Source organism: Macaca fascicularis, chromosome 2 (genome assembly GCF_037993035.2).
Source record: "Macaca fascicularis isolate 582-1 chromosome 2, T2T-MFA8v1.1".
In the NCBI taxonomy this organism is placed as follows: Eukaryota; Metazoa; Chordata; class Mammalia; order Primates; family Cercopithecidae; genus Macaca; species Macaca fascicularis.
Genome location: NC_088376.1, coordinates 107507175 through 107625076, shown reverse-complemented (window position 1 = coordinate 107625076; position 117902 = coordinate 107507175). Strand labels below are relative to the sequence as shown.

Below are 117902 nucleotides of genomic sequence, written 5' to 3'. Positions count from 1 at the left end.
AGCACATTTTCTGCATTCTCTAATATATGCCATGAAGCTTTCACTAAGCCCCCATCAAACCCAATGCCCTACAGAGTTTTTTTGAGACAGAGTCTCACCGTCAACCAGACTCTAGTGTGGTGGCAAGATCACAGCTCACTGCAGCCTTGAACTCCTGCACCCAAGCGATCCTCCTGCCTTAGCCAGCCAAACACTGGAATTACAGGTGTGCACCACTGCCGCCAGCCTACACAGATATTTTTATAATACCACCTTTACCACCCTAAAATGAAAATCCTAGGAAATATAAACTACCTACATATATACATTTCTAAAAATCAATAAATCACCTAGCTTAATATGGAAAAAGTCCTAAAAATAATGTAATTTATAATAAAAACGATATATTATTTCAGTATATACAGGCTTGAGCACGACTGTAATATAACACACAGGGTGTAAAATGCTTGATCCTATGCAGAATCACTATGAATGTGACAACTACATTGCAAATGGATTCAAGTGTGTTATGCTGGTTACTCAAATAACAGTTGGAAATTTTTTTTTTTTAATTTTTCAATTTTTGTAGGCACATAATAGGTGTATATATGTATGGAATAAATGAAATATTTTGATACAGGCATAAAATGCATCACATCAGGGTAAACAGGGTTTTGTTTTTGTTTGTTTTTTGAGGTCTTGCTATGTTGCTGAGGTTGGTCTCAAATGCCTGGGCTCACTTGATCCTCCTTCCTCAGCCTCCTAGCTAACAGATGGAAATTCTGTCAACAATGTGGGGTGAGTTAGAAATTCAAAAAAAATTTTTTGGTACCAAAGAATTGTTGAGCAATTGTTTATTTGCTTTACTGAGCACACCTCTCATCCATTGTTAGTGGCAGGAATAACTAAACATCTGGGAGGTCACAATCTCTATCAAAGCTACCAAGGCACATACTTCTCCTCCTCCTAATTTTTTTTTTTTTTTTTTTTTTTTTTTTTTGAGACACAGTCTTGCTCTGTCACCCAGGCTGGAGTGCAGTGGCGCAATCTCAGCTCATTGCAACCTTCAATTCCCAGGTTTAAGCAATTTCTCCTGCCTCAGCCTCCTGAGTAGCTGGAACTACAGGTGCCCTCCACCATGCCAGCTAATTATTTTTGTACGTTTAGTAGAGGTGGGGTTTCACTGTGTTGACCAGGCTGGTCTCGAACTCCTGACCTCAAATGATCCACCCATCTCGGCCTCCCGAAGTGCTGGGATTACAGGCGTGAGCCACCGTGCCCAACCTGGAATTATCTTATAAATATCTTGCACATGTGCCTAAAGACAAGGATGCTACATATGCAGTTTTGCTTACAACAGAAAAATAAAAGCTATTAAATGTCCACCAATAGGGAACTAATAATGGTCTATTAAGACAATGACACATTGGGCAACGGTGGGGGAAAGATCTTTATTTACTGATACAGAACAATCTGTGAGATGGATTAGTCTTAAAAAAAATGGACAACTGTGTATATTATGCTACCATTTCTTTCAAAAAAGAAAAAAGAAAAAAAAGTAAAAAGAGGGAATCAAGGATTGAGAAAATAAGCCACAGACTGGGAGGAAAATATTTGCAAAAGACCTATCTGATAAAGGTCTGCTATACAAAACATACAAGGAACACTTAAAATTCACCAATAAGAAAATGAGCAATCCGATTAAAAATGGGCAAAACCTCTAACAGATACCTCACCAAAGCTATACAGGTGGCAAACACATGAAAAGATGCTAAAATCATATATTATTGGTGAACTGCAGATTAAAACAATGATTACCACTACATACCTATTCGAATAGTTAAAATCCGACCAGGTGTGGTGGCTCACACCTGTAATCCCAGCACTTTGAGAGGCTGAGGCAGGCAGATCACTTGCGTTCAGGAGTTCGACACCAGCCTGGCCAACATGGTGAAACCCCGCCTCTACAAAAAACACAAAAATTAGCTGGGTATGGTGGCGGGTGCCTGTAATCCTGGCTACTTGGGAGGCTGAGGCACGAGAATCACAAACCGGGAGGTGGAGACTGCAATGAGCCGAGATCGTGCCACCACACTCCAGCCTGGGCAACAGAACGAGACTCAGTCTCAAAAAAAAAAAAAAAAAAAAAAAAAGGTTAAAATCCAAAACACTAATACCACAAAACGCTGGCAAGGATGTGGAGCAACAGGAACTCTACTTCATCACTGATGGGAATGTAAAATGGTACAGTCACTTTGCAGACATTTTGGCAGTTTCTTAAAAAGCTAAACATACTCTTACCATACAATCCAGCAATTTCACTCCTTAGTAATTTACTAAAATGAGCTGAAAACACATGTCCACACACAAACTTCAAGCAAATATTTACAGCAGCTTTATTCATAAATGACAAAGCATGGAAGCAACCAAGATGGTCTTCAGTCGATGAATGGGTAAATATAGCACATCCATAAAATGGAATATTATTCAGCACTAAAAAGAAATGAGCTAATCAGCCATGAAAAGACATGGGAGAAACTTAAATGCATACTACTAAGTGAAAAAAGCCAACCTGAAAAGACTACATACTGAATGGTTGCAACTATATGACATTCCAGAAAAGGCAAAAGTATGGAGACAGTTAAAAAGATCAGTGGTTTGGGAGGCCAAGGTGGGTGGATTACGAGGTCAAGAGATTGAGACCATCCTGGCTAACATGGTGAAACCCCATCTCTACTAAAAATACAAAAAAGTAGCTGGTTGTAGTGGCATGCGCCTGTAGTCCCAGCTACTTGGGAGGCTGAGGCAGGAGAATCACCTGAACCTGGGAGACGGAGGTTGCAGTAAGCCAAGATCGTGCCACTGTACTTCTGCCTGGGTGACAGAGCAAGACTCCGTCTCAAAAAAAAAAAGAATCAGTGGTTGCCAAAGGTTACCATGGAGGGAGGGATGAATAGGAAGAACACAGAATTTTTAGAGAAGTGAAACTCCTTATGAAACTATAATGATGGATGCATATCATTATACATTTGTCAAAATCCATAGAATATACAAAACCAAGAGTGCACCCTAATGTAAACTATGACTTTGGGTGATGATGATGTGTCAAAGTAGGTTGTACCACTCTGGTGGAGGATAGGCAGGCTTTGCATGTCTTGGGGCAGGGCATATATGGGAACTTTCTACTCAATTTCACTGTAAATTCAAAACTGCTCTAAAAAATAGTCTTTAACAGAGAGAAAGATGTTTGCTTATTCATATCTTTGTAAGAAAAACAAAAAATGGGTAATATTGGTTGTCTAGGATAGAATGAGGGGACAAGCGGGTGGCTGAGTGGAAGACTTTTCACTGTTCAACCTTTTATATTTTTAGAATTTTAAGCCATAAGCTTATATTATCAAGTCAAAAAGATGAATTAAATTTTAAAAATAAAATTATACCCTCTGAAAATCCTCAGAAAATAATTTTAAGATGGTAAAAACGTTATATACAAATATATTTCACTGCCAAATTAATATTACTAACAGGAGCTCATACCGTGACAGGCACCATTAGATTCTCTGATTTATAAGAAAAATATATTAATACAAATATCACACAGACAGGGAACAGGTCAAAAAATTATGAACAGACCAATGAAATGTTTGGCAACCATTAAAATAAAGTTTATAGAAAGTCTGTAACATATTGCTAAATTGTTATGTTAAAAAGCAGGCAGCCGGGCGCGGTGGTTCACGCCTGTAACCCCAGCACTTTGGGAGGCAGAGGCGGGTGGATCTCAGGGTCAGGAGATCGAGACCATCCCGGCTAACATGGTGAAACCCCATCTCTACTAAAAATACAAAAAATTAGTTGGGCATGGTGGCGGGTGCCTGTAGTCCCAGCTACTCAGGAGGCTGAGGCCGGAAAATGGCGTGAACCTGGGAGGCGGAGCTTTCAGTGCGCCGAGATTGTGCCATTGTACTCTAGCTTGGGCAAGAGCAAGGCTTCGTCTCAAAAAAAATAAAAAAATAAAAAAATAAAAAAGCAGGCTATAGTACTCTATATAGTACTCTAATATAGTACAAGTCTAATTATTGTTAAAAGGGAAGAAAAAAAAGCTATGCAGAAAAGAAAGGCTAGAATAAATACACTAAGGTGACTATTTGCTGAAAACATGCAATTTTAATTTTTTTCGTTTTTCTAATTTTATCAATGTATTTAAATAAGCACACATTAAGCTGAAAAAAATAAGTCTTTACTTTTTAAAAACGGTTTTCACAGATTTGGCATCTCACACTAACAGGAAGGTTCAGTGGTGGGAAATTACCTGTATGTGACTTTGGTATTGTATAAACCAGAACTACATTTATGGTAAGATATAGATTTGAGATTCAATTCTGACATTACCTGTTTGACTTTAAGCAAATCAAACATCTTCTCTTTTTCCTTGATTCTAGGATGTGAATAGTAACTCCTATCTTCCTTGCAAGGGTGCTTTTAGTATTAGAGGTGCTTGTTTAAAGAGCTTAGCACAGCCTAAAGCTCCACCAAAAGTATCTTTTGATTTCTTTGCTTTTTTATGGCTTTTAATAGCCATTAAGCACTCCATCCCATCAGCATCCCCAAGACACTGTTCTCTTCTTCCTTTGGCAAGTGGCTAATTGTCAGTGGCATTGCCTGCTGGAACTTGAGATCTTAACATCTTCTACCCTCATCTTCCCTTAAGAGACCACATTTGGTGCTGTGCTCCTAGAACTGGAAACAAATATAGTCACATCCTCATCTACATGCTTATATTCTCCTCTATATTCCAGTACTCTCTACTGTCATATGCCTTCTCCTAATCATCTGCTGCCAACCCTAAACACACACAGAAGTCCCACAACATGAGGCTTTATTCTAATGTTAGGGAGGCTTTCTGTTTAATGGAAAAGTGAAACGTAGAGCTTAAAGTCAAATTAGACCTAGTAATAGAAAGTATCAAAATGTAAATGAAGATCTTGAGGGTATCCAGAAATATACCTCACGTCCACTCAAATCCCAATCAGTACATTTTTCTCTGATTAAATCTGAAATTTCTCAAAGACAAACCAGTCTTAGATTGTATTATCCTATTTAAACCTAGACATTAGAGTTTAAATAGACATCTGTAGATTAATCACAAAATCAAAGCCCAATTACAAAATGTTCTTAAGAAATAATACATTGAGAACCAAACAACAATGCTGATTTACTTGTCAGATTTTGATATTGTAAATAAACTTTTAGAATGGCTAATTAATGGCAGTTAACTGTCATGCAGAACTCATTTTATTCTCAGGACAACCCTAGGAAATATCCCCATTTTTCTATTGGGGGGATGGGTAAACTGAGGCTCAGAAGGGATAAGGTTACACCCACTGAGCAGCAGATAAGGCATCAGACTCCAGACTAGGACACATTAGGACACATTTTTTGTTCAAAACACAAAATATTCATACTAGCTACAGATTGAGTCTTACATTCCTAGGAATCTAGGAGAAAAAAAGGTGCTTTCATACAAATCTTTCCATAGTCATTACATTCCAAATTTTACTCTCCAGCATGAAGCCTCTGATGTCGAAGAAGTGCTGAACTGTGCCTAAAGGATTTCCCACATCCAACACACTCATAAGGTTTTTCTCCAGTATGAATTCTGTAATGCTCACTAAGGTGTGCTTGTTTGCGGAAAGTTTTTTCACACTCACTACATTTATAAAGTTTCTCTCCGGTGTGAGTCCTTTCATGTTCAACAAGGGAAGAGTTCTGAGTGAAGGCTTTACCACATTCAATGCATGTGTAGGGTTTCTCTCCTGAATGAATTCTCTGATGCTGCATGAGACATGCACTCTGATTAAAGGCTTTCCCACATTTATTACACTTAAAAGGTTTATCTCCAGAATGACTTCTCTGATGACGAGTAAGGCATACGCTCTGACTGAAGGCTTTGCCACATTCTGTGCATTTATATGGTTTCTCTCCAGTATGAATTCGCTGGTGTTTAATAAGGGATGGGCTCTGACAAAAGGCTTTTCCACATTCATTGCATTTATAGGGTTTCTCTCCAGTATGAATTCTCAGATGCTGAACAAGAATTGCTTTTGTTTGAAAGGCTTTGTCACATTCATTACATTTAAAAGGTTTCTCTCCCGTATGGATTCTCAGATGTTGAGTAAGATTTGACTGTTTACGGAAACAACTTCCACATTCAGTGCACACATAGGGCTTCTCTCCTCTGTGAATCCTCTGGTGCTGGGTAAGAGATGATCTCTGAGTAAAGAACTTTCCACATTCACTACACTTTGAAGGTTTCTTCTGCATGTTAACTCTCCGATGTTTCATTTTGAGTGATATTTGGCTGGAATTCATGCTGCTTGTAACACCAAATTCATACTTACAAAATTTTTTTTTCCTCACAGATGATTATCATTAGAGTAATACTGTTCTAGGAAAGGTTACTGTGTGTGTGTGCTCACACACATCACACATGCATTGCTGTCCTCTCATTCATCCCTGCAGGATTCCCCTTCCTCTTCCTTGTTCAGCCTGTATTCTCAACTTTTCCAAAAGTGAACCCCTGATGATCAGCCTCTCTGAAGAGAGAGATTAAGTTGTGACAGGTATTAGGAATTCTATAAAATTCCGTATCACGATTGATTCTGAAACAATCAAATACTAAAAACTAACCCAGGTAATTTGGGATCATTCAGATTTGCATCCACAGTGATAAATAACTGGAAAATATGAAAGGAATAAGTATACTAGACTTGGACATATAAGTGTTAGGGAAACTTACTGTCCACTTAGTCTCTACTCCTCAAAAAACAGAGGAATAATAATTCTATTTTCTTAGGTTGCCTATAATCATGGCAGACTAGTGATACTCAAAGAGTTGCCCTTCTAAAACTTCAAATGTGATTCAGGCTGTAACTTTCACTAGGCCTATCTCACCAGTCCTTCCTTATTCAGTCACGTTTACAGGTGTCTCACTGGATCTCTTTCTCTCCACAACATTCACCATCTATAGTTCTCTCCTTAAGTCTAACTGGAAACCTACAGGTTTGAAAACTAGAGTCCTGCTTACTGGAAGAAAGTAAGATGTTGCTCTTTTGTTTCAGGAAAATTAGAGAAGTGGTCCTTAAAGAAGAAGGTTTAATTGGACAGTAACTTGACTACAGCATCTTGGTCCAGGTGCCGGCCCTCACCTTTGTAGCCAAAGAAATACTTCAGAATCTGAAGTATACTAATCAGATTTATAAGGGGAATGAGAGAGAAAATAAAGTCACTTTATTTATTTACAATAAAAATAAATAAAACTTTTGTGCTCAATATAGAGCTGGTTAACACATTCTCTGGACTTTAGAAAAACAGTATGTGAACCAAATCATTGTCATTAGAGCACTCTTTGGGAAACAAAGAACTGGAGAAAGAACAAAATATTTAATTGATCATAACTAAACGATCATCAAATTTTGAAACCCTGGTGCCCTAAATAAGCTACACGGAATTAAAGAATGAATATTCAGGTGCTGCACGTCAGAGCAACCTCTTCCCTAGTAGGTGCTGGAGACACACATTCTTTTTCTCTGAGGCCCATTTTTGTCTTAGTTTTCTAATCATGTAAATTACACAACTATATATCCTCACTTTAAAATATTTAGATAATATAGAAGTATATAAGATAGGCCAGGCATGGTGGCTCACACCTATCATCTCAACACTTTGAGAGGCTGAGGCAGGAGGATCACTTGAGGCCAGGAGTTTAAAAGCAGCCTGGGCAACATAGTGAGATACTGTCTCTACAAAAAATAAACAATTAGCTGAGTGTGGTCATGTGCACCTGTAGTCCCAGCTACTCAGTAGGCTGAGGTGGGAAAATTACTTGAGCCCAGGATGTTGAGGCTGGAGTATGCCATGATCACGCCACTGCACTCCAGCCTAGGACACAGAGCAAGACCCCGTCCCTAAAAAAATTTTTGTTAGCAAAATAAACCTATTCCTTGATTATCAAGTTTGGAGTATCTTCTTTCATTCCTTTTTTCTTCATATTTTTCTACACACATATAGCACTTAATTCTCTTTACATAAATGAAACAGTTCTACAGGTTCTGCTCTGCAATTTGCTTTTATTTCCCACTAAAAAATGTGTCTTAGAGATCTCTTCATGTTGGTACATATGGATCTACTGGGGCTAAGAGTCAACTGATACATACTGGTATTATCTGTACAAATTGTTCACGACTACCTGCTTGGGCAATGCCTGTACCATACTGTTTGTTAAATATGTCGACTACCTTACCTAAACCTATCTTTATCTGATGTATTAACTTACAGCATGGATATGCTATATACAAAAACAAACTCCAGTTGGTTTAAGCAACTAGATGTAAAACCAAAACTCTAAGCACATTTTTAATTCCTTTACGCATATTTTTCCAAAATAAAAAGGTTTTTATCTTATCATACAAAGAATGCATACTCATTCTATTAAATGGTCAGCTACTCCAAAGAGGAAATCACTTGAAACCCAACCACAGAAAATAGAGTTAGTATGTTGATGGACTTTCTTCTAGGTATCTCTTGATGCATATAAACACAGATACATACATAAGTGTTCATGTATTATGCATACATATTAAACTAGGCCAAATTCTTCAGGACACAGTCATATTCTCTTCACAGAGTTCCCATAACCTAAGAATACAATTTACCCAGAATTATTTTACTGAGTTTGACAGACACCCAGGCTCCAAGTTGCCTTTTGATAGCCAGTGACAGTATCAGTTGCAGTAACTTAAGCACTTGTTCTAAACACGGCCAGAAACCCATTCCATATTCTCTGAGGAAACACCTAATCACATTTGCGATGGGTCTTCCAATAATTTACTACCCATATTCCTAGATCCAACCACTACATCATTAAGGCATCATACTTAGCAGTTCAGTAAGTAGTTTAAAGATGTGCTACCAGATGACTGTAGAGTCTTCAGTTCAGGTATTCTGATAAGAACTTAGTGCACTCTAACCAATTATTCCATAGCCTTTTTCACAGTGGGCCACTCTCACTGATTTGAGTAATATGGTACCCATTTCTGCGTGGTTCTGCATTTTCAGTCTCCTGGGTCCACACATAGTGGACGTTGGTGGGTCCCATCACTTCTGATGGCAGTCTCACAACCACCACCATCTAGTTAGAATTAACTTACCAAGAGACAGGTTGTTAGGCACACAAGCAATACTGGCTTTTCTCCTGGGGACTCTTCTTGAGGAAAGGCAGGAATTTGAGGCACTGAGGGAGGAAAAAGAGCCACCCATAAATTGCCAGCCGACTTTTCTACATATTCTGGATTCGGGGTAACTCAAGAACATCCCATCTCTAACCAAACGACCATTTTAAGTTTAAATGAAAGAATATCGTTATTATCCTAGAGGAGTATCTCCAATGACAAAAATTAGTGAGTGGGTACACTTCAGAGCGATGTGGCAATGCACAAAGAGGGCAGGTTGTTCTAAGGACTAAGCATCTGGGGGTAAAAATTTCTTTATAGGAGATCAGGTTGGAGCCCAATGGCTCCCCTAAGCCTACTGGAAAAGCCATTTATTCCAAAAGTCAAAGGCTGCAGGGCTACAACAGAGGGCAGGACCAGTAATAGACTCAGTCAAGAGGTGTGGATTCTAGTCTCAGTTCTGCCACAAATTTGTTCAGTGACCTAACGCAGGTCACTCAGTCTCATCCATTTCTTATTTGTTAAATGAAAGTGAAAAGCTAGATAATATTTAAAGCTTCTTCTAATATCAACATTCTATGATGCTTTGATTCTATATAGATGGGAAAAGAGCAAAAACCTAAAATCAAGCCCTTCCAGTCCATCTTTGATTGAGTCTGTTTATTCATTTATTTGAAAAGTACTAAAGGAGCTAGCAGTGAGGTGAGTGGGTCTTGTTAAGAACAGGTTGAATGAAGGGGTGGCCTACCCTTCCACAACTGTGGGTGTTTCTCGTTAGGTGGAACGAGACTTGAGAAAAGAAATGAGACACAGAGACAAAGTATAGAGAAAGAAAAAGTGGGCCCAAGGGACCGGCGCTCAGCATACAGAGGACCCACGCTGGCACCCGTCTCTGAGTTCCCTTAGTATTTATTGATAATTAATCTTTACCATCTTAAAGAAAAGGAAGTGGCAGGATAATAGGATCATTGCAGGGAGAAAGTCAGCAGTAAGACATATGAATAAAGATCTCTGTGACATGAATAAGTTTAAGGAAAAGTGCTGTGCCTTGATATGCATATGCAAACATGTCCATAAACCTTTTTACTGCATAAAGAGCAGCATTGCGCTAGCAAGTCCCGCCTTTTGCCCTAAGGCGGCTTTCTCCTCTCTCAGTAAACTGAACATACAATTGGGTTTTATACCGAGATGTTCCATTGCCCAGAGACAGGCAGGAGACAGATGCTTTTCTCTGTCTCAACTGCCAACAACCGCCAAGAGGCCTTCTTTCCTCTTGTACTAGTCCTCCTCAGCACAGACCCTTCACGGGTGTCAGGCTGGGGACGATCAGGTCTTTCCCTTCCCACGAGGCCATATTTCAGACTATCACAAGGGGAGACAAGTTGGACAATACCTAGCTTTCCTAGACAGAGGTCCCTGCGACCTTTGGCAGTGTGCGTGTCCCTGGGTACTTGAGATTAAGAGAATGGTGATGACTTTTAACCAGCAAGCTGCCTTCACTTGTTTAACAAAGCACACCCTGCACAACCCAAAATTCTTTAAACCTTGAGTTGCCATAGCACATGTCTCTGGCAAGGACAAGGTTGGGGGTAGGGTCACAGATTAACAGCATCTCAAATACAGAACAAAAGGGAGTCTCTTATGTCTACTTCTTTCTATATAGACACAGTAACAGTCTGATCTTTCTTTTCCCCACACTGAATCAACAGCAGGGAAACTTCCTGTCAGTTATCCTCCAATTAGAATTGGGGGAATTTCTCGAAAATAACAAGAGGACTGCCTTTTTGTGAGGAGTATCTGCTGTAAGATGTCAAGGACCCTTCATAAGGGAAAGGTTTCAAGAACCCCTCCTAATGTAAAGAACACTGTATTCAAAGGCAGGAACCTGGTTTCCTGTCTAATACATGCCAATCTACTAGCATCTCTTAACTGACACTGAACAAACTGTTTAATTATTTTCAAACTTCTCTTTTTTTCCCCCATTTGGTCAAATAAGCCAGCAATTATTTTCAAGCTTGCAGTCAACCTTTAATATTTAGCTCAAATGTGAACCTCCACACCTCTTCCATGTGGGAAATTTTTCTTGACTTTTCCAAGGCACTTCTTCGTCTACATTCTCAAAGAATTTTACAAGTTTCCACTGCAGGACTTTCTAGTCTGATTACACTCTGTCTTCCTCCACCAAACTTACAAGTATGGCATGGGCTCTGGGGCTAGGACTTTTGAACAAGTTACTTAACCTTTCTTTGCTCCAGTTTTTTCAATTGTTAAATGGAGACGATAACAATAACCACTCTATAGGGTTGTGGTCATGAATAAGTGGGTTACTACATGGCAACTACCTAGAAGAATGCCAGCTGGTAAGCATTCAATAAAGAGTGCCTGCTGTTAAAATATTGAGTCTGTATGTCTTCATACAGTACCTATTTTGTTGCTATTAGAGAAGAATAAATAATGAAGGGAAGTGGATAATTATTGCATATACTTATTTCAACCCGCACAACTTTGGAAATCGGCAAGGCAAGAAACAGTATTTACTTCTGGAAATCAGAAAACTGAAGTGTCCAGAAGTTCACTAACTTGCTCAAGTATGTACAAATCGAACGCATGTCCCCCGACTCCCAGCCTAGGGCTCTCCAACAGCCTCTCCTCCCTTCATGGCAAGTTTGCGCTAGGCCTCGGGCCTCCGCTCCAAAGGCCCTCCAGGAAGGAAGACGCCCTGCCTCCCGAGGAAGGCGCTGGAATCGACCCGCAGCAGCCCGGCACAGCGGAAACTGCTCACCATGCACTTCCCGCGGCGCTCCCCTCACGAACCTTGCGACAGGTGCCTGGGTCTGCTCTGTGGAAAGGAGTAATTCCCGGACGCGCCCCGCCGGCGTGACGTCAGCAGTCCGCGCCTCGGCCAATAACCACGGCCGTCTCCTCTCTAGGAAGGCGGGAGCGGCTTCCTCTCTGTGGTTCCTCCCCCCGACGCAGCTACGGGTTTCGGGTTTCGGTGCAGTGCGGGATAAGCAACCTGCAGAAACAACCTGCGAGCCCACCTGACGTGCGTCTTCCAGTACAGGGAAACGGAATGGAAGTCAGAAGGGTCGACCACAAGGAGCTCTTACTGTGCATCACTTCATCCTGCAAGTCCGCCACATTTAACTTCCTATGTTACTGTCCTTTGGGGATTATCAAGGCTTTTCACAAAACTGGCTTCCACCTTCTTCACACACATCCTAACCTGGAAGAAAATTGACCTCCTCACAGAAACCCCTGACACCTTACTGACCCAGGATCTTTGTTCAGGTGGCCAAAAAAAAAAAAAAAAAAAAAAAAAAAAAAAAAAAAAAAAAGCTGTACAGGCTAGGCGCGGTGGCTCACGCTTGTAATCCCAGCACTTTGGGAGGCCGAGGCGGGCGAATCACCTGAAGTCAGGAGTTCGAGACCAGCGTGCCCAACATGGAGAAACCCCGTCTCTACTAAAAATACAAAAATCAGCCAGGTGTGATGGTGGGCGCCTGTAATCCCAGCCACTCCGGAGGCTGAGACGCAAGAATCACTTGAACCTGGGAGCGGGAGGTTGCAGTGAGCCGAGATCGAGCCACTGCACTCCAGCCTGGGTGACAGAGTGAGACTGTCTCAGAAAAAAAAAAAAAAAGCACTGCTTTGGGCTCAAATCCCTGATTCTCAGTGTATGAACTTTGCAATTTTACCTCTCTGTGCCTGCTTCCTCACTTATCAGGTATAATAATGGTACCATAGGGTTGTTGTGAGGATTAAATGAGGTTAATACGTGTGAATTACTAACATCTAGTATTTTTTAAATCTTCAGTAAATGTTAGAACTATTATCTGCTTCTCAAATCCCAGCTCCAGTGCTATTGTTCTGCCTTGGCTTCAGTGACCTTTTAGGGCCTCAAGACAGCACACTCATCCCTTTCTACAAAACTTCAGATCTTGCTGGCCTTAACCAGGAAATATTTGCACACATGGGCTCATCTTGACAGGTAAAGTCTAGAGATAAAGGCATGAGTGGAGAGTACCTTATTCACTTCCAAGCATTCCTATTGATCTGCAAGCTCAAGACAACGGGGCTGCGTGCATACTATCATATCCCTAGTGTGCAGCATATAGTAAAGAACACTTGCTGAGTAAATTAATGAGATGCAGCAGAGAAATTATCCGTTCCAGGCCAGGGGTGGTGGCTCATGCCTGTAATCCCAGCACTTTGGGAGGCCATGGAGGATGGATCACGAGGTCAAGAGTTTTGAGACCAGCCTGACCAACATGGCAAAACCCCGTCTCTACTAAAAATACACAAAATAGCCGGGTGTGGTGGTGCGCCCCTGTAATCCCAGCTACTCAGGAGGGTGAGGTAGGAGAATCGCTTGAACCTGGGAGGTGGAGATGCAGTGAGCCGAGATCATGCCACTGCACTCCAGCCTGGGTGACAGAGCCAGACTCCACCTTAAAAAAAAAAAAAAATTGGCCGGGTGCAGTGGCTCACGCCTGTAATCCCAGCACTTTGGGAGGCCGAGGCGGATGGATCACGAGGTCAGGAGATCAGGACCATCCTGGCTAACATGGTGAAACCCCGTTTCTACTAAAAAAATACAAAAAAAAAAAAAAAATTGCCAGACGTGGTGGTGGGCGCCTGTAGTCCCAGCAACTCCGGAGGCTGAGGCAGGAGAATGGTGTCAACTCACGAGGGGGAGCTTGCAGTGAGCCGAGATAGTGCCACTGCACTCCAGCCTGGGCTACAGAGTGAGACTCCGTCTCAAAAAAAAAAAAAAAAAATTATCCATTCCAATCTTCAGATTGGCAGTTTTCCCAAAATGGAGTCCCTATTGAACACAAATCAGGAATGGTGGTGCCACAGACTGGGGCCATCACTATCTTTGGCTAAAAAGTGACCCTTCGTAAAATTGTCAGTTGACATGCCATGTAACAATAATGTTAAGTTTCTCTTTCCAGGTGTCACATTCTCAGCACTTTTTTGGAATCAGCAAGTTCTTCCCTCCAGCCCTAACATCTCACAGGCCAGAGAGCCCAGGTCTAATTATTCATTCCCCAAACATCAGGCTTCAAAGAATCTCCAAATCAGCAGGCTCTAGTGTGTGGAGGACATTAAGTCTGGAGTGAGGTACCCTAGGTAGAGCAGGTTACTAGAAACCGTAATCTGGAGTTTAATAGCAGTTTGGGCTGAGCTTCTTTCAATGAGGTGTAAAATAGATGGTAGGGATGCACACCAAAAACATTCCATAACACTAAAATAACCTTAGCCCTCATGTGGCCAGTGGATAAAAGAAGTGAAACTAATGCCACATACGGTCAAGATTAGGTTTCTGCCTTATGTAGAAAAAGTAGGGGCCAAAAGGTATAATCAACTTACTTGTCACCCTCACACTCAGGAAAGTCTGAGATTCTGAGAACAAAAACCCTCTCAATCTTATACAAGTGAGCTCCTCACATCCTCAGGATAAGGAAAAGACTGGAGCACTAAGTGGTCAATTCTAGGCTGGATGCAGTGGCTCAGGCCTGTAAGGGAGTCCAAGACAGGAGGATCACCTGAGAGCAGGAGTTTGAGATGAGCCTGGGTAACATAGCAAGAACCTGTCTGCACCAAAAAATAAAATAAAATAAACTTTTTTTTGAGACAGGCTCTTGCTCTATCACCCAGGCTGGAGTGCAGTGGCATGATCTTGGCTCACTGCAACCTCCACCTCCCGGGTTCAAGCGATTCTCCTGCCTCACCCTCTTGAGTAGCTGGGATTACAGGTATGCGCCACCATGCCTGGCTAATTTTTGTATTTTTAGTAGAGACGGGGTTTCACCATGTTGGTCAGGCTGGTCTCAAACTCCTGACCGTGTGATCCGCCTGCCTTTGCCTCCCAAAGTGCTGTGATTACAGGCATGAGCCACCGCACCCGGCCATAAAATAAACTTTTTAAAAATTAGGCAGGCATGGTAGCTCACATCTGTAGTCCCAACTACTTGGGAGGCTGAGTTGAGAGAATCGCTTGAGCCTGGGAGGTCTAGGCTATAGTGAGCTAGGATCATGCCACTGCACTCCAGCCTGGGCAACAGAGTGAAACCATCTCAGAAACAAAAAAAAAAAGTGGTCAGTTCTACAAAAGATAAAGAGGCATATGGAATAGAGGTAACCAATACAGGGGAAAGTGAATGAAATGCAACGACACTGCAGTTTGAACCTCATCTGACACTGGTTGTGTAGTCTTGAGCAACCCCAATCACATCTTTCCTCTTTTGTTCTGAGGATCTGATGTGGCTCCATCCCACTGTGTCCTTCTGAAGTCATGAATTAAATTTCAGTGCACAATAAGCAAGACACTCAAATTCTTTATCATCCCAGAGCCCAAAATCTCAGGAAGTGCTTCCACTTTGGAATTTTTTTTTTTTTTAAAGAGAGAGGGTCTCACTGACACACAGGCTAGAGTGCAGTGGCGTGATCCTAGCTCACTGCAGCTCCAAACACCTGGGCTCAAGCAATCCTTCCACCTCAGGCTCAGCATCCAGAATAGCTAGGACTATAGGCATGCACCACCACACCTGGCATTTTTTTTTTTTTTTTTCTTTTTTTTTTTAGAGACAAGGTCTTGCTATGTTCCACAGGATGCTCTCGAACACCTGGCCTGAATCAATCCTCCCACCTCAGACTCCTGAGTATTTGGGATCATAGGTGTGGGCCACCATGCCTGGCACACTTTAGGATTTGTAAGCTCCAAATGCCCTCCTGCTAGGCCAGCATTACTCTTCCGTTCCTGTTTACTATTTCATAGCTATTCCAGTTGACACAGGTATGTCTCTGCAGTTGCATGCATTTTCCTCCTCCTGCTGACCCTGACATCAATATAATTGAAAGCATTTTGTTAAATTGTGATAGGACTTTTAAATCTCTAATTGAAAAATACTGTTTTTTATGGGATCTTCTGTTTAATAAAACCACATACCTTATCTTAGGGAAAGTTGCAGAATTCTTGCTCCTGGCAGACACTTCATGGATACACATACTCACCATGCCTCCTTCCTGCTGACAACTGGGGACCTAAGGCACAACCTGCAGACTGGCACACAGAAATGTCTGACTCTTCAGCTGAGTTCAACAAATACTTATTGAGCACCTCCTAAGTACCAGGCACTGTTGATACAAAGGTAAACAAATTTCACATTGTTCCTTCCCTAGCAAAGCTGAAAAAGGGAAAGATGTGTGGACAAACCATTATAATGTAACATAATAAAATGATGAAAAATACAAGACAGAATAAAACATCCATGAGGTTAGAGACAGCTTTGAGATATTGCCTGAGCACATTCCTAAGTGAAAAATGGGAGTTTTGCAGGCAAGCAGAAGCAGGGAAGGGAATTGAGGCAACAGGAATAGTATGTGCAAAAGTGCCAAAGTAGAGTCCAGAGGTGATATTCCAGAATCACAGGAATTTGAACTATGGAATAGAACATGCCAGGCAAGGAATGGCAGCTGGGGATAGCAATTCAGGCATGGGCCAGATGAGGGGCCTTAAATGCCTCTTTAAAGGACTAGTACTTTATTCTGAAAACAGTAAGTAGCCAGTTATGCTTACAAAGATCAAGAAGAAATGGGAAAATGGCGTAGTGGGGCAAGAAACCGGAAGACTGTAAGATAAATTTTAAAATAGGAAGCCCAGGCACAGTGGCTCATGCCTATAATCCCGGCACTTCGGGTGGCTGAGGCAGGCACATTGCTTGAGCCCAGGAGTCTGAGACCAGCCCGGGCAACATGGTGAAACTCATCTCTACAAAAAAAAATACAAAAATTAGCCAAGCATAGTGGCACATGCCTGTAGTCCCAGCTACTTGGGAGGCTGAAATGGGAGGACCGCTTGAGCCTGGGAGGTAGGGTATGCAGTAAGCAGAGACCATGCCATTGCATTCCAGCCTGGACAACAGAGTGAGATCCTGTCTCAAAAAAAAAGAAAGAATTAAAATTAAAGTAGGGGACTGGACTACAATTGCAGTGGAGATGGCTTCCAGAGATAGGAGATAATTTCAACAGGACATAGTGGTTATATGGATATGAAGACTGAGTAAGAGGGAAAATTGAGGGTGAGGGCAATGCCTAGGTTTGGGGCCACACTGGAGTGACTAGGCACATCATGGGCCAGCAACTGAGAGAAAATCAGAGCACATAAGTGCAAGTGTGAGAATATGGGTTCATGGTAGTGGAAAGACTAGTTATTTACCTTTGTTTCCCCAGAATGTGAAAACATGCCAGATTTTCTCAGCCTGAGAATTAAAAATCCAGGATCAAGTCTGTTCCATTTGAGAAAATTTTTCCCACAAGAACTTATACATATCTTTTTTTTTTTTTTTTTTTTTTTTTTTTTTTTTGAGAAAAAATCTCACTCTGTCTCCCAGGCTGGAGTACACAGGCACAATCTCGGCTGACTGCAGCCTCCACCTCCCAGGTTCAAGTGATTCGCCGTGCCTCAGCCTCCCAAGATATCTTTAAAGTTTTCTTGTTTCTTTGTTAAGAAAACTCTCCCTATTCTCTCTAGTCTCCACTCATAATTCTCAAGATAGTGTACAAATATTGCTATAAATATTCATCAGGAAGTTCCAAGAAAGGTTCTGTTGGGGAATGGTTGATATATTAACTCATGAAATAAATATTTACTGAACATGTATTATGTGCCAGTAATTAATTATACAGTGTTTTTATCTAGGAAGTATAAATACATTGTTTGTTTTTGGTAAAATAATATTTTCATGAACATATTTAGAAAGCTTTTACAGCATTTTTACCCATAATGTATTAATTTCCTCAATTATGACTTCATTGGTGGTAGGTTTTAAGAACATAATCTTCATAGAAAGTGAAAAAGATATATGATATTTATACCATATTCCCATTAATGATAATTCACGGCCCAAACCTATCCCTAGAAGGCAATTGCTCTAGAAAAATCGATGAGTTCCAAATAACCAAGTATTCCAGAATCAACTTAATTTAGTGTTTTTAATAGCCACACTTTAAAAATGCTATAAGCTTCACAGCTTAGAAACTATTTTAAATACCAGTCAAAGGCTATCCTCAATCTTCTGGAGCTCAATTTCTGGGTAGCAGTTAAGAACATGAAAGGAATTTGGGAAATAAAGGGAAAACTATGTCATTTCTCTCAAAAGAATAAAATACTCTCACAGTCAGTGGCAAAATGTACTATCCTGATTTTCAGGGATTTGAAAAAGATTCTTTTAGAAGTCTTTCCAAAATCATTCCATGACAAATGTCAACACTTTCTTAAGCAGCCCCAACGTCCAATCAACTGAAAATTCTATCTTCTTTCATTACTAATGCTTTCTCCTAAAGACCAACAAACTAACTATCACTTTGTTAAGATGCTGTTAGTCCTAGTGGGTCTCTCTCCTCTGGTCTCTGTACACCAAGAGCCTAGGCAAAGTTACAACAGACAGGTGTACACCTTAGCACAGGCAGGGTTATGTAGGTGACTTGCTCAGTCGCATGCAGGCTTCCTGTTCTGAGGCTTGTCACTTGAGCAGACCATTTCCTTCCTGGGTAACCATTATTCCTCTGAGATAGATATTGGGTCTTACTGGTTCTCTGAACAGGTATGACTGCCTTCCCATAAACCAATATCATGAATTCTAACTTGGTTTCCTGTTTCATTCTTAGCTCTGAGTCACCCCAAAGCTTGGAAGAATCAGGAAAGACCTTCTTTACTGGCAGATCTATAGAGGTCAGCCCAGTTGTTGCTTTATATCTCCTTTTTTTAAATGAATGAATATGGATTTTTTTTTTTTTTTGGTTCTTATTTGTTTCTGTCTCCTCTTTACAGGACCACTTCCACAGGTTGGGAGCTTTCCCCATGGTAGCATGGTCAGGGCTGCCTCAAATCTGGAGGCTGGACTTAGCACTACATCAGAACTGTGCCACTTCACACTGACAGGCAGTGTTTAAGAAAAACATCTCAACCTGCCAGCCAACAAAAATGGGTGATAAGTCAGAAGATGGGGCAGGGTGTAGTAAAGTTAGCAGAAGTGCTAACTTAACAAATACCCCCTCAAGCTGTAAGAGTCACATGGGGAGACAGTGGCAATGTGTAGGCTTTATCTGAAAAGCAGGAATTTCTTTCTACCCTGTATTCCCAGATGCCCACCTCGAGTAGGCTCTGCATTCCCTAAGCTCTCAACTCCATTTCTGGAAACATTCCTCTCAGAGTACAGTAGCCAAGGCTCCTTCTTCCTTCCCTCCAGGAACTCTACCTGCCCCTCTACTCCCAGTCAGATTCATAGTCATCCTCACTAGAGAAACTGTCATAACCTAAATGCCAGCATTATTCACCACTGTGAAGTTTCTGATGTCTGAAAAGGACTGAACTATGTCTGAAGAACTTTCCACACTCAATGCACTCATAAGGCTTCTCACCAGTGTGAATTCTGTAATGTTCACTAAGGTGTGCATACTTGCGGAAGGTTTTCTCACACTCACTACATTTATAGAGCTTCTCACCAGTGTGAGTTCTATGATGTTCAGTAAGAGATGAGCTATGAGCAAAGGCTTTCCCACATTCTTTACATTTATAGGGCTTCTCTCCAGTATGAATTCTCATATGCTGAGTGAGGCAGGTGTTCTGATTAAAGCCCTTTCCACATTCATTGCATTTATAGGGTTTTTCTCCAGTGTGACTTCTCTGATGCCGAATAAGGCAAATGCTCTGAATGAAGGCTTTACCACATTCACTGCATTTGTAGGGTCTCTCCCCCGTGTGTATTCTCTGATGTTTAGTGAGTGGGGTGCTCTGAGTAAATGCTTTGCCACATTCCTTACACTTATATGGTTTTTCTCCAGTATGAATTCGCTGGTGTTTAATAAGAGATGGGCTCTGACAAAATGCTTTGCCACATTCTTTACATTTATAGGGTTTCTCTCCAGTATGAATTCTCTGATGCTGAGAGAGGTTTGCCTTTGTTTGGAAAGTTTTCCCACATTCATCACATTTATGGGGTTTTTCCCCAGTGTGAATTCTCTGATGTTGTGTAAGATTTGAATGTTTTCGAAAAGAAGAGCCACATTCACTGCATACATAAGGCTTCTCACCAGTGTGAATTCTCTGATGATGGATAAGGTGTGTATTCTGATTGAATGTCTTCCCACATCTATTACATTTATAAGGTTTCTCTCCAGTGTGAATTCTCTGGTGTTCAGTGAGATGTGAGTGATTGCGGAAGGAATTCCCACATTCATTACATTTATAAGGTTTCTCTCCAGTGTGAACTCTTTGATGCTGAGTAAGAAATGATCGACATCGAAATGTTTTCCCACACTGCTCACATCCATATGGTTTCACTCCAGTGTGAATTCTTTGATGTTGAACAAGGAATGAACTACGACTAAAGGCTTTCCCACATTCCTCACATGCGTAGGGTCTCTCTCCAGTATGAGTTCTCTGATGTTGGGTAAGGGATGAGCCCTGAGTAAAGGTTTTTCCACATTCATTACATTTCCAAGATTTCTTCTGTGTGCAGAGAGTTGGACATTTACTGTGGTCTGAAAAATCATTGGTGTGTACATTACTTGTTTCCCACTGATGCAGACTCTCTTCTGTAGAAACCCTGAGACGTGTAACAAGGCTTGAGGTCAAAAGCAAGCTTTTCTCAAAATTGTAGTTTTGACTAATAATTTCAGGGGGTGCTTCTTTGTGGATGAAAGTTATTCCCCCAAAACCTCCTTCCTGGAAAAGACATGATTCAGCAATCTCCCTAGGAGAGTTTTCCTTCATGCCCTCACATGCATATTTTTCTTCAAATGTAGAATCTTGGTATTCATCCTCTTGGAATCTCTTTGCTACTATCCCTGATGAATCAGTTTTACAGACATCCTGCTCTGGAGCAGGCTTGTTCTTGTTTACCCAGCCTGAAAGAAAAGAGCAGAATGAATATCTCCTATACAGGGCAGAGTGAAGGCCCCTGATCTTTACTTTTGGCAGACCTCAGTAATGGCCTATGATGAAGGGCCAGCAACAACAAGTGTGGCAAGTAACTTAAGAGTTGCAACTGGTAGAAGAGATATGTATCAGGGAAATATGATTACCATTAATGAGGAACTCCCATAGAAGGGGTAGCTACAGACACCCAAGGAGCAAGAGAATGAGACAATGGAGATAAATGAAAAACAACAACCAACACATAGGCTAAGATTAGGGCAAGACAGGAAACATGAATGCTTTATATCCAGAGTGGAGACTGGGAGAATGTAAACAGGAAAATGCTAGAAATGAGAATAAAATTAGTACTGGGAAAAAGTTGGCCCCAGACATGTTCAGCCACCCCTGCCCCCAACATCCCTATAAGAGACAGTTATTTTATCTCCTGAGCCTCACCCAGCTTCTCTTCTATAATTTCCAAAGGCTTCCTGTTGGCTGGCTATTTCTTCCACTGCTTGTCCCTTGCTCACTCACCTGGACAAGTCTCTCTTCTAATCTCTCTCTCTTCAGTTCCTTGCATATTCAACATCCACAGACTGTCTCTCTTCACTTTGATTGGAAAACACTTCAGGCTTGAAAAACTGGGAGCCCTGCTCATGGGAAAAAAGGTGCAGGGAGAGAGGGAATATTACTGTCCCAGTAAACAGAACAAAGAACTGTTGCCTAGTGACACTATCTAATAACACACACAATAACTCTCAGGATAACAATGTGGAAGCACCCACAAAAATCAGCATTGGCTTGTAGCCTCCTAGGTTCATACCCCATTTGTTAGCTGTCCAAAAAGTGGTAACATCAGACTAACATACTATCAAATATTTAAGTACTTAATAAATAAATCAGAATGTTATTCATTACCTTTTTATAATGATAAAGATTAAATGAATAGGTATATTCATATCAATTAGTACACTCTGTCCATCATACAATAATCTATATGAAAAGCCAGTCAATATAGTTAAAAGTTATATAGCAAAATGTCCTCATAGCAAGGCTTGTGTATTAAGTCTGATTTACCCACTTCTACCAAACGCCAAGAGGCTGAGATAGTGTCAGGGAATGCTATCTACTTGATACAATCTAGAGACACACTGATTGTCCTTTCTTCAAGATGTCATATCAATTAAACAGTTTTTCTTCAGGTATAGCTCAGTGTCAGAGGACAGGCTGCAGTTAAAAAGAAACAAAAATAAATTTAATTGTGAAATAAGTTTTGACTTACAAAAAAGTTGCAAAAATACCAGTTTCTATAAATGCTTCTTTTTAAAAATGTCCGTATCAAAACTGTTCATTCAAAAATATCTCTCCATTTAACCTTGAAGTGAGAAGCAGAACTGGCAGCATTATTCAAGGAAAAAGGGAAGATCCAGAGATGATTTTTACCAGAGTCAAGAACTTGGAAGACATGAAAGAATAAAATAAGTCTGCTCAAATACATAATAAGCTGGTCTTATGGACTTCTCAGTGAAGTCTATGCTTTTGCATTGAACTTTAAAGTTTTAAGAAGATACTTGGCTGGAAGCAGTGGCTTAGGCCTGTAATCCCAGCACTTTGGGAGGCCAAGGCAGGTGGATCACCTGAGGTTAGGAGTTTGAGACCAACCTAGCCAACATGGCGAAACCCTGTCTCCATAAGAATATAAAAATTAGCGGGGCATGATGGCAGGTGCCTGTAATCCCAGCTACTCAGGAGAACGAGGTGGGAGAATCACTTGAACCCAGGAGGCAGAGGCTACAGCGAGCTAAGATTACACGATTGCACTCCAGCTTGGGAGACAGATCGAGACTCCATCTCAAAAAAAAAAAGAAGATCCTATCTGGGTTTTCCTGATTCTCATTCACAGGAAGAACATAAAGGGACCTGTAAGCTACTATACAATCCTACAGAGACTCAGAGACTCATGCAAGCAGACTGGGATTTGGGTGACTAATCAGTGCTAGACACTGGAAAAAGAAGCCAGACACCCTATCTGGCTCCAACTTGTGTCATAGCTGGATAAAGACATTAAATGAATCATTTCAAATATGGGAGTTATAAAACTGCAAGTATGGGGTGCTACAGAATGTAGAGCAGAGGGGACCTGATATAGTCTGGGTCCCCTTTAGACATGTGAAAGGGAAAAGTAGGCCAGGTACGGTGGCTCACGCCTGGGATCCCAACACTTTGGGAGGCCGAGGCAGGCGGATCATGAGGTCAGGAGATCGAGACCGTCCTGGCTAACATGGTGAAACCCCGTCTCTACTAAAAACACAAAAACTTGGCTGGGCGTGGTAGCACATGACTGTAGTCCCAGCTGCATGGGAGGCTGAGGCAGGAGAATCACTTGAACCCGGGAGGCAGAGGTTGCAGTGAGGCAAGATCGCGCCACTGCACGCCAGCCTGGGCGACAGAGTGAGACTCCATCTCAAAAAAAATAAAAAACAACAAAAAGGCCGGGTGCGGTGGCTCACGCCTGTAATCCCAGCACTTTGGGAGGCCGAGACGGGCGGATCACGAGGTCAGGAGATCAAGACCACCCTGGCTAACACCGTGAAACCCCATCTCTACCAAAAATACAAAAAATTAGCTGGGTGCGGAGGTGGGCACCTGTAGTCCCAGCTACACGGGAGGCTGAGGCAGGAGAATGGCGTGAACCCTGGAGGCGGAGTTTGCAGTGAGCCGAGATTGTGCCACTGCATTCCAGCCTGGGCGACAGAGCTAGACTCCATCTCAAAAAAGAAAAAAGAAAGGAAAAACTGGAGAGACAAAATGAACATACAAAAGGAATCAAGTAAGGAATCATAGTAATGCCCAAAGTATTAAACACCAGAAATGAGACATAAAGCCTGAGGGCAAGCCAGTTCAAACAGAACCCTAAAAAACATTTTAAGGACTTTACCCTAAAGTGAAGAGAAAGCCGTAATAAGGATTTGAAAAAGTTTGATAAAATACATGACATGATTAGATCTGCTGTTTTATGGAAACACATTCCTCTGTCTACAGCAACAGATAATGTGTGTAGTAGGGGGGAGTGGGAGGGTAAGGTGAAGGCTTGAAGATCCCTTGTAAGGCTATTTCAGTAGTCCAGTATGGGGACTGGATTAAAAGAAAGAATCAACCAGAATGAATGAATATTGGTGGGAGGGGTGAGAGAGGGAGATGTCAAGGATAATTAGCCAGTTTTGGGTGATGACAGTGACCTTTAGTGACAGTGGGTACACTGGTCTGGAAAGCAATAAGATACCTTTAGTTTCAAATATCTACATAGAAGGTAGAACAGGGCATACATAGTTGAAAGAGAGACAGGTGTGGCCTGAAGAGTTTTAGACATAAAAAAAGTAATTGAAATCACAGGAGTAACAGATAAAATCTTTAAAGAAATGTGGCTAGGAAAACTCCAACAGTGAGTCCAAACACTTAAAAGATCTCTAATCCCAACAAGGTGAGGTAGCTCACACTTGTAATCCTAGCACTTTAGGAGGCCAAAGTGGGAGGATCACTTTAGGCTAGAAGTTTGAGACCAGCCTAGGCAACAGAGAAAACTCCATCTCTACAAAAAACAAAAATTTGTTGGGTGTAGTGGTATGCACCTATAGTCACAGCTACTAAGGTGGAGGATCACTTGAGCCCAGGAGTTCGAGGCTGCAGTGAGCTATTAATATGATTGCATTGGCCGGGCACGGTGGCTCACGCCTGTAATCCCAGCACTTTGGGAGGCTGAGGCAGGTGGGTCACCTGAGGTCGGAAGTTTGAGACCAGCCTGACCAATATGGAGAAACCCTGTCTCTACTAAAAATACAAAATTAGCCAGGCATGGTGGCACATGCCTATAATCCCAGCTACTCGGGAGGCTGAGGCAGGAGAATTGCTTGAACCTAGGAGGCAGAGGTTGCGGTGAGGATGGATCGTGTCATCGCACTCCAGCCTGGGCAACAAGAGTGAAACTCCATCTCAAAAAAAAAAAAAAAAAAAAAGATTGCATCACTTCACTCCAGCCTTGGCAACAAAACAACATCCTGTCTTAAAAATAAATTAATTAAATAAAATATCTCTAATCCTCTAAGAGATGTAAATAAAAATAATTTAATATATGATAAAAGCAGCATTTCTAATCACAAAAGGATAGATAATTAATAAATCAAGTTGGCACCATTGCTGACTACCTGGAAAAAAAAATGTGATTACTATATCGCGCCACACACCAAAATAAACCGAAACCAATTAAAGGGTTAAATATAAAAAATAAAACCACAAAATAAAATATGACCAAAAATTCGTTCTGGGGTTAGCACTTTCAAGCATGATGCAAAATGGATAGGACAAAAACTGATAAATCTGACCACATAAAAACAATACCCTGTATATCCAAAATACAAAGAAATGAAGACAAACAAGCTTTAAAAAAAGTATTTTTCAGTTATATATCAAGGGATAGATAGATCTAATAAAGATTTCTTACAAATGAGTAAGAAAAAAAGGTGAACTGAGAGAAAAACGGAAAATACAAAAAATACACCAAGAATTACAAAGGCCAATAAACATATCAAAACAATGTTCTATCTTTGTGGTAAACAAAGAAATGGAAACTGAAAGAATGAAGAATCAATTTTTACATCAAAGTGGAAAATCTATTTTTAATGCTACATTCAAGATTCACAAAGGTGCAGAGAAACAGTTTCTCACACACCAGTGCAAACGTAAGTTGGTACCATCTTTCTGGAGCGAATCTAGCAATATATATCAGGTGTGAAAGTTGTAGCTTAGTTATAGTTAGGATGCTGTGGTCAACATTTTGTGGATACAGGAATTCAGAACAGAATGCTCATTTTGTATATACACCATCTGTAGTGTACCTCAGAGTCATCAGTATGCCATAAAAAATGACTATATTCTGCCAGACACAGTGGCTCACACCTGTAATCCCAGCACTCTGGGAGGCCAAGGCAGGTGGATCACCTGAGGTCAGGAGTTCGAGATCAGCCTGCCCAACATGGCGAAACCACGTCCCTACTAAAAAATACAAAAAATTAGCCAGGCGCACTGGCAGGCGCCTGTAATCTCAGCTACTCAGGAGGCTGAGGCAGGAGAATTGCTTGAACCCAGGGGGCAGAGGCTATAGTGAGCCAAGATCACGCCCCTGCACTCTAGCTCGGGCGACAAGAGCAAAACTCCATCTCAAAAAAAAAAAAAAAAAAAAAGACTATATTCTTTGACCTAGTAATTCTACTAGAACTTTCTCAGAAAGTAACTTTCCAGAGAGAAGAGAAACAGAATTCTTCTGTTACTTGTAAAAATATCCCCTGAAATGTACACAGAAATAAAGTTTGTCTATTGGTGGACACTGAGGATTGGCAAATTATGATACTTCTACTTGGTGAAAATTATTTAGACATAAAGACAATTAAAAATGAAAATATATGATTATTGGGAAAAAATACTTATGCCATATGTTAAATACCCTATATAGTAAAATTTCAAGTATTAATATAATGTAAAATATATGTTTGTTAAAATATACATGTGACGTGCTTGTGTCCAGCTACTCAGGAGGCTGAGGTAGAAGGATCACTTGAACCTGGGAGGTAGAGGTTGCAATGAGCTGTGATAGCACCATTACACTCCAACCTGGGTGACAGAGTGAGACCCCGCTCAAAAATTAAAACTTAAAAATACATCTGAATAAGATCAAGAAGGAAAAATAATCATCACTGTGGTAAAATAATGAATTGTGAATAATTTTCCCAAATGCCCTCTATTATCTATATTTTGCTCTACTTTTGCTTAAAAAAAAAACCAAAACTAACAAATCTATAAGAATATATATCAAATTATTTATTGTGATCATTTCTGAAGAATAAAATTATGGTAAACTTTTGCCTTAAAGCCTATGTTTTTGTAATGTTTGAAAATTTTCCCATAGGAATAACTAACTTCTGTGATCAAAGAAAAAGTGAAAAAGCATAATCAGAGATGGCACAGAGATTTATGTACAAAGATCACACTATTACTACAATTGTTAAATAGGCAAATAAACATTGACAGACTACCAAAGATAGATTATGAAAGTATCAAAAATCACAATTTCAAAGAATATTAATGAGAAAATATAATGTTAAAACAGGAAGATACAAAACACTAAAACAAAAACAAGAAATATGCACACATATACTGGGACTAAGCACTCAATACACAGAAACTATTGTTAATAAACAGATAAAACACACACATTTTAAAAAGACATAAAGACAGCCTACACACTTATCTCTAGATCGGTTAATGGGTTACTTTAGTCCTTTATACTCTTCTATATATTTTACTTCTCCTTCAATAAACATATATTACTTTTATAGTTAGAAAAAGTTACTTTTTAAAAACCCAGAAACAAAAACAAAAGGCTATGGTATTGGCCTCCCATTCACAAGATGATAGTAGATTGGATTGGGAGTCAGGAAAGTTTGCTCTGCCAGTAGCCTATGTGAGTGGGCCTACATGACAGGCCATTTATCTGAAAAGGGTAACAACTTAGACAATATTTATGGGTCATTCCAGCTCTCATAATCCGTGAATCCTTGATGAGTTAATTCACATAAAGCATTCAAAAAGATATCTACTCGATGGCAGCACTCAACAGGGGTTAGATGCTATTATGGTTGATACTAAAACCTACAGAGAAAGAAAGACATCTTGGTGATGACCGCATCCTTCCAATCATGGATCATCTGAGCTGTCAGCAGTTTGTCAATGTCAAGGGTCAGCAAACACTTTCTGTAACAGGCCAGAAAGCAAATTTTTTTAGGTTTAATGGGTTAAATGGGATATATAGTCTCTGCCTCAACCATTCAACTTTGCCTTTGTAGTTTGAAAACAGAAATAGACAATATGTAAATTTGCCTGTGTTTTAATAAAACAGTTTTACCAAAAAAAAAAGTGGCAGACCAAATTTGGTCCATATTTGCTGACTCCTAGGTCTATAAGTTGCCCAGAAAGTAATGTACGGGTGCTTCTACAAATGCCTATTGTGGAATAATCTGGCTGTTACTGATTTTAAGATGTTAAAAAGATCCCTCTGCAGATCTGGGGAAAGATGAGTATTATGGTGAAAGATAAAAGGAAACAGGCTCTTAATAGCCCTATCCTGCTAACCTAATAGAGAGCTGGCTTCCTCCCTCTACCTTGTAAGGTTTTGCCCAGATGCCACCTCCTTACCCCTCAATAATTAGCTAAAGGAATCTAGGCGAGCTAGATGAAGTTTTTCAAGAATTTTAAACAATCCCTCCAATGAGACCACATTGAAATGTACTCCTCTCTGAAGCCCTTCTTGGTCTGCATGTCGGCACCATACAGTGCACTCAACCAAGCTGCGGCAGTACACTTTATCTCTTATGCAGCCTTGGGTCACTTAGTAATGTGATCTGGGACAAGTTTTCTATTGTCTTTGTAAGTTTTCTATTCTCTTTGTACCTCAGTTCCCTCACTTAAAAACTATACATAGGCCTGGCGCAGTGTTTCACGCCTGTGATCCCAGCACTTTGGGAGGCCAAGGCAGGCGATTCACCTGAGGTCAGGAGTTCGCGACCAGCCTGATCAACATGGTGAAACCCCGTTTCTACTAAAAATACAAAATTAGCTAGGTGTGGTGGCACATGCCTGTAATCCCAGCTACTCGAGAGGCTGAGGCAGGAGAATCGCTTGAACCCGGGAAGCAGAGGTTGTGGTGAGCCGAGATCGCGCTGTTGCACTCCAGCCTGAGTAACAAGAATGAAACTCCGTCTCAAAAAAACAAAAAACAAAACAAAACAAAAAAACAAAAACCCTACACATAATACGCTGTTGTGAAGATTAAATCAATTAGCACAAATGCTTCAAATAGTGCCTGGTATACAGTAAGTGCTAAATAAATGTAGTTTAAAATATTACCACCAAAATCTGCTTATGCACTTATCGTCCTACACAAGACTGGAAGCATGTTTACATTTGGCAGTCTCCGGCGTCACTCTTTTGTAGCCTCACTCCTGAATTCGGTGTAATGTTTGGCATGTAATGGATAGTAACCCTTCATTGGGAGGCATTAAGGTTTGCATACATGCTATCACATACAACTGTCAACTGGGCTTTGTGAAGAAGCAAGGAACAGACTTCTATACAGTACTTTAGAGATTTCTGTACCCTCCAGAATTGTAACTCAGGTCTCAAGACTCCAAACGAGCGCACTTTACACTATGTGCCGTCTCCTATAAAAACAGGCTCTAAACAAGTTTCGGAGCTACAGGATAGGCCGGGGAAAGAAACTGGTATCTGAACTGAGAATTCTGATCCCCAGGATCTCGTTTCCTGACATGGGTCCTAGGTCTTCATCATCCATCCATCCTTCACTCACTCATTCATTCATTCACTCTGCCATTTTTCTAGGCATCTCCTCTGTGCTGGGCACTGTGCTGGGCCTTGGGGTCTGCAGTGCTGAGGCTGCAGGTTGGGCGGGCCGAGCCGCCAGGACTGTCCCAGGTTCGGGCGGCACGCGTAGGCAGCAACTCAGGGAGGATCGAGGCCGGGGCTGACTTCCCAAATAACCCTCCAGCCCGCCGCCCCAGCCGTGGCTCACCGGGGTCCCCTCTTTTCCCTTCCCTGGGTCCCAACCCGCTCACTGTGAGATCCAGGGACTCCCCGCGGAGCGGCGCGGGCGCTCCCGGAGGTTCACGGGAGCCAGGACACCAGCCTTAACTTCTGAAACCGGAAGAGTGGTGGCGCAGCCGGTAGTGCGTCAGCAGCGGGCTCGCGCGGCCATTCTCTGATTCTCTAGGAAGCGGGAGGAACAGCTCTATGGGACCCTAGAAGAAGGCGTTCCCTCCAAGCCCAGCCTGTAACTCCAGCCTTGTTTCCCGTCAAGCCCAGTCGCTTTACTGATATCCCATTAACAACTATCTTGGCCTGAAACACAGTGGCTACCTCAACCCTCAGGAAAATTGTATAGGGAGACGTTGGGATGGAAAGGATGCTGGGTAGGAGCCGGAATGGGCCATCTCAACAAGAAACTAGTATATTCTATCTGCTTAAAATAAGTCTCTATTAAGAACCTTGAGTGATGCCCTGTTATGTTAGAATAAAGGACAAACTCCCAATCTAGGCCCACACAAACTGACCTCAATATCAACGTCTCTTGGTTGCCTATCATATACATTCTGCTCTAACGTTACTGAATTCCCATTGGCCCCCTGAAATCCCTTGCCTGTTCCTGACTCTAGATCTTTTCCCCAGGATTTTCCCTTTGGAATAATCTCCCTTCCTTCTAACTGCTCTCCCTAACCTCAGCTATCCAATTTATCCTGGTTCTTCAAATCCCAATGCCAATTCTCAATTGACCACCTAGACGGTTGCCCTTATGGGTCTTTACAGTCACATATCACTATTAATTATTCTAGCTCTAGCTAACCTTCTATTCAGTGCCCTGCTAAATGCATACACTTGTACTTCTTTCATAGGTATCGTTAGGAAGATACACACAAGTAGCATCCCACCCAAGGACAACTGTGAAAGACCCAATCAGTTCATCTTTATACAACTCTACTCAGCTATATGGAACTATTACTTATCATTATATCTCAGTGTTTAGCACAATGATTGGTAGAGAAGGTATTCAATAAATAAATACTTGTTGAAATCATTAATCAGATACAGGTGAAATTTAGATTATTTGCATTTTTGATAAACTGAAAAATGAGGATGCCATAGATTAAATCCAGAAAGCAAGCTCTCTTCACATCTGAAAGGAAGTACCACCTAGCTGGCATATTCCCATTTCTTCAGCTCACTCTATCCAGTTGTTATCTCCCTTGGTAGAATGTAAGCTGTTTGAAGGCAGGGGCCTTTTGTGTTTTGTTCATACTGTATCTCTAGCACCTAGAGCACTGGCTGACATACTAGGCGTTCAATCAATATTTAATGAATGACTTAGTCATCATCAACTTCCAACAAGTTACAGGAAATAGTTATTCCATATAGATGTATATTGCTTGTTTGAGAGCTAAAACTGCTGGAAAATTATCTTTCTTCCCCCACATTACCTAAAATATGTACTCCAGAGATGAATATTGCTTCCCTGTGAGAAATAGAAACTCCTTCTAAATCATATTTACCTTACCCGCCAAAAGAGATTATATGAAGGTATTTTCCGGGGCAGGGGGAGTTTGGGGGGAGAGGGGAGGGGAAACAGGTGAAGAAGGGGGGCGGCAGGGAAGGTGATAGGGGCCTGGTGGGGGAATCTGGTGGAACTGGGATCCCCAGGCTCCGTCCAGAGGAAGCAAGGCTGCGATCGCTGGGCAGTCCGAGGGCACAGGATGCACCGGAGGGTGGGCGGACTCGCCCTTTCCTGCTGGGCCACAGGTGTCCTGGATGAGGCCGCCCCACGCGCCCCCAACGATTTTATAATCAATGGATAAAGTGGGAAAAATGTGGAGTAACTTCAAATACAGGTGTCAGAATCTCTTCCGTCATGAGGGAGGAAGCCGTAGTGAAAATGTTGACATGAACTCTGACAGATGTCTGTCTGTCAAAGATGTCAAAGAGAAAAACATCAGCATAGGAGACTCAACTCTTCAGCAACAAAGCAGTCCCTCGAGAGAAAATGTTGCCTTACAACTGGGATTAAGCCCTTCAAAGAATTCTTCGCCGGGCATGGTGGCTCATGCCTGTAATCCCAGCACTTTGGGAGGCCAAGGCGGGCGGATCACGAGGTCAGGAGATTGAGACCATCCTGGCTAACACGGTGAAATCCCGTCTCTACTAAAAATACAAAAAAAAAAAAAAAAAAAAAAAAAAAAAAAAAAAAAAAAAAAAAAAAAATTAGCCAGGCGTAGCGGGCGCCTGTAGTCCCAGCTACTCGGGAGGCTGAGGCAGGAGAATGGTGTGAACCCGGGAGGCGGAGCTTGCAGTGAGCTGAGACTGCGCCACTGCACTCCAGCCTGGGTGACAGAACGAGACTCCATCTCAAAAAAATTGTGTCATTATGAACACAAAGTTAGAGTTCGCTGGTTAGAATGAGAACCAGTCAAGGCAAAGTAAACGCTCCTGTACCCAAAGGGTGTTAACTAGGTCCGCTTTCATGTGCATCAGACAGTACACCTACAGCAAACACACGTAGCAGTGTTAGGTTTTATCATACAGTATGTAAGCTTAGTGTTAGTATCTGTCAGATGCGACCTGCTGTTATTTATTCAAATAAATATGGTGCCTATCGGAACAACAGAGGATAGAGCTACAGGTGTTCAGTAAGACTACAAAAACACTTTGATGATTTCTCTAACAGTTTGGTTTTTAATGGCTGTAGTATTTGAGTGAGGCAACTCTGGGGCATTTGTTATGAAGAATTCTACTTCTTACTGAAGAACAAATTATTAATATTGGATGAGTATTTCAATAGTGTGACTAATGTTTGAAATTATTTTTTCTAAGAGTTTTTCTATAATCTTCCAAAAGTAGTGATATTTGTAGTCACTATAAATCAAGTTTTGGAAGTCAAAAAAAAATAATAATAAAAGACTGCCTTCATTTTAGGAAAAAAAGCAGTTTTCTGGCCACAAGGGCATAGTGCAATTCATTTAGGTGTTGATGTAGTTTATAATCAGATGCCTTTTCTCTTCTGCAAAAGATACTGTTAAGTAAACCAGATTTTCTAAATAGTCATTCTTAAAATTTCAGACTTACAAAGCTCGTAGTAGAATTTTATTGGAAGACCCCAGGTTTTTTTCTTTTTTTAATGAGTGCTTTAACTTAAAACAGGCATTTGAAACATCTGCTGCAATGTAGTCTTGCATGTGATTTTTTAAAGTTGATGTGCAGTCTAATTGTTTCATAATTTTTTGATCTTTTCCTATATCCAGGATGATTTTGTGAACCACGAAGTACATGAGACTAAAAGATGCCCAAACAAGTCAGATAATAATAACTACAATGGTTGCTGATGTTGAGATTATTGTTGAACTGTAATTAATAATTTGGATGGCAGTATTTATCTCTTTTTTGTACACTCCCATAGCTGAATTGCTTAAGTATAATTTATAGAATTTCAGTGCAGTTAATTCTTAATGGAAAATCAGAAACCTAAATTGCAGATTTAAAAAGTACTGTACAACCATTATATCTGTAAATACCTTAGCACTTTTTTATCACTTAGAATAATATGTACTACTATGTGAGTGAGCTCTTTTGGAAGTTATATCAAGTTCTAGTGTTTGTTTCTTAGTAACTGAACTGAATTTCCAGTTCTGTCCTAGACATTTTGCACTAAAGTAGCCAAATACATTCTTGTGCCTTTTTGTTATGGTGCTCCATACCACTGGTGAGCGCTCCATAGTTTCCTTACCTGCTGCTACAGAATGTTATTTTACATCCCTATGGCTATCGCCAACGCTACAAAAAAGAAAAGCTATATTTGTATGCAAAAGCTATATTGTGTTGCATACAAATATAGCACACATTTGCATTTGCTTATCCATTTCTCCCTTTCTTTCTAACATTCCATCACCGTCTTACAGACAAGGGTAACAGGCTTATAGAGTTTGACTCAACCAGTGTTACATAGTTTGTACATTACAGAATCAGGTCAGAAAGCTAGAACTTTGAATTTCAAGCCTAGTGAAGGCTACAGCAGACAATGCTCTTTCCTTTTCATCATTTCAGTTGTCCTTGTCTAAATTTTCTCCTTTTTCCCCACACCATCTCTAAGGGAGTCAGAACTACATCCACGAATTTTAGATCCACTGGCCACCAGTTTAACAAGGATAATCATGGCAAGTACTGCAAGTAGCCCATAAAATATCTATTCTCCTCATCCTCCTTATTAACCAAACTGAATTTTGTTCAGAGTGGCACTGTGCCCAGATTTCTCAAGTTCTTTCTCAGCTAAAGCTGGCCACATGATACATCTCTAGCCTCTGGTTGATGGATTGGCAAACTGTGGGCCAAATCCAGCCCATTGCTTGTTTTTCAAAATAAAGTTTTACTGGAACACAACTATGCTCATTCATTTATTTTCTGTCTATTGCTACTTCCACACAACAATGGCGAAATTAAGTAGTTGTGACAGAAATCATATGACTCTCAAAACCTAAAATAATCACTAGCCTTCTGTTAAGGACCAACCCCTGCTGCAGTGAAATCCAAGTTTTGGTAGCTCAGTTGCCCTCCCAAAGCATACTACAGGACACACTCACTGCACAGAAATATATGTTAGTTCCTATGCATGGTCCTTCTAATGGTAACTTAGTCTCCCTTCTTAAATAAAGAAGCAACATAAAGTTTGGTGTAGAGTATATTTAGTGGAATTATTAGTTGCCAAATTCAACATGCATTTTCTCCCCTTTTTCTTCCTGTCAAAACCCCATTTTGTTTAGTTATCTACCCTTCCTCCATGCAGCCATGGTCATCATGGAAACATAATCCCAACTCCAAAGGGCTCTCTTGATTCACTTAAGAGTAATGAAATTCCCCTTGCCTGTGACTGCCTCAGAAATGGTCATATATCAGTTTGCTTTTGCCTCTTAACAAACCACTCCTAAACTTAGTGGCTTAAAATAACAAACATTTATTACTTCTCATAATTCTGTGGGTCATCTAAGTGGTTTTCATATCTGGGCTGGCTCAGAGTGGGTTGTTTAGGACAGCACGGCCTCATTCTTATGTCCTGTTGCTGGAAGGCTGGTTGGTGAGGGTTGGGGTGGGGGTGGTGTGCTCAGCTGGGATGGCTTGTTTCTGCTCCACATGGTCACTCTTCCTCCCTCAATCACAGGCTTCTTAACATGGTAACCTCAGAGTTCCACAGAGCAGCAGAAGATGGCAAGCCCCAATGTACAAACACTTTTTAAGTCTCCGCTTACAACAAATTTGCTAATGTTTCACTGGGAAAAAACAATTCACATGCTGAGACCATGTTCAAGGGGTAGAGAAATAGACTCCACCACTTAATGGGAAGAGCTGCAGGTGACATTCCAGAGAGATGGGGGAAGAATGTATAGCTGTTTTTGTAATCTGTCCAGGACGTATGACCCATTTTGGGCAAGATAGAGAGAAAGGAGGTATCTGAAAAGAATTATTTCGCATTCTGAGCAAGCATCCAGAAACAGTTCTCTCTTGTAGGGGACAAAGTTGTGAGTGGCTATCAGAGACATAACACTATAATCAGGTTGCTGTCTGCCTGGGGATGAAGCCAATACCTAGAGGAGGGCAGAGCAAGAAATTCACAGTGAAACAGAGCCAGAGTTACTGGTCTTAGCTAACCCTGAAGCCCACCCTCCTTGGTTGTTCAGTAACCCATACCAAAACATTTCCTTTTTCATTAGGCCATTTTAAGTTGGGCTTTTCATTTTTCAAAGATAGTATTCTCTAAACTTTCCACTTTCAATAGCACTTGCCTAGGACTTTTTTTTTCTTAAGAGACAGAGTCTTGCTCTGTCACCTAGGCTGGAATGCAGTGGCACAATCATAGCTTACTGCAGCCTCCAGCTCCTGGGCTCAAGGAATCCTCCTGCCTCAGCCTCCTGAGTAGCTGAGACTGCAGGCACGTGCCACCACACCCAGTTAATTAAAAAAAAAATTTTAATAGAGGTGGGATCTCTCTATGTTGCCCAGGCTGGTCTGCAACCCCTGGCCTTAAGCAATTCCTGGCTCTTGATGAGTTGACAGATGTTACTGATATTGCTCTACTGATCAGTTGTTGATACTCTAGAAGTCAATGCTGAGTTTGAAGTGACTAAAGAATTATCCTGGCCGGGCGCGGTGGCTCAAGCCTGTAATCCCAGCACTTTGGGAGGCCGAGGCGGGCGGATCACAAGGTCAGGAGATCGAGACCACAGTGAAACCCCGTCTCTACTAAAAATACAAAAAAAAAAAAAAAATTAGCCGGGCGCGGTGGCGGGCGCCTGTAGTCCCAGCTACTCAGGAGGCTGAGGCAGGAGAATGGCGGGAACCCGGGAGGCGGAGCTTGCAGTGAGCCGAGATCGCGCCACTGCACTCCAGCCTGGGCAACAGCGTGAGACTCCGTCTCAAAAAAAAAAAAAAAAAAAAAAAAAAAAAAAAAAGAATTATCCTTTATGAGTAATATGCACGTAACAACTACAGGTAAGAATATTTTCAAAGAAGCTGAGAAAACACCAATTCAGTACAACCTAAAGTAGAATCTGCTAAGAGTGTTACGAATGACAGTAAAACAAAAACAAAACAAAACAAAAAAATGTGTGAAGGAGGAAAGGCTTAGTTGATAAATGCACAAAGCTTGTGAGCATGTAGGTCGTTAAAAACACATGGTTATTCATAGCAGGTAGTGTGTGGAAATGTCTTAGATGTGTTGTTGAACCAGTATTGTCAACAGTGAACTTCATTTGCTCTTGTAGACCAAATCATTGTCAGTTCTGTGTATTTTTGTCTCATATAAAAGCTAGATATCTCAACTTACCCTACCGTATGCTAGTTGAATGACTCAGGAGTGGTAAAGTTTTATTATGATTTTTTGAAATCAGAAGTAAGATTGAATTTTTTCTAAATAAGAACCGTCTTCAACAATGATCAAAACTGAATGGCAGCTGGGCACGGTGGCTCACGCCTGTAATCTCAGCACTTTGGGAGGCTGAGGCTGGTGGATCACAAGGTCAGGAGATCCACACCATCCTGGCTAACACGGTGAAACCCCGTCTCTACCAAAAATACAAAAAAATTAGCCGGGCGAGGTGGCGGGCGCCTGTAGTCCCAGCTACTTGGGAGGCTGAGGCAGGAGAATGGGGTGAACCCGGGAGGCGGAGTTTGTAGGGAGCTGAGATCGTGTCACTGCATTCCAGCCTGGGCGACAGAGAGAGACTCCGTCTCAAACAAACAAACAAACAAACAAACAAAACAGAATTGCTTTGGAAATTCGGTTTTTGTTGCAGACTCGATAATGTTTCCCAATGAATTACAAGACAAAGCAGTTCTTATATGTGAAACTTACACGGTAGTAAAGTTATTCTGACAACTGACATAGTTTGAATCACAAGCAAAATCAAGCTGCTCCATATGATTTTTTTGGCTATTGAAAGTTAAAAAAAGAGGTGAGCGCTTCACTCCTATCCAAACTGGCTGCAGGCATGTTTTTTGAACCCAAATCACAGTTCCAGGGGTAGTTTTCAGACCAGACTTTGATGCAAGTGCAAAGGAAACAAGAAAATTTCCTCCCTCCCTCCCTCCCTCCTTTCCTTCCTTCCTTCCTTCCTTCCTTCCTTCCTTCCTTCCTTCCTTCCTTCCTTCCTTCCTTCCTTCCTTCCTTCCTTCCCTCCTTCTTTCCTTCCTTCCTTCCATCTCTTTTACTTTCTTGCTTTGTGGAGACTGGGTCTTGCTATTTTGCCCAGGCTGCTCTTGAACTTCTAGGCTCAAGCAATTCTCTCCTCAGCCTCCCAAAGGGAAATTTTCATATTTCCAAATCCATTTAAGAGGCAATCGAAAAAACATTTAAATTTTAATTTTAAAAAAGAGGCAGTGGAGTGGCTGGGCGCAGTGGCTCACACCTATAATCCCAGCACTTTGGGAGGCCAAGGCAGGTAGATCACAAGGTCAGGAGATCGAGAACATCCTGGCTAACACGGTGAAACCCCGTCTCTACTAAAAAATACAAAAAATAAGCCGGGTATGTGGCGGGTGCCTGCAGTCCCAGCTACTCCAGAGGCTGAGGCAGGAGAATGGCGTGAACCCGGGAGGCAGAGCTTGCAGTGAGCCGAGATTGTGCCACTGCACTCCAGCCTGGGCAACAGAGGGAGACTCCATCTCAAAAAAAAAAAAAAAAAAAAAAAGAGGCAGTGGAAAAGTTTCCACGAACCTTTGTTAGGGAAATATAATTAAAAACAAATCCTTCTTCCAACCCAGAAATTCTCTCTACAAAGGTAGCAGGGAAAGAATACGCTATTAAAGAAGCATTAAACTAGAATGTAACACATATCACAGGCAAACCACTAAGAGAATGAAAAGGTAGAAAGGAATCTTGCCTCCTTATATAGCCAAACAGATACAACCCATTACATACATGTTTTCAAGATAAACAATAACTAGTCCTCAAATAAGAGGACTTGGCAGACCTTTTGTCACACGGTTTTCCCCAACCTTATCGTAGTAATTGGAGTGGCCATCTATGTTAGCTAATTGGTCTTATCCAGAGGAAAATCTTCTCAACTGTTTATGACAGAGGTAGTTTTGCAACTTCAGGTAAGGCACCCACCAAAGCTTAGCTCCAATGTTTGCAATTCAAAGAGATGGCTTCCAGGTCCTCGAGAAAAACATTCCTTGGTCATGGAGCTGAGAAAAGGCCAGTTGGCAAAAGTCCTGCCTAGTTTTCAAAAGTATTTATATATATATTTCAAAGAAATGGGAAAACACTTACAAGTTTTCTAAGGTAAATGTCCTAGGAGAAGAGGGAAATCTCTTCCCCTGTTTTCATCAGAGTAAATGGAACCTCTTATTTTTAATTTGTATTTGCCCTTATACTTTCTATGCGAAAACACATTTTCTTTTTTTTTTTCTTTTTTCTCTTTGTTTGATGGAGCCTTGCTCAGTTGCCCAGGCTGGAGTGCAGTGGCATGATCTAGGCTCACTGCAGCCACCATCTCCCGGGTTCAAGCGATTCTCCTGTCTCAGCCTCCCGAGTAGCTGGGATTACAAGCACCCGCCATCATGCCCAGCTAATTTTTGTATTTTAGTAAAGACAGGGTTTCACTATGTTGGCCAGGCTGGTCTTGAACTCCTGACCTCAGGTGATCTGCCTGCCTCGGCCTCCCAAAGTGCTGAGATTATCGGCATGAGCCACCGCGCCTGGCCAAAACACATTTTCTTGTTTGTTTTGTAATTTAACACAAAATAATTTATTTTGGGAAATTTATTGTGAATAGACATTAAAAATAGGTTCATTTGTGCAAAGTAATCCAAGCAATGAATGTTTGTGTGTGCATATATATATATACTGATATACATATACACACATATACACATATATAACACTATTCTGTATGGGAAATTCATTAAACAAAGTGTCAACAGTTTGAGTCTGTCGATAACTTAGTAAAAAGTAATAATGATCTTTATAAAAATAATTTTAAAACTGTTTTCTATTTGTGAAAAATAAAATATCAATTTGAAAATTATAGGCTGGGCATGAGGGCTCACACCTGCAATCCCAGCATTTTTGGAGGCCAAGGCAGGCAGATCACAAGGTCAGGAGATCAAGACCATCCTGGCTAACACGGTGAAACCCTGTCTCTACTAAAAATACAAAAAAATTAGCCAGGCGTGGTGGCGGGCGACTGTAGTCCCAGCTTCTTGGGAGGCTGAGGCAGGAGAATGACGTGAACCCGGGAGGCGGAGCTTGCAGTGAGCCGAGATCATGCCACTGCACTCCAGCCGGGGCTACAGAGCGAGACTCGGTCTCAAAACAAAACAAAAAATTATTCTCAGACCATTAAGGCAAATAAGAAGTAATATAATCTATCTTCATTTATAGATGAGGAAGAAAGTGAGTCCATAAAAGTTAAATAAAACTTTCTTAAAATTATGCAGGCAGTTATAGTGGCAGAGCTGGGTTATTAATCTGTTACGCCTCACTTCCAGTTCAGTTGTTTGGTTTTTGTTTGTTTGTTTGTTTGTTTACTGCTCCTACTGTTTCCATTTCAGCCTGAACATTTCCTTTTATTCTTCATTTGAACCAAGCATTCTTTTTTTCTAAAGAAAACCATCGACTTTATTTGAATCATAAGTCACACACACACACACACACACACACACACACACACACACACACTCCTGCAGAACAATCTGGAAAATGTGAACACACTGGATATTTGATGACAATAGGAATGATTATTAAAGATATGAAAATAGAATTGTGATTACATTTTTTTCAATAGATTTTTGGGGAACAGGTGGCATTCGGTTACATGAATAAGTTCTTTAGTGATGATTTCTGAGATTTTCGTGCACCCATCATCCAAGCAATGTAACTGTGCCCAATGTGTAGTCTTTTATCCCTCACCGCCCTCCCACCCTTTCCCCCAAGTCCCCAAAGTCCATTGGATCATTCTTATGCTTTGCATCCTCATTGCTTAGCTCCCACTTATGAGTGAGGACATAGGATGTTTGGTTTCCCATTTCTGAGTTACTTCACTTAGAACAATGGTCTCCAGTTCCATCCAGGTTGCTGCAAATGCCATTATTTCATTCCTTTTGATGTCTGAGTAGTATTCTTTTAGATATATATATATATATATCTCCACTCATTGATTGATGGCATTTGGGCTGGTACCATATTTTTGCAGTTGTGAATTGTGCTACTATAAACATGTGTGTGCAAATATCTTTTTCATATAATGACTTCTTTTCCTCTAGATAGATACCCAGGAGTGGGATTCCTGGATGAAATGGTAGATTTACTTTTAGTTCTTTAAGAAATCTCCACACTGTTTTCTACAGTGGTTGTACTAGTTTACATTCCCACCAACAGTGTAAAAGTGTTCTCTTGGCCGGGCACGGTGGCTCAAGCCTGTAATCCCAGCACTTTGGGAGGCCGAGACGGGCGGATCACGAGGTCAGGAGATCGAGACCAACCTGGCTAACACGGTGAAACCCCGTCTCTACTAAAAATACAAAAAACTAGCCAGGCAAGGTGGCAGGCGCCTGTAGTCCCAGCTATTTGGGAGGCTGAGGCAGGAGAATGGCGTAAACCTGGGAGGCAGAGCTTGTAGTGAGCTGAGATCCGGCCACTGCACTCCAGCCTGGGTGACAGAGCGAGACTCTGTCTCAAAAAAAAAAAAAAAAAATAAAATAAGTGTTCTCTTTCACCACATCCACGCCAACATGTATTATTGAAAGGTGGTATCGCATTGTGGTTTTGATTTGCATTTCCCTGATAATTAATGATGTTGAGCATTTATCCATATGTTTGTTGGATATTTGTATATCTTCTTTTGATAAGTATGTATTCATGTCCTTAGCCCACTTTTGGATGGGATTGTTTGTTTTGTTCTTGCTGATTTGTTTGAGTTCCTTGTAGATTCTGGATATTAGTCCTTTGTCAGGTGTATAGATTGCAAAGATTTTCTTCCACTCTGTGGGTTGTCTGTTTCCTCTGCTGATGATTTCTTTTGCTGTGCAGAAGCTTTTAGTTTAATTAAGTCCCATCTATTTATCTTTTTGTTGTGTTTGCTTTTGGGTTCTTGGTTATGAAGTCTTTGCCTAAACCAATGTCTAGAAGGGTTTTTCCAATTTCTTCTTCTTCTTCTTCTTCTTCTTCTTCTTCTTCTTCTTCTTCTTCTTCTTCTTCTTCTTCTTCTTCTTCTTCTTCTTCTTCCTCTTCCTCTTCCTCTTCCTCTTCCTCCTCCTCCTCTTCTTCTTCTTCTTCTTTTTCTTCTCCTCCTCCTTCTTCTTCTTCTTCTTCTTCTTCTTCTTCTTCTTCTTCTTCTTCTTCTTCTTCTTCTTCTTCTTCTTCTTCTTCTTCTTCTTCTTCTGACAGAGTTTTATTCTTATTACCCAGGCTAGAGTGCAACGGTGCCATCTCCGCTCAGTGCAACCTGCGCCTCCGGGGTTCTCCTGTCTCAACCTCCTGAGTAGCTGGGATTACAGGTGCATACCACCACACCTGGCAAATTTTTTGTATTTTTAGTAGAGACAGGGTTTCACCGTTTCGCCCAGGCTGGTATCTTCTAGAATTTTTATGGTTTCAGGTCTTAGATTTAAGCCTTTGATCCATCTTGAGTTGATTTTTGTATAAGGTGAGAGATGAGGATGCAGTTTCATTCTTCCACACATGGCTTGCCATTTGTGCCTGCGCCATCTGTGCCATTTGTTGAATAGGTTGTCCCTTTTCCACTTTATGTTTTTGTTTGCTTTGTTGAAGATAAGTTGACTGTAAGTATTTGGCTTTATTTCTGGGTTCTCTATTCTGTTCCATTGGTCTATATGCTTGTTTTTATACCAGTACCATTCTGTTTTGGTGACTATGGCCTTACAGTATAGTTCTAAGTCAGGTAATGTAATGCCTCCAGATTTGTTTTCGCTTTTGTTTTTTGCTTAATCTTGCTTTGGCTATGCGGGCTGTTTTTTTGTTCCATATGAATTTTAGAATTGTTTTTATAGTTCTGTGAAGACTAATGGTGGTATTTTGATAAAAATTGCATTGAATTTGTAGATTGCTTTTGGCAGTATGGTCATTTTCACAATATTGATTCTATCCATCTATGAGCATGGGATGTGTTTCCATTTGTTTGTGTCATCATTATTTCTTTCAGCAGTGTTTTGTAGTTTTCCTTGTAGAGGTCTTTCAGCTCCTTGGTTAAGTTTATTCCTAAATATTTTTATTTTATTTTATTGCAGCTATTGTAAAAGGGGTTGATTTCTTGATTTGATTCTCAGCTTGATCGCTGTTGGTGTATAGCAGGGCTACTGATTTCTATAAATTAATTTTGTATCTTGAAAGTTTGCTGAATTCATTTACCAGTTCTAGGAGCTTTTGGATGAGTCTTTAGGGTTTTCTAGGTATACAATTATGTCATCAGCAAACAGCAACAGTTTGACTTCCCCCTTACCAATTTGGATGCCATTTATTTATTTATTTATTTATTTATTTATTTATTTATTTTCTCTTGTCTGGTTGCTCTGGCTAGGACTTCCAATACTACGTTGAATAGAAGTGATGAAAGTAGGCATCTTTGTCTTGTTCCATTTCTCCAGAGAATACTTTCAACTTTTCCCCATTCAGTATAATGTTGGCTGTGGGCTTGTCATAGATGGTTTTTGTTATATTAAAGTATGTCCCTTCTATGCCAATTTTACTGAGGGTTTTTTTGTTTTGTTTTGTTCTTTTGATATGGAGTTTTGTTCTTGTTGCCCAGGCTGGAGTGCAATGACCTGGTCCCAGCTCACTGCAACCTCCACCTCCCAGGTTCAAGCAGTTCCCTTGCCTCAGTCTCCTGAGTAGCTGGGATTACAGGTGTGTGCCACCATGCCTGACTAATTTTTTTATATTTTTAGTAGAGATGGGGTTTCACCATGTTGACCAGGCAGGTCCGAACTCCCGACCTCAGGTGATCCGTCCGTCTTAGCCTCCAAAAGTGCTGGGATCACAGGTGTGAGCCATCACACCTGGCCTTGCTGAGGGTTTTTAATCATAAAAGGATGCTGGATTTTGTCAAATGCTTTTTCTGCATCCATTGAAATGATTGTGTGATTTTTGTTTTTAATTCTGTTTATGTGGTGTACCACATTTATTGATTTGCAGATGTTAAACCATCCCTGCACCCCTGGTATGAAACCCACTCGATCATGGTGGGTTATCTTTTTGCTATGCTGTTGGATTCAGTTAGCCAGTATTTTGTTGAGGATTTTTGCATCTATGTTCATCAGGGATATTTTTCTGCAGTTTTCTTTTCTTTGTTATGCCCTTTCTTAGTTTTTGTATTAGGGTGGTACTGGTTTCATAGAATGACTTAGGGAGGTTTCCTTCTTTCTCTATCTTTTGGAGTAGTGTCAGTAGAATTGGTATCAATTCTTCTTTGAATGTTTGATAGAATTCAACTGTCAGTCTTTCTGGTTCTGGACCTTTTTTTTTCTTGGTAACTTTTTAATTACCATTTCAATCTTGCTGCTTGTTATTGGTCTGTTCAGAGTTTCCATTTCTTCCTGGTTTAATCTAGGAGGGTTACATATTTCCATTTCTTCCTGGTTTAATATAGTAGGGTTATATATTTCCAGGAATTCACCCATCTCCTTGGTATTAGTCGCAATATCTCCTGTTTTGTTTCTAATTGAGTTTATTTGGATCTTCTCCCTTGTTTTCTTTGTTAATGTCACTAATGGTCTATCAATCTTATTTATCTTTTCAAACAACCAACTTTTTGTTTCATTTACCTTTTGTATTTTTTTGTTTCAATTTCATTTAGTTCTGTTCTGATCTTGGTTATTTCTCTTTTTTTGCTGGGTTTGGGTTAGGTTTGTTCTTGCTTCTCTAGCTCCTTGAGGTGTGACCTTAGATTGTCTGTTTGTGCTCCTTCAGACTTTTTGATGAACTTTGCTCTTAACACCACCTTGCTGTATCCCAGAAGTTTTGATAGGTTGTGTCACTATTATTGTTCAATTCAAAGAATATTTTAATTTCCATCTTGATTTCATTGTTGACTCAACAATCATTCAGGAGCAGGTTATTTAATTTCCGCATCTTTGCATGGTTTTGTGGGTTCCTTTTGGAGTTGATTTCCAATTTTATTCCACTGTGGTCTGAGAGAGTACTTGCTATAATTTTGATTTTCCTATATTTGTTGAGACTTGTTTTGGGGCCTATTATATCACCTATCTTAATGTTCCGTGTGCTGATGAATAGAATGTATATTCTGCAGTTGTTGGGTATCTGTCAATATCTGTTAAGTCCCTTTGTTCTAGGGTATAGCTTGAGTCCATTGTTTCTTTGTTGACTTTCTGTCTTGATAACCTGTCTCGTGCTGTCAGGGGAGAATTGAAGTAATCCCACTATTATTGTGTTGCTATCTATCTCATGTTTTAGATCTAGTAGTCATTGTTTTATAAATTTTGGAGCACCAGTGTATATATATTTAGGATTGTGATATTTTCCTATTGGACTAGTCCTTTTATCATTATATAATGTTCTTATTTGTCTTTTTAAATTGCTGTTGCTTTGAAGTTTGTTTTGTGTGATATAAGACTAGCTACTTCTGCTTGCTTTTGATGTACATTTGCATGGAATATCTTTTTCCATCCCTTTACCTTAAGTTTATGTGAGTCCTTGTGTGTCAGGTGAGTCTCTTGAAGACAGCAGATTCTTGGTTGGTGAATTCTCCATTCTGCCATTCTGTAGATTTTAAATGGAGCATTTAGGTCATTTACATTCAATGTTAGTATTAAGGTCCGAGGTACTATTCTATCCACTGTGCTATTTGTTGTCTGAATAACTTGTTTTCTTTTTCATCATGTTGTTGTTTTATAAGTACTGTGAGATTTATGCTTTAAGGAGACCCTATTTTGGAGTATTTCAAGGATTTGTTTCAAGATTTAGAGCTCCTTTTAGCAGTTTTTGTAGTGCTGGCTTGGTAGTAGTGGTGAATTCTCTCAGCATTTGTTTGTGTGAAAAAGATTGTATCTTTCCTTCATTTATGAAGTTAAGTTTCACTGTATACAAAATTCTTGCCTGATAATTGTTTTGTTTAGGAGGTTAAACATAGGACCCCAATCCCTTATAGCTTGTAGGGTGTCTGCTCAGAAATCTGCTGCTAATCTGATAGGGTTTCCTTTATAGGTTCCTGATGTTTTTGTCTCACAGCTCTTAAGATTCTTTCCTTAGTCTTTAGATAACCTGATGAGTATGTGCCTAGGCAATGACCTTTTTGCAATGAATTTCCCAGGTGTTCTTTGAGCTTCTTGTATTTGGATGTCTTCTCTAGCAAGGCCGGGAAAGTTTTCCTCAATTATTACCTCAGATATGTTTCCCAAGCTTTTAGACTTCTCTTCTTCCTTGGGAACACCAATTATTCTTAGGTTTGGTCATCTGACATAATCTCAAATTTCTTAGAAGTTTTGCTCATTTTTTAAAATTCTCTTTTCTTTGTCTTTGATGAACTGGGTTAATTTGAAATCCTTGTCTTTGAGCTCTGATGTTCTTTTTCTACTTGTTTGATTCTATTGCTGAGACTTTCCAGTGTATTTCCAATTCTCTAAATGTGTCCTTGATTTCCAGAAGTTGTAATTTTTATTTATGCTATCTATTTCACTGGAGATTTTCCCCTTCATATACTGTATCATTTTTTAATTTTTAAAAAATTGGACCTCACCTTTCTCTGATGCCTCCTTGATTGGCTTAATAGTCGAATGTCTGAGTTCTTTTTCTGGCAATTCACAGATTTTGTCTTGGTTTGGATCCATTGCTGGTGAGTTGGTGTGAAAATAGTGACAGTATAGCTATTCCATAGACAAAGTAGGGTGTTCCTGAAAGTAAGAGGAGGAAAGTGTCCACCCTAGGTACAATGATCATATATATGGGGAGATGTGCTCTGCTACAAGGGTTTGTGATATAGGATTAATGTTTTAATTACTATATTTTGCAAGAATAGATATTAATAATATCATTATTTTTGAGTTGGAGTTTCACTCTTATTGCCCAGACTACAGTGCAATGGCATGACCTTGGCTCACTGCAACCTCTGCCTCCTGGGTTCAAGAGATTCTCAGCCTCAGCCTCCTGAGTAGCTGGGATTACAGGTGTGCACAACCACATCTGGCTAATTTTTGTATTTTTAGTAGAGAGAGGGTTTTGCCATGTTGACCAGGCTGGTCTTGAACTCCTGACCTCAGGTGATCCACCTGCCTTGGCCTCCCAACGTGCTGGGATTACAGGCATAAGCGAGCTACTACACTCAGCCTTTTAAGGGAAGGTTTTACGGCCTGATTCAGGGGAGAATCATGGGAGAAGGTCAGACAGACCATCTTGCTTCTGCTGTTTTCTCAAATGGCAAGATGCCATATTTTATGATAGTGTGTCATGAACCCTATCACAGCCAACAAAGAATAGATAACCTAATTTTCCCCAAGAGTCTGATAATGTTCAACTTTACCTGAGTTCACTCTGCTGGAAAACAGTAACAATTAAAAATCCCCACACCCTTTAGTGTTCTAGGAAATGACTTCCTGCAAAGAGCCATCCTTCCCTATATGACTTAGATGAGACTCACAGATAGCCCCACCCCCTTGTTTGTCTAGACACAGACCCTCCAGATGACTTGCTTTACAGCTGATTAATTGAACTGTTTGTACCCATGACCAATTTGGACAGAATACCTGCTAATTTAACTTGACCAAGATTTAGTTAAGCTCTTTTCCCTCCCCTAGGTCCTTAAGTTTTGACCTGTCTTTGGCCTGAGTCAGCAACAAGATGTAGAACAATCCCTCCTTATTATAAGAACATGGGATGGTTAATTTTAGGTGTCAACTTGACTGGGTTAAGGAATACCCAGATAACTGGTAAAGCACTATTTTGGACGTATGTCTTTGAGTGTTTCTGGAAGAGATTGGCATTTGAATCTGTGTTCTGAGTAAGGAAAATGTGCCCTCACACAACATGGGTGTGCACCATCCAAAGGGCTGAGAGCCCAGGTAGAACAAAAAGAGAGAGTGAATTCATTCTCTCTCTCCTGGAGCTGGGACACCCATCTTCTCCTGGACCTGTGAGACAAGAATAGCACTGGGTAGTCACAGGAGTATAGAAAAACCTGAATAACAGCTAAAATAAGAACTAGGCAAAGAAACCATAGGATAACAGAAAACTCAAAATAAGGGAGAGAAAAATGGCCAAAGCCCTGGTCAGGGTGACATGTCCGTGACTCTTCTTGGCAAACCCAAATAAGGGAGAAAGGGGGTGGTAATGGAGGGAATAGGGTGTTTGGAGGAGTCCCTGAAATCCCTTCCTTTTCCAAAATGCTAAATGATTATTCCACCCCATAATTAAAGAAACACCATAAAATTAGAAACTCGTTGTGCATGACTCATTCTCATGAGCATGCCCACACTTATCTCTTAAGTGTGTACTTTTGTTTTACAATAAAAGCTTCTTGCCTTTTACTTCATTCTGACTTGTCCTTGAATTCTTTCTTGCAACGGCGTCAAGAAGCTAGAAACCAGCTGAAGTTAGGGTCTCACTGGCATCTGGAGACCCTTCTAAGCCCTCTGGCAACACTAGGACATTAGAACTCCAGGTTATTCAGCCTTCAGACTCTGGGACTTGCACCAGTGGCCCTCTCAGTTCTCAGGCCTTCAGACTTGGACTGAGCTATGCCACTAGTTTCCCTGGTTCTCTAGCTTGCAGATGGCATAACCTGGGATTTCTCAGCCTGTATAATCATGTGAGTCAATTTCCTTAATAAATCCCTCTTACGTATCTATATATCCTATTGGCTCTGGTTCTCTGAAGAACTCTGGCTTATGTGGTCACTGGTAATCAGCTGACTTCAAGGAAAGACATTTCCTGATTAACTGTCCAATTATGACACCAGCTCATTCATTCCCTTACACCAGTCTGCTCTAACCTTATTTATTCCTACCTATCAGATACACCCACCAGTGTGTCACATCAATTTACCATTGCCATGGCAACACCCAGGAGTTACCACACCTTTCCACGGCAATGACCCAATGACCCAAAAGTACTACTCCTTCCCTAGAAAGTTCTGCATAAAATTCTTTTCTGCCTGACCTTTGAGATTGTGAAAGTTGTCAAAATCAAAATGGAGTCACTTGTGTCAAGCCCTAACAAAAAATAATAAATAAATAAAACCAGGAGGTTAAGAAGGGAGGGACCTCATGCACACATGCCTATGTTATGAACTGTTACAAGAACTTTCTACACATAGATGCCCATAATGAGAACTTCTGACAAGGGCTTTCTAAGCTGCAGCTTGCTACATGAGTAAAAGGAAGCTACCTGGATGCACAAAGACACTTGCTTGACACACTCTCTCTGTTAATAAACTGGCATCAACTCCTGTGCCTAGTCTTGCAACCAATATTCTCTTTGTTTCAAAACAAATTACCTATGTTTCCTTTTTGCCTTTAAATACTTTCCTTTGCTTCAACTGATGTAATGCAGGTCTCAATTAATTGAATAACTATCTTCGTTTTTTGCTTCTGTAATATGTTTTTCCCTGCACAGATTTTCTCCCACCCCACGAAATGCTTAAAAGGTAACTTAAGTCTTTGTTCAGGGCTCAGTCCTTTGGATGTTAATCCGACTGGGCCGGTGCACCTAAATAATAAATATCCTTCTCACCCCCATCGGTCTCTCTAATTTTTTATCAACCCTGTTACACAACCTCTATGCCAATGACCAGCATAGCCCCCATATTCTGGATTTGTGAGTCCCCTGTGCACTCTTGAATAAACGCATTATCTTTAGAGAGTCTGTCTGTTATTTGGGTTGACAAGATGTTTGTGGATCTTATGGTCTGAGCATTCTCTCTATTGCAATAGTCCTCCTCTCCCTATTGTAGTAGTACCTGTCTCCCATTTGCAATTGTCCTTTTGAATAAAGCTTGTCTTATCTTTGTCTGAGTTTATTTTTTATTTGACAACTCAAGTAGCTTCACAGTGATGCAAGGCAAGCAAGCCCCAAAGTGGAGCTTAGCCCACGAGGGTTTCTGGCTTTGCCCAGGAAAGACTTCAAAGACAAGGCAGAGGTAGAAGAAAAAAACACCTTTGAAGAGGTGGTGTTACAGCTCTGTAACTGCTCCTGCAGAGGAGGGCTATCCTGTAGGCAGAGAGTAGAAGCTCAGGGCAGTTTTGCATTCATATTTACACCCATTTTTAATCGCGTGCAGATTAAGAGGTGGCTTATGCAGAACTTTCTTGGGAAGGAGTAGTACTTTGGGATCATTGAGTTACTGCCATGGAAAGGTTCAGGAACTCCTGGGTGTTGCCATGGCAATGATAAATTGACATGGCACACTGGTGGGTGAGTCTGACTGAAAGCCGCATCCACCTGGCTCTGTTTTAGTTAGTCCTCAATCTGGTCGAGTGTCCGACCCCACCTCTGGAGTCAAGTCCTGCCTCCTACCTCAGCAGTTCCATCCCACTCCCATTGCAACGGGTTGGAGAGCACTGACTAGAGAGACAACCTGAAATTTCTAACTTGAATCTTCTAACCTGAATCGTATCTTCTATAAGCACCTCTCAAAAAAAAAAAAAAAAAAAAAAAAAAAGGAGTTGTAAAGAGACACTTTTACACTGTAAAAGAAGTAAAAGTTAAACACGTCAATATTTAAGACTTTAATTTTTTTCTCCAACATTCTCTGAGGGCTTTCTGTGGATGGTAGATTGTTCTCCCACCCCCAAACACATTGCAGACTTTTAATTGGAATAGATAGGTCAGATGTAGGAGACCCAAGTAAGAAGGCATCGAGGTCAGAAGACCTCCGAGACTCCTAGAGCGGTCGGCGAGGGGCCTGCAAGGCGCCCCGGCAGCACTTCCGGGGCGGCCCATCTTCCCTGGGTACTTAAGCTCGCGGGAGGATCTTAAGGGCACGCGCGTCGCGGTGGCGGTGTTTCATTGCTGTGCGGGGCTGGGGGCCCTGTGGCCTCTGGTGAGCGAACGAGACCGGGGCCGAAGGGGCCTAGGCTTGCCGGGGCTGCGGGCTGCGCTGGCGGCGGGGCCGACTGGCGGGAGTGACGGGCGGGAATCCCCGCGGCCCCGGCGCTTGGGTTTACTGTGCACTTGATGTAAGGGGAAAGTCGCTCGTCAGCTGCTTGAGGGTCTTGTTAGGGTGAACTGGGGACTAGAAATGGGATGCGGGCGGGAGGAAAGAAGTGTAGGTGCAGGTGGCAGTCATAAGTGTCCCATAAGTCTAAATGTCTGAACTGTGTAGATTTAAGGAGCATTAAAGAGGCAAAATAATAGCAAGTGCTTGTGTAGTGCTTAGCGTGGGCCAGACACTGTTCTAGATGCTTGTTTCATTTAATCCTGACAGCAGCCCTGTGAGGTAGGTACTATTATTCTCATTAAGAAGAAATGAGAGGGGTTAATCTGCCTAAGCGCAAACAGCCCCTAAGTGGCAGAACCAGCATGGAAATCCAGGCCCTGAGGCTTTTTTCAGGCTGTGTTACCAGCTCTTCTTCTCAAAGATGACTTTGAAGAGTAAGGGAGAGAGAGAAGGGAAGGACTGTCTCAGGTTTCTGGCTTGTGACAGGATGGACGATGGTATTGTTAACTGAGAGGAGAACGTAAGAGGAACAGTGGGACGCTTTAGAAGAAAGATGATCAGCTCAGCTTTGAACATGGTCAGTGATGTCACGTTATAGAAGACATTGGCTGATGTCTTTGGGGCTAAAGAAAAAGTTGATCAGATGTGAGATTTGGAAATCATAACTAATAGGTGATGGTTATGACCAAAAGAGTGCATGGCAGAACTTAGGGCAGAGACCACAAACTAGATGCCCATGGGCCAGATCAGATTCACTGATGTGCTTTGTTTATCCTGAACAGTAGTTTTGAAAAATTGAATTAGTCACTAGCTTTTCATCATAAGATGCTATGTAAAAATCTAGATTTGTGGTGTTTCTTGGAAGGCTGGAAGATTTGGCAACACTTGGCTCACATTCTTGTAAGGCATTAGGCTAGAGTGAGCAGCAGGCGCCCCCTTAGAGGGGCATGCACACTCCCGTTCATCTCCCTCCTCCCTGTTGTTTAATATAGTCCCATTCATTTCATTCTTTTATATTCCCTGCCTGGTCCCTAAGGCATGGGTCTTTAACCTCTGACTTAGACCTAGAGTGAGAGGAAGAAATTGGTTAAGAGAGAGTCCCAGGAACACTGTCATTCAAGAATATGGGAGTCAGTAAAGCAGTTTGGGGGAACATAGTGGTTTATATACTACATAAGAGTCAAATAGGGAGAACTGAAAAGCAACCCTTAGATTTGACGATTAGGAAAGAAAGCGCTTGCATCTTCAGATTGTTTCTGTAGAGTGGTCGGGACTACAGACTGTGTGCAGTGAGTTGAGGAGTGCCTGAAAGATGAAGTATTTAAGTTGTTTTTTTTTTTTTTTTCTTCTAAGGTTTGGATAAGAAGAGAAGAAAAGACATGTGGCCTGAGCTTGAGAGAAACAAGTGTCAAGAGAGGGTTGTTTTTAGAGTGCGTGAGGTTTGAGTATGGTTATAGGCAACCAGGAAAGACTCAGGAGACAGTAAGAGGCTGGTGGTGCAGGGCAGAGAGGAAGGGATAATTAGTGGAGTTTTCTGAGGAATCTGGAAGAATGGGATCCAGGGCTCCAGTGGGAGACATGGCTGTGAGCAAGGGAGACACCCGCTTCTTTGAGAGGTGTTCTTAATCAAGACCTCTTCAGTATCTTCATTCTCCTTCCACAGGTTGATCTCTACACACTACAGAAGTCACATGCCATGAGAGGCCTCTCATCACTTGGGAGGGAACATAACAGTAACATTTCTCTTTTTTTGTTTTGTTTTCTTTGAGACGGAGCCTTGCTCTGAGGCCCAGGCTGGAATGCAGTGACATGATCTTGGCTCACTGCAAACTCTGTCTCCTGGGTTCACGCCATTCTCCTGCCTCAGCCTCCCGAGTAGCTGGGACTACAGGCGCCCGCCACCATGCCTGGCTAATTTTTTGTATTTTACGACGGGGTTTCACCGTGTTAGCCAGGATGGTCTTGATCTGCTGATGTCGTGATCTGCCTGCCTTGACCTCCCAAAGTGCTGGAATTACAGGCATGAGCCACTGCACCTGGCCAACAATAACATTTCTAACCAGATAGACACTGGACATAGAAAAAGCCACTGCTGGTAGGAACTTGAAAAGCAAAAGTGGGAGAACCGATGAGACCAACTTCCTATTTTTTTCTTGTGCTTTTTCTAAAATTTGCCTAAATATTAAGAAATTTTAGACCGGGCGCGGTGGCTCACGCCTGTAATCCCAGCACTTTGGGAGGCCGAGACGGGCAGATCACGAGGTCAGGAGATCGAGACCATCCTGGCTAACACGGTGAAACCCCGTCTCTACTAAAAAATACAAAAAACTAGCCGGGCGAGGTGGCGGGCGCCTATAGTCCCAGCTACTCGGGAGGCTGAGGCAGGAGAATGGCGTGAACCCGGGGGGCGGAGCTTGCAGTGAGCTGAGATCCGGCCACTGCACTCCAGCCTGGGTGACAGAGCGAGACTCCGTCTCAAAAAAAAAAAAAAAAGAAATTTTAGAGCCAATGATTTCCTCCCCTAAGTGTTCTGGATTTTTCCCTCAGCCCTCCTCATTCCCCTCATCTCTGGTGGTAGCGACAGTGCCAGCTTCCCACAGTCACCTGTCCCTTGGCTCCTTATATTTAGTAGGAGTAGGAACCAAAACAAGCTCCATCAGTGGAGATGAAGAAAAGAAAATCCCTATCTGCTGTACTCTGGGGCTTCCTGCCTGTCAGGCCCAGTGCATATCGTTAGAGAAGATATGCGAAGGTTCTGTCTTCCCAGAGTCAGGTTTTTTGTTTTTAGAATTTTTAGTAGTCATAGAGAAAATGAGGTCGAGAAGAGACATGAGCCATCACCTTGACCAGCAGTGATGCTCTTGGGACCCACTGGCAGGACTGACAGGCAGCTAAGCAGGTAGATCTGGGGCCCACTGCTTATGCGTTCACCAGAGCAGCTCTGGATTTTATATCCTAGAATTTATAAAAGATTGCCAGATTAAAAAGAAAAGAGGTCTTCTGCTAAGCAAGGTTTTGGCAGACATCCAGCAGTTTTGGCCTCAGGCTGTCTTCTTAGAACTTGGAAGTCAAGGCCTGGCCTTGGATAGCTGGGCCAATTATGCTGGGGGACCCAGCTGGCATTTCTGTTTGTCAGCAGTGGTTTCTGGTGTCTTTCTCCTTAGTTGACCACTCCCTGCCTGTCCAGGAGCCACAGAAGTTCAGGAGGTGTCCCAGGGCAGGCCCTCAACAGAGTGAGGGTTATGTTTACAATCATCACAATAACGGAAACCTTTTTCCTAGTGGCAGGACCAGGGACAGTAAAGGAGAAGAAGGACTACAGGGATGCCTGGGGCTAGGTGAAGACCCAGGCCAGGGTAGCAGGGGGTGGGAGTTATCTCCAGACAGGCCTGTTGTCAATAGGCCAGGGAACACTTGACTTGCAGGAGGTAAACAATAGCCTAAAACCCCTTAAAGCACCAGTAACAATCTCTGGGATCTCTGTTGTTCAGACACCAGAGAAAACATCCCTATGTAAATTCTAGACCTTTTAAATGAAGTGTGAAGGTTTTAGCATGGCATTCCAGGCCCTACCTGATTTGACTTTGGTTTCCCTTTCCAGCTTTGTTTCCCACTACACTCCAGATGACACTGACAGACTTCTCCCAACAATCTCTGCTTTTCCATTATTGTGCCTTTGCCCATCTTGCTTTCTTTACCTAGAAGAAAACCTCCATGCCGAACCTCCAAGCTTCCTACCCTTTGAAATCCTAGCTCCTTTCAAGACCCAACTGAAATGCCACTTCCCAGGAAGTCTTAGTTAATTGCTGTCAAGCCCTCTTGAGCTATAAGTTGTCTTTTCCTCACCAGCCTTCTCTTACCTCAATTCGACTTGTACTTTAATTATCTCTTTACACAACTGTCACCCCACTGGACTTTTAGTTCCTGGGGGACAGGCAAGACTTGGCTAGCTAATACTTTTTGTTAACCTGGATGAAAACTTGAGAGAGTTGTCTTGATCTCCTTCCCATCCTCAACATTCCCTGGGGAAAGAGGACAGGGACTCCTGTTCCTATAATGAAGTTTAGTCTCCAATTTTTCTCTTCCTCTTCCTTGATTTCACAGTCCTCCACAGCTTGAGATAGGGCTGCTCTTGGAATTTTTTTTCCTCAAGCCTCATTCTCCCTGAGGATTTTTTGAGGCTTGTTACTGATACGGCCCCTACTAATATTGAGGCAAGGAGCAGACATGGGCAAAGGGGTGGGGTGCCAGAATGCCTTGGGGTCTTGCTAAGTGGGACAGTCGCATGATGGAGATTTGAGGGTGTTATTATGAAGATCTCCAGGAAGGAGAAGACCTGGAGTCTGGGCCCAGCTCTGCTCCCTACCTGCCTGCCATGGAATGTGGGCAGGTTGCTTTATTGCACAACATCCGGTGTCTAATCTGAAATGAAGGGAGAATGTCAACCCTCCTCTTCATCCCAGACTCTTAGACATGGGAGTTGAAGGTGATTTGGTACCCACTTCTTGTCTTCTGACCCAGAGGAAGTAGCGTTTCTCCTCTAGGGTTTAGCTTAGTTGCCATAGGGTACCCTTAGAGAACCTGGATCAGGGCTGCTGGAGAGAAGTCAGAGGCAACAGCCTTAGAATTGAGCCTGGGATTTCTGTCTCTATCTGGTGGCAGCAGCTCCTTACCTAGGCCCCATTTGGCACCTGTTCTGAAACTGGAACTGGAAGCTAGAATTTGATGGGGATGACCTGAGTACAGCCCCTGTCATCCTTGCCATTCAGGGTTGCCTGCTTTGCAGAGGCAGTGGGGTCTCTGCTGGCTCTCAGTGCTGGGGAGGCTCTGCAGCTTCAGGGATTTTACAGCATGGATAGCCCTGAGGGTCTTTACACTTTGGTATAAGACACTTTTCAGTCAGCTCTGGACAATTGCGAAGTACATCTTCACTGCCCTGAGAACTCAAGAGGAGAATATACTATATTTGGGAGTCCCCAAATTCTGAGGCTTACCATGCCTGAACAAATTGTTAAGTGGGCGAGTGGCTCTCTTCAGCAAGTATAGGGACAGCCTCAGAGAATTAGAGGTTATGAGAGTTTATTCCAAAACAGGAATAAGAAAAGAGTTTATTTTTATTTTCATTATTATTATTATTTTTTTTGTAGAGAGAAATCTTGCTCTGTTGCCCAGGCTGGAATGCAGTGGTGGAATCACAGCTCATTGCAGACTTGAACTCCTAGGCTCAAGTGATACTCCCACCTCAGCTTCCCAAGTAGCTGAGACCACAGGTGCACACCACCGTGCATGGTTAATTTTTATTAATTTTTGTAGAGTTGGAGTCTTGCTATGTTGCCCAGGCAGATCTTGAATTACTGACTTCAAGTGATCCTCCTGCCTTGACCTCCCAAAATGCTAGGATTACTGGCATGAGCCAAGAGAAGAGTTTTAAAGCAAAAATAGAGATTAGAGGAGAAGTGGAAAGGATGACAGGTGTTGAGGAAGAAAAAGGGAGAAATGGTAAGAGGAGGAAAGCAGAAGGGAACAGGAGAAGTGAGGGGAAGGAAATAATGCATAAGAAATGGGAAAAGGAAGAAGGGGAAGGAAGAGGAAAAAAAGCCCAGAAGGCTCTTTCCAAGCTCACTTTCAGCAGAAATACGAAAACTTTCCCTCAGGTCTGTACTTCTTGAGTTCCCTGTAATACAGGACAGCCTCCTGAGCTCCACCTTGGCTGTGTGAGAACCAAGCAGCACTCCCAAAGGTTGTCCAGCACTTTGTGGTGCAGCTTGGCTCAGAAACACAAGAACCTGGATAAGGAAAGGTATGAGCAGTCCATGGAATCAGGCCATTCCCTGTCCCACATTGAGAGATCTTTATAACCCACCAGAGCGTCATGCTGAGGAAAAGGAAGATTTTCATCCTTTGCAGTATCTCTGAATGCCAGACATTGCTGCCTCTCCCCTCTGCCCTTCCTGGCTGTCTGCTGACCTTTTGCAGTCACATTAGGAGTGTACGTGTGCTATCGATGTGTCAGCATCACAAATGTCTAGAGTATACATTAGTATCACTTAAACATGTTTTGTCTCCACCATAGGAAACAGGTGACATTTCCATTTTCTGTATCTTTTGTTAGATTATGAAACCAAATCAGATATCAAGGAGTCGGTTCCAAAGCAGGAAGTATCAGAAGAAACAGATACACTGAGCCACCTCCAGAGCACTCTGGAATAATGATTCCCAAGAATGCAAGATTGGAGCACTCAAAAATTGGGAAGACAGTTTGAATATTCCTCAGAAAGATCCTTCCAGGGAGATGCTGAGGACGAGGACTAGAAGTATAAAGCCAGCAGAAATCAAGGATGTAAAAATCTCCCTAGAGAAGGAAAGCCAGAAAGGTGAAGAATTTGATAACTTCTTTAATCTAGGCTCAAAAAGTATTTCACATTCGAGAATTCACAGGGAGAACAAGGGGCCAGTTTCAGAAGTCAAAATACAAGTCACAACTTATGAAAGGCTTCAGAGGGTAGCCCCTCTGGCAGCCAGGTTTAGAGAAGCCCTAGAGGGGAAAGGAAGTGCAAAGAGGCATCAGGGAAGCCAGGCAGGACCCAGAGCGAGGAGAAGGAAGAGAGTTTCCAGAGGTGTTGCCTTCAGAGACAGGAGTGCCCTTGACGAGGAAAGAGGGCAACAAAACTACCCAGGAGAGAAACCCTTTATCTGTAAAGAGTGTGGAAAAGCCTTTGGTCAGAGTGCAAACCTCTCGTGCACCAAAGAATCCACACAAGGGAGAAACCTTTCCTATGTAATGAATGCGGAAAACGCTTCAGACAGAGGTCACACCTCATACGACATCAGAGGATCCACACTGATGAGAAACCCTATGAATGCCAAGAATGTGGGAAGACCTTCAGCCAGAGCTCAAATCTCATAGTTCATCAGGGCATCCACACTGGGGAGAAATCTTTTGAATGTGGTGAATGTGGGAAAGCCTTCAGCCGGAGTTCAGGCCTCACTGTCCATCAGAGGATCCACACGGGGGAGAAGCCATTTGAGTGTAATGAATGCAGCAAAGCTTTCAGTTGTAGCTCATACCTTATTGTGCATCAGAGAATTCACACAGGGGAGAAACCCTACAAGTGTAATGAGTGTGGAAGAGCCTTTGGCCAGAGCTTCCATCTTATTCTCCATCAGGCAGCTCATGCCCGGAAGAAACCTCAGCTGGCTACTTGGGTTAGGGCCCACTGTTAATGGGGCAGAGTTGAATGGTCATGTTATGTGCTCGCCTTCACCCAGGTCAGCATCTCATAAATACTAGGAAGTATGTGAGAGGTCATGGACTCTTCACTGCTGGAAATCTGGGTCCACAAACTCACTCTGCTTGTATGGTGTTTTATTCACTTGCCTTATTTTTGTATGTGTGCCTCCAGTCAGATTTGGAGTTCCAAGAGGTAGATGCCAGGTCCTGTCTTCTGGTTTGATTGACAGGAAACTGAGGAGCTCTTCATTTCTACAAAGTTGATGAAATATTAATTCATTGAGAAATTCCTCATATCAAGAAACTTTTAATCTGATAATCTTGCAAGATCTCACCTGCTTTGAAGATTTGTAATTTTTCCAACATAACTCCAGCACATTAAAGCTTACTGTACTTTTCAATGTTATTTCAAAGCTTTAATGTGCTAGAGTTGGGGAGCTTAGAAGGCCCACTGTGAGCAGTACTAAAATTTAGAATGTCATATCCTCATTTAAATGTAGGCTGCCTTTAGGAATGACCAAAACAGCAAAGGATACATAGGATGATAGAGTCATCAATCAAAGGAACCCTACCAGACCAGAACTGCAGACCAGAGTTAAGAAGATGAAGTATTAAACCCTGTCCATAGGGCTAAGGAGTCTGAGCCTCTCAGAAGTGTTCTGTCAGAAACATTGCAGTCCTTGACCATTAGACATGCTAGAGGGGTGTCTTTAAAATTATCCTTCTCTCTCATCTTCAGTCGCTAGCTGCTGAGGGCTGAAATCCTAGTCTTAGGGCCTGTTCTCTTCTCTCTAGACCATATAGCTTGACTTTTCCTTACAGGAATTAAAACAGATCGTGTGTGTGTATAACATTAAAAAGTAATATCCTAATCATCTGCCACTTATACAAAAAGAGATTTATTACCTTTAAAGGAAAAATATAATAGGAATGTAGTATGTCTCAGTATATGCAGTCATGTGCAACATAATGATGTTTACAACAGACCACATATTTGATGGTAGTCTTATAAGGTTGTAATGGAGCTGAGAAATTCCTGTGGCCTAGTGACTCTGCAGCTGTTGTAATGTGGTAGCACAATGCAGTACTCACATGTTTGTGGTGATGCTGGTGTAAACAAGCTGACCGTGCTGCCAGTTATATAAAAGGACAGCACATGCAGTTATATACAGTGCGTAATACTTGATAATAAAGACTGTGCTACTGGTTTATGTATTTACTGTACTTTTCATTGTTATTTCAAAGTGCTCCTTCCACTTTTTTTTTAAAAGTTTACTGTAAAACAGTATTCTGTGTTTGACCAGCAGCAGCCTCATATATCTCATGTTTACCACATCTCTTGACTGCATCATTTCCTTTTGTGCTTGGTTTAATCTCATGTTTTGTTCATCATGTCCCCTAAGCATTCAAAATCCATGGCTAATTTTGCCAGTAAGAGGCTGTGTTGAGTAATTGACCTGGAAACAAAATTAGAGGTGATTAAGGACTGTGAAGGTGGAAAATCAGAGATGGTTATTGCTCACCAGTCAGGCATGTCCCATTTTACCATTGCTGCCATCCTAAAGTACAAGAGCAAAGTGATAGAAGCTATTAAAGGATCTGCTTCATTGAAGGCAATGAGACTAATAAAAATTTGAGGAGGGCCAATACCAGATATGGATAAACTTCTAATGACCTAGATTGAAGACCAGACACAGAAGCATGTCCCTCTCAGCACCATGACAATCACAGCTAAAGCAAAAAGCTTGTTATGTTGATAGAAAAGGCTGGACCTGACTATATTGTTGAATTTATTGCTAGCTCTGGGTGGTTTAAACGATTCAAGAATTGTTATTCATTACACAATTGTGAAAGTGAGTGGTAAGTCTATGAGTACTGATGTGAAGGCAGCTGAAGAATTTTTGGAAACTCTAGGTAAGCTGATTGTAGAGGAAAATTACTTCCCAGAGCAAATGTTTAATATGGATCAAACCTCCCTATTCTGGAAACAGATGCCTGAAGGGACTTTCATCCATAAGGAGGCCAAGTCAATGGCAGGTTTCAAGGCTTTGAAGGACTGGATAACAGTGTTTGGGGACAATGTTGTTGGCCACAAATTGAAACCCTTTGTGATTTGGCACAGTGAGAACCCCAGGGCCTTCAAGCATATCAGTAAGCACACACTGCCAGTGTACTACAGGAGCAATAACAAGTCATGGATGACCCAGCTTCTCTTCCAAGATGCCCTCCTGAATTGCTATTTCAGTGAAATGGAGTACTGTTTGGAGAATAACATACCTTTCAAGATTTTGCTTATTGTTGATAATGCTCCTGTACATCCTTTAGGTGATCTTTGTCTTAATATCAAACTGGTGTTTCTCCCTTGAAGCATCACCTCTTTGATCCAACCAGTGGATCAAGGAGTTATAGCAGTTCTGAAGGCCGACTACCTAAGGAGGACGTTTCCCCAGGCTGTTGCTGCTGTTATCTGAGAGAGACACTGAGAAGACACTGATGCAATTCTGGGAGGATTACAGCATCTAAGACTGCATCAAGAACCTTGCTTGGGCTTAGGATGATGTCACCAATATGTGTATGAGTGGCATCTGGAAGAAGACACTCGAGATTTGTTCATGACTTCAAAGGATTTGCCATGGATGACCAGGTTGCAAAAATTCACAAGGCTATGGTTGAGATGGGAAACAGCTTTAACCTGGGTGTGAATGAGGATGACACTGAGGAGCTCCTAGAGGTGGTTCCTGAGGAATTGACTAATAAGGAGTTGTTAGAAATGGAACAGGGACACAGCTGAAGAAGAGGCAAAAGAAAAGGAAACTGCAGAAAACCACCATCAAGAAAATTCGCAGTAGGGAGGTTAGCAGAAGCTTTTGCAGACCTCAAGAAACTCCTTAAAAAGTTTGGGCCGGGCGCGGTGGCTCCTGCCTGTAATCCCAGCACTTTGGGAGGCCATGGCGGGCAGATCACAAGGTCAGGAGTTCGAGACCAGCCTGACCGACATGGTGAAACCCCACCTTTACTAAAAATAAAAAATAAAAAAAATTAGCTGGGTGTGGTGGCACGCACCTGTAATCTCAGCTACTAGGGAGGCTGAGGCAGGAGAATCACTTGAACCTGGGAGTCAGAGGTTGCAGTGAGCCGAGATCGCACCACTGCACTCCAGCCTGGGTAACAGAGCAAGACTCTTATCCCCCCCCCAAAAAAAAAAAAAAAAAAATTGAAAACATGGACCCCAACTCCCAAAAGGTTTTCATTAATAGAGAGTCATGTTCATGGTGCATTATCTGTTTACTGGCAAGTCTATGATGAAAACAGGAAAGCAAGCAAACCACCATAGACATATTTCTGAAAAGAGGGACACCTCCTTAAGAAGAGTCCCAGGCAGGTCCTTTGTGAGTATTTCAGAAGGGGGCATTGCTATCATAGGAGATGACAGCTCCATGCATGTTACTGCCCCTGAAGACCTTCTAGTGGGACAAGATGTGAAGGTGGAAGACGATGATATTGATGATCGTGACCCTGTGGATGCCTAGGCTAACATGCTTGTGACTTAGTTTTTAACAAAAAGTTGAAGTAAATAATTTAAAAATAGAAAAATGCTTATAAAATATTTTTGTATAGCTATTCAGTGCATTTGTGTTTTAATCTGTTATTACAAAAGTCAGAAAATTTTAAAAGTTTATAAACTAAAAAGTTACATTAGGTTAACTTATTGAAGAAAATTTTTAAGTAAATTTAGTGTACTCTAAGTGTACAGTATTTGTAAAGTCTACAGAAGTGTACAGTAGTATCCTAGGCCTTCACATTCACTCACCGACTCATCCAGGACAACTTCCAGTCCTGCAGACTCTGTTCATGGTAAATGTCCTATATAAGCATACTATTTTTTATCTTTCATACCATATTTTTACTGTACCTTTTCTAAGTTATTTTTAGATACACAGATACCATTTTGTTACAATTGCCTACAGCATTCAGTACAATAATATGCTGTACAGGTTTGTAGTCTAAGAGCAGTGGGCTGTACCACATAGTTAGGGTGTAGTAGGGTGTATACCATATAGCCTAGGACTATACCGCAGAGCCTAGGATGTACTTACACATGCTATCTAGGTTGGTTTGATATTCACGCGACAGTGAAATCACCTAACAATGCCTTTTTCAGAACTCTCCATTGTTAAGCAGCACAGGACTGTATTGTAATGCTGGTTGCTGCCCACTGCTATGAGTTCAGCCCTCCAGTTAAGTCAGGAACTAGTCCTCTCTGGGGTATGGATCTATAGTCCCCACCACTAGAGGGTCAATTTTAGAGCTTGGTTTAACAAACTGGAAGGTTGACTTTCAAAATGTCTCCAGCTACTTCCAGGTCAATTCCAGCATGAGATATACTTTATCTTTCAATCACTAGTAGGCAAAGAGGGGGTGCTAGGAGTCAGTCACTGGCTTGACTTCCAGCAACAAGGAAAGCCTGAGGTGAATTACAGTTGCAACATCTGTCAGCTCAAGCTGCATGGCATCCGTCACAGGGAATTGAAATTTCAAAGTATAATAGTTTTTTAAGTATAAGAATAAAAAATGTCCATCCAAAGTATAAGAAAATACTTATTTCTTGCCAAATCTCCCTTCTTTGGGCAAACACCAGGACCCTTTCCCTTGTTAAAACAGCCTATTTTAACAAAGGCAAGGTGTAGGGTGTGCACAGAAACCCAGACATTCATGAAAGCAACTGCTAATCTTGTGTGTTTACACAATAAGCATCTGAAATGAGCTGTATGACTTCTTGGCTTGGGTTTGCATGAGACTTAGCATCTGTGTGAAACTGCTAGTTGTCTTGGGCAGACACCTGGCTAAGGATTGGAGGCCTGAAAATGAAGGGAAGTGACTTTTTTACTAGGACAAAAGTAAAGTAAAAAGGTTTTGCTTTGGATATAAGGGCAAAGCAGAACTAAGTGGTGAAAGGACCAAAACACTTCTGCCTGGATGGAGACAGTGGCCAGGGAAGTGACCACTGCAGCTGTACATGGCTTGGTGTGGGCTACAGGTGGAGTGTCAGGGAGACAGTAAATTGGATGGAGCGATGTCCACCCCTGGTGTTGGCTGTGGTGTCCAGACTCAGCAGCCACTCAATGCCCACAGCCCAGTCCCTTCTCCACCACTTACTGCATACCTGTGGGCAAACTTCTTAACCTCTCTGTGCCTCATTGTCCCTGTCTATAAAATGGTCGTATTAACAATCTATCTAAGGGATGCAGTGAGGATTGAGTAAAACACATTAAGAAAAGCACTGCACGGAGTAAGTGCTTAACTACTATATAAAATAAAACAAGTATTAATTTGCTTTCCTGCTCTGAGACATGGCCCAACAGTATCTTGTCTCTAGGGCAGGGCAGCAGGGGATAACCTGTACAGCCAGAGAAACTGAAATGACCAGGTTTCTCTGGAGGTGGGTGTTGGGGGATCCCAGGGACTGAATGAAGTTAATGTCTGCTGGAAGATGGGAAGGGCCAAGGGTTTACTCTCCCACTCATTTTAGAGGAGCTGTGCCATTCAGGGAAGTGGCAGAGGTAGAAATTAGAGAGTATGAGAGAAATCCATGTCCTACCAGAGGCCAAGCAGCTCTGGGTAGAGACTGGTCTCTACCCCACAGAGTTATTCTTTGACTCTCCTCTCCTCGGCCTGCGTACTGGTTATTCTTGTCTGCACCCCAGATCCATCATCTACCTCTTTGCCCTGGGGCAGAGATCCCTATGGGCAGCATCACCCTGGGTCCCTTAGTTCTGGCTTCCCAGTGGGATGCACTGGTATGTCAGAGGGAGGCATGAGAATGGGATGGGGTACTTCTGTCTGCTACCATGGTTCTCGTCGTGGCTGTGCCCCTCTGTAACCACAGCTTCATGGCTCCAGCTACACCATTTCCTCCCGTGCCCCTTCAAGCTAGGAGTGGCAGAGGCTCTAGTTCTTGCTGCTATCTGGTGTCTCCCCATCCCCTCCCCAAACCTCTGTATATCACCCTTTCATTAAACTCTTTCCTTCCTGCCAGGTCCCAGCAGACTGCTAATTGCTGGCAACTAGGGGATCTGGAGAGCTGCACTGCATATTTACTAGACCAGGCTGCAGGACATTTGTGGGAAGCACAGACCTGTTCTTTAACAAAACATCCACACTGCAAAAGGAGCCAGTGCTAGGAAGGGTTTCAGACTCGCTGGACCTTACATCTCACACATCATGAACATTAGCAAGCACCCAGAGTGTCACTGGTATGCCTTCCATCAATCAAGCGAAGACAGTACACTGTTCCCAACATGCTTCTTGCTTTCCAGACAAGTCCTCCTTCTAGACACAACTCCTCTCCCATCAGATTTTGGGACTCCTACTCACCCTTTGAGGTTGGTTTGAATGCCACTTTTTTCACGATCCAACCCAAATCAAAGAAGCATCCACCCTCGTCTGAACTTCCCTGCAATTATCCTCAGCAGTCCTGCCACTCAGCAGGTTCTGCCTTGTGGTGGTCTTACTTCCCCTGCTGGATTGTGTTAAGAGAAGGACCAGGTCTCATTCCCTGTGGGCCCCTTAGTTCACCTAGCAAGGTACCTTTTACATAAAAGGTGCTCAGTAAATTGCTCAATGGACAATGACTAAAAAGCGTCTTTGGCCTACTTCAGCTGAGCAAGGTCACCTGTTGTAGGTACCAAAGTCTGAGAAGAGCCAGCTGAATTTCCCCACCTGCCTCCCACGCGGTCTCCCTTGTTTCCTTTTCCTCCTCTTTGCCCGTCTATCCTGAGTTCCCATCAGCTTCATTCTCCCAACACCTCCCTCCTCCGTCTATTAGTCCTCATTCTGACAATGGCTTCAAAGCTCTGAAATCACAGGTGGCAGAGAGAAGAGCTCAAAGCCCCTCATGTCCAACTCCTGTCCTGCACAGGTGTGGAAAGTGATGCTCAGTGGCTCACACAGGGTTAACCTGGTACAGGAAGCCCAGTACTGTGGGCAGGGCTTGGCCTTGGTTGGTACCACCCACACACCAGGGCTTTTGTCCTGAAACTTCTCACCTCCCCATGTGTATGTCAAGCCTGCCACTCTTAGTGACTGCACAGCCACTCTCTCCCCTCACTGGGGCCCACCTGGAGGCATTCCTTGTTTGCTTGCTCCCCTCCCTGGGCTGTCCCTTATCCACCTACTGCCAACCCATTTTCCCAGAGCTGACCCACTAAAGCTTCACCCATTTTTCCCTCCCTGTTGATCTTGCTATCTCTGCACACACTTCAGCACTGTAATCTCAGCTTGTCACCTAGTGTCCTTTACTCATTTGTGTGTTTACTGTGTATGTATCTTGTCTCTCCAAAGACACTGGGAGGCCCTTACAGGAGCCTACCGTAACCTGACAGCTAGGTTGATGAAAAGGGCTCAGCTTGCTCTTTTGTGGATTCAGTGCTGGACCTGAAGCCCTGACCCATCAGCACTGGGCTCTGGCCAGGGAAGTTGGCTGGTGTTTCTTCCAGGCATGGTCCCAGATACCAGGCACTAGGCAACCATGAAGGACCTTTTAGGATATGCTCTGCCTCTGACTGGTTGGGTCATCTCAGAGAATTTGCGAAACTCTGAGTTGATTTCCTTGCCCTGGAAAGGTGGGAGCCCTGGCCAAAGGCCTTTCCATATTGGGTGCAGCAATAGGGCTTCTCCCCCGTGTTGCTCTACGAGTGAACCAGGAAGCACGAGCTGCAGCTGAAAGTCTTGCCACCCTCCAGGCACATGTGTGGCTTCTCCCCTGTGTGCACAACGAGGCTTGGTCCCTGACTGAAGGCCTTGCCACATGTGCCACAGACAAAGGGCTTCTTCCCCATGTGTACCCTCTTATGCTATGTCAGGTGGGAGCTCCACATGAAGGCCTTGCCACACTACCCACACCCACACGGCTTCTCCCAGGTGTGGATTCTCTGATGTACGATGAAAGTGGAACTCTGGCTGAAGGCCTTGCCATACACAGTACATGCTTAGAGATTCCTGCTGGGGCAGCCAGGCTGGAGTTGTGGCGTACCTCTTTCCTGAGTTCCTTACAGTTCCGGCCTCTGTGTCCTGGGAGACATCTTTTCTTTCATTGTGGCCTGCCTGGTGTCTGGCTTGTCTCTCCTCACTTGCTTGTCTGCAGGCTGTTCTGAATGCCCTGTTCCCCTACTCCCCACTTTTCATGCTTCCAGTCTTCCAGAGAATTCTTCTTTCACATTTGTTTTTTCCGGAATCAAATCTTCCTTTTCAACTTTGGTCTTGATATCTAAACAAGACATAGAAGATAAAAACAGATATAACAAAATAAAATAAAAATAGAAACAGCTTTATATTCTAGATGGGAAACATGAGACTATAGTGAGATTTGAGGGAATTCAATAAGTAACACCCTTCTCTTCAGAGGCAATATAGCATTGAGACCAGGGGGGTGGTCTCTGGGGCCATACTGTCTGAGACTAAATCCTGTTTTTGCCATGAACAGTGATGTGACCTTTCCGTGTCTCAGTTTCCTATCTGTAAAATGGGTTAATACTAGTACCTATGTCATAGTGATGTTGTAAGAATTAAGTCAGTCAATGTACATGTACAATGTACATAAGTACAATGTATACGAAGTGTTTAGCTAGGTGTTAGCTATTATAATTTTATACTCAATACTTGAACCAACGGAGAAATAAGATGGGGAGACCAACATATCACTTACATTACTGAAAGCCTGATGTTGGTGAATGTGGCTGTATCTGCAGGCAAGTGGGGTTATGAATCCCAGGATTAGGCAGCATTAGCCACCCAAGGACGTAGTGCTGGCTGCCATGGGTTTGCTCCTGAAACACTTGCAGCACAAAGGGCCAGGGTGGAATGCATGGTTTCTGTGAAGATGCCAGACCCCAAGGGAGAGGTGGGAGGTGGACTGGCTTTCCAAAACTCACCAGTCAAATAAAATCCCTTTTTGTAGTGTGGCAAGAGTGTGTAAGGAACAGAGTAAGGCCCCAAGTGTTACACCAGTGAGCTTGCTGAAATATCAGTGGTAGGAAGCAGAGTACTTACAATCACAATTGTCCTGTATGTATACTATGGTTTCAGAGCATGGGTAGAAAAAAAGAAAAGAGAGTGTAGTAAAAAAAAAACAAAAAACAACAACAACAAAAAACATGCATTGTGGGAAAGAGCCAGGGATGTCACTGTCACCAAACATTCGGCTGGTAAGGGCAATGCCTGCATGCATAAAGACTGCCAAGCTGAGAGGGGGAGACAGAGACGCCTTGGAAACTGGCCAAGGCAGCAAGTGGTGGTCAGAGATGGGCTGGGCTGTGGACAGTGGCATCCTGGGAGTCACAGAGCTTGACCAAGTCACCTTCCTGGCTGGAGAGAGGCATGATGAGAACTTGTGACTCAAGAGAGAACTCAGGGATCAGATAAAGTGGGGAAAGGGAGAACAAGGGTACTGCCCAGAGGGAAGGGTGTTGAGGGCTGCCAGGGTTGGCAGTAGGGGAGGCAGAGAGATGTGGCTCCCTAGCCTCACAACCCACGAGCTCAGTCCAGGCAGGAAGAGAAAGCACAAGCACAAAGAAGCAGGGCAAGCCAATGCTCCAAAGTGTGGGGAGGGACACAGGCAGGGCCCTTTCCTCCTCCTAAACTATAGGAAATATAGCAGGAAAGAAGGACCCTATTCTAGGAGGTCCAGGAGGAGGAGCTCAGGCTTTTGCTTCCAGGAGGGCTGAAGAAGCAGAGAAGTGTGGAAATGCTAATTAGTAGAGCACTGTCCCAAGGACAGAGATGGCCATGGTCCACTCTAGGCCCTAGCCCTCCAGTTAGATCTCGATATGGTTTGGCTATGTCTCCCCCAAATCTCATCTTGAATTGTAACTCCCACAATTCCCACATGTCATGGGGGAAACCCAGTGGGAGGTAATTGAATCATGGGGGCAGGTCTTTCTCGTGCTGTTCTTGTAATAGTGAATAAGTCTCACAAGATCTGGCAGTTTTAAAAATGGGGAGTTTCCCTGCACAAGCTCTCTCTTTGCCTGCTGCCACCCATGTAAGATGTGACTTGCTTCTCCTTGCCTTCCGCCATGATTGTGAGGTTTCCCCAGCCATGTGGAACTCTAAGTCCACTAAACCTCTTTTTCTTCCCAGCCTTGGGTATGTCTTTATCAGCAGCATGAAAATGAACTAATACAGATATTTTCTCCTATTCCCCAACCCTCTTCTTGGCTTCCTTAGGCTTTCTGGTTGTACCCATGTTCCTCAACAAAGATTTCCTATCTCTGTATCTTTCCTCTCACCTTCTGCATGGTTTGGAATACCCAATCCTTGTCCTCTAAAACTGCTCATCCATCCACCCACCCATTCATTCATCCATCCATCCATCTATCCACCCAACCACCCATCTACCCACCCATCAGGCCTGGCTCAAGTCACTCCTCCTTTAGGAAGCCTTCTCCCATCCTTCCCACAGCTCCTAGTAACTGTGCTCCCTCCTCTATCCTTGACTACGTCTGCCATCCATCCCCATTTCTTTGGCAATGACCTTACCTGTTTTGGTGAATTAGATTTCTCTTTCCCATGTATCCATCTTATCTTCACAACTAGGCTGTGTGTTTCTCTAGGGCAACATCTGAATCCTATCAGGCCCTGTAGCATTCTTAACCTGGTGTACTTGTGCTTGTATCTGTGAAGACACCATTCTGGTTGGCACAGTCCCTGCCCTCACATCTGCCAACAAGTAAAATGTTTATCATGCCTCCCTTGGGCCCCAGAATTAGCACTAGTGCACACCTGGCAAAATGCTCAGGATGGCTCTGAATGACTGGTTTTGGCGTGAAGGTCACCCTGAGGACCACTATGCTTGCCAGACAGCCACAGCTAACCAAGGGGAAAGAATTTTGGGGGGTTTGGCTCTTTGTTTTGGGGAGTTATTACAAAGAATTTGGATCATGACCCAGGAAAACCACCTAAGCAAGTTCTTTGTGTAATTAATGTGAAATTGTGGTGCCATGATGGGCTGGCAATGGGTGTTTGGTAGACAGAACCCTTGTGGCCTCCAGCCTGGCCTGGCATCTGAAGCCAGGTCTACTCACAGGGCTGGGGGACACATTCTCTCTCGTGTTTCCCTTCATGGAAAGCTCAGCACCTTGGAGTAATTCAGAAAGAGATGTCTGCTAACTGACCAGGGGGGAAATGGCCTTTCCCAAGACATACAAAACCTGTTTGGCAGCCTTGGGGATGGCTAGGCCCTGAAGCCTGGGTTCTGAGAGGTGCACTCTGCTGAGAGTGTCAGAGACCCACATTTCTGAGGCGTGGTGATGAAGACCCAGTGGAAAGCGGCCTTACCCAGGCTGGCTGAGGCCTCTCAATTCAGCCCTAGCAGCACTTCTCCAACAGTGGCCCTTGGGGCAGGAAACGGATGGGTCCCAGGCAGCAGGTAGCCTTAGAGGGCTGAAGTCAGAGGAAGCTCCGGCCCTACTCTCAGGGTGGCTTTCTCCTAGAGCTCATGCTGTTGTCACCAGGCTAGTACTGAGACCTGGAAAAATAATTGTGGAGAAAAGTTCACTGATGGCCTTGGGAGGGGAAGAAGGTCACAGTGCTGACCCTACCTTCTCCCGCTCCTTTTGCTGGTGGGCAGTGGAGAGAACCCATAATAAGTAAAGGTAAACTTTCAGGGAGGGTCTGGTGTTTAAAGGCAAAAAACACTGAGGAGTCATCTCCAGGAGGGGGCCCTGGCCCCATGCAGCCCATGGAAGCATCCCTCCCAAAGAGCATCCCTTCTCTTCTTGGACAATGACCCCACCCTGGTTAATAACCACAGCGATGTCAAATGACTGAACTGTTTACAGCCCTGTCCTGTCCCAGTCTCCTTTGATGCATACCACCCAGTGAAGCTGGCAGGGCAGGAAATGCTGCTTCATTTGACAGGCAAGGACATTGACTTCTCTGAGATGACCTAACCAGTCAGAAGCAGAACAGGTCCTGAAAGGCCCCTCATGGCTGCCTGGTGCTTGGCACTTGGTAGCAGCTGGGCAGTTGGACACTGAGTGAGTAAGAGAGAATAAAATTAGCCTGGTACATCTCTCACACCTAAGGGCCACGCCTCACCTGTGAATAAAGAATGGCTTATGAGAAAATGAGTTGCAGCCCTACCCTGGAAACCCCTGGTTCTTTCACCATACTCTTCTAGGGCCAGCCATATTCCCACCTCTCACCTTTGGTTGTGGCCCACCAAGCTAAGATGGGAAATGCCAGCCCTTAGCCCTGGTGGGGGTGTTCCCAAGGCAAGAACCACTGGCCCGGGGCTGCTCCTCCTTCAGGCTCACAGGACTCATCCTCATCTGTGTGCACCTCACTCTCATTCGAACCCATGATGGAAGACAGAAAACCCTTTGGTTCTTTGGGATCATCAGGTGTCACCTAAAGGGACAGTAAATACTGTTTGCCAGAGACCTGTCCCATCCCAGGAGGATTATCAGCTCCTTAAGGAGGCAGGGGCATCTTGGGACCAGGCCCTTGTGAATATAGTTCATGACCGTGGGCATCTATGGTTTCAAAGGCCTAGCTTTGCCCACTAGGGTGGAAGGAAGGAAAGGTGCTCCAGCCCACCCCAGCCTCTGGAAGCCACTCTGGCCCCTACAGCTGTCTGGGACCAGAGACCATTCATCCTGCTCCTTCCTCGTAGGGCTTGTGTGGGGGGATCAGGTGTGGTCCAGACCCTGCCAGAGACTCTTATTTCCAGAGACAACCCCTCATAGCATCTTCTGGCCCAAGGGGTCACAGAACTATGTGGCTCCTTCTTCAGCACAGTGGCCCCTTAGGCTCTAAACAGATTCTCCCCCTTGGGACCTGAGTTGTGACTTCACATCTTGCCTCCCTCAGACAAGGCCTCTGCTTGTCATTCGTTAAGCGTTCACCACAGAACAAGGCTCTGGAAGCACGGCTGAGGTCCATGTATAAGGCAGTCAGGGGCAGGCGCCCCACGTTGCACTGTGAATGTAGAATGTTTTCCAATCAGGTAAGGCTTGGTTTTCTTTTATCCATGCCTACCCTGTCCTCCAGAAGGCCACAGCAGGCCTATGCAACCAGGCAGCCTTCTAATCGTTACAAAGCCATTTCTTACCCCTCATTTCACCCCAGCCTCACAATGGCAAGAGAGAACTCACGTCAGAGCTTAGGGATCTGTTCTGGGTTGGGAGGTGAGGAACAGGGCCAGCCTAGAATGCCCTCTTCCCCACCTGCCTTCAGGAGTATGGTCTGGTTTCTGCCCTGCCCACCTAAGGCCAGAGAAAGCAGTGGGCAGCACAAGGGTCCCAGGGTCCTGGAGGAAGCCGCCCTTTTCCTCCCTGGCTCCTCCCTGAACTGGGCTCCTCTTCCAGGACACCACATCTGATCCTGACTCCTACCCTTACTGCCCACCTCCACCTGCATGTTACTGCTCTTCTCCTTGCCCATTCCCGATTCTTCCCCTTCCCCTGCCCCCATAGCTGCAGCCTCCTCCATTGCCTCCCATATCTCAAGCTCTAGCCCCTCCTTCTCTTTCCTTCCCCCAACACGCCACCCACCCCAGATTAGGGCCTGTCCCTAGCCTCCAGGCTGCAGCCCCCCACCAGCCCCAACCCCACCCCATCCGAGGGTACAGCCCCTTCTGTTCTCCCTTTCTCGGACTGCCCATTCCTCCCTCAGCTTGCTCTGCTCTTCACTGGTCTTGCTGCTGGGCTTCCCGGACACCCTGCTTTTGACTAGCTCAATGAGTCTGGCGAGGGCAGAAGGCCCTGGTGCAAGCGTCTTGCCCGGCTGCTCTAGTAAGTTGGGAGATGTCTTTGTCTATGTGTTTTTCCTGCTTGGTTCTTCCACCTGGATGCCAGAGGAAAAGGGGTGGGAGGCAGGGCCAAGACCTGACTCTGTCCTTATCCACAAAGAATTTTGAAGGGACCACTCTCAAGGGACTAGAAATCATGGGAGAACATATCATCTTGAAGAGGGAAAGTCTATGATTTCATATTAAATTTTAAATATCCAAACAGCAAAATTAAGTAAGACAAACAATAAACCTGGGAAAATATTTGCAACACATATAGCAGATAAGGGTAATTTCTTTATCGTTTGTACAAATCGATTATTAAAAGGATGAACAGAAAAACTGCTAAAGAACGCGAGTAAGCAAGTCACAGAAAATAAATACACATGGCTTTTAAACATGGGATATGGTACCCAGTTTTACTCATAGTTGAGTCCAAATTAAAATATGAGAGCATTTTTCATTTATGAGATCAGAAACAACACAATAGTTTCAGAGGATTCAGGGGAATGGGCATTTTCACACACACTGGGAACTAAATTTCCAATTTCTATCAAAATATCAAATGCACCTACCATTTAATTTCATCAATTTATCCAAGGACAGTGTGCGGGGATATTCGGCACAGTACTGTTTGTAATAGCAAAAGGCAGAAAAGAACCTAGAGGCCCACCAACAGGGGGACTCTATGAATTATGGTACATTCATACAATGGAGTATCACAAAGCAATGAAAAAAAGAATGAGGTATATCTTACAGGCTAATATAAAGCCATCTCCAAGACACTGAAAAAAGCAAGGTGTAGACTGTGTATCTTAAGCTTTCATTTGTTTTTTCGTGTTTCTTTAAGGGCGATACATAAGGTTGTAAATACTGGGACTATCTTGAGGAAAGATCCTCAAGAAATTTAACAATAGCTACCACTGGGGTAGGAGACTGGTCGTGTGGACTGGGAGTCTCACATCTCTGTATGCTTTTGCACCATTGATCTTTTTACTACAGGCAAGCACTGCTCTTTCAATTTAACAAAGAACTCTTACATGTGGAGAGGAGCCCTTAGGGGTGCACTGAGAAGTTCACCTGGGAGGAAGGGGCACAGACTTGTACATCAGAGTTGTTCCAGTCCTGACTGGGACTACTGGTTTTGCAAATGGCGTAAGAGAACATCCCTCCTCACGTGAGGATTAAGTGAGATAAAACACACTTGGCATTTAGTATGGTGCCTGGCACACAGGAACCCCTCAACTAACAGTAGTGATGATTACAACCTTGCTATTGGTTCAGTAGTGGGACTTGCCTTGAGGGAACTCCACTCCTTGGAGGGAAAATACCAGAGACCACAGGAATTCTGGAAAACCACACATGGTACAAGTGGGGAAACTAGCTGGTGTCAGGGTAGCCTACAAGAGCCAGGTAGCCTGCTAGGAGTTGGGTTGTCTCCTCCCTTGTCTCCAGCCCTTCCCAACATCAGAGAGGCATTAGCCACTGTGAAGACAGGGTAGTTCCAGAGAACTGCAAGGAAAGCAGTGCCTCTCGGACCTGGGCCTGGCCTCGTTTGTCATATCGTAGGTCTCACCAGGATGTAGAGGCCCAGACCTCTGGCTTGGGAATTTGCTGCTTGATCTTCCGTGTCCCTTGAAGTCTGCTCATTTTGTCTTCAAAACATCACATCTATTCCTTCTCCTCTGGCCCCCTTCTAGTGGCTGGGTCAGAATCCCACCATCTCTCTTGGGCTCTGAAAAAAACTGCCAGTATGGTCTTCAGGATTCCTTTCTCCCCTCACCAGCTCAGCCTTCACAGTCCAGCCAGGACAATGTCACAAATACACATTCCTCTGCTGAACTCCTTCACCTGGTATTAGGTTCTTGGTAACCATAAAATGCTAACAATGGATAAAAACAGGGACCTTATTTCTCCAGACCCTTATTCTATTATTCCCCATTACCCATTTCACACTTCACAAGAAAGTCTCACCACTCTGAACAAGCCTTGATCTTTCTATTAACCTTCCCCTCCTGATCATAAAAGTAATTCAGGCTTACTGTAGAAAATGTAGACAATGCCGAAAATGTAACCACAGTTAACCCCCAATTTCTTTCCTTCCTATGCATGTGCATCTTAGAAAACTCGGCTCTCTGTACAGTGTTTTATTTTGTACTTTGCATTATTTATTTAATATTACTGTGTGCTATTATCATATCACTATTCTTTTAATTATGACCTTTAGCGGTTGCACAATATTCCATAGTATTATAACTTATTTAATCATTCCCCTATTGTTACTTAGGTTAGTCACTTATTTTTTGTGAAATGAGTAACATTGACATGTATGTAAATCATTGTACAAATACTCATTCTTAAGATAGCTTTCTAAAAGTGGTACTGCTGTATGAAAGGATATCAACATTCTTTTAAAAATGGTTTAACTTCCCCTAAAATAACAATGGGAAAAAATGGTTAAAATGTGTAATGATGAGGCTGGGCGCGGTGGCTCATGCTTGTAATCCCAGTTCTTTGGGAGGCCGAGGTGGGCAGATCACTGGAGGTCAGGACTTGGAGACCAGCCTGGCCAACATGGTGAAATCCCGTCTCCACTAAAAAATACAAAAAAAAAAATTAGCTGGGCATGGGCATGGTGGCATGTTCCCGTAATCTCAGCTACTCAGGAGGCTGAGGCAGGAGAACTGCTTGAACCCGGGAGGCGGAGGGTGCAGTGAGCCGAGATCGCCCCATTGCACTCCAGCCTGGGCAACAAGAGCAAAACTCCGTCTCAAAAAAAAAAAAAAAAAAAAAAAAAAGTATAACGAAGATATAAAAGGAAAAAATTTCTAGAAGATGGAAAATGAATGATGTGGTAACTAAGAAAGCTGGGTGGAGGGAGTAACAGCTTGGAACTCTTGCTGAGAGCTATCCAATGGAAGGAACTAGCTGATCTACCCTGCTCAACCCCGAAGACTTGGAATTTCAAAACTCCAGGTACAATGAAGGGCGGGAGGCAGAAGTGGATCTAATAATAAGGGCATTAACTGGAATTCTGTAATAACACTTGGCTTCCTTCCCTCCACTTCTAGAAAAGCACTTAACAGCATCTAAACCCCAGACAAAAATATCAGAGGATTTTTGCGATTAAATGTAAGAGCCCAAGGCAAAATATTCTGTATTCTGGCATTTAGGGGTCTCCAGGGAAATAGTGGGCAAATTTCACTCCTACACACAGAGGTCTCAATTAGGCTTTTAATTCACAGACACACTCACACACGCGCACACATGTACATGGGTGTAAGAATCACAACACATTTGAGGAAAGTCTCTAATGAGAGTAAACAAGGTAAACAGAGGGGAAAAAGGACCCAGTGGCAGGGGCATGAAGGGAATAAAGATAATTCATGTGACAGAAGACACTTTTAAGAAAAGGCTCTCAGAAATTAAACTAGTTACTGTTAAAATTGTTACTGTTAAAAATATTATTCATTAGAAAATAAGGTACTCTTCTCATAGTGGCACAAGACAAAGAAATGGAAATAATGAATGCAGCTAAGGATCAATCCACAAGGTCCAACATTTGATTAGCAGAAACTCTATATAAAGAGTAAAAACAGAAGGGAAAAAAAAAAAACATGGAAAGGGGGAATAGTCATATAAAAAATGAGAAAATTTCCAAGAGTAGGAGTACCTGAGTCTCTAGATTGAAAAATTCCACTGAGCATTAGGGAATTGAATACATCAAAGATAAAGAAGAGACTTTAAAAGCTTCCAGGCATAAGGGTGGGAAAACAGATCACTGTAATGTAAATACTATTTATTGTCAAATAAATAAGTATCAGATTGGAATCAGGCATCTCAGCAGCAGTGGATGCTGTAAGTCAGTGAAGTGATGGCTATAAACGTCTAGGGAAATTTTTCAACCTAGAATTCCAACCCCATCAAATTACCATCAAGTGAGAAGTCAGAGAAAGACATATAAACACTCAACAACTTTGCCTTCCATGTACTTTTTCCTGACAGGAGACTTGACATGTACTATAGTAAAATGATGAAGTAAATAAAGAAAAAAGAAGACACAGAATTCAGGAAACAGTTGAGTCCAGTGTAACAACAGAATAATAAGCAGAAAGGGCATCAAAAACAGACTAGAGCAGGAGGCTGAAAGGGGAATATACAGCGAGAAAAGAAGTGAATTCAACAGAGTATTTAATTGAATGGAGAATTTGAAGATGACTGCGAGTGTGTGGAAAGCAACCAGCACAAGGTAAAAAGAAAGGCAAGTAGAAACTTCAGTAAAAACAAAAAGCTGATCCCAAAAGGAAATATAAACACAGTAGGCTAAGATCTGCAGTCAACAATATTCACATGGTCATAATAATGTTCATGCTGTTTATTTTCAGCTTTTGAAATCTATCAATAAACAAACCATAAAATCCTAACTGGTTACAGAATAGAATTTAAGAATTATCAGACTTGATAATGTAAGAGACAACAATGTGGAAAAGGGAAAGAGAAAGGAAGGGAAGGGTCCCTCCAACATACCACAAAATGGAGAATTGAGATATGGTTTATGGTTAATATAATAAACTAGATATGCAAATATAATAATTTATTTTTATAAAATTCTTGCTCCTTATAGAAATACAGAAATTACTAAAACAAAGAAACAAAATTCCTCTTAGTAACCCATAATCCTATTATCCAGAGTATATGGGTTTGAAGCTAAGCCTGGAATTAACCATCTGTATGGCTGCAAGTCATTTAACCACTTATGATATTTTCTTATTTCCTTTAGGTAATTTATCTATATACTTTTAAATAGTATATAGTATATATAACAGCAACAGTACATGAGAAGTGTATTATATACACAATTTTTAATCCAGATTTTTTCACTTTAAAGCAAAAAGGTAAATCCCTGGATACATAGCATATCATGCACTCGTATACGCATATCAATAAATATACTTCTGAATATGCCTTTGGCCATAAGGCAGTCAGGGGTTTCCCAGAGATGGAACTTGAACCAAATATTAGAAGAAACTAAGCTTACAAAAATAGAAGGGGACTGAGTGGGAAGTAGTGATGAGGTATTATAGGCACTGGGAAAAGTGTGAGCAAAGGCACAGAGGAGAGCAAGCACGTGCCTCTAGACTGCACTAAAAGGTGCCTGAGAGTGAAGAGATGAGGCTGGAAAGCGATTATGAAGAGCTCAGTAAATCATGTTAGGGATCCTGATATTTTTCCCATAACAAGACATGACAACAGGGCTAGTGGACCAGGTTTGCGTTGGCACTCCAGAATCTAGCATGACGTTCACCACAAAGGGAACACAAAATGTTTTTGTAATGAATGATGCTTAGGAAGGCAGAAATAGCTTCCGGACATTCAATCTGGGTGCCCCAGGTGGTGGGGATAATGTCATTTGATGAGGGAAGGAATCCAGGAGAAAAACAAATTTTAAAGGTTATGCGTCTGGGCAACATTCTTAGCGATTCTGAAACCTAACCTCATTTAAAAAAAAGTCACTGGTGATTATGTAATACATCCCCAGTTTAGATTTTAGGCCCTAGATTTACGTATTGGCTTCAGGAAGCCTGCATAACCTCCAAGTAAGCACAAGATTTAATCTGCAACGTACATTTCTTAGGAGAAGAGGATCCACAATCTTCCCTGGATTTCCAAAGGGGCTGCAACCCCAGAAAGGTTGCAGTGCCTACAATGGATGAGCAAGTGGAGAGGTGCCAGATGTAGGAGAGGGACAACTACCTGAGAAAGGGAGGGCATACAGAGCAGATGAACAATTAGCTTTGTCCAAAGTCACCTCTTTCTAAGCCTCAAGGAATTTATGGCTGTGTTTGAGTGTGTAACTGTGTGTTAGGGATTGAAGTCTTTCTCCTGTGCTCCCAGAGTACTGTGATTTCACCATCAGTTTTGCATCACTGTGCTCCACTTAATACATATCTGTTGGTCTCATTTGAGGATGAGGACAGATTTCCTGGCCCTACTCTTAATGCCAATCACTAGGCCTGCAACAGAGCTCTCAGCTTGACAGCTAAAAGTCTGATAGCTCTCAGCAACTTAGGAAAATGGGGCTTCAGAGTTCTCAACCACTCCTAGGAAGGCTACCCAAAAAAGATGGGAGATGAGTCCAAAGAATAGGAAACTAAGCAAACTGACAAAATGTGGTCACTCCTCCCTTATTATAAACCATAAAGAAAATGGCAGGCTGCAATTTATTTTCAGGGCTGGAATCAGAAGGGAGAGTTATTAGCTGGGGAAGGATCTGATCTGTCTAGTAATCAATCCACTTGGCTCACATGATTTGTGCAGAATCAGAGGCCCTGAACCTAGATGCAGGTTTGTGGAAACTGAGATCTGGAGATGAAATCCAAGTAGAAATGTAAAAGGTCATAATACATACCAAAAGTATGTTATGTAAAACTTGGTTTACTCATATAAATGTCTGGTATATTCACTTAAATACAAATAAAATAAGTTAGGTGGCAGAATCCTCTAACATCCAATGGTTGGCAGAGGCACTGATGGACACCTAATGCAGCCAGTGTAAAGTAAGTGTCCTGTTCTGCTAAAAATACATAGAATGCTTTGCACATACAGATCCTTATCCTGGAGCACCCCCCACCCCCTCCACCTTTGATCACACACATTCTTGACCTGCAGCCTTTACTTTTTGCTACAGTGGTTCATCACCTTTGCTTGTCACTGTAATCCCCTCCAGAGTTTTGAAAAATACTGAGGTCTAGAAATGGAAATTTTAAAAAAGTGCCCAAGGTGATTCTAACATGAAGCCAAGGTTTAAAACCACTGCTTTACTGCAAGGTTGGGTCAGTGAATCTCAAACCTAGTTTTGCATCATAATCGCCTGGGTAGCTTTTCTGAACTACCTATGAGTGAAAATCACAATCCTCCATAACTTAATATTCAATTACAAGGATAAACATATGTGATAGTAGAATGGTTTAACTGTCTTAATAGTCATAAATCCCAGCAGGTATTTTTTTTCAGCAAAGTAGTTTTGGTCTCTTCGGGGGTCAAGGTCACACAGTTATCTCAAATCTTCAGACCTGCTCTCCTTATATTCTCAGTTTCCTGATAAGGGAGGGGAAAAAAACTAACTTGTTCTTACTCTCAGCAGAGACAGGTGGTGGTTTCTTTGGGTCTCTCCATTCCATCAGGGAGACTGGAACAGTCACTGTTAGGATTGGTGAGGGCATGAGTATGTGATCCTACTTTTGAATCCTTTTGATTTCTTGTATTTGTGTCTCTATGATTTAGAACAAACCTGCAAAAATAAGTTGCATATGTTTTGACAAAAAAATAGATGAGGGAGGAAAAAGGAAATTAATAAGCTTTCTTGTGTATGCCTTCTGTATGTGAAAATGCACTGTAGGCCAGGCATGGTAGCTCGTGCCTGTATTCCTGACACTCTGGGAGGCCGAGGCAGGTGGATCACCTGAGGTCAGGAGTTCGAGACCAGCCTGGCCAACATAGTGCAACCTCATCTCTACTAAAAATACAAAAAAGGCTGGACAGTGGCTTACTCCTTAATCCCAGCACTTTGGGAGGCTGAAGCAGGTGGATCATGAGGTCAGGAGTTTAAGAGTAGCCTGACCAACCCCGTGGCTACTAAAAATACAAAAATTAGCCGGGGGTGGTGGTGTGCACCTGTAGTCTCAGCTACTCAGGAAGTTGAGGCAAGAGAATCGCCTGAACCCGGGAGGCAGAGGTTGCAGTGAGCCAAGATCGCGCCACTGTACTCCAGCCTGGGCGAGAGCAAGACTCCATCTCAAAAAAAACAAAAAACAAAAAAACAAAAAAAACTGGCCAGGCGTGGTGGCACTCACCTGTAGTCCCAGCTACTCAGAAGACTGAGGTGACAATTACTTGAACCTGGGAGGCAGAGGTTGCAGTGAGCCGAGATCGTGCCACTGGACTCCAGCCTAAGCAACACAGCCAAGACTTCATTTCAAAAACAAAAAACAAACCAAAAAAAGTGCTCTATAAACTAGAAAACACTATGTGATTAATATTTAGTCTTGCAGAAATGTGATAATAAATGCATGGGACTTCTGCATGAGAGTTGCATCAGGCTCAGCATTTATGATAAATGCTCTCGTATGCCCTGAGGCACTGGAATAGCGTGGAGGGACAGAGCCAGAAATCAGGAGACCACATAGTCTTAGGTTTGCTGATTTCTGGTCACAGTGCCTAAGGCACTCCCCAAAATCTGTCACATCAGCTTCCTCACCTGAAAAATGGGACTACATACCCCTTTGTCTCCCCCACAGGTCTGCATGGGGATTACAGGTAGTGAGGCAAGTGGCATGGCAGAACACAGAATCTAGATTCAGATCCTGGACTTGGATATAAGCTGTCACTTGTTACTTGGCCTTGCGCTAAATGACCATTCTCAGGTAAACAGGCAACCACCTCTTTCAGTGTTGTAAGGACTAAGGTAGTGATCTATGTGAATGCGTCAGATACATGCCAGGTATCATGGTCAATACATAAGGGTACACAACAAAGAATAAAAGTTCTGTATAAATACAAGGTAATATTATTACATATTACCTACTGCATAGTTTAATAAACCATTCTTCCAGGAGTAAAGGCTCAATGGTAACAAAGATATCTTACCTTAGCCAGTTTCTTCATCCCTCTAAAAGTTTTCATATTCCAACACCTCTGAATTTCTCAAAAAATCAAATTAAGACCTTAGGAATCTTACTTCCACCTTCCCTCTCCCTTCACTTTCCCTCTTAGGTCCTCTCAGAATGAGAAGAGCTCCACCATTTCTTCTGAACACCATCCAGAATGTCAGAATGAAACCCAAACTGAGACCCCTGCCTGGACTTGAGCAGAATGACAGCAGAGACAACTGGGGCATGCCTCTAGGCAAGCTTTATTCTTTGACTCCTTTATCCAGGAAGGGGCTGTTAGTTGCATCTCACCCAAATGGAATGTGATAGGAATTGGGGGCTTGAGATGTTTGGAGAAGGAGCTGTTGATCTGGGCAAATGAATATAGCTAGTGTGTGGTGTCCATCAATCCTTGAGTGCTTGGCCATGCAGACTAGGGAATGGTCAGAATAGACTCAGAGGTCCCCAGATCTTTACAATACCAAGGTTCAAGAGGTATAGACAGTAAGGAAAAAGTCCATTTCCTATTTCTGTCCATTTTCAGTAAAGTTTTTTTGTTTTGACTGACTTTCTAAAAATTACCTAGGAAATGGAAAGCTTATAAACGTTCATAAGTGAATTGTTGAACTGATACCCCAAGTGGTTTCCTTACCTAGTCACCACTTAACCAGAAATATTAGAATACACAGTTCAACCAGAATTCAACCAGGCAGATAACCTGCCTGTTGCTTAAGCAATCATCAGAGTTTTAAAAAACAAAATTAAGCAAAAAAGACCTTTCCCCAAATAGCATCATTACCACTTAGCTTTGTATGACCCATTCCTAAGAAAGCCACATTCCACTTCAGAAAACATGACCGCTTAAGGTACAGTTAAAACAAAGTCTTTGCCTTTAGGTGCTTACTTTTTGTTTTCTTTAAATTAGCCTCTGAAATGCTTTCTTGTGTTTTGTGCTGCATTCCTGAAAACTCTAACTTTTAAGGACATAGCCCTCACTTTTATAGAGGAGGAAGAAAACAGCAAAGAGGTGTCTCATTAGGGAGGCAGGTTATGACCAATGCTGGAGGTCTTCCTCTTCCTCACTTGTTATTCAACAAGATGGGTTCTGTGGTGTCGCATGAGGTGTGAGTTGGAAATGAAAGCTGCACCACACTTCTCACATTCATAGGGCTTCTCCCCGGTGTGGGTTCTCTGGTGCACGGTGAGGCTCGACCTCTGTCTGAAGGCCTTCCCACACTCATTACATGTGTAAGGTTTTTCTCCATTATGAATTCTCTGATGAATAAGTAGGTATGAGCTACATGTGAAGGCCTTCCCACATTCATTACATACGTAAGGAAGATCTCCACTGTGAATTCTCTGGTGGACAATAAGGCAAGAGAGCTGACTGAAGGCTTTCCCACATTCGCTGCAGTCGTAAGGTTTCTCTGCAGTGTGAATTCTCTGGTGCACAATAAGGTGTGAAAAACAACTAAAGGCTTTCCCACACTCTTTACACTCATATGGCTTCTCACCAGTATGGCTTCGCTGATGTACAATGAGATTTGCACTCTGGGTAAAGGCTTTGCCACAATCGTTACAAGCAAAGGGCTTCTCCCCAGTGTGGATCCTCTGGTGGACAATGAGGTTTGAGCTCCTAGTAAATGTTTTCCCACATTCATTACATTCATAGCATTTTTCTGTAATGTGGACTTTCTGGTGCCGAGCAAGTTGTGAGCTGTAACTAAAGGCTTTCTCACATTCACTGCACTTAAAAGTTTTTTCTAAGGAGTGGATTTTTTGATGTACAGTAAGATTTGAACTCTGAGTGAAGGCTTTCCCACATTTTGAGCAAACATAAGGTTTCTGTCCAGTGTGGATTCTCTGATGCACAACGAGGTTTGCACTTTGAATGAAGGCCTTCCCACACTCATGACATTCAAAGGGTTTCTCTCCAGTGTGGATTCGCTGATGCACAACGAGGTTTGCACTCTGACTAAATCCTTTCCCACACACGCTACATGTAAAAGGCTTTTGCCCAAGCTGGGTTTTTGGATTTTTAACAGCGCCAGAATTAAGGCTGTATTTTCCCCCAGATTTCTTACATTTCTGGTTTTCTTCTTCTTTGAAGCTTTCAGATAACTGACGGTCATTCACTATCACTTGTCTGAAATCTTTCTTTTCCCTCTTTATTCTCTGCCTCTTTAACATGTTTCCTTTTTCACAAGCTTCTCCTAATTCAGGTCCTTGAGGATCAGCTTTCTGGATTCTTTCTGATATGATGAGGGGTTTTTCAGCTTCCTCACATATCTCAGTTTTTGGAACCAGTAACTGTAGGTTCTTGGTTTCATCACCTGAACCAAGAAACAGACAATACAAATGTTAGCTTTCTCTGGCCTAGAAAAACAATAGGATCATCAAGTCATAAAAGGGAGTATGTGATCTCAGCACCTCCACAAAATGGCTTCATCAAAAAAAAGAATCCCATCACATGTTACCTCTCCTCCATAGGTTCTTCAGCTGGGGCTTTGCCCTCCTCTCTACCTACAGCAGAATCCACTGACTCATGGTCTTTCCAGCACTTCCACTTGCCTCCATTAGACACTTAACCCCACTGCCTCATGCCAGGGAGGCCCAATCTCCAGACAGTGCTCCTCCTGGCTGTATGATGACTGCCCTTGCAATGAAGACCAGTTATGAAGGACGCGAGCCTCTCCCTAGGCTTGCCTTCTTACCTTAGCTACTTAGTGTGGATTTGCTTACAACCCACCAGTTAATTAGGGAGATTTGCTACCTGTAAACAAAGATCTAGCAACTGAGGTTTCTGTGTCTGAGGATACTGGATATCAAAGAAAGGATAAGCATGGACAGAAAGGGTAACACTGGCTGCCAAGATAGCCACAGCAGCCAAAAGCATATGAAACGCTGTGAGGTCCTGCAGCATATAGGTTAAGAACATGGATTCTAGAGCCAGACTGCCTGGTTTCAAATCTCTGCTCTGACACTAACTAGCTGCATGACTTTGGGCTACTTAACTCCTGTGTGCCTCAGTTTCCCAATCTCTAAAACAGGGATACTAATAGTATCTACCTCATAAGGCTGTGAGTATATTAATGGAGTTGCTCTATGTCAACTACTAAGGCATTGTCTGGAATACAGTCAGTGTTCTGAATGTGTGCAGCAACTTTCAGGCTGACTGATGATGTTGTGAGGGGTTAGAAGGAAAGATGAATGCTCAGGGGAGGGGAGTTGCTACGGTGATAGACAGCTACACTAGGAGAATTAAAAAAGAAACCATACATGGCAAACTCTTACCCTTGTGTCATAGGAATAGCTTAGCATTGTGTCAAGGAAAGCTGACCTTGTTGAGTTATGGCATAGCCTGCTCCACAATGGCAGAAAATATCATGAGAACATCAAAACACCCTCAAGCTTTATGATACTGATTAGTCTCTGGATGCTTTACATTGCTTCAGAATCTAATGGTATCAAAAAGGAGTCCTGCTATCAGTAACATCATAGTTCTTTATGTTTGTCTCCTCTGCACCCTCACTTTCCTTGACCTTGAAATGTGCAACCATATAACCCAGTTTTGGCACAGTGAACCCTTAACAAGTGTTTTGTCAGTTAAACCAAGCTCAAGAAATAAGGCAAGTGAAATAAAGGGAAACAGGAATGGGTGGCAAGCCTGTAGAGGAGGGAAGTATTCCCACTGGTGATGTCAGCTCAGAAATGAGCAGTGGTGCTGTGAGCTTCAGGTTATAACTGCTGCTACTGCACGGTGGGGAGACTAGCACCCATGAGAGGGAAATATCCTACAGGATGACCATCCAACCAATGATATGAGTGGGTGGGACAAGGATGTTGGAGTGGTACAAAGCAATATTGGGGGTAGGAAAACAGCCTGGTTTGATTGCCTGGTTAAGAGTATGGTAATCCGAAATTCTATCACAATCGTTCAGACAAGATGAGCAGTGTCAGAGGAAAGAAATGCCCAAGTGCTGGATATAGTAGAGCCCCAGATATGACAAACAATAAAAATCTGAAATGCTGGCAGGTCGCAGTGGCTGACGCCTGTAATCCCAGCATTTTGGGAGGCTGAGGTGGGCAGATCACCTGAGGTCAGGAGTTTGAGACCATCCTGGCCAACATGGTGAAACCCCGTCTCTACTGAAAATACAAAATTAGCCAGGTGTGGTGGTGCATGCCTGTAGTCCCAGCTACTTGGGAGGCTGAGGCAGGAGAATTGCTTGAATCTGGGAAGTGGAGGATGCAGTGAGCTGAGACTGCACCACTGCACTTGCACTCCAGCCTAGACGAGACAGAGTGAGACGCTATCTCAAAAAAAAAAAAAAAAAAAAAAGCCAGGTGTGGTGGCTCATGTAATCCCAGCACTTTGGTTTGGGGGGCCAAAGCAGGTGGATCACCTGAGGTCAGGAGTTGGAGACCAGCCTGGCCAACATGGTGAAACCCCGTCTCTAGGAAAAATACAAAAAAATTAGCTGGGTGTTGTGGCGGGCACCTGTAATCCCAGCTGCTCTGGAGGCTGAGGCATGAGAATCACTTGAACCCAAGAGGTGGAGGTTGCAGTGAGCCGAGATCATGCCACTGCGCTCCAGCCTGGGCGGCAGAGTGAAACTCATCTCAAAAAAAAAAAAAAAAAAAAATCTAAAATGCTAAACTTTTTCTGGTTATTTCTATTCCTACTGTTCTATCTCTCGCTTTTTAAAAAATGTACTGTTTTTCTCTCTGTAGTTTACTTGCTCTTCTATCTTTTCTTCTGCTGTTGCTTTCTTATTTTTTCCTGTTATCTTGATTCCTTACTGACTCTTCATCTCTCTCCTCTCCTATTTTTTAATTTTTTGTGTTAAATATTTTGAATTTTTCCATATACAGTTTCATGCCTCTTCTGTTTTTCTTTTGCTGACTGCTTTCTTCTCTTTATGTTCTTTACTGTTACTTTAACACCTACATCCCACTTTATTCTTCTCCCATCTAACATCTCCTCCTACATCCCACTTTATTCTTCTCCCATCTAACATCTCCTCCCTTGGTTCTTTTCACCTCCTCTTTTGCTTTAACTCCCCATCACTGACACCTGGGCCTCCCATCCCCAAGCTGGGCTTCTCTCCAACAGAAACAGAGCCCATGAAAACTTTAGTTCATAGCTGCACTGTCTCCCTGACCTTCACTCCTACCCTCCTTACTGGGAGATTTAGAATGTTGGGCATGAAAAATGAAGATCAGTGGGAACTACTAAACTGATTACAGTCAATAATGGAAACAACTCCTTCTATCTGAATGATGTCTCCTATCAAAACCATTACAAAACCAGGTGCAACTGTAGCCTAGAAGGTTTTCATGCAAGTGATTCATCACTGAGTAAAGTAAGACCTGGGGTCTGGACAAATGCCTAAGAAAAGAGAATTAGGGTCCATCTGGTGTTGGTCAAGTTCAAATTTCTTTGGGTAAAAAGATTAATCAGCAAATAATCCGGGTGTATAACCTCGGTTTCTCTGAAATGGTATTTTCCCTTTTTGAAAAACATGTAGGATTACTGTAGCTCTAGAGAAATTAAATTAAGTACAGAAATAATGAAAAACTAAACCAAAAACTAATTTTTGACCAACTAGAACACAGGCATAGCCATAGTTTTGAAATCAATACTTTTCTTTCACTTTTTTTTTTTTTTTTTAAAGATACCTGAAATGCTACATGAGGCTGCCATCTCAGCTGGTGACTATATTCAGAGATAAGAAGGGTAATTTGATTTACTAAATTTATAAGTCCAATTCATTAGATTTATAAAGGCTGTGTGTTTATCAAGATTTTATTTACAAGACTTGTAAATCTGCTCAGTTAGGTGTTTGGAATGTTTTAAAGAACTAAAGATATCAAATTTGCAATTATGTTTTATATAAAGAAATTTGATAAGCAGGTAGGATTAAATGTTTAAAAATTTTAATTTTATTTATATTTTTAGACGGATTCTCGTTCTGTCGCCCAGGCTGGAGTGCAGTGGTGCAATCTTGGCTCACTGCAACCTCTGTCTCCCAGGTTCAAGCAATTCTCCTGTTTCAGCTTCCCGAGTAGCTGGGACTACAGGCACGCACCACCACGCCTGGCTAATTTTTGCATTTTTAGTAGAGACAGGTTTTCACCATGTTGGCCAGGCTCGTCTCAAACTCCTGATATCAGGTGATCCACCTGCCTCCGCCTCCCAAAGTGCTAGGATTACAGGTTTGAGCCACTGCGCTCGGCCAAAATGTTTAAAAAATTTAATCTGTAAAATTTGAAGCTTAACTGAACATAAATTAAAGAAAAAATACAAATGCTCTCACTTTTATACAAATATTTCTAGACGTATGGATGAAGTAAAAAGTTATGCTTAATGGCTTAAAAATTGGTTTTTAAATGAATAAACTTTAATAAATGCAACATTAATTAAAATATGAAAACTGGCCGGGCGCGGTGGCTCAAGCCTGTAATCCCAGCACTTTGGGAGGCCGAGACGGGCGGATCACGAGGTCAGGAGATCGAGACCATCCTGGCTAACATGGTGAAACCCCGTCTCTACTAAAAAATACAAAAAACTAGCCGGGCGAGGTGGCGGGCGCCTGTAGTCCCAGCTACTTGGGAGGCTGAGGCAGGAGAATGGCGTAAACCCAGGAGGCGGAGCTTGCAGTGAGCTGAGATCCGGCCACTGCACTCCAGCCCGGGCAACAGAGCGAGACTCCGTCTCAAAAAAAAAAAAAAAAAAAATATGAAAACTGCAGTTAAAACTTGCTCAGACATTAAAAACCCAGTAACAATCACAATTTCCAAAGCACTTTCATGTATATTATACAATTTCATCACGATGATGAAACTGTTCTCCTTCAGCTAAAAAAAGAGCAAGGTTGTGTCTTATTCATTTCTGTATCTCTAGCACCTATCACACTGCCTGGCACACAGGAAGGAGAGCGCCAACGAATCCTATACTTAATGAATGAACACACCCAATTTGTAGAACAGGAAATGGAGGTCCAGAGAGAGAAGGGACTTACTCAAGGTCACAGAGTTACTAGAGGCAGGGCAGCAACCCCACTCAGATGTCTCTCACACATAGAGCTCAGTGTTCCCGCCATCGCCTGCTGATATCGCCATGGAAATAGTGTTGGCAGTGTTCCTGCCATCGCCATGGAAATAGCTGGCAGCACAAAATGGTAAGTCTCGGGTATGAACACGGTCTTGAGTTAAGAGGCAAAGTAGGAAAAGGGAGCCCATTCCTGATGAGGTGCAGCCGTTGGGGTTAAGACTATGAATGGCTGATAAAGCCAACAGACAGAAAATAAGTGACACGCAGGGGAATGCACCAGAGAGAATGGAACAAAAAGCAGAAAGTGGGGAACAGAAGCTGCTAAGAGTTTGGGAATAATTAAAAATGAGACAAGAAAATCTAGGTGGAGATCCTCGTCTTCCCCATAGCACTGGTTTAAGAAAGTGACTTGGTCCCCAGATGCCTGAGGAACTGGTTAGGGAGGAGAGAGGGTTCAAAGTGTTAATTATCTGGCAGACTCATAAAAAGAATAGGGCTTGGCAATCATCCGATAAGTGCTTTGAAACACAGGACTCATGGATACTGCATTCTTGACCCTCACTTAAATGTCACTCCTCCACAGGCAAGCTTCTGCCACTGCCAGTGAGATCTTTAGAACATACTACCCTTTCTTTAGTCCTAGCTTAGAACAAGTTGATAAGCCATCAGTACCCTCCATGAAGACCTAGTTTTGAACTTCATTATGGTTGACATAGCTGCTCAAAATTCTCCATAATTTGCACAAAGATCTATGAAAACAGAACATCTCCAGGGCATTTGCTCAAAATCACCACAAAAGTTGACTGATCCTACCTCAGCTAGCATCTCTTGCAGGCTCACTAACCTATGCTAACTACAAAGCACATAAAGAGGACATGTGCTTACATGTGTGCACAGAGATGAAACTCACTGAACAATAAATATCACTAAAAAGTAAGTTTGGAATTCGCCTATTGTATGGTAAAAACACCTGATGGCAACAACTTAAGCATAACCTGAGAATGAGCTGGTATGGCAGACACACCTGAACACAGTTTGGAGTTCCAAGCAAAGGAATCCAGAAGTGGCCAACCTGGAGATCTATTCCTTATCCATTCCCCAACCCTTTCAGTGGAATATGGGCCCTAAAGGGGATTGGGGCCCCTTGTTTTGTGTTAAATTAAGGCTGCCAGGTGGAGGTCATTCATGGGAGGGTGTTAAGTGAAAATGTTATATAAACTGCATGCCTTTGGCAAGCGGTTGCAGTTCTCCTGCCCAGCCTGTGCCGCTGGGGCATGTGGTTCTCCTGTGCCCAGCCCACTGCCTCTAGACTGTCTAACCTGTATATAAACATCTAGTAAAACTCCATGTCGTTTGCTGGCCCTGGGTCTCTTCTTCAGCCTCTTGAACTTGGTGCCATATTGCTGTTGATTAGGTTTTAGGGACAAAACCTATGTTTGTCTGGTGTCTTGAGCCTGTGTGCAAAATAAGGCACTTCCCGTAACAAATGCACAGGCATTTCAGCATTTGTCTTTCCAACTTTCCTTGACACTTTTAATACCTCAGTACTCTGTTGGTCAACCTAGGAAACTGGATGCCCACCACAGTCTCTGAAAAGATTTTGAGAAACCCCAATGGTCAGATTCAGAATCAGGAAATTGAACCATACCTAGAAAGTTCATGGTCCCATGAGTCTCCAGTATCTCACTCTTGGCCAGAGTCCCTGGTAACGAGTAGCTGCCAAGGGGTGAAGCAGCAGGTGCCTCCTGAGTTGCTTTCAGGACTACCGCCATGTCCCAGAATATGTTCTGACTCTAGAGACAAGAAGGAACGTGTTTAAGAGGGAACTGGTGGTAGGGGGTAGTGTGATTACAATTTTGAGAATGAGAACATAATTATCTATTCCTGGAGGCCATAAAACAATTTTTAAAAACAGAAAAGGAAGCCAGAGTCTCCTCCAACCCCCAGGGTGAGTTGGGCAGAGAAGCAAGCCAGCTACTTTCTTGCTTATTACTTTGATTGCACCTCACTGCTCACTCCAGAATCTAAACCTAGCTTATCAGTGAGTACATAAGAGGAGAGAGCATGTGGGAAGAATTTTCAAAGTGAACTTTTGTGGGATCTAAGGAACAAAGCAGCAAGGTTTTGATGATATTATTACAGAAAGACTCTGGGGGAACCTCTGCCCTCATTTAACTAGTAATGGTAAGGGGTGCGTTTGAAACATTAAGGACAGCACAGTGTACAGCCTCATGAGTCAAAGTGTGGTGCAAAGATCAGCAGCAGTATCTGCATCACCCACAAGCTTGAAAAAAAAAAAGAAAAAGAAAACGCAGAATCTCAGACCATACCCAGACGTCCTCAATCAGAATCTGAACTTCAACTATTTTAACAAGAGCCGCTAGGTGATTCCTATGCACATTAAAGTTTTAGAAGCTCTGGTTAGCATTGTCAAAACCTGACTGAAATCACCTGAAGAGTTTTTAAAAACATGGATACCCAGGTCCCACCCCTAGATTCTTTTTTTTTTTTTTTTTTTGAGACAAGGTCTCACTCTGTTGCCCAGGCTAGAGTGCAGTGGCGTTAATTCGGCTCACTGCAACCTATGCCTCCTGGGCTCCATCAATCCTTCCACCTCAGCCTCCCAAGTAGTTGAGATTACAGGTACATCCCACCATTCCAAGCTAATTTTTTGTATTTCTGCATAGAAAAACACGAGGTGTGCAATGTTGCCCAGGCTGGTCTTGAACTCCTGACCTCAAGTGATCCTCCCACCTTGGCCTCCCAAAGTGCTGGGATTACAGGTGTGAGTCACTGTGCTTGGACCCTGGATTATGATTTAATGGGAACAGAATACAGCATGGACATCAAGATTTTATAAAAAGCTCTCCAGGTTCTGTGTAGCAAAATTTGAGAACCACTGGTTTATAGAAAGTACTGAATGTCACATCAATCAGAAGAGAACATTTCTATCCTATTACAAGTGACTGGAAGCTAGAATCATACCCAAGAAATAAGACTCCAGGTGTGGAAGTAGAGGGGCAGAGTCCCCTCTTAAACTCCTTGAGGTATTCAAGTATCTCCTCCCCTCTTCCTCTCAGGCCCCAATTTACCTTTTCTTCCTCTTCTGATCCATCAAGGCCTGTCTGAAGACCCTCCGCTGGGGTCCAGACTTTGACGTTCTCAGAGTGCACTTGTTGGCTGGATGCCTGACCTGGGAAGTTTTCTTCTTCCTCCTCCTCCTTTTTCACCTTCACTGGGCCCCATGGAGCTAGGGCCACGGCTTCTCTCAATTCTGCAGTCATCTTCTCTGCTCAGCAGGGGAACTCATACAGCTGGGAGCTGCCCAGCAGAGGTCAAACCCCATCTAAGCTTTATGTTTCAAAAGCTTCTTTTTGAGTTTCTTCCCAGGGCCAAGATGAGTACTACCTACTGAGAAATCAGAAAACACCGTTAGCACCAAGGAGAGATTTGCTGGATGCCACTTAGCACACTGGCAAATTTCACCAGTGCCTGGCCAGGGGCCACTGTAGGACATGGAATCCTCTATTCCTCCCTCATAGGATGAAGGGGTTGGTCTGTAAATATGTAATGTCTTCCCATAATAACCACATTGCAAACAGCTTTATATAATGTTTATTGATTTTTTCCTGATTAAAAGTTAACATACTTTTATTGTAAAAACTTAAAAAATGCAGCAAATGATTAAGAAAAACCATCTCGGTCTACCTCCAAAGAGATAACCACTATACATTTTAAGATTTAAGATATTTCTTTCGGCCGGGCGCGGTGGCTCAAGCCTGTAATCCCAGCACTTTGGGAGGCCGAGACGGGCGGATCACGAGGTCAGGAGATCGAGACCATCCTGGCGAACACCGTGAAACCCCGTCTCTACTAAAAAATACAAAAAACTAGCCGGGCGAGGTGGTGGGCGCCTGTAGTCCCAGCTACTCGGGAGGCTGAGGCAGGAGAATGGCGTAAACCTGGGAGGCGGAGCTTGCAGTGAGCTGAGATCCGGCCACTGCACTCCAGCCCGGGCTACAGAGCGAGACTCCGTCTCAAAAAAAAAAAAAAAAAAAGATATTTCTTTCAACGGAAAATCTCCAACCATACTACTAATAATTATGATTTTATAAATTCTTGTTTTTGACTATGGGGATACATATTTTCACAATTATCATCATAGCATTTTTTAAAAAAGGATTTTACAACAAAAGATTTTTTATTGCCAAGGATACAAAATAATGTGAACAAAAGGATCCCAAGAAAAAGACTGGGAGTCTTCATACAAACATGTTAGCAGTGGGTAGTTATCTCTGGGTGGTGTAATTACAGGTAGTTTTAAGGTTCTTTTCATTTTTTTTATTTGATTTTTACATTTTCCATAGCTTCCAAATGTCCTGTGAGATAAAATATTACACTTAAGATTTAAAAAAAGATTACTTTCATGTTGCCATTCTTCATGGTTATTATTACTCTTTTTTAGATACGGAGTCTTGCTCTGTCTCCCAGGCTGGAGTGCAGTGGCGTGATCTTGGCTCGCCGCAAGCTCTGCCTTCCGCATTCACGCCATTCTCCTACCTCAGCCTCCCCAGTAGCTGGGACTACAGGCGCCCACCACTACGCCCAGCTAATTTTTGTATTTTTAGTGGAGACAGGGTTTCACCGTGTTAGCCAGGATGGTCTCGATCTCCTGACCTTGTGATCCACCCGCCTTGGCCTCCCAAAGTGCTGGGATTACAGGCATGAGCCACCACACTCGGCTCTTCATGCTTATTTTAAATGCTACACAATAACCTATAGTGTTGATAAATCTTCATTGCAAAAGGATCAAGTAATACAGAAATATATAGAATTAAATATATAACCTATACACACTACACACACACACACAAAGTACTTATCAGTTTAGATGGGAGTCCTAACCCATTTTCTCTGCATTTACATACTTATATGTACACCTTCACACATACTGCTTATTTTTCAAAAACATACTTTAGATCATCACAGTTACATACTGTTCAGCAACCTGCATTGTTTTTTAACTCAATTTCTGTATTTCACAATAGTCTTAACAATCTTTCAATACAATACATACAGAACTACCTCACTCTGGCATAGTATTCTAAATTGTGGCTATATTATCATTTACGTAATCATATGCTATTTATGAACCATTTATTTAGTAAAAGTTTACATTTCCATTTTATTAATATTTAAAAGTTTTTCTTTGTAAATAATTTTTTTTTTTTTTTTGCTGAATTATTCCTTTATAATAATCAGAGTTCAAGGATTATTCAAGGATTTGCTGGTTGATATACTGCCAAATTGCTTTCCAAAAGCACCATGCCAATTCATACCCTCACTAATTAACAGTAACCCTTTATCCCAGCTAAGCCAGCAGGGTTTCTGTTTTTAACCTGTGAGCAACATAACCTTACTAGTTTGATTGCTTATGAAGAGACTGAAATTCTTCCTTCTATCCCCCTTTGAATGTTTTATTGGAAAAGGGTGCTAATTCTTATTCAATCCCCTGTTGCTGCTATTGAAGTGATCATATTCTTTTCCCCATGTCAACTTACTGACCACTTACTGTATACACTGAATTTATTAAGTAACGCAATACTTTCATTCCTGTGACAAACCTTAATTCTGGAGGATTATTCTTTCCATCACTATCCGAATTCAATCTGGTATGAAGGTCTTAAAACTAGTTCCACCTTGTGTATGTGCAAGACTGCCTACTGTGAGTACTCTCATCAGACTTCTGATCAGATCCAGACGGACCTCTGGTCCCAGAGGGCACAGGGCCCTCTATCAAAGGCTCCCTTTCAATGTCCTTTCTCTATTTCCAAACGTGGCAATCCATTCTCTCCACGTATAGGCTCCTCGCGTCCCCGTCCCTGGGACCTGTCTGGCCCCTTGGCTGGTCTGTGTCCATCCTCTCCCGGGCCAGGCCCCAGGTGGGCGGCAGCCGGGATTCCGAGGCTGTGGGGAACTCACCCACCCCAGGACAGACAAGGCTGGTGTCCCCAGGGAAAGGACGCAGGGCCCGCTCCTAGGGCCATGGTCCCTGGGACAGCCCCTCTTTCTCCCTCGACGTTCGTGCCCACCCGCTTCGATCTCACTCACTGTTCGCAGCTGAGAAGCCCGACCTGAGTTCACTGGCTCTGCAGCATGAGGCCGGCTGACCGGGACCTCAGCTCCCATCGGTACGAGAACAATGACCGGACAGGAAGTGTCTCTGGATGGGCTTCCGGCTCCCCAAGTCGCCAAGCCGGCCTCTCTAGGAATCTGGGAGGTGCTTTCCTCTCGATGGGTGTCCAGTGTCGCCCCACACCAGGGATGGGGCGAAACGCTTAGCAGGATTGTGCGGTTGGAAGCTCTAAGTGAGCCTCAGGGAGGGGTGCATCCCCAAGCAGGGATAGAACACTCAGGCGAGGCGCGCACCCAAGAGCCTGAAGCTACACAGCATTAATCTGTAAAAAGCCCTGATAATTTCCCCTCAAATGTTTTATTTTGAAAATATCAGAGTACATAAAAGTTGAAAGTATGGCACATTGAATACCCGTATTTTCCATCTGGACTCAACAACGAACATTTTGCTATGTTTGCCTGATCTCTCAATACGTACTTAAAATCTTTTTTTTTTTTTTAAGTTGTAAACATCAGAACATTCATTCCAAATACTTCAACATGCATCTCTTAAGATTAAGAATATTCTTCAAACTACCATCACCGTCACAGGTAAGAAAATTAACAAAAATTCCCTAATACCATCTAATAACCAATCATATTCAAATTTCCCAATTGTCTTAAAACATGTATAACTTTTTTTTCAAATCAGTTTCACACACTTTATTTGGTTATGGCTCTTTAGTTTTGGGTTTTGGTTGTCATTGTTGGTTTTTACTTTTTATTTTGAAATGATAGATTCACAGGAAGATGCAAAGATAGCACCCTTCACCCACTTTCCCCTCATGGTTACATCTTACATAATATGAAAAAGGAAATCAACATTGGTACAGTATGTGTGTATACTTTTGTCATTTTTAGCACATATAGATTTGTCTAACCACCACAATCAAGATACACTAGTGTTCCACCACCATCAAGACTTTCCTGGTGCTACCTCTTTATAGTTACATCCAACCCTCTCCCCATTTTCCCTCCCACCATCCCTAACCTTTGGCAACCATTAATCCATTTTTCATCTCTATAGTTTTATCATTTTGAGAATGTTATATGAACATTTTCATATACAATATGGCCTTTTGTGATTATTTTCACTCAGCATTAATTTTCTTGAAATTTATTTGAGTTGTTACGGATATCAATAAGTCAGTCAATTTTATTGCAGAGTAACAAGTATTCCATGGTAATACATAAACCACAATTTGTTTTAACCATCTAAGGAAGGATATATGGGTTGCCTACAGGTTTTGACCATTACAAATAAAGCTGCTATGAGCATTCATATACACGTTTTTGTGTGAACGCAAGTCTTCATTTCTCTGGGATAAATGCCCAGGAGTGCAATTCCTGAGGCATGACATACACATGTTTGGTTTTACAAGAAACTGCCAAATTATATTGCAGAGTGGCTATACCATTTTACATTTCCAGAGAAACAGTATCAGATCCTGTTTCTCTGCATCCTTGCCAGCAGTTACCACCATTAAAAAAAAAAAAAAGTTAGCTATTCTGATAGGAATGTGGTGATATCTCATGATTTTGCTTTGCATTTCCCTCATGCCTAATGATGTTGAACATTTTTTCATTTGCTTATTTGCTATGTATACTTCAGTGAAATGTCTTTTATTTTCTAATTGTATTTACTTATTACTGTTAAATTTTGAAAGTTCTTTATGTAGTTTCATACAAATCCTTTGTTGGATATGATTTGCAGATATTTTCTCCCAACCTGTAATATCTTTTCATCTTTGTAAAAATGTCTCTTACAGAGCAAATTATCTTAATTTTGATGAAGTCCAATTTAACATTTTTTTTTCCTTCCAAGGAGCATGCTTTTGAGTCATCTGAGCCTTCTTAGCTCAGTCCTGGGTCCTGAAGTTGTTGGTTTACTGCCTATGGATATCCAATTGCTCCAACAGTATTTGCTGAAAAGGCTATCCCTCCTCCATTGAATTGCTTTTGCCCCTGTCAAAAATCAATTGGCCATTTATGTGAGTCTATTTCTGGTTCTTAGTAGCTAATGGCTCTTTAGTATCATCTTTTAAAAACAAGCTTCCTCATCCATGTTTTATACCTTTCATATGGAAATTTTCATACATACACAAAAGCAGAGAATGGTATAATAAACTCACAGTAGACTCAGACAGCTTGAATAATTTTCAGTCCCCTCTCTTTTTCATCATCATAATATTTTGAAGAAGAATCCAGGGCAGCTTTCTTATACAATATTCCATGTTCTGGATTTGTTTCTCGTGGTGTCTTTTATTTGTTCCTCTGCCTCCTGTATTTCCTGTAACCTGGCAATGAGGTCCAAGAAGCTTAATGAAATTCAGGTTGAACATTTTTCAGCTTATTACATCACAGGAGGTGGCACATTATGTGGGCTGTCTCAATCTAAGCAATGTTACATTTTGTTACTTGCTGAAGAGGCAAATGACAGCAGTCTCTACTGTTAAACTACATATGTCCTTTGCAATTATTGTATAAGCTGGGGGTGATTATTCTACAACATAGATGAAGCATTTTCATATTCATTATCTCATAAGAACTTTGTGAGGTAGATATTCTTCCTCCTGTTTGACAGATGAGGAATTCAAGGCTCCAAGAGCTGAAGAGATTTTTTCTGAGGCAGATGGCAAAACGTGACCCACATCCAGGTCTTAAGACTTTAAGCCTTAGGCCCCTTCCAGTTTTCACTCTTGGTTAGCTTTCATTCTAATGAGGAACCAGCCCCCAAGAACTGTGGGGTTGAATTAGTAACATTTATGATAATCAAAATACCACTCTGACATTATTAAAAAACATAATCTTCATATTCAGATATTATTCACAGTCCAGCTACAGAAACAGAACTTTGAGAATTACAACATAAAAATTACCAACTCAAAAATATAGACTGAGTTAAAACCTACAAAGGTACTCAAGGACACAGAATGGTTCACAGGGGTTAATGGGCACTGACTGCATTGGCTTAATCAGTGAAGAGCTTGGCTCTGTAAGAAAAATTTATGACCCAGTAAATTTAGTGCTGGGACAGAATGCTGTTTCATGAGTAACAGGCTATCATTTGACAGCAATGATGAAATATTGATTAGAATTGACAATGACTGTGGCGGGGATCATCAGCTCAACTGCTCGGTCAAGGATTTTTTCCCTCTGGATAGGGAAAGCAGGGTACCACTGCCCTTCCATTTTAACACTCTACATCTGTTAAGTTTCAAATTCAAAAGCTGGAAAATAAATTGTTTTCCTTGGCATCACTGTTAATGGCTGGCCATAACGTTTTTTTCCATACACATAAACTAGATATATAATCTATTAACTCCCTTATTTTTTTTATTTTTTTGAGACAGAGTCTCTCTCAGTCGCCCAGGCTGGAGTGCAGTGGCGTGATCTCGGCTCACTGCAAGCTCCACCTCCTGGGTTCTCGCCATTCTTCTGCCTCAGCCTCCCGAGTAGCTGGGACTACAGTCGCCCGCCACTACGCCCGGCTAATTTTTTTTTTTTTTTTTTTGTATTTTTAGTAGAGATGGGGTTTCACCGTGTCGGCCTGGATGGTCTCGATCTCCTGATCTCGTGATCCACCCGTCTCGGCCTCCCAAAGTGCTGGGATTACAGGCGTGAGCCACCGCGCCCGGCCTAACTCCCTTATTTTTAAAGGTAAATTAAAAAAATTATTCTTACAGCACTAAATTCCAGTTAGCTATTCATCATACTTCCTCTTACAAAAATGAGCATCTTTTAGGTTCATAGAATCCCCCTCATTCTAATATTGACTTAATACACAAACTTACGTGATCCCATGTTTTAAACTTTGACCATAACCTCTTTTATCCAACTTTATTGACAACTGAATGATTTCAAAAAGCACTTTCACAAAGATCCTTTCACGTAACCCTCACAACAACCCTGTGAGGTAGGTATCATGTCAACATTTGACAGGAAACTGAGGCTTTAGGGCTGACTTAATAACATCACATGGCCATTAAGGGAAAGCCAGGAATCAAAGGTAGGTCTTCTGATTCCAAATCCAGTGCTCTTCTTAGGTTGTCCTCATCAGCAGACTCTTGTCCACTCAACTCCACACCTGACCATTCTGGATCATACTGTCTTCAGGTTTTCTATAGCAGTGACGCTATCTTTAAAATGCATACTATACACATTTTAAAAACCAATGTCCACTTTTTATGATTAAATTTTTAATTTTATTAATAAATTTATTTTTATTTATTAAAGATGGGTCTCCCTATGTTGCCCAAGTTTGTCTCCAACTCCTGGGCTCAAGTGATCTTCCCACCTCGGCCTCCCAAAGTCCTGGGACTACAGGAGTGAGCCACTGCACCCAGCCCATGTCTACTTTTTAATACAAAGATATTGTTGCTGTCATTTACAACTATGTTATTAGATTTGAATTATGTTTTTGTAGACTTGAAAGTTGGGATGAACTTTCTTTTATTTTTTCAGACAGAGTTTTGCTCTTGTTGCCCAGGCTGGAGTGTAATGGCATGCTCTCAGCTCACTGCAACCTCCGCCCTCCCGGGTTCAAGTGATTCTCCTGCCTCAGCCTCCTGAGTAGCTGGGATTACAGGCATGTGCCCCCATGCCTGGATAATTTTTGTATTTTAGTAGAGATGGGGTTTCACTATGTTGGTCAGGCTGGGCTCAAAATCCTGACCTCAGGTGATCCACTCGCTTCGGCCTCCCAAACTGCTGAGATTACAGGTGTGAGCCACCACGCCTGGCCTATTAACTTTCTTCTATATGCTACTCATTTGTCTATTAAAGAGTAAATAATAAACTTTTTTCTTAGAAGAAATATATATCATTTGTCCAACAGTTACTTAAGTAGGCAGGGATTCTATTCCATTTTATATATGACACTAGATTTTCTGAATCTCAATCTTGGACTCATGGGTGTTTTGTAGCCAAGACAATTCCTCAATGGTATGGATTTTCTGTTGAAGATGAATGCTGGAAGTCTGACAGAATTCTTTTTCAGACACATCACATTCACAAGGTTTTTCATCTGTGTGGATTTTCTGATGTACAGTAAGGTTTTTTCTTTGCCTAAAAACTTTACTACAATCATTACACCCATAGGGTTTCTCCCCTGTGTGAATTCTCTGGTGGCCAACTAAATTCCTCTTAGAAGTAAAGGATTTCCTACACTTCTCACACTCATAAGGTTTTTCCCCAGTGTGCATTCTCTGATGTACAACAAGGTTTTTATTCTGACTAAAGTCTTTTCCACACTCATTACATTTATAAGGTTTCTCTCCAGTGTGGATTCTTTGATGTACCATAAGATTTCTACTAGAGGTAAGGACTTTCCTACATATAAGACATTCGTAGGTTTTTTCTCCACTGTGAATTCTTTGATGTTCAATTAGGTTTCTGTTGTAGGTAAAACCTTTTCCACACTCATTGCATGCATAGGGCTTCTCGCCAGTGTGGATCCTCTGATGGGCTATAAGGTTTGAGCGGTAACTGAAGACTTTCCCACAGTCATTACATTTATAAGATTTTTCCCTCGTGTGAATTCTCTGATGTCCAATGAGGCTTTTCTTCAGAATGAAGCATTTGCCACACTCATCACACTCATAGGGTTTCTCACCACTGTGGATTCTCTTATGCTCAATGAGGTTTCTGTTTGAACTGAAAGCTCTTCCACACTCACCACATTCAAAGGGTTTTTCTCCAGTGTGGATTCTCCGATGTACAAGCAGGCTTGAATTGTAACTGAAAGCCTTCCCACAATCTTCACATTTGTAGGCTTTCTCTTGTGTATGGAGTTTCTGATGGACCATAAAACTTTTGCTCATAATAAAGGTTTTCCCACACTCTTGACATTCATATGGCTTCTCCCCATTATGGAGTCTCTCATGGTCAATGAGGTTTCTGTTTGAACCGAAGACCTTGCCACAATCTTTACATTCATAGAGATTCTCTCCAGTGTGGAACCTTTGATGTAAAATGAGGCTCTTCTTCAGAATAAAAACTTTCCCACATTCATTACATTCATAGGGCTTCTCCCCATTGTGGAGTCTCTGGTGGTCAAAAAGGTAAGCACTTTGAGTAAAGGCTTTCCCACATTCAGTGCATTTATAAGGTTTCTCTCTGCTGTGCATCCTCTTATGGTCAAGGAAGTTTGACTTAGAACTGAAAATCTTCCCACACTTTTTACAACCAAAGGTTTTCTTTTCTGTGTGGACTCTCTGATGTAAGAGGAGGCTTTTACTTCGAATGAAAACTTTTCCACATTCTTTACACTTGTAAGGGTTCTCTGCACTGTGGAGTCGCTGATGGTCAATAAGGTAAGTGGTCTGAGCAAAGGTCTTTCCACATTCATCACATTTATAGGGTTTTTCCCCAGAGTGGATTCTCTGGTGCAGAATGAGGCTCTTCTTCAGAATGAAAGCTTTCTGACACTTGTTACATTTATAAGGTTCTTCCCCTTTGTGGAGCCTCTGATGGTCAATGAGGTAAGCATTCTGAGAGAAAACTTTCCCACATTCATTACACTTATAAGGTCTCTCCCCTGAATGGCGCCTTAGATGTATAATTAGGCCTGAGTGTCTATAGAAGCCCTTTCCACACTCCTTACACTTATAAGGTTTCTCCCCAGTATGGATCCTCTGATGGTTTAGAAGGTAAGCACTTTGAGAAAATGCTTTCCCACATTCATTACATTTATAAGGTTTCTCCCCTGAATGGTTCCGTAAATGCATTAGAAGGCTCGAACGCTGAATAAAGCCTTTTCCACATTCCTTACATTTATGAGGTTTCTCACCAGTGTGGATTCTCCGATGGTTTATAAGATGGGAGATTTTATTAAAATGCTTACAACATATATCACATTTATAAAACTTCTTTCCTTCAGTACCTATTAAAGTTTCAGAAATAGCTGAACTGAAAGTCAAGCTGTCTCCAAATTCCTTCCACTTTTGGCCTTGTTTCTCTGGTGGAGTCCTTTTCTTCTTGTCTCGTTCACACAGGGAACCTTTCTTCACTGTATCTGCCCTTTCATCTGTTTCATTTCCCCACTGACTTGCCAAAACTTGCCATTCACACTCTTCTTCAAAATCAAGGACCTGGGGAACACTTCCTTGAAGTCTTTTTGATGTTCCTTTATGAGAGTCTGCTCTTTGAGAACTACTTGGCTTTGATGTCACCTCCTCATTCTCAGTCATGGTCTCCCATTCTGGTAAAAGGAATTAAAAATGCAAATGTTACCATGTCCCTGTGTTTGGAAGAATAGGATCTTCAAATGACTTTAAAACATTCTAGGAAGGCACACTTTAATATGCATACAAAAAGGAGAAACTTTTCATTAAATGAAGGTACAAAGATTAATGCTACACTGACAAGATGTTGTAAATGGATTAACATACAACTCAGGTTGAGACATTTTTAAGTGCTTTGTCTTCAGGAAGCAGATGGAAAAATACAAATAATGCTGAGAAACAGAAGCAAGGAAAACCAGAGAGAAAACATAGGATCTTATGGAGGTGGTTCATATCTAAGGAACTTGGATAGAAGAGCAAGAACAATTTGTATTACAAGTAACTTTCTTTTTTATTTTCTTCATGTTAGAAAGATGGAAACTTTAAGGGAAGGAAAATATATGTAAGGACTCTGAAAGGCAATTTTTAATTTTTGAAAAGTCAAAGGCATGAATATTTTTTAACTGGTTGAAAGCAATTAACCAACAGAAAAGAAATCCATCGAAAAGCAACTTAATCCTTAGAATTTATATATAACTCCTACTCCGTTTAAAATTAAGAATTGGAAAATTTAAAATTCATTTTAAAAAGGTCCGTTATGAACTCCCTTAATTACACATAAAACATAAAAGAAGAAATACAAAAAGAAAAGGGAAAATAAAAGTATGAAAACATCTGTAAAATGATGAGGCTGAACTAATCTCCAAGGTTTCTATCTACTCCAATAGTCTCAAATATTTTAAAATACGAACAGTATGAAAATGTTTTGGAAGTTTACTTTCAAACTACCCAAGTGTGAGAGAAATTATGAGCCAGTTCCCCAAACTGTCTAATAAGTAAAGTTATGTGAATAACAGTAACATCATCTTCTCTTTGCATAACAATACTTTTCTTCTATCTAAACAACGAGAGAAGATAAGAGTGCAGCCATTTTATTTCATTATACATTTCTTTAAGTTTATGAGAGGATGAGGATGGCAAAGATCCAATAAATATTAACTTGAACTACAGACATTCTTAGGTCAGGCCCTCATATCTCATCTCAACTGCCCTTCTCTCTAGGACTCAGGCAGGACTGCCAATCACACTACCCACACCACCTGGCTGCAGGGATGGGTATGTGTCTTAGGCCTATCCAATGCTGGTACTTCAGTTTCCTTATTCACAGTGAGGTTTCAAACATAAGGAGAGGCCGGGCACGGTGGATCATGCCTGTAATTCCAGTACTCTGGGAGGCTGAGGAGGGCGGATCACTTAAGGTCAGGAGTTTGAGAACAGCCTAGCCAACATGGTGAAACCCTGTCTCTACTAAAAATACAAAAATTGGCTGGGCATGGTGGTGCACACCTGTAATCCCAGCTACTCAGGAGGCTGAGGCAGGAGAATCACTTGAACCGGGGAGGTGGAGGTTGCAGTGAGTTGAGATCACACCACTGCATTCCAGCCTGGGTGACAGAGCAAGACTCCATCTCAAAACAAAACAAAACAAGAACAAAACAAACGAAAAACAAAGACAAGAAGAATGCTGGTGGAGAGGGGGAGCTGCTTCTATATAATGAAACAAGCTTTAAGGAAATGAAATGTTACAAGTAGTTAAACTGAGATGGAAAATGGTTAAGAAATTAGGAACTCTTATATCAGTAGCTAATTAGCTGGTTAAACTATTTAATATATGGGCCTCTTGAGCTTTTTAAGACTTTGTAGAAAAATGTCAGAATGATAGAGGGAGCTGGTTACTTTCCATAACGTTTGGTGAATGAAGCCTGCAAGAAAGAGACACAGGCTTTCCTACCTCTAACACTCCCCGCCTTTCATCTGCTCCAATTCATGCGTACCTTCTGTCAATGATCTTTCCAATATGTAAATTTGATCATGTCACTTACCTGCTCAAAACACCTAACTCTTCATTGCCTACAGGACAAAGCAGAAATAACCAGTGGAGTCAAAGGGATAACTTCACCCACTGCCTATTTTTTGGTATCTATTAATGTCAGTACCTCTTACGCCCCTAGACTGTAGCCACAGTGAACTACATGCAGCTGCCCAAACATGTCATTTCTTGCCTATCACTGCCCGTGTCCTTTCCTCTTCCTGAATTGCTCTTCCTCTTTCCAAGTCACCATCCAAGCCCGTACCTATACCCTTTAAAACTAAGCTCTAAAGTCACTCTCTGGACATTAACATTGATCTTAAAAAAATAAAAAGGAGTATAAACGATACTACCAATGATACTGTGCCAATAAATTAAGACAACTTAGAAGAAATAGGCAAATTCCTAGAAAGCCACAAACTACTAAAACTGACTCAAGAAAAAAAGGAAAATCTGAGTAGGTCTACAGCAGGGAAAGAAACTGAATCAGTAATTAAAAAAAAAAAAAAAAATTACCCCCACCCTCTGCCCACACACAAAAAGCCCAGGCCCAGGTTGCTTCACTGGCAAATTCTACCAAACCTTAAAAGAATACCATTTCTTCACAAATTCTTCCAATAAACATAAACATTTCCCAACGAATTCTATGAAGCTGGTATTGCCCTGATAGCAAAACCAGACATAACCATCACAAAAAAGAGAACTATTGATAAATATAGCTTATGAATACAAACATAAAAATCCTTAACAAAATGCTAACTAACCAAATCTAGCAGGACATAAAAAGAATTGTACACCATGACCAGGTGAGATTTATCACAGGAAAATAATGTTGGTATAATACTAGGAAACCAATTAATGTAATACACCATATCAACAAAATGAAAAACAAAAACCACATCATCATGTCAATAGATAAAACACTCCATAGTGATAAAAACACTCAACAAAGTAGGAATAGAAAGGGATTTCTGGCCAGGCACAGTGGCTCATGCCTGTAATCCCAGTGCTTTGGCAAGCCAAGGTAGGTGGATCACTTGAGGCCGAGAGTTTGAGACCAGCTTGGGGAACATGGTGAGCCACTGTCTCTACAGAAAAAAATAAAATAAAAATAAAAACAAATAATTAGCTTGGTGTGTGCCTGTGGTCCTAGATATGTGGGAGGCTGAGATAAGAGGATTAGGAGGATTACTTCAGCCCAGGAAGTTGAGGATGTAGTGAGCTGTGATCACGCCACTGCACTTTAGCCTGGGCAACAGAGTAAGACCCTGTTGAAAAAAATTAAAATAAATTATATTTCATGGTGGAAGACTGAATGGGTTCTCTCTGAGAACAAGAAAAGGCTATCTGCTCTTGCCACTTCTAGTCAACATGTACCGGAGGTTCTAGCCAGAGCAATTACGTAAGAGAAAGAAAGAAAAGGCATCCAGATTGTAAAGGAAGAAGTAAAATTATCTCTATTTGCAGATGACAAAATCTTGCATATAGACAATCCTTAGAAATCACTAAAAAACTATTAAAACTAATAAATAAGTACAGCAAGATTGCAGGATACAAGCTCAACATATAAAAATCAGTCTGACATGGTGGCAGACACCTGTAGTCCCAGCTACTCAGTAGGTTTAGGCTGAGGAATGCCTGAGCCCAGGAGCTCAAGGTCAGCCTCAGAAACGTATAAAACCCCACCTCATTTAAAAAAAAAAAATGGTATTTCTATCCATTAGTATTAAATAATCCACAAAGGAAATTAATAAAACATTAATAATAGTCTCAGAAACAAGATCAGGATAAATTTAACAAAAGAAGTGAAAAACTTATATTCTGAAAAACTACAAAACATTATTGAAAGAAGCTCACGGCTTAAATAAATGGAAAGAAACCTCATGTTCAAAGATTAAAAGATTTAACATTAATAAATGGCAGTGCTCCTCAAATTGATCTACAGATTCATTGCAATCCCTATCAAAATCTCAGCTTGTTTCTTCAAAGATATTGACCAGCTGATATCAAAATTAGATGGAAAGTCAAGAGACCTAGAGTAGCTAAAACAATCTTGAAAAAGAACATAGTTGGAGGACTCACACCTTTTTATTTCAAAATGTACTATGAAGCCAAAATAGTAAGAGAGGGTGATACTGACATAAGGGTAGACATAAAGATCAAAGGACTAGAATTGAGACTTTAGAAATAAACCCTCATATTTATAATCAACTGGTTTTTTTTAAAAGGGTGCCAAAACAATGCAATGGGGAAAGCACAGTCTTTTCAACAAATGGTGCCTGGGATAAATGGTGCCATATGCAAAAGAATGAAGATGGATCCTTATCTCATACTATATACAAAAATTAACTCAAAATGGATAAAAGACTGCAATGTAAGAGCTAAAACTTAAAAGAAAACATAGACATAAATCTTCCCAGCCCTAGATTAGTGACAGTTTCTTAGATAGGACACCAAAAGCAGAAGCAACAAAAGAAAAAAAAAAAAAAACTGGAACTCATCAAAATTAATGACTTTGTCCTTGAAAGGATACCATCAAGTAAGGGAAAAGTCACCAGGCCCAGTGGCTCATGCCTATAATGCCAGCACTTGGGGAGGCTGAGGCAGGAAGATCGCTTGAGGCCAGGAGTTCAAGACCAGCTTGGGCAACACAGTAAGACTCTGTCTCTACAAAAAATTTTAAAATTAGCCAGGCTGATGGGGTGCATTTGTAATCCCAGCTACTAGGGAGGCTGAGGTGAGAGGATCACTTGAGCCCAGGAGTTCAAGGCTGCAATAAGCTATGATAGCACCACTACACTCCAGCCTGGGCAACAGGGCAAGACCCCACAGAATGGGAGAATATATTTATAAGTCATATATCTGTTAAGGGACTTATATATGGAATATATAAAGAACTCTTACAACTTAGTAATAAAAAGACACATAACCCAGTTAAAATACAGACAAAGAATGTGAATAGACAGTTTTCTCCAAAGACATACATATAGTCAATAAGAACATAAAAAGCTGCTCGACATCACTAACCATCAGGGAAATGCACATCAAAACCACAGTGAGATATCATTTCAAACCCACTAGGATAGTTAAAATAAAAAAGACAGATAATATCAAGTGTTAGGGATGATGTAGAGAAACTGGAACCCTTATACACTGCTGGTAGGAGTGTAAAATGGTGCAATTGCTTTGGAAAACAGTCTGGAAGTTCCTCAAATGATTAAATACAGAGTTATCATAAGACTTAGCAATTCTACTCCTAGGTAGAAATGAAAACTTATATCCACACAAAAAATTGTACACAAATGTTCACAGCAGCATTATTCATAATGGACCAAAAGTGGAAGTACCTAAGTGTTCATCAACTGATAAATGGAGATATATCCATTCAATGGAATATCTGGCAATAAAAAGGAATAAAGAACTGATACCTGATACAACATGGATGAGCCTTAAAACACTATGCTAAGTAAAGGAAGCCAATCACCAATGACCACATATTGCATGATTCCATTTATATGAAATGTTTCAAATACACAAATCTATAGAGGTAGAAAGCAGATTGGTGCCTGCTAGGGCTGGATTGGAGGAATGAATTAGGTGAAATGAAGGTGGACTGCTGAAGGGTTGATGAAATTTTTCTTGTTTTCTTTGAGACAGAGTCTCACTCTGTCGCCCAGGCTGGAGTGCAGTGGCACGATCTCGGCTCACTGCCAGCTCCATCTCCCGGGTTCACGCCATTCTCCCACCTCAGCCTCTCGAGTAGCTGGGACAACAGGCACCCGCCACCTGGCTAATTTTTTTTGTATTTTTAGTAGAGACGGGGTTTCACCGTGTTAGCCAGGAGGGTCTCGATCTCCTGACCTCATGATCTGCCCGCCTCGGCCTCCCAAAGTGTTGTGATACAGGCATGAGCCACCACGCCCGGCAGAAAATGTTTTTCAATTACTGTGGATGGTTGCACAACTCTGTGAATATACAACAACCACTGAACTGTACACTTTAAATGGTGAATTTTATGGCATGTTAAATATACCTCAGTAAAACTGCTATAAATCTTTCCCTCCTGGTGGAGGAACTGGGAACCATCCATCTCCTCCTCCCACTGTCCCAATCCTTCCATCATTCCCAGGCTCCTATGGGCTCACATAAACTTATGCATACTTTTATTATACAGAATGTGCCAAATTATATTGTAATTATAAGTGGAAATGTCTATCTCTCCAATTTGAATGTACTTTAAGGCAGGGGCTAAGCCTGACACAGGAGGTACTCAATATTTCTTAATACTTTCCTTCAAATTTTAGTCCAATCTCCTAAAGAAACATATACAAACATTTTACACACTGAAGTAGTATGTACAAGTTATCTGGGAGTCTGCTTTTCTACCACAGTTTATCGATGCATGAAAATTGGGTACACAGAGTTGTCATAATATTTGATAGTGTCATAATATACTATTAGGTCAAAACACCATACTCTGCTTAGTACTTTATCTTAGGGAATTTGTTTTGCCCAACTTTTAACCATCATAGTTACCTGGGACTATTTTTAGACATATGACTTTTATTTCCTCTTTTTGAACCATTTCTTTAATGTATCCCCCTCAAATCAGAGTTACTAAGTCAGTGGAAATAAACACTGGGCATCTGCTTGCCCAAAGCCCCAACATTGAAGTGCACGCTTTTTAAAAAAAATTTATTAAAGTATGTTCAAGTTTCTTTTTCTTCAAAGAGCTGGAATAATCAAGCAACTACATTATTTTATTGTTTTTTTTTTTAGTTTAACTCTTAGACCTATCTGGAATTTATTTTAGCGTACAGCATGAGGTATGGGTCCACAGTGAGTATGTTTCATAAAATTAGCCAATTAATCCATATAGTCTGTTTTAAAATTTTTAGAAAAGATTGATTACCGAATAAATACCTTTGGAACTACTGAAAGCCACTTGGGTTAAAAAACAAGCTAGGAGGGTGGTGCATACCTAGAGTCCCAGCTACTTGGGAGGCTAGGGTGGGAGGTTTGCTTGAGGCCAGGAGTTTGAGGCCAGCCTGGGCAGCGTAGTGAGACTGCCATCTCAAAAATCAACAAAACCCCTCCACGAGATGTCTATGTCATTCTATATATCAAGATAAATTGATAAATATCAAGATGGATTAAAGCTTAAATATCAAAATAAAATGATAAAAATATCTTAAGAAAATACAGCTGGGCATGGTGGCTCACGCCTGTAATCCCAGCACTTTGGGAGGCTGAGGCAGGTGGATCACCTGAGGTCAGGAGTTTAAGACCAGCCTGGCCAACATGGCAAAATCCTGTCTCTACTAAAAATACAAAAATTAGCTGAGCATGGTGGTGGGTGCCTGTAGTCCCAGCTACTTGGGAGGCTGAGGCAGGAGAATTGCTTTAACCCAGGAGGCAGAGGTTGCAGTGAGCTGAGATCGTGCCATTGCACTACAGCCTGGCCAACAAGTGAAACTCCATCTCAAAAAAAAAAAAAAGAAAATACAGGTGGGTTTAAAAAATAATTTTATGAGGAAAAAGACCAGTAAGACCATACAGGAAAATACTCCTAAGTTTGACAACATAAAAGGTTTTCTAAGGCTTAAAAAAAAATTAATAAATAATATTGAAAGGCAAACAAATGGGAAAAACATATGCAACAACTGACAAAGCATTAGCAGTAGTTCTATATATAGCAAGTGTATGAATAGGAGTAAAATGACGAGTAAACATATGAATAGACTTCAATCACACTAATAATGAAAACATGAAAAACAAACAAACAAAAGATGGTATTCTTTATCTACCTAGCAAAGATTTAATTAAAAGACTGACCAAATCATGAGCATATCCAGGGGAAATCGACTCTCCTGTGTGCTCTTTCTGCGGGAGTTTAATTCAAGTATCATTGGTAGAAAATAATTTGCGAATATGTATCAAAGTATAAAATCTACAGACTGTTTGACCCCCCACTGCCACTGCTGAGATACTAAAGGATACAGTCTCAAAAGTGTGAAAATATACAGTATAAATTATTAAAGACAATAAAATAATAAAGTTGCTAGGTACAAAATTAATATACAAAAAACCAGTACTTTCATATATGCAAATGACAATTAGAAAATATCAGAAAAGACTCCAATTCCAAAGAATAAATATTACCAGAAATATGCAAGATCTAGACGATTTTAAAACATGCCTGACACATACAAAGGCAGTACAGAAAAAATGGAATGTTATGTAATGTTCTTGAATAGAAACACTCAGAATCATAAAGCTGTCAAAGTAAAGCATGATACACGGACCATGCAATACTCTGCAGCCATTTAAACTGATACTTTAAATCTGTATTTCAGTCAAAATTAGTTCCTGTGGCTGATTACCCAATTCTGAATGTTGATTTCTCCAAACAGAATTCTACACTTTTCTTCAAGTTCTAGTATAAATGCTACCTCTTTTATGGCCTTTCCTAATCCCCAGGAATGAAACTTATTGCCCTGTTTTCTGCATTTCCATCACACCAGGTTTATGCCACTCTTGTACCAATTATTTTACTCTGCCTTGCATATTTAATATTCCTGTAATAAACTCCTAAACCATCGTAAGCTATTTAAGGGCAGAATCACATCATTTTCACAGCTGTACCACGATAGGTATTTAATGTTTGCTGGAAGCAAAAATGGCTAACAAAAATTTTTAAAATATTCTTTTATTATTTATCAAATAAATCTATTTTAGAATATATAATTTTAAAATTATATTAGCAACAATTTAGAATTGTGGGATTACTCAGTACAAATGAAGGCAGAGCAAAAGGAGTGTTCTTATACATTACTGCTAAGAACAGAGAGAACAGGGATCGCTACAGAAAGTAATTTAGCAATATGAAGCAAGAGCCTTAAAGCCATTCAAACACTTATGCCCAGTAATTGTACCTCTAAAAATAATAAAACATTTTAGAAGGCCTTAGGCACAGAGACAGATGATTATTATAGCAATTATTCAAAATAAGGAAATGGCTGACTGAATTATGGTACAAATCATATAGCCAATATAGATAATAACTGCAAAGAGTTTGTAACATGTGAGAACACACACAAGGAAAGCAAGCTATAAAACTGTACACAGACACACAAACACACACATTTGAACAATGTAAAAAATCCCTCAAACATATAGATAAAACAGAAAGGTAATATATCAAAATGATAATAGTTATCTGGAAATAGTGATGTTAAGGAAGGTTTTTTTTCTTCTTTGTAATATTTGGTGTTTTCCAAAATAACTATATGCTACTTTTATAATCAGAAAACAAATAAAGGGAAAATAAAGGTAAGCATCACAGAAAGAAGAGTCCTTACCTAGAGAGGTCACATTTCCATAATTCTCCAGCATCACATCCCAGTACAAGGCCCTCTGGATTGGGCCCAGACATGCCCATTCCTCTGAAGTGAAGCATACTGACACCTCCTCGAACATCACCAACTCCTGAAATAACAGGTGTGTGTGAGATTACCAATGCCCAGGAAGTTGCCTGTGGAAAGGTTCCCTTCACTTCTGGTGAAGGAATACACTGTGAGGCCGTGAGTGCACAAGAGACATCAGGGAGACATAAGGAGATCACATGTAAAGTCTGTCTTCCAATAGCATAGACCTTGATTTAGAAATGGGAACTGACTGGACATCGAAGGACAAGGATGAGAGAGGGCACTTCAGCCACAGTTAGGCTGTGCAGTTGGGAAGGAAAGAGGATGCAAACCTTACCTGGGGCTGGGCTGTTAGGAGCATAAGTGCCATTAACTGATTTCTTGGGTTCTCTTCCTGGGAAAGGGCAGAAGCTTCAGGGGCAGGAGAATCTGAGGAAGGAGAAAAAGCTGCATATGGGACCTACAAACTTTTTCTGAGTGACCCCCACTTGCAGAGCTGGAATAACAAAAAGAGTAGGAATAAGAATGGATACAAGGCTGGGAGCAGTGGCTCATGTCTGTAATCCCAGCACTTTGGGAAGCCGAGGCAGGAGGATCACGAGGTCAAGAGATTGAGACCATCCTGGCAAACATGGTGAAACCCTGTCTCTATTAAAAATACAAAAAAATTAGCTGGGCGTGGTAGTGCGTGCCTGTAGTCCCAGCTACTCGGGAGGCTGAGGCAGGAGAATGGCTTGAACCCGGGAGGCAGAGGTTGCAGTGAGCCGAGATTGAGATTGAGATCGCACCACTGCACTCCAGCCTGGGCGACAGAGCGAAACTCCGTCTCAAAAAAACAAACAAACAAAGAAACAAAAAGAGTGGATACAAGATCAGAGGGGCCCAAGAAAGAAAAAGAGAACAGCAGGAACAGCAGAAAGAAATTGGCACTGTAAGAGATTCCTAGACAGGGTAGCAGAGGAAGCAACTTCCCAGAAGTAGGGGGATGAGCCACAGAAAGGGTCCTGGAACAGCCCAAAGCCCAGAGCACTGAGTAAATACCATGCTGAGGATCCTGGAGGTTGAATGCCACTAGGTCAGTAGGAGGATGCGGGCAAATTTCAGCTGCTATGTGGCTGCCAGGAAGTACAGGAGGAAGTGTTGTTCCTGGGGCACTCACCGCCTTCTGGAGAGTGTCCTGATCCTGGACAAGGACTGGAACCTGGAAACAAGTAAAATAAGCTGGTTCTTCTTGTTCCTTAAGAAAATGGACTCACCTAAGCACTGTGGACCTCTTTCTGCCCACAATCTAGAACTGTGAGATCAGAGAGACCCACCTCAAGTATGGAGCATCAAAACAGCAGTAAAGCTTTGCATTGAGAACAATGGAGCTGCCCTCGAGCCCCACTCATGGCACTGGTGACCTCTCCCAGAGGAGACTGTACAGAACGGTGGGAACAGAAGCCAGACCTGGGTGTGGGTTAAGGAGGGAATGGGAAGTAATAAGCAGTAATTAAGAGCATGGATTTTAGCTTCAGACTTAGTTTTAGATTGGACTTCAGTCACATCTCTTCTACTTATTTACCATCTGCTTATTGACCCCTTTACCTAACCCTTTGTGCTCAAATACAACTAACACTAATATTGGCACCAAGGCACTTGGGTTTTGAGGCCAGCTAGACGTCTGCCTCAGTTTCCTTCTCTCTCAAATGAGGATGTATTAGTAATTTGCAATGAAATATATAGCTCTAAAATTTTCCACATTATGATTAAAACAAACAGGCCCATCCTTAGTGCCACACCCAAGTTTGGGTTATGATTCAGATGTCTTATACAGAAATGTTTTTAGTGAGCTACAGATGTACAGAAAGAAATCTCACACACATGAGATGCTACATTAAGATTCCAATCTAATGGTCAAGGATATAAATCTTATCAGAAGCAAATATCTTAGCGCAGTCCCTTGGCTTGCAGATCCCTAGTAGGGCACACAAGAGATCTTACCAAGATTTGGAAAGCTTCATTCTTGTTATACTACTGCCATTTTATGTATGTATGTATGTATTTAAAGACATGATCTCACTCTATCACCCAGGCTGGAGGGCAATGGTATAATCATAGCTCACTGCTGCCTCAACCTCCTGGGTTCAAGTGATCCTCCCACCTCAGCCTTCTAAGTAGCTGGGAGTTCAGGCACTCGCCAATACACCTGGCTAATTTTTAATTTTTTTGTAGACATGGGGTCTTCCCATGTTGTCCAGGCTGGTCTTGAACTCCTGGCCTCAAGTGATCCTCCCACTTCAGCCTCCCAAAGTGCTGGGATTACAGACATGAGCCACTGTGCCTGGCCTGCTATTGCCTTTTATACTCTAGGTGTTCATTACCATTCCAAACAGAATTATAGAAACAATACATAGGCTTCTGTTTAGGGAAAAACTTTTCAACATTTCTTCTTCAGGTTCTTGATCCAAACTCAGCATTAGCAAGCATTACCCAGGGGACAAAACAGAGTCAATGTTTTTATGCTGCTTCTGAGTTGGACCCAAAGACCTCAACATAAACCTGTTTCTCTACAGACATATTCTATGGTCTGAATACTCATGGGCCTGCTTTAATTATCGTTAGGGTTGCTAGTGTGCTATTAATTTTTAATGAAAATCACAGGATCACCCTCTAGCCCAGCCTCAATTCTTTCCTTCCTTTCATCCCAACACCCATCGCCCCTCTCTGCCTTTCTCACTTGTATTGCTGGTCCATCAAGGTCTTTCTGCAGCTCCTCTACCAGGGCCACAGCCTCCTCGCCACTTCCAGGGTGATGGAGCTGTACCCAGGTCCGAATCTCCCCAGGCAGGATGCTCAGAAACTGCTCCAGCACCAGCAGCTCCAGGATCTGTGCCTTGGTGCGTGCTTCTGGTCTCAGCCACCGGCGACAGAGTTCCCTGAGCCGGCTCAGGGCCTCCTGGGGTCCAGATGTCTCATGGTAACGTAACTGTCTAAAGTGTAGGTGGGAGGTCTCCCAAACAGAGGAGCTGCTTCCTTGGAAGCTGGTTCCCCATTTCCAGGTATCATCCTTCCCCTTCACAAGGCCCTCTTGTCTCAGAGCATTGTGGGCCCAATTTTCTCTTGTCATTGTTGTTTTTTGAAAAAGGCTCCTCTCCAGTCCAGGTCTCTTTAATGCTTGACTTCTTCCTTAGAGCTTGGAGAGTATCATCTACAAGATCTCAAGAAATCATTGTTAAAGTTAGCCCAGAGAAACAACTGAGCTTTACAGGCTCCAGTCAGCTCCCCGTAATAGAGAGAACCTTTGTCAGTACAAGGTTCCAGGTTCTAGAGAGTGCTTCCTCTGACAGAAACCCCCTGCCTAAGGCTCTGGGACACAAACACTCATGTTACCTGCACGACTGCTGAAACCAAACATATGAACTTCCTTTGGTCTTTATTCATAGGATCCCCTCATCTAATTACAATAGACTCTTTACCACTCTAACAATGAGCACCTGACTACTCCTGTGCAACCTGGAACAAGTACCTCACTTCTGAACCTTAGTTTCTTAACCTGTAAAATAGGGATGGTAACAGTCCCTACCTCATGGGGTTGTGATGAGAATTTGATGTATAATACATTTCAAGTTTTTGAACAGTGCCTGGTATATGGGTTTAAATGTTACTTATTACCCTTCCGTAACTAGCACTCTTTCCTGTGTTCCGCAGAGTTAACAAGTAATCATTAATCATGATACATATGAGATAAAATCCTAACCACCTCCTCAATTAACAAAGAAAGGATGAATTAAGTTCTGTGTAGTTTTGCTTTATATGCCTTTAATTCTCTGAAAATTGTTCATTCTGTTAATCAAAATATTTGGATAAATTTCCCATTTTTTCTTTTCCTTTCACATCTAGTCCCATAGATGGATAAATATGAATAAGGTTTTATTATACAGAACTTAGACTTGCTCTCTAGAAATCATCTGTTCTTTAGAAATAACACATTTTTCTAATTATAAAACCAAAAATTTATAAAACCAGAAAACACACAAAACCAGAAAACAATCACTGCTATTATTCTGAACTATGTCCTTATCACAATTTAATTATCATAGATTAATTCTAACTTTCCCTAATTATTAATAAGGTCACAATGGCTATCCTTGCTAACAAATTTTTAGTTACATCTCTGCTTATTTCTTCAGGATAAACTCTTAGGAGAAAATTGTTGGGCTAAACGGTACAAACATTTTTAAGCTTTTAAGGTTATAATAGTTACATCACCATCAGAAAGCATATGAAAGCATCCTCTTTATTTGAACACATAAACCCTTAAAGACAGCTTGCTTATAACAAATAGGGGAGTCAGAAATATAAACATAATTTCAATATAATGTTTAAGTACAAGTAATAGGAGAATATAAAACTACAGAAAGGATTCACGAAAGGTAATTTTTTTTTTTTTTTTTTTTTTTGAGATGGAGTCTCACTCTCTCACCCAGGCTGGAGTACAGTGGCGTGATCCCGGCTCAAAGCAACCTCTGCTTCATGGGTTCAAGCAATTTTCCTGTCTCAGCCTCCCAGGTAGCTGGGACTACAGGCTCGCACCACCATGCCCAGGTAATTTTTGTATTTTTGGTAGAGATGGGGTTTCGCAGTGTTGGCCAGGATGGTCTCAATTTCTTAACCTCGTGATCTGCCCGCCTCAGCCTCCCAAAGTGCTGGGATTACAGGCGTGAGCCACTGCACCCAGCCATGAAAGGTAATTTTGGACTGGGCTTTTAAGGAAAAATAAAAGGATCATTGGACTATGAGGAAAACCATTCCAGGAAGAAAGAAACTCTATTTTCAAAAGCAAGGGAGGACACATAACTCTGTGAAGGAAGACCAGAGAAGGAAAGTGAACTTCAGAGGCAAGAGTGTAGAAGTAGAGCAGAGAGGTAAACAGAAGTTAAATTCTAACTACTGCTCTTGAGAGGCAGTATTCTGAGGAGATGATCCTGTCCTGTAAGTGCAGCAGTTTTACTTACATTTAAGCATTAAAAAGGTTTTACTTTACATTTTTCCTTACTTTTAAAAAGAGTAATATATTCGCTTGGTTCAAAATTTAAATTTATAAAATGAATACTGTGTAAAGTTTCCTTCTCCGTTAGCTTCTTATCTTTCCAGTTATTTCTGCATATGTGTGTGTACATATATCGTTATCTAGTTCCCTTATTTTCACAAATGGTAGGACACCATGAATGACATGCTACATTTTCCTCTTCTCAATAATACCATGTCTTAGAGATATTTCCTGTGAATACACAGTCCTTCTCCACATTTTTATGGATGCATAGATGTATCATAATTTATTCATGCCAGCACTGATGGTTTGTTTGGGTAGTTTTCAATCATTTCTTATTACCAATAATATTATCATGAATAATCCTGAGCATACATCAGTTTGGATGTGTGTAGGCATATATAAGAAAGATTCCTTGAAACAGAATTGCTGAGTCAAAATGTATATGCATGTATAATTCTGACACTACCAACTTGACCTCATTAGGATTGTACCAATTTGTAATTTATACCTCCATCAAAAACAGTTGTATGGGCCTGCCTTTCCTCACTTTCACCAATACGGTTCTGAAAGTTGTGTGCTCTTTGCCAAATTTTTAACTTCCATTTTGAATGAATTAATATATTGAGTCACTTGTATATTTTTTGAAGTAACTATTCATATATTTTGCTCATGTTTCTATTGAGGTATTGGGTCTTGTTAATTTGTACACACTTTTATCACAGGAAAATTAGTCCTCTGTTTACAATGGCAGCTGCAAATTTTTCTCAGTTTGTCAAGTGTCTTTGTAACTATATGTGCCATGTGACTTTGCTTAAAGTGTTTTTTGCCATGCAGTCAATCTTTTACGACTTCTGGGTATTGTACCAAAATTAGAAAGACCTATTCCACTCCGAGCATGAGGAGAGTCTAGTTGTGTCAGGATTCTATTAGTGAGGAATGGTGGGGGTGAGAGGACTGGATATCAAGAAAGATCAGTTAGGTTTTTGTAATAAACACATGACTTAAGTTCTAAACGAAGTAGGAACTTACTCATCCCCCAGTAGGGATAAGATAATTGAGAAAAACTTGGCAGTCCTTGGTAACTGATCTGGGGGTAATGGAAAGGAATTTTTAAAAAGAATTTCGAATAATTTTCAAATAACATAAAAATAACAAATTCTTAAACATACATTTTATTTGCATCTCACAAAAGGTTTTCAAGGCAGAAGTTGAAAAGAACAAAAGGATCAGAGGAGCAAATCCACTCAAAGCCACTTAGCTAGTTGAGATATGGGAGCAAATTCTGAATTCAGGGATTCTAATTCCAGAAGTCCAAAACAATTCCATCTACGAAGAGACTTATGAAACCCAAACAACAACTGTTCTAAAACAACGGTTTCCAAACACCAGTCCACGACAAAGCTTTAATCTGGCAAGCTGCAAAAAGAGAAAACCAGTAACAATCGTCGCTGACAGGTTGGCAATGAGTGTGCGTGCGTCTGTGTGTGTGGGTGTGTGCGCGCACGCGTAAGGCCAGCATTTATTCTGAGTTTACGGTCTTAGTACTTTGGGTGAAAATGTATTGCCTGAAGTAATGGTAGTATGGGTGGTTTCAAGTTTGATTTTTAAATACCATTATATTACAAAACTAAAAGACTAAAAAAACTAAAATTGTTCCATCCCTTAAAACAAACAAACAAAAATTCGTCCTCAGGAGTCTGGGCGCCATGGGTATAGGGAAGCCTCAGAATGTTTCTGTGCATTAGCCTCAGAGAAAACTGAGGAAGAGCAGAAAGACCTGAGCTGGGGGCGCAGGCTGCTGAGGCAGCTCTTCTCAAAGCGCCAGTGGAGTCCGTTAGACAGGAGCACTCGTCCACAGACACACACAGACTCGGAGCTGCTGTCCTCAGTACCTCCTCCGGGCCAGCTGCGTGCCCAGCCGAGGCCACGACGTCGACCCCCAACACGGAGCTGGGGACGGACCGTGCCGGGGGTCCGGGCCCGGGAGGGGCTACCGAGGGCTGTGCAGTCCCAGCAAGCTCAGGCCCGCGTCCCGGGTCGCCTTCCCTGCACGCCCACCCGCCCTCGAGCCCACCCCGCTCACCGGGGACTCCCGCTGCGGCTCCAGCCTTGGGTACCGCCGCCTCGGCGCCAGGCCGCTAGGAGATGACACAGGAACTAGCCCTTGCGGCAGCGAGGCACAGAATAATGGCCGAGCCGAGGATACTGCGACTTCCGGTTGCACCGCGCCCCTCATCCCGGATCTCTAGGAAGCCACATCTCTATGGTTCGTTTCTTTTCCTAGAGCTGGAGAAGAGAGGCGGAACTCCTGAGCCCTTGGGTACTACTATTCCTTACATCAAACAAGAACTGGCCGCTGTTTCAGAGCAGAAGGGTGCAGAGATGAAAGACAGGACCCAGGGTCTCAGGATGCTTGTTGCCTCCTAAGAGAGTTGGACATTTCTGTTTTGATTTGCATTTCAATTGAGGTTGATAGGGAGTAACCTTCATGTCTGAATGATCTGGTAGGTGACTTTTCTGGTCTCTTCTTGAACCTATGCAGTTCTCATAACATTATTTCTCATAATAAATAATAACATGGCTTATAAATCACCCTCTTGTGAATTCGCTTACTGTGGTGTATCTCTTGTGCACATGATGACATATTGGAGCTATGATATTAAATAGTAATCAAGTTGAAGGTGCAAGGTAATGTGCAAATGGTAGGGACATCTCTCCCCTGAAAGAGGAGGTTATTCTAGCTGTCCATCACCCTGGGTAAAGTGAGGTATGTATAAAGGAAACTGGAACTCTGATCCTCTCTTTGGTCTTCAGTCTCTTAGGTTTGGACTTCTGGAATTGACACCCCTATATGGGACTATGGTTGGAACAAGTCTCCAACAGGGCAAAGGCCATGTCTGCATGGATCCCATGTATTTAGCACCTAGTACAAAGCTGAAGCCACATAGGTCGTAGATGAATGTTTATTGAATGAGCAAGGTTCTTGTTATTCTGTTTATGTCTTTTTTTTTTTTTGAGATGGAGTTTTGCTTTT

At 41.9% G+C, this 117902-nt stretch overlaps 5 protein-coding genes and 1 long non-coding RNA gene across 24 annotated transcripts; 1 reads left to right on the top strand and 5 right to left on the bottom strand.

The window, feature by feature from the left end:
- Nucleotides 1-2351: 2351 nt before the first annotated feature.
- Nucleotides 2352-12088, bottom strand: ZNF501 (zinc finger protein 501). Of its 2 annotated transcripts, none has more exons than XM_005546854.4 (3): nt 11989-12088; nt 9186-9268; nt 2352-6572 (listed from the first exon to the last, which is right to left on the bottom strand). In XM_005546854.4, the coding sequence occupies exon 3, from the start codon at nt 6346-6348 to the stop codon at nt 5533-5535; it is 816 nt and encodes a 271-aa protein (XP_005546911.1). In that variant the 5' UTR covers nt 6349-6572; nt 9186-9268; nt 11989-12088; the 3' UTR covers nt 2352-5532. The 2 variants fall into 2 exon arrangements, with proteins under 2 accessions (XP_005546911.1, XP_073888003.1); XM_074031902.1 differs by having other exon boundaries at nt 12021-12088.
- A 6099-nt stretch (nt 12089-18187) lies between these two features.
- On the bottom strand, nt 18188-29900 carry ZNF502 (zinc finger protein 502). 4 transcript variants are annotated; one of them, XM_005546850.4, is made up of 4 exons: nt 29771-29900; nt 27839-27936; nt 21667-21782; nt 18188-21122 (listed from the first exon to the last, which is right to left on the bottom strand). In XM_005546850.4, exons 3-4 carry the CDS (start codon nt 21719-21721, stop codon nt 19543-19545), a joined length of 1635 nt encoding a protein of 544 aa, XP_005546907.1. In that variant the 5' UTR covers nt 21722-21782; nt 27839-27936; nt 29771-29900; the 3' UTR covers nt 18188-19542. The 4 variants fall into 4 exon arrangements, with proteins under 4 accessions (XP_005546907.1, XP_005546906.1, XP_005546909.1 ...); XM_005546849.3 differs by having other exon boundaries at nt 29814-29900; XM_005546852.4 differs by lacking the exon at nt 27839-27936.
- A 27213-nt stretch (nt 29901-57113) lies between these two features.
- On the top strand, nt 57114-58860 carry LOC135964375 (uncharacterized; the record flags this gene model as incomplete). Its single annotated transcript, XM_065540485.2, has 1 exon — nt 57114-58860. A coding segment is annotated over one exon (525 nt), but the record flags the coding sequence as incomplete, so codon positions are not given.
- Nucleotides 58861-61252: 2392 nt separating this feature from the next.
- LOC123571837 (uncharacterized) lies at nt 61253-69169 on the bottom strand. Its single transcript, XR_006696112.3, has 2 exons — nt 68980-69169; nt 61253-65911 (listed from the first exon to the last, which is right to left on the bottom strand). It is a non-coding gene; the product is annotated as an uncharacterized lncRNA (long non-coding RNA).
- A 10811-nt stretch (nt 69170-79980) lies between these two features.
- Nucleotides 79981-93363, bottom strand: ZNF35 (zinc finger protein 35). 10 transcript variants are annotated; one of them, XM_074031888.1, is made up of 4 exons: nt 92764-93363; nt 90232-90550; nt 88788-88932; nt 79981-82415 (listed from the first exon to the last, which is right to left on the bottom strand). In XM_074031888.1, exons 2-4 carry the CDS (start codon nt 90421-90423, stop codon nt 81169-81171), a joined length of 1584 nt encoding a protein of 527 aa, XP_073887989.1. In that variant the 5' UTR covers nt 90424-90550; nt 92764-93363; the 3' UTR covers nt 79981-81168. The 10 variants fall into 10 exon arrangements, with proteins under 10 accessions (XP_073887989.1, XP_073887990.1, XP_045242336.1 ...); XM_074031889.1 differs by having other exon boundaries at nt 90232-90547; XM_045386401.3 differs by having other exon boundaries at nt 93251-93363.
- A 252-nt stretch (nt 93364-93615) lies between these two features.
- ZNF197 (zinc finger protein 197) lies at nt 93616-117077 on the bottom strand. 6 transcript variants are annotated; one of them, XM_074031881.1, is made up of 7 exons: nt 116952-117077; nt 112553-113023; nt 111150-111282; nt 110875-111034; nt 110171-110262; nt 109768-109894; nt 97926-100514 (listed from the first exon to the last, which is right to left on the bottom strand). In XM_074031881.1, exons 5-7 carry the CDS (start codon nt 110201-110203, stop codon nt 98194-98196), a joined length of 2481 nt encoding a protein of 826 aa, XP_073887982.1. In that variant the 5' UTR covers nt 110204-110262; nt 110875-111034; nt 111150-111282; nt 112553-113023; nt 116952-117077; the 3' UTR covers nt 97926-98193. The 6 variants fall into 6 exon arrangements, with proteins under 6 accessions (XP_015301239.1, XP_015301238.1, XP_073887982.1 ...); XM_015445753.4 differs by lacking the exons at nt 97926-100514; nt 111150-111282 and adding an exon at nt 93616-95610 and having other exon boundaries at nt 112553-113032; XM_015445752.4 differs by lacking the exons at nt 97926-100514; nt 111150-111282 and adding an exon at nt 93616-95610.
- Between the last annotated feature and the right edge of the window lie 825 nt (nt 117078-117902).

Excerpts from the sequence above, each read along its gene's own strand:
- ZNF197 (XM_015445748.4), bottom strand. The coding sequence starts at position 112,942 with ATGACAAGAGAAAATTGGGCCCACAATGCTCTGAGACAAGAGGGCCTT. Across the intron at positions 109,895-110,170 it reads TCCTAACAGCCCAGCCCCAG|GAGTTGGTGATGTTCGAGGA; the intron begins GTAAGGTTTGCA and ends CTGTTATTTCAG. Across the intron at positions 100,515-109,767 it reads TGGAAATGTGACCTCTCTAG|AATGGGAGACCATGACTGAG; the intron begins GTAAGGACTCTT and ends TCCTTTTACCAG.
- ZNF502 (XM_005546850.4), bottom strand. The coding sequence starts at position 21,721 with ATGTTGAATATGCAAGGAACTGAAGAGAGAGAGATTAGAAGAGAGACT. Across the intron at positions 21,123-21,666 it reads TAGAAGAGAGACTTGTCCAG|GCTGGGTAAACAAGAACAAG; the intron begins GTGAGTGAGCAA and ends CTTTTCTTTCAG.
- ZNF35 (XM_074031888.1), bottom strand. The coding sequence starts at position 90,423 with ATGACTGCAGAATTGAGAGAAGCCGTGGCCCTAGCTCCATGGGGCCCA. Across the intron at positions 88,933-90,231 it reads GATCAGAAGAGGAAGAAAAG|AGTCAGAACATATTCTGGGA; the intron begins GTAAATTGGGGC and ends TCTTGTCTCTAG. Across the intron at positions 82,416-88,787 it reads TGGGACCATGAACTTTCTAG|GTGATGAAACCAAGAACCTA; the intron begins GTATGGTTCAAT and ends TTCTTGGTTCAG.
- ZNF501 (XM_005546854.4), bottom strand. The coding sequence starts at position 6,348 with ATGAATTCCAGCCAAATATCACTCAAAATGAAACATCGGAGAGTTAAC.